The sequence below is a fragment of the Emys orbicularis genome, chromosome 1 (genome assembly GCF_028017835.1).
Source record: "Emys orbicularis isolate rEmyOrb1 chromosome 1, rEmyOrb1.hap1, whole genome shotgun sequence".
Taxonomy (NCBI): domain Eukaryota; kingdom Metazoa; phylum Chordata; order Testudines; family Emydidae; genus Emys; species Emys orbicularis.
The window spans coordinates 285,496,999-285,641,177 of NC_088683.1; the positions used below are offsets into that span (position 1 = coordinate 285,496,999).

General features: G+C 41.3%; 1 protein-coding gene and 1 long non-coding RNA gene across 2 annotated transcripts; both read left to right on the top strand.

Annotated features, from left to right (window-relative positions):
• Nucleotides 1-3,460: 3,460 nt before the first annotated feature.
• RBM26 (RNA binding motif protein 26) lies at nt 3,461-96,268 on the top strand. The gene is made up of 22 exons (XM_065399715.1): nt 3,461-3,565; nt 15,901-16,019; nt 20,277-20,413; nt 21,369-21,457; nt 22,374-22,591; nt 23,846-24,106; nt 26,387-26,626; nt 27,876-28,016; nt 28,437-28,577; nt 29,609-29,720; nt 30,313-30,472; nt 35,905-36,069; nt 39,469-39,600; nt 42,179-42,250; nt 43,560-43,688; nt 51,181-51,255; nt 54,611-54,781; nt 58,828-58,932; nt 74,047-74,256; nt 79,275-79,361; nt 82,836-82,949; nt 95,576-96,268. Exons 1-22 carry the CDS (start codon nt 3,495-3,497, stop codon nt 95,663-95,665), a joined length of 3,039 nt encoding a protein of 1,012 aa, XP_065255787.1. The 5' UTR covers nt 3,461-3,494; the 3' UTR covers nt 95,666-96,268.
• Nucleotides 96,269-96,465: 197 nt separating this feature from the next.
• On the top strand, nt 96,466-101,427 carry LOC135886851 (uncharacterized). The gene is made up of 5 exons (XR_010561799.1): nt 96,466-96,753; nt 97,780-97,858; nt 98,699-98,786; nt 99,611-99,783; nt 100,458-101,427. It is a non-coding gene; the product is annotated as an uncharacterized LOC135886851 (long non-coding RNA).
• The last annotated feature ends 42,752 nt before the right edge of the window (nt 101,428-144,179 follow it).

The following is a 144,179-nucleotide window of genomic DNA, read 5'->3' on the forward strand; positions in this document are numbered from 1 at the left end:
GCACTGCTGTGCGTCCCTGTTATGGCCTCTGTCCTTCATGGCCTTGGAGACCTTTTCTATTATTTTTCCATTTCTTTTACTGCTTCGGAGTTCGGCCAGCACTGATTCATCTCCCCAGATGGCGATCAGATCCCGTACCTCCCGTTCGGTCCAGGCTTGAGCTCTTTTGCGATCCTGGGACTGGGACTGGGACTGGGACTCCATCACGGTTACCTGTGCTGATGAGCTCTGCATGGTCACCTGTGCTCTCCACGCTGGGCAAACAGGAAATGAAATTCAAACCTTCGCGGGGCTTTTCCTGTCTACCTGGCCAGTGCATCTGAGTTGAGAGTGCTGTCCAGAGTGGTCACAATGAAGCACTGTGGGATAGCTCCCGGAGGCCAATAACGTCGAATTCCGTCCACACTAACCCAATTCCGACCCCCTAAGGCCGATTTTATCGCTAATCCCCTCGTCGGAGGTGGTGTAAAGAAACCGGTTTAAAGTGCCCTTTAAGTCGAAAGAAAGGGCTTCGTCGTGTAAACGTGTCCAGGCTTAGTTCGGTTTAATGCGGCTAAAGTTGACCTAACCTCGTAGTGTAGACCAGGCCCTAGAGAGGTTATGGAATAGCAGTCTTTGGAGTTTTTTAAGAGGTTAGACAAACACCTGTCAAGGATGGTCTAGTGTTGTTATTACTCAGTCCTGCCTCAGTGCAGGGATTTGACTAGATGACCTGTTGATGTCCCTTCCAGTCCTACATTTCTGTGATTCACACTGAATTGCCTTGTGCCACTGTCTAGTAGTAGTGGCACACAGTTCTCTGACATGCAGGTTTATAAAATTGTAGTTAATATACAGTTTAGAGCATAGCAGTTTTAAAGCTCTGTATGTTCAGACCAACTGAGCTGAAAATTGTGATCTTGTATTCAAAACTATTAAGATGTGGGCTGAAATAAAATCAGCATGAATTGCTCAACAATATCAATGGAATCAGCATTGCGCTGCTATATATTGTAAAACATTACAGTGAAATCTTGCAAGTATTACATAGCACGCCGCCTTGCCCAGGTGGTAATTAAGCATAACATCTTCCTGTTTCAACATTCTTAACTTGTATCCCATAGCTCCTAGAAGTTGTTTTTTTTTCAAACACTGAATACTGCTAAGTTATGAGTTTTAACAGGTTTTTTTTTCTTTTAAACCACAGCACTGAATGTTACTCTAAAATTGTTTTCCAAATATTCTTAAACTCCCAGTTTATCCCCTGCTGATGTTCATTGTGAAAAGTATTGCAGGTCTAATAATAATATTTGGCACTTTTGTAATTCACTGTCCAACATGTGTTTTGTGCCCTCCTCTGGTGGATTTTTAGAGGATAACTGTATAGCTACCAGCTAAGGGAGTTATATCTTGAACTCAAGTAGTAGAAGCTCATGCTTTTAAGTCTGGATGGCTCGGGTTCAATCTTTGGTGACTAGCTATGATAGAGGTTGCTACACTTATAATCCCTTTAATCAGAGGTTCTGAATATGCTTTGTTGTAGGCAGAGCTAGCCTATAGTTAAGCAACCAAAAATTTAGAATGGGAATGTTGAAATGTTGGGAAGCCTTATAATTTTGCCAGTCTGAAACGAACATCCCATCTGAGGGATGGGGGCGGGGAGAGAGGAGAGTGAGACAGGACCAGGAAACTGGGACAAGGAATCCAGAGCGGTAGTGGGGGGGCAGTTGAAATCAGATGAGGAGCTGGGGCGGGTTAGACAGCAATAGGATAGACATAGACTGGAGGGGATGGGGAAGAAGGGTCTTTGACTACTAGAGACCACTCCATTCAGGAGCCTGGAATAGACCCAGGATTCCTGAGTTTCACAGTTCCTTTTCTGTCAGCAGATATCTGTGAAACCCAGTGGCAAAAAAAGTGTCTCATCCCCCTATAGAGCTGATCTATCACATATAGGATGACAACCTACTGCCTCTGCCATCACTTACTCCATTAGCTCAAGTGGCAGAAGTCTGTGCAGTGGATCTAAAGGTTCATCGGCAGGGTTGGAGCCATGCGAGTTTCACGATGATTCCACATGCCAGAATTTCTGGGGCAGTTCAGTTTTGATTTTTAAAAAAAAACCTGGGGAAATGCATACAGAAATAGGGTGACTAGATGCCTAAATAGGGGAATCTCAAGCAGGAGTAGAGAGGTTATTTTATCTCTGTATTTGGCACTGGTGCAACCACTGTTGGAATACTGTGTCCAGTTCTGGTGTGCACAATTTAAGAAGGATATTGATAAATTGGAGAGTGTTCAGAGAAGAGTCACGAGACTGATTAAAGGATTATAAAACATGCCTTATAGTGATCGACTCAAGGACCTCAATCTATTTAGCTTAACAAAAAGAAGGTTAAGAAGTGACTTTGTTATAGACTGTAAGTATCTACATGGGGAACAAATAGTTAATAATGGGCACTTCAGTCTAGCAGAGAAAAGTAGAGCATGAGCCAACGGTTGGAAGTTGCAGCTAGACAAATTCAGACTGGATATAAGGCATACCTTTTCAATGGTAAGAGTAATTAACGATTAACAATATACTAAGGGTCATGGTGTTTTTCTAAAAGCTTTTTCTAAAAGCTATCCTCTAGGAATTATTTTGGGAAAGTTCTATGTCTGTGCTATACAGGCAGTGAGACCAGGTGATCGCCGGATCCCTTCTGGCTTTATAATCTCAGAACTAGGTACATCAATTCACATGCAAAATTCTCATGGAATTCAATAGGTGTCCTTGCCCTGTGGCTTGTGGTGCGGGCTGCAGCAGGGGCTGTACAACCCCTCTCGCAGCTTCCTAGGGCCCCCTCTCATGGCTCTGTGCACCTGTGTCTGTCATTGTCGTCCTCTCCCCTCGCCCCATTCGCCCAATGTGTCCTGATATTTCACTCTTGTGATCTGAGCCCCCTAGGGGCTGGGCAGCTAGACCCCAGTCCCAGCGCGTGACACCAATGAAATTCAACCGCCCCTCCCGTTCTCTTCCTGCGTGGCCCATGAAGCGCCACACGCCAGCTCCGGCTCCCGCTCCCGCTCGTCTCCCTCACTTTCGCCCCGCCCCTCTGCAATCCCAGCGCCCTCTCTTTCCTCGCGAGGTTTTTATATTCTCGCGACATTTCAGGGCCGCCATCTTACCTGTTCGTGTTGCGGCTACGGGGGAGGGGCAGGGGCCGCGCGTTTGGGAGCCACGATCCGTCCTCGGGTCCTTCGTTTGCCCGGGATTTTCCCCCTGTGGTCGGGATCTTCGGGGCTGTTGCGCCGGGCTCCCCGGGGAGGCTGCGGCGAGAGCGGGGGCCCGCAGAGCGCGGCCCGCCGGGTTCCGAGCCCTCCGCGGCGTCGGGCCCCTGTCCCGTCCCGGGGGATCTAGACAGAGCCGGGCAGGCAGCTCGGGCGAGGGGCGCGGAGGAGCCGGGACCCGGCCTGCGGGCGGGGCAGAACCGCCGCTGCTGCAGCCAGGGAGGCGGGGGCCCGGGCCGCTCTGGATGGTGGCGAAAATGATCATAGAAAACTTCGAGGCGCTGAAATCCTGGCTCAGCAAAACCTTGGAGCCCATGTGAGTAACCGGGGTAACCCCTCCCCCGGGACACCGCTCCCCCCCCTAGAGCCCGTGTGAGTAACGGGGCAATCCTCCCCCCCCCCGGACACCGCTCCCTCTAGAGCCTGTGAGTAACCGGGGTAACCCCCTGGGATAACACCCTTCCTTTCTCTTCAGAGCCTGTGTGAGTAACCAGGGTGACATCCCCTCTATAACAGCCCGTGGGGTAACTGGGTAAACCCTGCAGCACTCCGCACCCCTCCCCTATAGAGCCTGTGGGAATTACTGGGACAAACCTCCTAAAACACCCCCATCCCCCCCGCTGAGCCTCTGTGCTTTTACAAATGCTCAGCGGGTTTTAAGGGTTCTAAGTATAAGAGATGTGGGCTGAAAGCTCGTAGATGGAGGATAGTTCTTTAGCAGGACATGTAGTTGTGTACCACAGGCAGCAACTTAAGTGTAGAAAATAATTAGAAACGTATCACCGGAGTTAAGATTTGTTATTTTTATTTTTGAATTATGTTTTTCAGGAAGCTTAATTTTTAATTTAGGATTGATTAAAAACTAGCTTTGAGTTATTTTGTGTGTGAACATTTCTAAAAAAGGGGCAAAAGGCTTTGCTGGAGAAATGGTGCATAATTATAGTATGAGGCACTGTATTATATTTCCTATATGCACATAGAGGGAATTGCTGGAAGTCATCTGAGGACTAGTGGCACTCAAGTGGGGCTACTCTATGTCCACAACACACATGTAGTCGTGGTAGCAGCTGTTGAATTGTGCTACCTCAAGCTTTAGCCTGTACTCCCTGACAAACCATCCAACCGGAACTGAAATTACCACCACATGGTAATTAAGAGGTTATGTGTATGGAAAGGACTCAAGTTAAAGGCAATCAAGTTATAATTCAAGTTAATTTTGCGATGAAGACACACTCTTAGATAGACCTACAGGACTATCTAGTTATGCCAAAACTGTGGAGCTGCCAATTCAGATGGTGCAAACGAGTTTTAGAGTCATCCTAGCCAAAAAAAAAAAACCCAAAACCCATCCCCCATAGCCCTGGGCTGTGTTGTAGGCAATATGAAGGTGGAACTCTTAGAACATGTCTACACTACAGATTTATGTCAGTATAACTACGCTGCTCAGGGGTGTGAAAAATCCACACCCACTTCTCCCATCAACATAGCTACCACTTCTCATGGTGGTGGATCAACTACGCTTACAGGAGAAGCTCTCCATCAGGGTAGCACATCTTCACTTAAACACTGCCCGTACAAGTGAAAGTGACCCAATAAAAGAAATATTTTTATTAAAGCTAATGCTAAAATCATATAATACACAGGTTGAGAAAAGAGTGTCTGTGCATCTGGATATAGTGCTTGGATTATCCACAAATACAAAGGACTTCCAGCAATTCCCTCTGTGTGCCCAGAAAGGACAGAAGTTGTCCCACAATTCACTGGGGAAGAATTCATAGCGCCTCTCAGCTTATTGCAGTGCAAAGAATGTACCATGGAATATCCTCCTAGAAGTCTTAGTGTCACACATGAATGAGTGTAGTGCCAATGTGGACACAGCAGCTCCAGTGTTGTTTCCCGGTGTGGCTGCTCTCACTCAAACTGGACTAATGAGGGGATTAACTTGGACATAGATAAATGGAGCTAACTGTAGTACAAACATATCCTGTGGTTAATGCAGCCTGTCTCCACCTGCTTATGAATTACAGCACCTCCTGGTCTCTGTAATGGAAATACTGTGTCCCCGTCCCTGGCATATCTCCTACACAGGGCTTGCAAAGGGGCCTTCAGAAGACAACCTTAGGTCAGACATTTGCGGTTCCTGTGGCAGGAGAGTCTCCTCCCTGGCCATATCTCTGGCTTTTAAAGCCCCTTTATGCCACTCCAACCTATTCATTTTTTGTAAAGGGGCTGAAGTGTAGGCGAGGATCTCATCATTAGTGTTTAACATCCACTAGAACCAAGTTCTGGTTTAGCAAAGGTCTAAGCAATTTTTATAGCATAAATATGTCGTGTTTTAATTACCTTCTTGTAAATCAAAATTAATTAAAATCTTGTGTTGGCACATTGACTTTCCTCCGTACATGGTTTAAGACTCCCAGGTATTTAGTTTTTTTTTTTTTTTCCTTTTGGTTTTGGATCTTTGTGCAGGCTTACTTGGGTTGCTAATTCAGATTTATAGAAAAAGTTTACTGTTCAAAATGTGAATTAAAGTAGAGTTTATATGCCATAAGGGCATAGCCTTATAAAAATGGAAAGTGTTCCTTTCACTGTGCTATGGGATTTTGGTATTGTAACTACTTACTACAAAGAGAATAAAAAACAAATTGTTTAAACACCATTCCTAACTAATATATATAATACTTTTATTTACAACATTTCATGGCAAAGAATCTGTCAAAGCACTCTGACCATTAGTCTCTAAACAGTCTTTCCATCATTTTACTCTCGTCCAATTCTATTTTGCTAGCTTTTCTCAATTAACTGTACTCAAATTCTTGCTCAGTCCCAACTCTTTTGTAAATTTGTAAATTAGGTGAGTGCTGTGGTCTGCCCCACTCTGTTGCTTAATAGAATTAGCAAGCCAACTGTTAAGTGACGGTTAAGGTTGTGGCAGGATATCACCCAAAACATTAAAAGATTGGACAATCTTAAAATGAAAGACTTGTGCATCCTTTCTACCTTTGTATTACCTACTATGCTATTAATTAACACTATCAACTAACTCTAAAATGCCACAAAGCTTTCGTTTCAATCTCTAATAGATACTGAAAAGCGAGATGTACCCCAACTTCATCAAACTTACATTGTAACGCAGGGGTCTGCAACCTTTCAGAAGTGGTGTGCCGAGTCTTCATTTGTTCACTCTAATTTAAGGTTTCGCGTGCCAGTAATATATTTTAACGTTTTTAGAAGGTCTCTTTCTATAAGTCTATAATATATAACTAAACTATTGTTGTATGTAAAGTAAATAAGGTTTTTAAAATGTTTAAGAAGCTTCATTTAAAATTAAATTAAAATGCAGAGCCCCCCGGACCGGTGGCCAGGACCCAGGCGGGCAGTGAGAGTGCCACTGAAAATCAGCATGCATGCCATAGGTTGCCTACCCCTGTTCTAATGTAAACAGTGAATTTATATCAATACTAGCAACAGATCAGCACATCTGACTGTCTCAAGGCTTGTCTATACTTGCCTCTGTAGTGCTTCAGTGTAGGTAATCCACCTGCCGAAGAGGCGGTAGCCAGATTGGCAGAGAAATTTGTCTGTCGACCTAATGCTGGCACGGGGCCTTAGGTTGTCTTAACATTGCTCAGGTGTGTGGATTTTTCACATTGCTGAGTGACGTAGCAGGGTTGAACTAACTTTTTAGTGTAGACCAGGCCTCATACCCTGTAACGTTGGAAAATTACTCTACATTAACACTGGACTTTACTGGAGTGTGTCATGCTGCAATCTTAACTTCCATTCAACATAGTTTTTGTTTGTTAATTTCCTGGTTTTATATACCTCTTTTGTGCACCTCAGTGGACAGCTCTCTAGAATCAGGAAAAAGGGAGCTATACCTACTTGGGAATCAGGGAGAAACTGCTGAAGCTACTGCTAGTTTCCCCTCCTAAAGAGTGAGAGTGGCTGTGAAGTGATTTAGTAAATTCTTTGTTTATAACACTTTATTCCCATTTAAAAGTTTACTGAAAGTGAGCACAACAAGAACAGCCCTGCACTTGAGCATTGACAACATAACTTGTCAGTTGGAGGGAACCTTTGTGAAGGAATCTATCATTGCTCTTATCCCAAAACACACTCATGGATATCTGGAAATTGGATACTACTAAGAGTGGTTGCAGCAGCAGGTTGGGTGGTCCTGCATTACACCAGCAGGTCTACCAATATGCCGCCGCCCCCACACTTTTCCAGTATGATGCATACCTCTCTTACATTCCAAAGTACCAATGTGGGACATCTGCAGGTGTCATCTTGGCTGAAACTGGGGTTTGAAACCATGATCGCCAAAGATAAAAGTATGCATCTTTACCGTGTGTTAGAGCCAGACTCTTAAGCTGAGAGCCACCACAGGAGTCTCATCCTCTGTGGACTGGGCACAGAGTGGTATGCATAACACATACTCTGACAAGTGAGCCACTTTGTAGACCAGCCACTGTGGGAAGATTGACACACGTTCCTAGTGTGTTACACAAATATTTAGTAGTTAGCAGTAGAATATTGCTGATCAGGAACCCCAGATTCTATCACTGGCTCTGGGAAAGTGTAGGACTTACAGTGGTTATAGAGGTAGGTTAACTGAAACTGCTTTAGTGACTTTGAAAGAAAATTTGGTGCACTGGGATAAGATTGGCTTTTTCATGTGAGAGACCTGGGTTCTTATGTAACCTCTTTGATGTGGTATGAATCAGCATTCATGTCACACTCCCCATCAGTTCCTGGCCTGGGTCGGGGAAACTAATGATCCATCCAGCAGACAAATTCTGATCATGGGCCACCTTGAAGCACGTTGCGCCTACGCTAAGAAGACTAATTTAAAAAATAATGGGGACTGTTCAGTAGCTGTTGCTTTTTTCCCCTGAGTTGAGGTTCTTAACCGTAGTCAATAATAAAGAGAGTGAATTGCATTGGAATTTTTAAAAAGTTACCTCTAGAGTACAGGGGTATTTGGTGAAGGAATCCGTCGGTCTCTTCCCCTACTTTCCTAAGTGAATGACAGTGTTCATGCTGTGTTGTCAAAAGAAAATTAGGTTCAGTTTGGCAGATGTTTTCCATGATGGCTAAAAAGTTTAATATTTTGTAAGCAAACATTACTTATGTATAACTAATTCTAGGAGTTGGCACAAGGAGCAACAGTGTGGCCAGGTGGGCAGGTCCCAGAATGTTAGATTTCTTGCAGAAAGGTACAAGGAAAGTGAGATAATCCAGTGAAAAATTGCCCCAAGAGGTGGCTTTCGAAGTCCTATTATTCTTGCTGTATCAATTTGTTTTTTATCAAAGCATCCTAAATTTAAACAGTATCCAAAGTTTATATTCTGGTTTTAGTTTTTGCCATTTCCATGAGATCTTAATGAAATAAAAGTTGAGAGCTCCTGTTAAAAATGAACTTTGTACCACCTACTAATGCACCTTAATAACAGGTTTCCCTAAGTGCTGCAAGAATAAAATCCGGTAGATGAAGTTAAGGGGAAAATGAGGCTGCAGAAATTTTGACCAACAGATGAAAACTATTGATGTTCATATATTCAAATCTTGGGCAAATCTGAGATTACATTAGGTATGAATAATTTAATGAAGTGATGATCTATAGTACTCACAGGCTGTGGAATTCAGAGGTGTTGACAGTTCTGTGAGGATAAAAGCTGATGGTGACCCATTCCCCCTCTCCTTTACAGGTAGCAGCTGCAGTCTGAGCTGGAAACTGAGAAAACATTCTTTCCATCTAAATGTTTCAGGCTTTTCTTCATGTAATGACTTAAATAGTAGCTTAAATGTTTCAGCTTGATATGTACATTGTCAGTTTCTGTGTCCTTGCCTCCCTCCATGCTTTGCCAGGTTAGAAAAAATTTGCTTGAGAAATAAAGTTACAAAGGAATTAGAACAGTGCATTGTTCATTCTGCGCAAGTACAGAATTAATCTCCCCTGCAGATTTTTTTTTTTTACCCCTGCAGAAAATAGATTCTGCTGTGGAGGTGCTGCAATTACACCTTTCACCCACCAGGGGCTTCTGTGGCACCAGAAGAAAGGGGGTAGCAGGCCAAGGGTTGGAGCAGGCAGCTATGAAAAGGGAGGGAGCAGATGCTGCTTTCCTCACAGCACCTTGTTCGCAGGACCAGGTGAGGGTGTCTGTGTGTGTGTGGCGGGGAATGGACACAGTGGGACACATGGGGCTGCTGGGGTGTGTGTGTGTGTGTCACATAGACGGGTTCAGAAGGGCTAGTGGGAGGGGACAGAGAGGGGCAGAGGAGCTAGTGGGGTGACAGCTTTGAGCCAGGGGCTGAATGGGAGTGCAAAGACACATAGGGATGGGGAGAAGGAAGGGTGCACGGACACACAGGGATAGGAGTAGATGTGCCTGACTGAATGGGAGAGGCTAGAGGGTCAGCTAGGATCTGCATGGGGGAGGCTCTCCAGCTCCCTAACAATCCCCTGCTCAAGCCTCCCCTCCTCCCCCCAAAAAACCAAACAAACCTGTTCTATACTTCCACCCACACCCAACCACCTTCCAGGTTCACTCCCAGGCTCCTTCCAAACAATTACTTAGCTCTCCCTCAGCTCCTCCTTTACCCCTGACTCCCCAAAGCCTTTGCACTGCTTCTGAGCGGTGCAGTAAATACTTTTCTGTATTGTAGTTTAAATGAATTATTACTCAGAGTTGTGTATTAATATGCTTAGTAAGGAATCTGTTTGTCAAAAATCATTTCCTGAATCTTTTTTGTAGTCTGTATTGTTACAGAGATAGCTGCAGAAAACTATTTTGAAATAAATTATCAAAATAATTGAAACTGGTGTGATTCTATTGTATTTTTTTGACAAAACATGCAGAATTTTAAAATATTGAGCACATTATTTTTAATTTTTTGGCACGGAATTCCCCCAGGAGTAGTTACTGTCTGTAACAACTTTAAACGTTCATCAACTGTATCCCCTTTTGTTGTAATAGTATAATCTAGACTTGGCATAACTGTTTTAATGGATGCATGTTTCATAGAATTATAGAAATGTGGGGCTGGAAGGGACCTCAAGAGGTCATTATTCCAGCCACCTTCATTGAGGCAGGACCAAGTATACCTAGACCATCCCTGGCAGGTGTCCAACCTGTTCTTAAATCTCCAATGATGGGATTCTACAGCCTCCCTTATAAGCCTATTCCAGTGCTTAACTATCTTTATGGTTAGAAATTTTTCCTAATATCTAATCTAAATCTCCCTTGCTGCAGATTAAGGTGATTACTTCTTGTCCTGTCATCTGTGGACGTGGAGAACAATTGATTGCCGTCCTCTTTATAACAGTCCTTAATATATTTGAAGACTCTTATTAGTTTCACCTCAGTTTTCTTTTTTCAAGACTAAACATGCCCATTTTTATTAAATGAATCTCTATAACAGAACCATTTATCGCTGTTGACCCTTCTTGCGTACTGGCCAGTCCTCTCTAATTCCCTGAATTGCTTCCCTCACACCCTGCCTTAAGAATGCATTAGAGGGGCTCAACAGTCTGGTGGTCTTCCTATGGGGTCTTGGTGCCTACATATTCATAGTTTGTTTGCTGTGGGGCTTAGATTCCTGAAAGTTTGCAGTTTGCTGTATCCAGTCCAACAGAGGTTGCCAGACATGTTGGTCCCTTTCTGATGTATTCATTTTAAAATCAAGATTGGATATCTTTATAAAAGTTTTGTTTTAGTTCAGTGTTTCTCAACCTTTTTAGGTATGGAACCCGTTCCAAACCCCTAATCATTTTAGTTGCCCTTCTCTGAACCTTTTCTAATGCCAGTATATCTTTTTTGAGATGAGGACACCACATCTGTACGCAGCATTCAAGATGTGGGCGTACCATGGATTTATATAAGGGCAATAAGATATTCTCCGTCTTATTCTCTATCCCTTTTTGAATGATTCCTAACATCCTGTTTGCTTTTTTGATTGCCGCTGCACACTGCGTGGATGTCTTCAGAGAACTATCCACAATGACTCCAAGATCTCTTTCGTGATTAGTTGTAGTTAAATTACCCCCCATTTTATTATATGTATAGTTGGGGTTATTTTTTCCAATGTGCATTACTTTACATTTATCCACATTAAATTTCATTTGCCATTTTGTTGCCCAATCACTTAGTTTTGTGAGATATTTTAACTATCTTGAGCAGTTTAGTATCATCTGCAAACTTTGCCACCTCACTGTTTACCCCTTTTTCCAGATCATTTATGAATAAGTTGAATAGGATTGGTCCTAGGACTGACCCTTGGGGAACACCACTAGTTACCCCTCTCCATTCTGAAAATTTACCATTTATTCCTACCCTTTGTTCCCTGTCTTTTAACCAGTTCTCAATCCATGAAAGGATCTTCCCTCTTATCCCATGACAACTTACTTTATGTAAGAGCCTTTGGTGAGAGACCTTGTCAAAGGCTTTCTGGAAATCTAAGTACACTATGTCCACTGGATCCTCCTTGTCCACATGTTTGTTGACCCCTTCAAAGAACTCTAATAGATTAGTAAGACATAATTTCCCTTTACAGAAACCATGTTGACTTTTGCTCAACAATTTATGTTCTTCTATGTGTCTGACAATTTTATTCTTTACTATTGTTTCAACTAATTTGCTCGGTACTGACGTTAGACTTACCGGTCTGTAATTGCCGGGATCACCTCTAGAGCCCTTTTTAAATATTGGTGTTACATTAGCTATCTTCCAGTCATTGGGTACAGAAGCTGATTTAAAGGACAGGGTACAAACCATAGTTAATAGTTCCACAATTTCACATTTGAGTTCTTTCAGAACTCTTGGGTGAATGCCATCTGGTCCCGGTGACTTGTTAATGTTAAGTTTATCAATTAATTCCAAAACCTCCTCTAGTGACACTTCAATCTGTGACAATTCCTCAGATTTGTCACCTACAAAGGATGGCTCAGGTTTGGGAATCTCCCTAACATTCTCAGCCGTGAAGACTAAAGCAAAGAATTCATTTAGTTTCTCCGCAATTACTTTATCGTCTTTTAAATGCTCCTTTTGTATCTCGATCGTCCAGGGGCCCCACTGGTTGTTTAGCAGGCTTCCTGCTTCTGATGTATTTAAAAAACACTGAGTTTCTAGTTTTGCTCTCTTCCCCTTTAAGCTTCTTCTTTTGGTGCATGTGTATTTTATTTATTTAAATAAAACCAAGAAAATTTCATAAACAAAACCAATAAAAAAGTTGCGTAGTGAAACACTTAAGTCAGCAATATAACAGTTAATTGGGAGTGTAGTCGTAACACTCCTCATGTATGTACAGTACATTACATTCTAATTATGTGATCATATACAATTTCTCATAGATTGTTTTGCATCTTAAAACATGTTCTTGTATTTTAAAAAAATATGTAAGAATTGCCGTACTGGGTCAGACCGGTAGCCCAATATCCTATCTTCTGGCAGTGGCCGGTACCAGGTGGTTCAGAGGGAATGAACAGAATGGCAATTATTGAGTGAGCCACCCCTTGTCATCCAGTCCCAGCTTCTGGCATTCAAGAGGGGACACCCAGACTCTGGGGTTGCGTCCCTGACCATCTTGGCTATAAGCCATTGATGGACCCATCTTCTATGAACTTATCTAACTCTTTTTTGAACCCAGTTATATTTTTGGCCTTCACATCATTCCCTGGCAATTAGTTTCACAGGTTGACTGTGTTGTGTGAAGAAGTACTTCCTTATGTTTGTTTTAAACCTGTTGCCTATTAATTTCATTGGGGACCCATTTTTTGTGTGTTTTGTGAAGAGGTAAATAGCACTTTCCTATTCACTTTCTTCACACCATGATTTTATAGATCTATATCATATCCCCCATTAGTTGTCTCTTTTCCAAGCTGAACAGTCTGTCTTTTTAGTCTCTCCTTGTATGGAAGCTGTTCCATACTCCTAATATTTTTTGTTGCCCTTCCCTGTTTTCCAATTCTAATGCATCTTTTTTGATATGGGGTGACCACATCTGCACGCAGTATTCAAGATGTGGCCGTACCATGGATTTATATAGAGGCAATAGGATATTTTCTGTCTTATTATCTATCCCTTTCTTAATGATTCCCAACATTCTGTTAGCTTTCTTGACTGCTGCTGCACATTGAGTGGATGTTTTCAGAGAACTATCCACAATGACTCCAAGATCTCTTTCTTGAGTGGTAACAGCTAATTTAGACCCCCCCATCATTTTATATATATAGTTGGGATTATGTTTTCCAATGTGAATTACTTTGCATTTTGTTACCTACTTATGAGAGGACCTTCCTTTTTATCCCATGACTGCTTAATTTACTTAAGAGCGTTTGTTGAGGGACCTTGTCTAAGGTTTTCTGGAAGTCCAAGTACCCTACATTGACTGGGTCACCCTTGTTCACCTGCTTGTTGACACCTTCAGAGAATTGTAATAGATTAGTGAGGCATGATTTTCCTTTACAGAAGCTGTGTTGACTCTTTCACAACCTACTCTGATAATTCTCCTCTTTACTATTGTTTCAACCAGTTGCATGGTACAGAAGGTCAAAGAAACAGTTGAAATAAATTTTTAATACTGACAATTTATTGTTCTCTAACCTCCTTCTTGGAAACAGATTAGCTGTTTTTTTGTTTTTTTGGGGTTTTTTTGCTGAGTCTAAAATATGTATATAAAATCCACCTGATGTAGAGACTTGGCTGGGCTGGACATTGTGTGCGGATATCACAAGCTGGGAGGAGCAAGCCACCAACTGACCCCACTGGTACCACATCCTCCCAGCAGGCAGTGGCCTGCTTTGAGGAGAAGTGTCCTGCCCTCGAAGCTGAAAAGAGAGAAGGAAGGAAAAAGAAAGAACTTTCTCCCAGCAGGCAGCTGGCCGACCAGGAAATGTCTGTACCTACAGTGGGCGGATCTGTGTTTTCCAGGATTGAACTCCTGAGTCATCTCAGGACCCATATGTAAATCTGTGGTAGAGATCATTCTCAAATTGAGGGATCGCTGCTGCTGCTGATCTACACTGGAGGTTAGGTCAGCTTACCAACATTGCTCGGGGTGTGGCTCTTTCAACGTAGCTGTATCAATCTAACATATTTAGTATAGACCTGGCCTTTGAGTGCTTTACTTGAAGGCCTGAACTTTTATCCTTTGTAGCCTTTGCATTAATGTTTTTGATTATTTTTGCCTCAGTGCTTCAATGCTTTTCCTTGAAACCTCCCCCCCTCTGGCATTTTGAGCTTTCATTGAAACTTGAACACACTTGAACACCTCATTTCTCCCATGTGTTGGTGCACTTGCCTTTATGTAGTAATGGTGTATGAACACTGTTTACAGGGGTTTTGAAAACAGAGTTTTAGCCAACTCAATCTGTTACCAAATACATGACAAAATAAGACTAGCTAAAGTGCTAGAAAATATAGGGTAGGGGTTCTCAACTGTATGTATAATGTAGATAATTTTAATACAGTCTTGTGGTGCCCCATTCTACCCATTTGTGATTATGCAGATCATCTCTCTTCCCATTCACTATTTGACTTTCCCTGTGGCAACTTCAGGAATTCCTACATGAAAAAGTAGGGGAGTTTATTGTGTTTTTAGTTTCTTTTAAGGCCATTTAGCAGCTGGAAACAAAGATCTGGTACAATGTTAACTGACTAACTCTGCACATTGCTACCAAGAGCTTTGTGGTCTACAGTTTGAGAACCTCTGCTCTAGGGAACAATCCTCCTTTGGCAATGTGATGGAACTAAAGGATGTTAGAATACAAAGAATCTCTCCTGCTTTAACTTGCTACTCAAGACAACATTTCTGTCTTCCTTACATTTGAAGAGGAGTGAATAGAACTTTTTTCACAATGCCTTTACTTAACTGACCCAAGATCTCAGTTGGGTGGGAGGTGTTCTCTCTGTAGCATTTTTAGCCCTTTTGGTATAGGGATCAAGAAGAGGATACTAGATATCAAGGGTGAAATCCTGGCACTATTGAAGTCAATGGCAAAATTTCCTTTAACTTCAATAGCATCCATATTTCACCCCCCAAAATTAACCTTTACTTGTCATTACAATTCATTTTGCCTTCCTAATTATGCTATTACTATTTTTCACTTTAGTAACACTTCAACACTGATATCTAGATGGCAACAGGTCCAAAAGAATGTTTGTGGTCAATGCTGAGAGGCAGTCTATGTTTTGTAGAGCAGGTAGAAATAGCAGCTATAGTTCATATCAGCATATCGCAGAAAAGTTTACACTAATCAGGTGTAAATTATTATCTCCTGCTGTAATCTTATGTTTTGAGATGAACTGCAACATGGTTATTAATATTTGTTGTCTACTGTGCATCAGTACAAGCGTGGCAGAGATGTAATATACATTCACTTCATTTTTCTGTGAAGGAGGTTAAATGATATTATCTTCTTGTGTAACGTAGGTAGATGAAGATGAATTGCTAATATCCAAAAGATTAGATATTTTAAGATAACTTTGGTGGGGTTATCTTATCTTATCATTACCTATTGAAATTGATTGGAAGTTTAATTGACTTTAATAGCAGCAGAATTGAGCCCTAGACGTGTGTATTGTGCCAGGTTCGGGCAGTCTTGAGTTTTTCATTACTGAATTCTATATTTTTATCAATTATTTACAGATGTGATGCAGATCCATCAGCCCTAGCTAAATACGTTCTTGCCTTGGTAAAGAAGGATAAAAGTGAGAAAGAGCTGAAGGCATTATGTGTTGATCAGCTGGATGTATTTCTTCAAAAGGGTAAGAAGTCTTCGCTGTGACTATAAAACTTCAGTGATTTGCTTTGCTTATTGATGTTTGTGTACTCAGCTTAATTTAGGATTAACTGCTATTTATCTTTTTTATGAGCCTTCGTTAAGTGCAGTTAATTCAGTTGCATGAAGAAAATCTATGAAATTTAACAAAAAACAGCAGTATTGTGTGATATCAGTATAATATATATCCTGGGTACAGCTTAAATTTTCCACCAACTATATAAATAAGGACACTAAAGTTTTTTATCATAATAGATATACTGGAACTGAGTACATATTTGGGAGTGTGAAATATATGTCCCTTTACCTTCCCCCAAAAATTAAACTTGAGATAAGCTTGAGAGCATACATCACTAATTTTAGGGTAAATTGAGGTAAGGTTGTAGTAATTAAAACAGTTTGGAAATACAAGCAAGTCATTACGTTTAAATTTAAAAGAAACACAAACATTTTTGATTATGGCAGTGCCGTTATAAGACACTCAAATAACCTTAATTCTGTTCCTTCTCAGGACATGATTACAGAGGGCAACTCTGAGACAATCTTATCCACCCATTTCAGTTCTTTTAATTTGTCCAAGTTTTCATCCTTTGTACACTTATGTGCCAACCTTTTAGCCTCCGTTAAAGTCTCTCCTTAAACCAGACTTCTGTTTACCCATTCTTTTGTCAGTATGCTGTATGAGTTAGAAGGTAAGATCTTTGGGGTAGGGACTACGTCTTCCTCTTTGGTATACAATATGAGGGCATATTGTACTTACTGTACAATTAACAATAAGCCTTCTATTATTGCTTCCAAGTAGGCTGGTTGATCACGAAGATTACATGATTTTGGGGATCATATTTCCATTGTGTGTTTGGCAGCGTAAGCACACTGCCTACTCCCCCTCTTATTACGAAAATACTTCTGATTTGGAAAAAAAAATAGCAGGAATACAAGGCTAGCTGTGTTAGTTGACAAGTCATCTTTAAAACTCCATTCCAAAATGTTTGTACCATGGACCATCTTATATGGAGATGGACTTCAGTGATTGTATACTTGCTAACATTTGGTAATAATTTCACCATGTTGACTCATAAACTTCAATGTTATGATCATCTAGTCTGGCGACCTGCACATTGCAGGCCACAGAACCTCACCCACTTCTGAAATGAACTCCTAACCTCTGGCTGAGTTACTGAAGTCCTCAAATCATGGTTTAAAGACTCCAAGTTACAGAGAATTCACCATTTACACTAGTTTAAACCTGCAAGTTTGACCTGTGCCCCATGCTGCTGAGGAAGGCAAAAAACCACCAGGGTCTCTGCCAGTCTGACCTTGGGGAAAATTCCTTCCTGACCCCAAATATGGCTGTCAGTTAGAATCTGAGCATATGGGTAAGACCCGCCAGACAGATACCTGGGAAAGAATTCTCTGTAGTAACTCAGAGCCCTCCACATCTAGTGTTCCGTCTCCAGCAGTTCGGGATTTTTGTTACTGACAGTTGGCAGTGGGCCACATGCCACTGTAGACAATCTCATCATTCCCCTCCATAAACTTATGAAGCTCAGTCTTGAAGCCAGTTAAGTTTTTTGCCACCCCCACCCCCCCCCGAACTTCATTCCTCTGATGGCTTGTCTAATTTCAAGCCTAAACTTGTTGATGGCCAGTTTATAGAAGTTAGTTCTTGTGTCCACATTGGCACCTAACTTAAATAACTCCTCTCCTTCCCTGGTATTTATCCCTCTGAAGTATTTATAGAGAGCAATCATATCTTCCCTCAGCCTTCTTTTGGTTGGGCTAAACAAGCCAAGCTCTTTGAGTCTCCTTTCGTAAGGTAGGTTTTCCATTCCTTGGATCATCCTAGTAGCCCTTCTCTGCACCTGTTCCAGTTTGAATTCATCTTTCTTAAACATGGGAGATCATAGTTGCACACAGTATTCCAGATGAGGTCTCACCAGTGCCTTGTATAACGGTATTAACATTTCCATATCTCTACTGGAAATACCTCACCTGATGCATCCTCAGACCGTATTAGCCTTTTTCATAGCCTCGTCACTTTGACGGCTTATAGTCATCCTGTGATTAACCAATACACCACCTCCTCTCTTACTTTCAACTGATAAGTCCCTAGCTTATAGCAAAAATTCTTGTTGTTAGTCCCTAAATGCATGACCTTGCACTTCGCATTATTAAACTTCATCCTATTTCTATTACGCCAGTTTACAAATCATCCAGATCTTCTTGTAAGATATTCCTTCCCGCAGCCCCCATTGGCCTGGAACGGCGAACCGTGGCCAGTTGGAGCTGCGATTGGACGAACCTGCGGACGCTGCAGGTAAACAAAACGTCCTGGCCCGCCAGTGCATTTCCCTGATGGGCCACATGCCAAAGGTTGCTGATCCCTGACATAGACCTACCTTGGACTAGTGATGGCATGATTTGCTGGCCTTCCTCCTGTTCTTTGTGACTGCAAGTCTTCTTATCTTTTATTGTCCCTTATAATCTTCTGCAGGTCATCCTGTATCCTCCTGTGGCTCTGAATTCAGGGTATCTCCATTGGCTCTTCTTTTTTTCTTACAGGACTAGCCGTTCTACTCTTCTTCCTTGCCCTCCTTCCTTCAGTTGCAGCCTGCTGTGCCCCTCCTTCATTATCCAACTCAGCAAACCTGTTCCTGAGCTCTATTCTCCTTCACTAATTGATCTTTTCCTTTGCCTGGTTCTTGTTGTCACATGCTTCCACTGACCAATTTCCTCACCCAGTAGTCTCCCCTCTGAGTTTTTCAGTCCAGTTTGCACATGCTAGTCTTGACTTTTCCTCTTGCCTTTGCTCCATCATTACTCAAAACCCCCTTCAAAACTCAATCATACTTTCCACCTGCGTCTCCAAGCCTCGAGTCTTCTCTTCCATGAGTTCTATCAAGCAGCACTTCATACAAACGAAGCTTTTTTCAAGTACCTGCTCTAGGATCATGTACATCCTGCAGCTTCCATATCCAGTCATATTCGTTGTCTCTTCCATGGCTTCAGTCACTACCACTGCTGCCACTGTACCTGTCATAGCCTTCCTTACTAAATTCCTGCCAAGGGGGAAAAATAAAAACCATCAAAGACCAAAACAAAACCAGAACACCACATACACCTCATTCCCAAACTCCCACTCAGACTCCCCTGTTTACAGATCTGTTTACTGCTCCTGAGCCACTGGCTGACTGTTTGGTTGCCTTTATAAGCCCCCTAACCATGGAAGCCCCGCCCCTAATCAGGGCTCTGCTTCTCTCACAGCACAGTGCTCCCTACCAGCCTTGACAAAATGAACAAGGGGGGGTGGAGGGGGGGAGCCATACACACAAAGCAGAAAAAGAGACACTACACCCACAAAAAACTCACTCACTGCCCCTAAAGACCAGAAGCTTGTTTCCTCCCTTCTCCAACAGAACTACCATTCAAACTCCCCTGTTTACAGCTCTATTTGCTACACCTGTGCCGCTGCTCTTAAACCAGTTGTATTAAAGATCCACTTTTTAAAGTCTTTAATTGGAGTAAATGCCCTGGTGAAAAAACCATCTCTAAATGTTTTGCAGTGCCTTATTTAAAGTGCCATGTGTATCTATGGTCCTATTAAAACCATATTTCATGATCTTGATTCTATTTTCTTTGCCCCTTAGTTGTCCAGGAATGGAAGATATCCAAAACTGATCTTTAAATACATTTGCACTGCCTAAATTGTTCAGAATTTTAGAGTAATATGTTCTCTAGCAATTAAATGCAGGGAAAAAAAGCAGTCTGCTACATAAATTATCTCCATTTAAGTTAAATAACTTTCAACAATGCAGTTTATACTGTTATGAAACAATTCCTGGTGAGCTATATATTTGGAAGATTAATCAGTATCCATTATTTTCATTGCCAATAAAAGCATAATACACCTCTACCCTGGTATAACGCTGTCCTCGGGAGCCAAAAAATCTTACCGCATTATAGGTGAAACCGCGTTATATCGAACTTGCTTTTATCCGCCGGAGTGCGCAGCCCCGCCCCCCGGAGCGTTGCTTTACTGCGTTATAACTGAATTCGTGTTTTATCGGGTCGCGTTATATCGGGGTAGAGGTGTACTTCTAACTAGTATTCAGTGGTTTGTAAATGTAAGCAAAGGGGAAGAGTTGCATTATATTTAAATGGACTGCAGAGGGTTGAAATAGTCAGATATTAGAGGAATTCATTCATGAATTCTTGGTATCTTTGTTTTTCCCTTAATCTTTAGAGACCCAGATATTTGTTGAAAAACTTTTTGATGCTGTGAATACAAAGAGCTATCTACCTCCGCCAGAGCAGCCATCATCAGGAAGCCTAAAAGTTGAATTTTTTCAACACCAAGAAAAAGACATAAAAAAGGAAGAGGTAAGAATTTAAATCATACTTTGCAGTGCAGTCTCTATCCCTGAACCTGTAGCAGTTTTACAAGATACTTCCACGCTGCTTCTCCTTATCAGTTTCTTATCAACAACTTCCCCTTGTCAGTGCCAATTGGTGCTGCAGGCAGAGGAGCCTGAGCAGTAGCATTGTGACATCAAAGGTAGGTCAGCCAGTCATCACTAGACCTGTGCTAATTGGTTTTTTGGTTTGCTGTTAATTCCCTAATGAAACCAAAATTCATTTTGGGTTGACCTGAAAATGAATTTTTTAAAAACTTATAGCAAATCAAAAAGTAACACACACAAAAAAATTGTTTTGACCTGGAACAAAACCTTAAGCTCTAACACTCCTGCCTCCCTTGGTGTCTCTCCCTTTGACAGTACCCATTTTATAACAGTTATGACTAGGCAAAACTTTGCTACTCCTGAGTCAGACATAGTGTGGACACAGTCAAAGGGCAGATCTCCTAAACCTGTTCAATATAAGCATCTGATCTGAAGCAGTTCCCGCTATTCCAGTCCCAAACCCTGTGCCTCCCAACTCTGTCCAACCACCTCAATCCTGACCTGCAGTGTTATTTCTGGACTCATTTCAAGTAATGGGATTGAAGTATGGAGATAAACTGGATGGAGTGTCACAATGTTCCGCTAAATGGGCATTGTGGAAGTCAGGCTTTTCTGGTGGTGTTCCAGTTTCCAGCTGTCATCAAAATAATAGGGTTCTCCTATTGATGCTCAGAACATTCCCTGAAATTTTGGAATAGATTGGGCACAGTCTTAAAAAGTTATCATGTTTCAGAGATGCCATCCAGTTGAGTGTTAGGCCTCTCTTCACTTAGCCAAAACTGAATTTCAGATTCTTTTATTCTAGTTATGTCTGTTTAAAAAAGCCCTATGTGTTGTGCTTATCTTTGATTTCCTGTTTACACTTTAAAATCCAGATAATTAAAGAGGAAGAGAGAGAAAAAAAGTTTTCTAGAAGACTAAATCACAGTCCTCCTCAGTCAAGCTCTCGGTACCGAGAAACTAGGTAATTATAAACTTAGTTTGACTCTTGCATTATATCAAGAACCAATTATGTTGGCTTAAATTTTGAAAGTTTTTTTCTTTTGCAGTGCTGACATATCAAATGTTTTATTTTTCTGTAGTGATATGCTTCTAAATGTTAATAGAGTACTTGTGAAGCAAGCTCTTTTGTGGATTGCTTTTTTTATATGCAAACTTGAGATAAGTACAGTTTGCAAGTAACAATGAAGACTGTTCAGATTTTTATTAACTAAAAATCATCAGAACTCAATTTAAGAAATGTTTACAAAGCAGAGTTAAGTGTAAATGGTTGGTTATATTACAACATATAACCCATCTAATTTTGAAATGTAATCTGAATACTTTGTTTAATACAGCACTATCATTCTCTTCAGTATCTCTCAGTTGTTGTGATGCTGTTACCTTGGTGAAAATGCCCTACTGGGAAAATAAGTCCTGGCACAAAAGCAATATTTTACCCACATTTTCTTGATATGGTGGTAGGCTTTTATACAACAAAAAATTACACAATCAGATGATTGAACAGGTCTTTTTGGAAGAAAGGAGGACTGATGGTTAAAGATTTCATACTCTGTTAGAGACATGCATTCAAAATGAATCAGAACTGCACAAAAGTCAATAACAAATGTAGCATCAGCTTCAGATGTGTATGTGCCAGTATTCTCTAGGAACAGGGCTTTTTAATACCTGCACTTATTACAGGTTTACATTACAGTGCAGAAAATTTCAATGTTTCATTTTCCTGTTTTAAGCACTTACAAATACTGGAAAAATTCTGTTCTTCGAGTGTGTTTTTTGATGAGATTTTAGTAGCCCTTACAAGGTTTGAGTTTACATTTTAAATTATCTTTTCAAAATGTTCTTATTTTTAAATAACGATTAACTCCCCAAATATTTAGAAGCCGCGAGGAAAGAAAAAAAGATGAACGTTCTCGCAAGAGAGATTATGATCGTAACCCCCCTAGAAGGGATTCATATAGAGACAGGTACAACAGAAGAAGAGGGCGGAGTCGGAGCTACAGCAGGAGTCGAAGCAGAAGTTGGAGTAAGGAACGATTGCGGGACCGGGATAGGGACAGGACCAGGAGCAGAAGTAGAAGTAGAACACGAAGCAGAGGTAGGTGTTTGTTAGTCTTTAAAAATATGGGTTGATGATCAGTATGAAAAACAATATTTATCTTGAAGTACAACAGCTCTTTACTTAATAAACTTATCTACAAGACTGTAGGTCAAAATGTTAAAACTTGGGTGCCTAAAGATAGGTTTCATAATCCTTATTTTAGGCACCAAGTATCCTGATTTTTTTCAGAGCTCTGATGTGCGTCAACAAATACAGTATAAGTGAATGAGAGCTAGAGGTGTTCAGCACCTTTGAAATTCAAGTTACTTTTATTTATGTGCCTAAATGGATTTAGGAACCTAATTTTTAGGCACTAGGTTTGGGAATTTTGGCCAGAGCACAGGCGCCCATTTTTCTGGGGGCCCCCAAATTGGCCAGGGCCCCTGCGTTAATCTGTTGGGACTAGCAGCTAGGAGCCTCCAGCTGAGGTGCTCCCAGCATCTTGGACCCACCTCCATCTCTGGGAACCTCCTCTAGCTTCAGGAAGCTTGGTGGCTGCTGCCTTCAGACCTGGGCTCTGAAGGCAGCACAGAAGTGAGGGTGGCAATCCTGTGTCATCCCCCTGCCCCACAACAACAACTTTCAACACCCCCTTCCCCCCCCCCATTAATCCTATTTTGGGTTGGGACCCCCACGGTTAGAGCACTCTGAAATGTCAGATGTCAATGTCTGAAATCGTGAAACTGACTAATTTTAAAACCCTCTGGCCGTGAAATTGACCAAAATGGTCCGTGAATTTGTTAGGGCCCTACTCTTTATAAAGCTCTACACGAAGATCTACCTTACAGTATTTGCGCACAAAACTCCCACTCCAACTGACAATTAAATTCTCCATTTAATGGTGTGTATCCTCATCACTTTATATAATGATCTTAGATCTAAAGCACCCTAACAAGGTGCTTTGATAACTTTAACATTTTTTCTGATTGATAATTCCTTGAAAGTTTGAAAGTACTATGTGTTTACTTTCTATATTTATTTTCTCTAGCATCATATACAGGTTAGAGTTGCTCACGAGTGCTGGACTGTTGGTGGTGCATTTATTCCCTGACTACAAAAGTACATTGAAATTGTTCCCTCCCTCTTTCTTCCTCTTCTCCCCCTCACCCCAAGGGTGGGGAAGAAAGAAACAGTATATAAAGAATTGTATGTATTTTACAGACACATACAAATCCAACAGTTGGTCTAATTTTGGAGCTTACGATCTTTGACATTTTGTTACTTTTAAACAAGTATATTATTTTCTTGCAGAAAGAGATTTGGGAAAGCCAAAATATGATTTGGATAGAACAGATCCATTAGAAAACAATTATACTCCAGTTCCGTCTGTAACAAACATTTCATCTGGCCATTACCCTGTCCCTACGCTGAGTAGCACTATTACAGTTATTGCTCCTACTCATCATGGTAATAACACTACTGAAAGTTGGTCGGAGTTCCATGAAGAACAGTTGGACCACAACTCATATGGAAGACCTCCACTGCCAAAGAAACGCTGCAGAGACTATGATGGTAAGTTCAGATACTTAAACATATATGCAACAATAGTGGCCAGTCACTGATGTAATTTTGCCCTTCCAAGCTGCACTGCCCCCTTCTTTTAGCACTCCCACCCCAAAAGCAGTCTCCTTCTACATCTCATTTTCAATCTTTTTTTCTAGCAAAATTCTTAAAAGCTAAACTTACCTTTATAATCACTTATCTTTAACCAACCTCATTGATTGTTCCCAGCATAGTTTCTGTCCCTGTCTCATTACTGGCATTGCTCTTTTACATGAACTTATTGGTGGTGATCTCTTGTTTTACCTTAGTTCTCTTACTCCGTATCACCCTCAAACCTAGTTCTGTATTTAATAGTTTTGAGCATAATCACCACCTTATGGCATGATCCTGTTCACGGAACTCTTGGACATTTTGTGCTCTTGGTTTTACTCTTACCTATCGGATTAATTTTTTCACTGGCAGTGACCTTCTCGAACCTCACATTTTAGGCTCTTCTTCTCGGTGCACCACTCTACTGTCTTTTTTTAAAACTTACTAAGTGCTGTGTTTATACAGGCAATACTTGAAATCTATATCTTCTACACTATTGAATCATTTTGCACGCTTTCTGCCTGTATCAAACCATGTTTCTGCCACAGTTGGCATTTGTCTCAGTGAGTCAGATTGATCCAAAGCAGATACCCTCTTAACCAGTAAGAATTGCATTTTTACCAGAGTTCCACTAGTCCCAGCTATTTTCTCATGTCAGATCTCACATTGGCAGTAGCTGTTGAGGATGTAGGTCAGGTTTACATTTAAAACTTTTCCCGATATAGTAATGTCTGTTATAGGTGTGATTCTGTTTTGCAACATTTTTATATTGGTAAAAGCCTTAGTGTAGATTTAGTTATCCTGGCAAAGAAGTGCTTTTGTAACTCTAAACTGCTTCTAAACTAGGAGGGTTTGTCAGTGTAGCTATACCGGTATACCTTTCTAGTGTGGACTATGCCCTAGAAGTTTGATTTGATCCCCTACTCAACATCCACATTTCTCAGGTGCATGAATTTGTGTACTTTCATTTCTGAAGTATCGTCTTCATCAGTTGCGATTGCTGAAACCTAATTTTTTCTCTTTTCATTTTCTATGGTCACCTAGATATCACTTTACAAAGTTCAGTCTTCTGAAAATATAGTAGATTCTAGCCTAATCATTGTCTGAAAACTATCCTTAAAATCATCCTGTATTTTGTCAATTTCAAAACCTGATATAAGATCTCAGTCTCAGAATCTTCCTTGGAGTTGTCTCCCTCTCTGTTCTAATGCTTGTTACCTACATTTCTCTCTCCTCCTTCAGTCTTTAGATTGTTCTGCTATACTGCCCTTACCACCTGGAGCAGCTTTTCTGCCTCTTTGAATCTAATTGACACCCTTATTAACTTTTCCAGACACATTTCTTCTCCCTAGTCTAACTACTTTAGTAAAACAGAGAAATCCTACTAACTGAGTTTTCCAGTTTCTGTTGTATCATTCTCGCTGAAACTAGGCCGGGCCACTGTATCCTTTTCTACCCTTATCTGGTAATGGAAAAGATGGAGAAGAATTAAAGCTTGTATCTCTTATTTTACCTGTGGATATTACCTGTTTTAGCAGGTGTTCCTATAATACTTATGGAGAATATTGCTAGACCCAGTAACATTGTATCTACCAGTAAAAAGAGAAGAAAATTGCTTTAACTACTTATTTAAAAAAAAAAAAAAAAATTATTTTATTACTCTCTTGCATGTACATTGTAAAGTGCAAGAAAGAATGTTGATACTTTTGGATAAATATTGCAGTACAGAAATATTTTTATACTTGGACCATTGACTAGTGTTGAGTAGTCAATAATTAGATACTAAATATTTTCAAAAGGAGATGTTTTGTCAATACCAGTTTCTTCTGCACTTAGCTAAAAAAAACCCCACAAAGTTTGCATTGAACTTGCTGATGATGGAAAAATCCATGATTATACTTAAAAAATTTGGAACTTGCTCATTCCTGACACTATTTCATAACATCCAGGTTCCCCTCTTTTGCCTCTTTGTTAGAAATTGGCTCTTTCTCAAACATAGCCTATTTGTAAATAGAGTAGGTAGAAGTCATGCTAAATGACCAGATGTTCACTTCCTAATTTTTAAGTAATCTATATTGTTATGCAAAGGTCTTACCTTTCTAACTGCTACATTATGTGGAGAATATTTAGTATCTGCTTAAAGATCAAACATCAGCTGTTAAATGCTAGTAACATTTAATTGTGCTTTTCATTTCTCAGAAAAGGGTTTCTGTATGAGAGGAGACATGTGTCCCTTTGATCATGGAAGTGACCCAGTAGTTGTGGAAGATGTGAATCTTCCTGGCATCCTGCCTTTTCCAGCACAGCCCCCTGTTGTTGAAGGACCACCTCCGCCTGGACTTCCTCCCCCACCACCAATTTTAAGTCCTCCACCTGTTAATCTTAGACCACCAGTGCCACCTCCAGGCCCTTTACCACCTAGTCTTCCACCTGTTACAGGTAAAAAAAAAAAAAAAAAAAAAATTTCTTAAGATTTAAAATACCTTTTATGTTGCTTGAATTGTATTCAGTATTGAATAGATTAAAATGGCCTTCAGTAGCTTTTTTTCCTAAAATGCTTTTAGGACTCTGGTTTGCACATCTTAACCTGTGAGTCCTGCAGTATATGTGTGTTAATATTGGTAAAATGGATTCTCTTCATGGCAAACTGTTTTAATTTCAAAATGGCTCTAATGATACTATCTCTGAAACATTTGATCTCCAAAGCTCAAGTGGCCAGCTTCTGAGAAAACATTAGAATCCACAACACATGGAGCTAACTCCTTTGAACTATCAAAGTTAAAGGAACACAGGCAACTTCAAAAATTAAACTTTTGTCTGAAAAATGTTGAATCTATTTTTTCTAGGGATGCCCAACATTATAGAATGGGAAAGGGGAAGGGGGGAAGTGTGCATTTGGAAGTGCTTTGGCTGAGATTTTTCAAAGCTGCCGAAGATTTTGATGCCTGTTTCTCTTTAATTTTAGTGGGAATTGGTTTTGTGACTTTCCCTCTGTTGATGAATAAGAGAAAAACAGAACAAAGTACAAATCACAGTAATTTGGTAGAACTATTCAAGAACAATTAGTACCTGAAATTATTTTAAACTCTTAAAATGTCTCAACTTTTAAATTGATGGTGTAATTTTTAATGATTCCACTTTTTTCAAAGATACCTTTTTTGATGAGTGTCTCTTTGCCAGATCCAATTTTTAATACTAAAAATGAGTGGATGGGCCAACATCATGTTACAACCATCTTCACTGGCACCTTAAACTGTTAGAATCCACCTAGCAGAGAAAAGAATGTGAATAGTTCAATAAACTTTCAAATTTTGTTCCTCTGCAAGTGTTCATAAGGCCAAACATTCATTGCCAGCCCAGTATTTCTTCATGTACTGAATCTTCCTAACATTATGTTGTATAAAAGAGAGAGAAGACAAATTAGATCTTACAAATTCAGTAAAATAAAGCTTCTGTAGTCTGTATGGAACATAACAATTTGACTAGTCAAAAATTATTTTGACAGGTATGAGGTACTGATTGCAGTTAAGGTTACTATATGCAATTCAATAGAATGTTTGAATTGTTCTTAACCCCTTCTTTCAAACATATTTCTTTGCAGATGTAGTTGGGACTTTAGATAGCTGAGTCCATTGTCAAGCAGATAAAAATATTAATGCAATATTTTTCCTTATTTCTGGTTTGACAGGACCACCTCCTCCACTTCCACCTTTACAACCTGCTGGCATGGATGCTCCTCCAAACTCAGCAACCAGTTCTGTTCCTACTGTTGTTACAACTGGTATTCATCACCAGCCACCTCCTGCTCCACCCTCTCTCTTTGCAACAGGTGTAGTACTGAATCTTCGGCCACAATCAGAAATAACTTTCTAAATTTACTGCATTCAGTGTTTGCAAAATAGAATAACGTTCACTGTTAATATAATCGTATGGTGATGCTAGACATTATACTTTTGTTTGGGAGGATAGGTTCTTACCTCTGAAGATCACGTGACATCAATTTGAAACCCCTGCTTTTTATGTTAACTCTGTCCTGAAACTTTGCATTCAGGTTGTCAGGGTGGGAAGAATTTTTTAAATCTATTTTAATCTATTTTACAAAATTTTGACTTGGCTATTTGCTAGAGTGCTATAATTATACAATTGACTGTTCCATTTCTCATATTAATCTTAGCAAGCATTAAGCCATTGAGAACTTGGATTTTTATATCTGCAGGTAATTTTAACTAAACAATTTCTTTATTACCAGAAACATATGACACAGATGCCTATAATCCTGAAGCTCCAAGTATAACGAACACTTCAAGGCCCATGTACAGACACAGAGTGCATGCCCAAAGGCCTAATTTGATAGGACTTACATCAGGTGATATGGATCTGCCCCCCAGAGGTATTGCAAAATATTTTCTTACTAGTATTCTTGTGTCAATACAAATAGTGGTCACTAAATAGAGTTATAATGTTAGAAATCATAGCAATATTATAAAGCTCCTTCTGTTTTTCTACTAAAAAACAGTTTATAAATAGGTCAACTGTGAATAATCTAGGCTTCAGTGTTACTGATCCATTATTTTGAAGGTTCAAGAAAACTAGTATAGTGAAACCTATTAAGATAATGTAGAGGTTTCACATTTTTTGGCTGTTATAAGTGTTCGCTTAATACATCACGAGACAAATTCAGATAATTTTCTGGCATTTTACAACAAATAAAACAAGTAAACTATTATGTACCTGGCCACACATAGGAATGCACAATCCTAGCCCTAAAGATCTTACAGTCCAATAAGACAAGGGAATACAAAGAATGGGAGGTGATGGATACAATCCAAATTTAGATCTGTACATTTGGGGTGGGGTTGAGTTGGGGCTTCCCAGTCTGGCTCCTCTTCCATAGTCGCAAGTTCCCTCGCTAGTGCCTAGTTTTTTGGTGCTCAGTAGTGCCCCATTTACCATTAACCCCTTCTCCAATCATCTGCTACCTCATGATGTAATATAGGCTCCTACAAAAATAGTGACAGGATCAGAGCAGTGCACAGAATGCTGTGAACAGGATGGGTCCAGTCTGTGGCAGATGCCTTCTGCCTCACTTAGCTGTTGTAAAAAAATTTCTCTAATAGAGGCAATATAGATGAGATTAGGTTCTTTATGATACAGTGATAAACTGAGATTAGGAGGGAACTTCCTGAATGGGCAGGATGAAATCTTTCTTTAATTGTCAGTATGGGAATTAAACAGAGTGCTGGATTAGTTGAGATCACTAGTTTGAACAAATACAGCAGTTATGATGTTCTAAAAATCAAAAGGCATCTTGCAATATCAGGGTGAAGTCAGTTAATAGTTATGAACAACAAAAGTCTTACTACAACAAAATGCACAGAAAATATAAATGAAAAATTAATACAGTCTCCCATTTACATACAGAAAAACCTCAGAATAAAAATAGTATGAGGATAGTGGTGGATTCTGAGTCCAGGAAGAGATCAATTGGCGCAGGGGATGGAGGAATTCCTACAAAGAAGGCTTGGTTTGACAAGTGAGTGCTCGTCATTAAAACTATGTTTAGTTTAATAATGCTGTTGAACTTTAGGGGAGTTCTTGTTTCCTGTTCTGAAATGAACTGGTTGGAATGTTCTTGGGCCTCTGTGGTAACCATATATTCGGTAGGCCCTCGAGCTTATACAGGTGGCGTAGAGGGTCATATATCTTAAAAATTAGGTGATTTAACATGACTCATGTTAGAGGGATGAGACACTAAGTGTGATAACCCAGCATGAGTTTTCATTTTATTTCCTTCAAGAATAACTGGCCTTTTAAAGGTGAGATAAAGTTGAGAGGTCTGAAAAGTTACCTGCCAAGTGGGATGCTCTTATTTACATATGTGATTTACATATCTAATTGATTAATATTGTTTTGACTTCAATATTGACTTGGAATGACAGGAGTGTATTAGTGTCAGATTCTTCATACATCAGTCAGGATTTTGATTTTACAAACTTGGGAGTTAAAGAATTAGACTAAAATATTTTGCATCTAGCCAACGATTCAATTTTTTTAAACCATTTGTTGCTTAAAAGTCTATAAAATGTCTTGAATTCTGGCTGACTTGATTTTTAATTTTATTGCAGGCAAAACTTTAACAGAACAAACAATCCTGGTTTCCAGAAGAAGGTGCAATTTGGAAACGAGAATACGAAGCTTGAATTGAGGAAAGTTCCTCCAGAACTTAACAATATCAGCAAACTTAACGAGCACTTCAGCAAATTTGGAAACTTAGTCAATTTACAGGTAAAAGCCACAAAATTCAGTGTTCTGTGATCACTTCTTGTATTAAAGGGATTCACAAATGGGAAGAAAGTAAGTGTGGGCTCTTTTTTTTTTTGCTGCTTTATAATTAATGAAGGCCTGAAAGCTTTTGCATTTTTTGCTGCCTATTTTTTTACTTTCAAATTATTATTAATATAAAGTCTTGTCTTTTGTTTTTGATGGAAATCTTGAAAGTTCACAGATCTAAAATGAGAGCTTCCTCAGTCCTTAAATGAAGGTTTCAGGGGTTTATGTTTTAACTGAGGCCTGGTCCACACTAACCCCCCACTTCGGACTAAGGTACGCAAATTCAGCTACATTAATAACGTAGCTGAATTCGAAGTACCTTAGTCTGAACTTACCGTGGGTCCAGACGCGGCAGGCAGGCTCCCCCGTCGACTCCGCGTACTCCTCTCGCTGAGCTGGAATACCGGCGTCGACGGCAAGCACTTCCGGGATCGATCCGGGATCGATTTATCGCGTCTAGACAAGACGCGATAAATCGATCCCAGAAGATCGATCGCTTACATCCGGACCAGGAAGTAAGTATAGACATACCCTAAGATCTTCCCCACAGCTATTTTGTCTGGCACTTACGATAAATAATTTAAAACTCTTAAAACCAATCTGACCAAACATTTCTTTCCGTCCTCAACTGTTCAAGTTTCATACATGTCATAATCCAGCTATTTTCCCAACCTTCCACAGTTATTCAGGATAAACAGGGAGTATACAAGACCTGGATTTCTCAACTTCCATAATTAAGTTATGGTTTCTTCTTGACATTGGCACGTACAGAGGACTGGTAGACTTTTTAACCAACCATGTTTAAAAATTGAAAATTGAAAATGGAGTGTAGCTATGTGATGAATATTCAAGTACTGTCACATCAATTGCTGCTTAGAAATATACATGTGAAGTATCAATCTTAACTTTGCTCTTGTACCCAATCTCAAAAACTAGATCAGAGATGCTTACTGTTGCCCTCCATCATGTTTGACTGCACATCCAATGCATGGTACACAGACCATCCTCCAGTTAACCTGAGTTGCCAGATGTTTATATGTACAGACACTCCCTTTCCCCAACTTCACATTGTGAAGAGACCACAACATACTGTATCTTTTTATATACTAGTACCATTTAGAAAAAATATTTTGCATGCACCTGTCTGCTATGAGGACAGCCTAGTCTACCCTCTCCATCCTCCCTATACATACAGGAAACTCCACTATAACATGCAGCTGCCTTTACCCTAACTCTCTCTTCCTTAAATCTTATACATCAGAGTACCATAGTTTAAGCAAGTAGTATGATTCAGCAAGATTAATAACCAAAGTCTTTCTGGCTGCCCATGTTACTCCTGAAGGCTTTGGCTTTTATTCTTCAAGGTGTGCAAAATGTATTTATTACTAAGAACTAAAATCAAACTGGTCTTATCTAGCCAGACATCAAAACCAGGTAAAGAGATTGAGTTTCCACATAATTCCTTTAGTGACTGTATATAGAATCTTCCTTACTCTGAGGTAACCTCCCCTCAGCCTTCCCAGTGGCAACGCTTTGTTTTGTACATTTATTTAAAACTGTGTGAAATATTAGGGTATTTGACCATTTAGCAACCTTCTCTCAGTTTTGTTCAGTTTTTTTTAAACAATCTTTGGTATGCATACATTTACTTCAGCTTTCAGGTAAAGTTGCTTCTTGACATTAAGGATGTTTATCTGTTGATTTCCTTGTGGCTTTCAAAACATTGGGCCGGAGTAGAGTTCCGAACTTCTGCAATGTCCACATCTCTCCTTGGTCTGCAGTATGTAGGAGCTCTGAATAGTTGCTGGGTCCCCACACTTCTCCTTTCCATGTGGCGCTTAGAAACTCTTATGTACATGCTTTACTGGCTTTGTCTGGCATCTGGAAGCTTGTACAGTTCTTCAGGTTTTCTCAGGAGCCTGAATTCCACCATCATTACAAGGATTCCACTTCTCCTTGCCCTGTATAGTATTTATAAAATATAGCTAGGCTTAATGCACATCATTATGCTGGACAAGGCAGACTTTAAAACTATTTTTTTTGTTAAAATTGGCCTATGCATTACATTTTAACTATGTTTAGTTGTATAATTTTTTTCCAAATAAGCTGTTTTTAGCTAGACAGCAAAAACTTCTAACATTTCAAAATGTAACTTTAAACTAACTAATGTAAATTGTTTGACCTATTAATTGCTTTCTTATTTCAGTGACTTAGACTTATAAAATCTCCTATGCCTAGTGGCACATAAGGCAACCCAGTATTCCCCCTCTTGTCTGTCCAGCGCAAGATGTTTGATTCCTTAGTAAGTTGTCTCCATGATGGCAGCATCATTTCTGATTTGTCCTATATTAGTCATTCTTTGTCCTGCATGCTCTCTTTTCCCTCCAGGTGGAATCCAATGTAAGACTTACTTTGTATTTCTGCCACAGGGTAGCCTGATGACATGGCCAAGCCACCATAGCTGTCTAATTATTGAGAAGGCAGCCTACTGACATATGCAGCACAGCACTTCCACTTTGGTTTCACAGTCTCTCTGATAAATTCCCAAGATTCTTCTTAAATAAAGCTGGTGGAATATATTCAGCTTTCTGTTGTGTACTTTCACTATCTGCCATGTTTTTGAGGCGTACTGTAGTGTCAAAAGGACAGTAACTTTGTACAATACCATTTTAATGTGTAGATGTGTTGTCTTACTCTCCAGATGTTTGACTGACGAGAAAATGATCCACTACTTTACCAGTTCTTGCCTTCACTTCTTTAGTGAGCTGGCCATTAGCAGATATTGTACTTCCAAGATAGACAAAAGTCATCAACTCTTCTCCATCAGTCACGCATCCACCAGCATTGACAGTGTTCTCTGTTATCTCCGTGGTCGTGGTCTTGGTCTTCTGCATACTGAATGAAGTCCCACTTTAGCAGCTTCTGCTTTTATGCTCATTAACCATTCTTTTTATTCCATACAAGTTTGTATCCAATATGACTATATAATCTGTAAAACCTGAGTCTTGCAGCTTATCTCTCATCCAAACAATACCAGTGTCCTTGGCAGCAGCTGTTGCTCTTTTCATCACAAAGTCTATGACAGTGCACAGGAGAAACAGGGATAGTATGCAACCTTGCTATCAGTAACAAATTTAAACCATTCTGTCTCCATTTATCACACAAAGCTTTTACCAAATTAATGATCTTTGCTGGAATTCCATAGTGTCGCAGTATCCTCTAGAGGGCTTTTCTGTGGACATCAAATGCTTTAGTAAAACCAAAGTTTAAAATCTTCTGGTATTCTAAGTCTTTCTCAATAGCTCTTCTCAAGGTGAAAATCTGGTCTGAACTCAACCTACCAGATTGAAATCTAGCCTGTCCCTGAGTACTTTTCAACAGCAGTTTTCATCCTATTCAAAATGGTAGTGCAGAACAGTTCTTCGGATGCTGATAGGACTGTCACCTCTCCACAGTTATCACAAATAAGCTAGTCCCCCTTTTAAAGGATTTTATAGATGACATATCTTCTCCAGTCTTCAGGACAGATCTCCTTTTCCCAAACTATTCTATACAACCTATACATGTAATTCACCATAATTTTCTCACCTGCTTTTAACATTTAATCATTTATCTTATCATAACCTGATGTTTTACCACTCTTCAGCTCGTTTATGACCTCAGTTACTTCCTCAAAGGCAATTACTTCTAGTGATATAAGTAAGTCTGCTATTTCTTCACTTCTCTGAGGGTACGTCTTCACTACCTGCTGGATCGGCGGGTAGCAATCGATCTATCGGGGATCCATTTATCACGTCTCGTCTAGACGCGATAAATTGTTCCCCGAACGTGCTCCCCATCGACTCCGGAACTCCACCAGAGCGAGAGGCGGAAGTGGAGTTGACGGGGGAGCCGCGGCCGTCGATCCTGCACTGTGAGGACCCGAGGTAATTCGATCTAAGCTACGTCGACTTCAGCTACGCTATTCTCGTAGCTGAAGTTGCGTATCTTAGATCAATTCCTTTCTCCCCCCCCCCCCCCCCCTGTAGACCAGCCCTGAGTGTGTTAGTGGTTCTACCTGGGTGGGCACAACCTGGAAATATTCCATTCATTGGGTTCACAATCCTTCCTCTCCAAATAAAATTGTACCATCTCGAGCTTTCATGATACCACAACAGTTTGAGAATTGTGATGTTGGTTGTTTAGCTATTAGAAAAAGATTTTTAGAATACCCTGCCTTGTACACCACCTTGGCTTCTTTTGCTTCATTTTCCATCCATTTTCTTTTCTGTTCTGGCTGATCTTTTAACTTTCTTGTCTTCGTCTGCATGCTCTTATTGCAGGATAGCTCTTTTACTGCTGTCTCATTTGTGTTGAATTCTCTTATTTAGTTCTTTCATCTCTTAAACTAGCCTCCATGTGTGTGTTTGTAGCCATTCTGCTTTCTTCGATCTTCTCATGTCCACTGTAGTCGTGGCTGCATCCACGCTTGATTCTTTGAAAATTTGCCTGTATAGTTTTCCACACACAGTTTTCTGATTATAAACATAATTATGAAGCTGTTACTGAGTAAACTCTATTATGCCAGAAGAGGGAATAATTTCTCTCAGCTGTTTGGAAGATATAGGATTTTTTGCTAAGTGTCTGCTCACTGTTTATGTACACTGTGACCAATATACTAGTTTACTTTTATATTGCGATGTTGTGTATATATCTTGGGCATTACTAAGCTATATATACCGTAGAAACTTGGAATATTTCAATTCAGTGTGCTGGATATTTCAATTTAAAATACAAAAAAGCAATCTTGGGAGGCATGATGGTGGTGAAATTTTAATAATACGTTGGGAAGATACTAACAAAATTTCTCTTAGGCTTGATTTGTTGCACATAGATTTGTAATTGACTGAAAAGAGTGCAGGCTTGTTATCTTTGGGTGTTCACGCATGCAAATATATATACAAAAAACACATTAAATCAGAGTGCTGATGTATATGAACCCCATACTATTGTGTCCCATAAGCTTAGTTTGTACTTTTAAAAAATATATATATATATATATTTTTTTCAATAGCAAGAAGCACTAATTTTCAGTAAGGACTATTTGTATATAAAGGTGGCTGGTTTAAAACTGTTGTGTTTTAATTTACAGGTATATAAGTGATCTCATATCTTTTCTTTGTCTCCCTATTTTTAATAACAGCCAAACTGATGTCTGAAAACTGTAATATTAAAAATAAATCTTTTACGTTTAAAGTCACGAATACCAAATACCTAACTGCATTTAAATTGGAAGCTTTTGAGTTCCTGAAAATAGTGGTTTAATGGTTATATTGAATGACATGTCAGTTTGAGTATGTGTTGTAGGAACTGCTGTGTAAGTTTGACTTTTCAATATGAAATCTTAGGTTGCCTATCATGGTGATCCAGAAGGTGCCCTTATCCAGTTTGCCACCCACGAAGAAGCAAAGAAAGCTATATCAAGCACAGAAGCAGTATTAAATAATCGTTTTATTAAAGTCTATTGGCATCGAGAAGGCAGTGCTCCACAAATGTCAGCTACCATGCAGAAGGTAAAGGAGTTAAGTCTGTGTACTGGAATTTTATCTAACTGTTGTTAAAATTGGTCATTGTAATTAAATTACTGGCATGTAGACAAGACAGTTTAATAGTATAAATTTTAAAAGAAAAATAACTAATACTAGTTGTAACTGATTTTATTCAGAAGTTTTATAATAGAGCCTTGCTTTTGTGTCTCAGGCATAAGGTTCAAGAGCGGATTAGCAAAATATGAATTAAGGCTCACATGATGGTTTTACCCAAGTACTATTATGTGACTTGTGGAATATTCCAGTCCATGTCATTTCTGTTCTTCTGAGATAAAGCAGGGATCTAAACTAGTGTCTGCTCTGCTAAATGACATACCGTATATAGTCGATCATAAGCCGGTTCGTTGATAAGCTGACCCCCCCCAAGATGGATAAGTAAAAATGGAGAATTTTTATAACCCGTTCATAAGCCGACCCTATAATTCAGGGGGCAGCAAACTTTGTCTCCTGGGCTATCAGGATAAACTGCTGGTGGGCCGAGATGGTTTGTTTACTTCGAGCGTCCACAGGCACGGAGGTAAACCTAAGTAAACAAAGTGTCCCGGCGCTCCAGCTGCTTACCCTGACGGGTTGGGACAGCAACTGGTGGGGAAATCTTTTGAGGGGGAGAAGCTGGGAGTCAGGGCAGTAACCCCTGGGACCCCCACACTCTCCCCATCCCATCCCTTCCCACCTTATCTGGGGAGGGCCAGGAGAGGATGTCTCTGGCCCGGCTGGAGCTGTTCTGGCAGCGCAGCCGCAGCCTGCTCCGGTGGGCCAGACCGGGCGGCGCGGCCGCAGCCTGCCAGCACCAGAGCTGCAGCTGCTTTGGAGGCTGGGGGAAGAGCAGTGTGGCCAGAAGTGGAGACTCTGGCCCCGCCTCTTCCCTTCTGGCTGTGCTGCCTCTCCTTGCTCCCTCTGTTGGGGGGAGGGGCTGTGTCCCACCTCTCCCTCTCTATACCCGTTCATAAGCCGACCCCCTTCTCTGGTGCTTCCCTTTTTTACTAAAAAAATTCAGCTTATGAATGAGTATATACGGTAATTGTTTTTAGGTGACAGCCTTTTTCTTGTAGCAAAACATGAGAAAGGTGGTCGATTTATGCATCTTGTTTTTACGGGAGAATATCTCTGTTCTGCTAAACACCCCCAAAAGGCCCTGTTTTCCCTGCCTCCTTTCGTGATGTACGTGCTCACTCCCGTAGGAAAGTGTGGTGGAATGTACTTCTGTACCGAGGTGCTCCTGTAGGAATATAGGAGTGTACACTCTCCTCTGTAGGAAGGGAGTACATCAGAGGTGTGCTTTTAGAGAGCATGGGATTTGGAGGGAAGTGATGGGGGGATAGTTCCCTTTTTATGGACCCCCTGAGTTCCACAGGTATGGGGAGAACTCAAAGTGAGACTTAGGATTCTCCTTAGTGATAACTCACAAGCCTTGTTAGGTTGTTAATCACCAGGTGAGCCAATGTTTGCCTTGATTGGAGGCCTGATAAGCCTAATAAGGATTCTACTAAGCCTTGCAGATTGGGGATGGAGTGTCTGCCAACTAGCCCCTCCTAAGTGGTTATCTGGTCTCAGAAGCTCCCCTCCAACCTGAGATTTTTGTACTCTTTAATCTGGACCTCAGGCCCATGAACATCTATATCTTCTGTTTATCTGAATTAATATCTGGTCTTATCTGCAATTTGTATGAGAACAAATATTCACTTTTACAAAATTTAGTTTTTTATCAAGGTTTCTGATGCCTCTGGATTCTGTGGTAATTTTGTCTGTAACTGTGTGGTCCACAATTTTTTCCATGTATGAAAAAGGCAGTTTTGAATTAAAAATAAGTGGTTTGTTTTTCAATGACCTGTTGTCTTGTAAATTGTCCTGGCAGCAGCTCCTGTCCCACTCAGCCTCCTGTGCCCACAGGGAGAAATTCTACTGATGATAAAGATGGTTTTCATTACGGCTCTGCTAAGTAATTCTTATCAAATGCCTGTGAGCATGCTCGGAAGCGTTTTTCAGTCTTCTACAACTTGAATATTTTTTTTATTTTTTTTGCCAAACCAAGCAGAGATAATAGTTGTCAGTTAGGATGGTGTTCGTCACGTGTTTCAAATACCAGCTCGTTGTGCTGCAGCCTAGTTCAAAAAAGTTTTACTAGACTTGCTTGTGCAAGGGGAAGTCCCCCCCCCCCCCCCACCTTTTACCCTTCTGTAATCTAAACAGCCGAGTGATGAAAATTGGTATATAAATACCAAGGTCATTATCAAAACTGCAGAGATCTGTCATTGCAGGTGTGTTTTCCCTGTCTTTTAGCAAATAAACAATTGAAGTAGAAGAGGATAATCTAACTTCATGAGAGGCACAAGAAGTATGGCTCTTACTGTTTTTTCAATGTCACTTGCCAGTTTTAACAGATCAAAGTTAAGAAAATTGTATTCAAAATGATTAGTGGTGAATAGAAATGCAGCTATTAACAACAGAGAAATAAAACCTAAAAACAGCAGAAAGGATAGGACTCTACATTTTAGGCAGTGGGCAGGGACATCATCCTTCAGTGTGAATAGCTCTGAGATACATTGAAATAAACTATTCTGAAATACAGAATAAAAGTGCATACATTATCCCAAATATGTATGTTAAAAGAAAAATATCTTTATAAAATCAGCACACTTCATGGAGAACAGTTTAAAAAAAGTGTAGAGGGGATTCCTTGAAGGAGATACCCCACCCTAGTGACTTCTAGTAGCAAATATCCCAAACTGCCAGTATGAGGCACTAGATGGGGAGGGCTCTGAGTTGCTACAGTGAATTCTCTTCCAGGTGTGTGCCTGGTGGATCTTGCCCACGTGCTCAGGATCTAACTCAGGGACCGGCAACCTTTGGCCCGCGGCCCGCCAGGGTAAGCACCCTAGCGGGCTGGGCTGGTTTGTTTACCTGCCACGTCTGCAGGTTCGGCCGATCGCGGCTCCCACTGGCCGCAGTTCACCATCCCAGACCAATGGGGGCTGCGGGAAGCGGCGCGGGCCAAGGAATGTGCTGGGGGGTAGGGATAGCTCAGTGGTTTGAGCATTGGCCTGCTAAACCCAGGGTTGTGAGTTCAATCCTTGAGGGTGCCATTTAGGGATTTGGGGCAAAAATCTGTCTGGGGATTGGTCCTGCTTTCAGCAGGAGGTTGGACTAGATGACCTCCTGAAGTCCCTTTCAACCCTGATATTCTATGATTCTATGCTTCTTTTGGTAGCAAGGATAAAATTTTATAATGGTAGAAAGGAAATATTATAAATTTAAAAGGAGACAGTAAACAGCTTCATTGTACCTTTATTGGTCTACATAGGCAGCAACCTATTGTTAGTATGTTAGTGTCTTTGATTTAAACATTTTTTTCTTCTTTTGAAGGTAATACAGCCTTTAGTTCAGCAACCCAGTTTACCAGTAGTGAAGCAGTCGGTCAAAGAGCGATTAGGTCCTGTACCTGCAAGTAATATTGAGCCCGCAGAGGCTCAGAGTGCCAGTACAGAAGTTGCTCAGGTATGTATAGCTTGCCTAGAGAAATGTCTGTGATAAGTAGTTTAAAATAGTAATATCTTTCCTCATGATATGTTTGTAATGTTTTCATAGCTCAAAAATGTATGCATAGAGATAATGTAGTTGTAGAGGACACCATATAAAAATATGCATTTATCACATGAATGTATCTGTCATTTTGTACGAGTAATATTTTTGGAGAGTCTTTCTAAATCTAATGATATTTGGCTAGTTCTATTGTTTGGGTTTGCAACACTGCAGAGGAATAGTTCCTAGCTTTTCAATTAAATTTTCAAAAAATTTGAAAACATTTCTATCCATGTTAAATCTTTAATAAAGAAACTAGTTTTTTCAGCATTTTGAAATTAGCTTTTATTTTTTTGATAAAAGCCTAGCTATCTCTCTTGCCTGAGAGTTGCGACATAGTGGTTGGTATGGCGGTGCCTCTGAATTCATTTTGAAGATCAATTTTTAGATGCCGAATACCTAATTTTTGTTTTATGTTGCTATGTTGGACAGAGTAAATCTTGTCACCGTTCTGGGGCATGGATTGAATTTATCGAGCTATTTCTACCTTTCCATTGCTAAAGCACTCAGGCACATCATGAAAAATCATGTTTCACAGAATAATAAAACAATAATATAAAGATTTCTCAACAGAATAATTTGCATATTATCAGGAAAGAAAACCACCTCTATTAAAATAGGTTAACCAAAAGCTTGACCAAATAAAGCTTTAACCTTTAAATGTCTAATGTTTTGGAGCAAACATAGGTCATCCAATTGATATCCTTTTATTTTGTTGCATATAATCTTGTTCTGATTGTACAAATATTTTCTTAATATTTGCATTATATTGTGAAACAGCTAATACTTGCACAGTGTAGCATTTGTTAAGAATTATCACTTTAAACTCTTTTGCTTCAATAGTCACTCATTTATTTTAGGTGGCAAAATATGTGTTAGAAATCAAGATAAATAGGAAACCAAATGTACTTGTCCAGTCCATCTCCTAAATGTCAGTTCACTGCAGTAAAAGCTGTGGAAACTATTGAGTCCCCTTTCTTGGAATTCATTGTGCCTTCGTAGAGCCCTGTTGACTTGCAGGGTTGGAGCCAAATTTTGCATGAGCAAAATTTTAAACACATTAGTAAGGCTATGTCTACACTCTACAAGTATGGTTTAGGATGACCTTACTGTGTTGCACGGGACATGAAATTTTTCACAGCCCTGAGCGACATAGTTAGCCTGATCTAATTTTCAAGTGTTGAGCAGGTCTAGGACAGCTACTTTCTCATTAAATAAGAGAACAGTCTCTAGCAAGTATTCTCATTTTGTACCACATACATGGTACTCATACCTGTGCAGGTTGGGAAAGGATGGGGCATCTAAATGTAAGCACTTCGTTCCCTAATTTGAGTGATAATGCAGAATATTCTTAGCGCAGAAAGAGCTTTCCTAATGAAGATGGGCTATTAGTGTTGCCAACTTCCTTCAGTAACCATTATCTTTGATTTTAACTGTCTCCTCCTTCTGAAGTCACATACTTAGATTCTTGATGATGATGGTTGTCAGTAATTGCTCCTATTGAACCTGCATTGAAAATGGTCTGAGGCGCTATCCTGCGATGGGTTTTGTCCTGTCTACCTTCACAGTTAGACTGTTTGGAGCACTGTTTCAGGGGACCAGTCATTAAGAAGTGGCAGAGATAGGTCAGATCCTAGTTCATATGGTGCTTAACTTGTCTGCAGAAGCAGTTAGAATCTTCACCTGCCAAAAATCAACAGATCTAATAGATGTTTCAGGCTTTTGACAGCTCTGCCAGCTCACCAGCAGCATTACGAACAGATGGTCAGCTTGTGGTTTGGAAATGTTTCCAAGAATTTTATGTAACTCCTTAATACAAGGAGGCAAAGCACCATAGTACACACTATGATTCCTAAGAGATTTCAAGATGAATTTCTACCTTTAAATACTCTTCAGGTATTGGATCATGTCTATAAGTAGACATTTTCAGCATCGGACAATTACTTTAACCCTCTGGGAACTCCAAAAGAGGAAGAAAACCTTAGTTTAGAATTCACAAAATGCGTAAGTCCTGAAAGTGCCTCTTTGCAATTGATATCTGGAAACTTCAGCTTATAATGTTCTATCTTTAGCAGGGTTTCATTTTAAATTGTGATTTATTTGTAAGTGCCTACAGAGATACTCCTTGGTCTGCTAGTGTGAAACATACTTTTTCAACAATAAGGCCCCCGATGCTACAGTTGGATGTGTTTGGGCAGATCCTCATGTCATGTCAATTCAATTTTGGAATCAGTGCCTATCTTACCAGACAGCTCTTATATTCAAGCATCTGATACCATAAATTTGTTAGTCTCTAAGGTGCCACAAATACTCCTGTTCTTTTTACTTAAAATCTGGTAATTTTTAGATCTTAAAAATAATCCTCCAGACTTTGCTGAACCCTTTTGTTATAGTCTGCATTCAGCATTGTACAGTTAAAACTTTAGTACTTAGTTATAATCTTATACAATTACACAGGATTAGAAAAGAATTAATTTTTTCTTCTTGTTGTTAGAATGTGACTAAATTATCTGTGAAAGATAGGCTGGGTTTTGTGTCAAAACTTCATGCTTCAGCAACAGAGAAGGTAAGAAAATGCATGTTGTATTATTCCTTCTGCTCACATTTGTGTATCAGCTGTATCCTTGATACAAAATTAATTTTGTTTGAACTTTGCCCTTATCATAAACATCTAATTGAAACACAATTAACTGCCAAAAATAGTCTCAGAGAAAGTATACAGCAAGTATACTTTGCTTAATGAATGGTTAAATTGCAGTTGGAATAAAATGCAATGGGGCATGTACTACTGTTTCACATTTTGAACTTCAGATATTGGGTTGTATGCTTTCTACCACCAAAAATTTGTCTGAACTGAAACGCTTTTAGAGGATCTATTCTAGAGCCATTAACATTAGCACGTTACTTGGTTGAACTTTAATTGCAAATACATTTTAAGTAATATTTAAGTAGTTTAGCTGGTCTCTCCTTTATTGTTAAATGGCTGCTGATTAATCTTTGTTTGTGTGCGTCATGGCAGTAGTAGCCAGAAACTTCAGGAGATAAGACTGGATTTAAGGCGAATATCAACATTTTTTTTCTTTCATTGGTTTCCTGCCTGTTTATGAAGCAGACTGTCCCGAAGGCATTTGTAGAAGTACAGTTTGGAGGAGTTTGGAATTTTTTGTAATTTGTTAAAGCGGCATTTCAGCTCATCTCTAATTGGCCCACTAAGGCACTTCTTATGGGCTTTTACAATTGACATTGATAATAACACTTTGAATTTTTTCTACTCTCAATACATCCACTCTAGAAAATACTCTTCTAGTGGAAGGAGTAGAAGTAATAGTAGAATAAAGTTGTAAAGCCCTTTTTGTGATACATTTCAATTGTAAATCCCTCTTTGTAAGGGATTCATTCTAATTCATTTCTTTCTGCTGTTTCCTTCCTGTCACTTTTTTCTCTTGGTATCATTTTTTTATGGAGTACATGGCTGACCAGTGGATTCACCAGCAATCTGCATGCAGCTTTTAATTTTAACTTTCTCCTAAGTTATATTGAAGCTATTTAAATGCCCATTATAGAAATGCAGTGGCCTCCTAATGAGGCAAGTAATGTCATACCTTCATTTTTGTGGTATTTATTTAAACATGGATGTGACAATTCCAAAGTAGCCTAACTGGCTAAAGCAGATAGTTGATGTAATGCTGCATTTTTGTTTATCATTTAACTCCAAGCTACTCCGAACATGTTTGTTACTTTAATTTTGATATGGTAATGAATTATAATCAAAGAAGGCAAAAGGTGTCTATATTGTAGAAAAGCCAATGCATTTTGAAGCACTCTTGCTGAAAAAAATCTAAAAACTGACATAATAAAATGATTTCCTCTTATAGGTATTGTCCACGTCTACTGGCTTGACAAAAACTGTATACAATCCTGCTGCTTTGAAGGCAGCACAGAAATCTTTGCCTGTTGTTTCCACTTCCATTCTAGATTCCAATGAAGCACAGAAGAAAAAACAGGTAAAGTAAATATGCTTCTTTATAAAACGGGCATAGTACATTTAGGAGTTCTGTATTTGATAGAGACAGTGTCAACATATTTCCTCAGAACAGCATAGATGGAACAAGTTAATCAAATTACCCTCACTAATAACAGTGTAGTTGGTGTTGAAAGGACAAAAAAATGCTTTCAGAATTTGTTCCCACTGTTTACTTTTTTCAGTATATTTTCTAGCAATATAAGTATATGATTGACTTAAGATCCTAGAGGAACTCAAAATCTGAAGCATCTTTCATGGAAATAGAATCTCCAGTTTGAGACATAAATTGTCTCTTGGATAACTGTGAGAAGGGAGTACAGAGCAACCCTAACTTTATCTTCCAAACCGTTTAGAACTGACCTGCGTTTTTGCTACATTCTGGATTCTTAGTGACCAAGTATATTCTCAACAGAAAACTGTCCTGCTGTTCATCCTACAATTTCTTGACTGCACTTCGATCCAGAATCTTTTTTATTTTTAAGTCAAACTGAATTTTGAGGTCCTCATAATTTTACTTTGAGATTATGGAAAATAAAGCAAAAAAGCATGCTAATTTCTGAATGGGTCAGACCATCTCAGCTAAAGTTAGGCTTAAAAAATGCTTTCGGTTCCTGTAGTTAACTTTTCTAATTTATGTCAACTAAATATAGAATAAATGTTCTTCTTCAAGTGGTTGCTCATGTCCATTCAGCTTAGGTGTGTGTGCTCACCACGTGCACTGGTGCCGGAAGTTTTTTCCCTCAGCAGTATGCATAGGGGACCAGCTCCGGCACCCCCTGGAGTGGCGCGCACATGCTGCGGTATACAGTGTGCTGCCGGCTCCCCCCCACCCTCAGTTCCTTCTTGCCACCACTGACAGTGCTGGAACTGTTGCTGTTTCAGCTAGTGCTGTTGCTTTCTTGTTCGTATTATAGTGTGTATAGTTTTCTGTTAGTGTTAGTAAATCCCTTAGCTATAGTTAGGGACTTCGTAGGTCCTGAACGGGACTTTGCCTCGGGATGGGACATGCCCCGGTCCCCAGGCTTTAAGCCCTGTGATTGCTGCAAGAGACCCATTCCCGTTATTGATTGACCTAGCAGCTGTCCGTGTTGCTTGGGCGAAGGGCACATTAATGAATAGTGCAAGATTTGGAAGTCCTTCAAGCCAAGGACTAAGAAGGAGCGCGATATTCATTTAATAATGCTCGTTATGGAGTCGGGCCTCACCCTGGTACCGGAGCAACACTCCGACTCAGCGCCGAGCACTGAGACTTCGGTACACTGGCCAGCACCGGTCCTCATCTGTGGCTCCGACCAAGAAGCCCAAGAAGACGGTGCGAGGTTGGTCTCTAGCTTCCCGCAAGGGAAAGAATAAGACTGCGTGCGAGCAAGGTCCTGCGCTGGGCAACTCTTCACCCCCGTCGGTATCTTGGGCCCAAGCTCTGGTTGAGCGGAGTAGCCCAGCCTGCTCCCCGCCGGCCACCCCGGATAGTGGCAGAGGCCTCAGCCAGCTCCAGGTACCATCCATACCGGAGGCCCTGCAGGCGGCGCAGGAGATCAAGTACCTCCTGGTGCCGCGCACACCGGCTCCTGTGGTTCCCAGTCACGGGGTAAACCCGCATTTGGACCACCACAGTCCCCACCTCAGCGGCACCGTTACATGTCACGGGGGACGTCACGCCAGTGCTTGCCCTCCCATAGCCGCCATGCCTCTGACCGTGAAAGGACCTTGGGCACGGGCAGAGAGGCTCGAGGCAGCTCGCCGGTGATTGGGTGCAGACCTCTGGAGGCACACTCCCCCGGCAGGAGTACCAGTCCTGGCACCCTGTATCTCTGCGACCATGGTACCGCTTCAGGGACCCGTCGAGGGATCGACGCTTCCATTTTTCGGACCGTCACCGATCCCCTAGAAGGGCGTCACCATGTGCGGGCGCTTCCCGGCACCGGGCCCATTGCAACTCCCGATACCGCTCCTCATCGTGGTACGGTTCGTCAAGTGCGAGACAGATCGCCGGCTCCAGGCCGTCGCAGATCCATTGAGGGAGACAGACCCATTATAGCCTCGTCAGGCGACGACGAGGAAGATGCCGGTGCTGTAGGGTCCTCCACAACCATTGGTTGCCCAGTGGCTTGTTCCCCTGTTCCCTTTGGACCTGAAGGGTCCCCTTGCGCTCGAGGCTTCGTGCACCAGAGGAGGGCAGGAGATAGAGGCAGCTGGTCTCGGATATGGAGTGGGCGGCTTGGAAAGGCTGGGTGAACCCTCAAGGGTTCCATGAGTACCATGGCGCCAGCCACTGGGCCTGAGCCCATGGGGCCGGTTTTGGTGCCGACAATGTAGCCAGTATCGCTGATACCAGAGCTTGTCCCGCCGTCAGGGAACCTCGCTCCAAACCAGGGCTGGATCCTGAGTGGTCGCTCCCAGGAAACCAGGACAGAGCAGAATGGTGGCTCTGCCCTGACTGATGCCGGTCACTCCGCCTGGAGTCCAATCTGGAATGGGGTCTTGGGGACCGGTGGCGCTAAAGCGCACCAGGAACTGTTGAAGAGGGTCGCTATCAACCTGGGCCTTCAGGCAGAGGAGTTAAAGGAGCCCTTGGACTCTTTCTTCGATGTCCTCTGCTCCACAGCACCAGCCAGGGTGGCTTTGCCCCTTCATGAAGGAGTCTCGAAGATCACCAATGTCCTGTGGCAAACTCCTTCCTCCCTGCCCCCCATTTCCAAGAGGGCTGAGTGCAAGTACTTTTTGCCATCCAAAGGCCACAAGTACCTGTACACCCTCCCTGCTCCCAACTCCCTAGTGGTAGAGGCGGTTAACCACAGGGAGCGACACGCTGAACCTGAGGCTACGACTTTAACATGTGGCAAGCCATGGCCAAGTTCGAGGGCTCCCTTCCTGAGGCTTCTAGGAAGGAGTTCCGGGCTATTTTGGAGGAGGGCATAACTGCGGCCAGGGCAACGATCCAGGCAGTGTCAGATGCGGTGGACACTGCTGCCCGAACCATGGCCTTGGCCTTTGCTATGCGCCGAACATCCTGGCTGCTCCTCTATGGCTTATCCACGGAGGCTCAGCAGTCGATGCAAGACCTTCCCTTCGATGGGCAAGCCCTATTTGCGGAACAGACGGACAATAAGCTCCATGGCCTCAAGGATTACTGCACAACCCTTAAAACGTTGGGCCTATATGTTCCCGGCCCTGCCCACAAGCAGTTCAAGCCACAGCAGCCTCAGGGCCAGGGAAGCCACCCTCGCCAGGAGCCTCCTCATAAGAAATCCAAAGGCTACAAGTGGCGGCCTAGCCACCAGCCTTCGTAGGCTTCTCAGTCGAGCTCTACTTGCAATAAGCAGGTGGGCAAGCGTCCCCTACTGGACTGTTCCCAGGATCCTTCCTCCCCTATTTTTGCCAACTGCCTTTCTCCTTTCCTTCCTGCGTGGGCATCTATAACATCAGACCGATGGATCCTCAGTACAGTGGTGCGGGGTTACACCCTTCAGTTGCTTCCTTCCCACCCCCTCTCCCGGTCCCTCCTTAGGAATCCTTCTCACGAGAGTCTCCTCGCGCAGGAGATAGAGGGGTTACTGCAGCTAGGTGCAGTGGAGGTCATTCCTCCAGAGTACAGGAACAAGGGGTTCTATTCCTGCTACTTTTACGACCTATCCTGGATCTGCGAGACTTAAACCACTTCCTAGCAAAGTTGAAGTTCCACATGGTCTCCCTGGTCTCCATCATTATCTCCCTGGATCCGGAAGGCTGGTACGCTGCCCTCGATCTGAAAGATGCGTATTCTCACATCACCATCTTCAAGGGACACACACGCTTCCTCCAGTTTACTGTAGGTCCAAACCACTATCAGTTTGCGGTTCTCCCGTTTGGCCTAGCGACAGCACTGCAGGTATTTACCAAGTGCATGTTGGTGGTGGCTGCTTACCTCAGATGTTGGGGTGTCCAGATTTACCCGTACCTTGATGACTGGCTAGTCAAAGGCAGCTCCAGGTCCAAAGAGATGTCACGATGCTGTTAGCCACTTGCAGTCGCCTCAGCCTGTTGGTAAACGCCAAAAAACCCATGTTAGTTCTGGTACAGAGGATAGAGTTAATCAAAGTGGTGCTCGACTTGACCTACGGCAGGGCGTTCCTGCCACTGGAGAGATTCAGGGCATTGACGGACCTCGTCGCGGAAGTCTCAGTGTTTCCCCTGACCACAGCCAGGGTTTGCCTGCACCTCCTAGGTCACGTGGCAGCATGTACATATGCAGTGCGCCACGCCAGGCTCCAGATGTGACCCCTGCAGCAATGGCTGGCAACAATCTACTCCCAGTCCAGGGACCACCTGGAAAGGTTGTTACCATCCCCGCAACGGTGCTTACCTCGCTGGGATGGTGGACCAACCCCAGGAAAGTCCTGGAAGGAGTTCCCTTCGTCAGCACTCCTCACTCAGTGGAGTTGGTTTCGGACGCCTCGGATCTCGGCTGGGGGGCGGAGGGGGAGGGCACCTCAGCACTCTCCAGACCCAGGGTATGTGATCCCCAGAGGAAATGATGCTACACATAAACGTCAAAGAGCTCAGGGCAGCGCACAGTCTTCCTACCTCACCTGTCAGGCAGAGTGGTCAGAGTCTTGACGGAGATCACAGCTTCAATGTTCTACATCAACAGACAAGGGGGAGCACGATCCTCGGCCCTCTGCCAAGTGGCACTCCGTCTCTGCGACTTCTGCATCGACCATGGAATCCACCTAGAAGTGTGTCACCTTCCGGGTGCCAAGAACACGCTAGCAAATCACCTAAGCAGGGACTTCTCCTCTCATCCAAGTGGGTGCTCCACCCAGAGGTAGCTGGCATGATCTTTCAGAGGTGGGGAACTCCCCAAGTGGATTTGATCGCCACTAGGCAGAACAGGAGTTCCACAGGTTTTGCTCCAGACAGGGTCTGGGCAAGGGCTCCCTCTCTGATGCCTTCCTCTCCAGGGTGGTGTCTACTTTCCACATGAGTCAGGACATCTTCCTTCCGGTCTTCTGCCCCAAGCCCCATGAGACTAGTGAAGAGAGGCGCCTTCACACTTTGGACGTAAGCAGGACCCTGGCTTTCTACCTAGATTGGACAAAGCCTTTCCATAAGTCGACTCAGCTTTTCATTTCTACAGCTGATAGGATGAAGGGTCTCCCGGTTTCCACACAGAGGATTTCTAATTGGATCACCTCTTGCATTTGGACTTGCTATGAGTTGGCGGGAGTCCCTCCACTACCGATCGTCAGAGCCCACTCAACCAGAGTGCAGGCATCCTTGGCGACCATCCTGGCACACTTCCCGATCCAGGACATCTGTCACACTGCGACATGGTCTTCGGTGCACACATTCACAGGCCGTTATGCCATCACTCAGCAGGCCATCACTCAGCAGGCCAGGATTCGGCAGAGCTGTGTTGCAATCTACATGTCCGTGAACTCTTACCCACCTCCATGGGGTACTGCTTGAGAATCACCTAAGTTGAATGGACATGAGCAAGCACTCAAGGAAAAGACAGTTACATTTTTCTGTAAGTGGTGTTCTTTGAGATGTGTTGCTCATGTACATTCCACAGCCCGCCCTCTTTCCCCACTGTCGGAATTTCTGGCAAGAAGGAACTGAGTGGGAGGAACCGATGCGCCCTACGTACAACAGCATGTGTGCGCCACTCCAGGTGGCGCCAGAGCCGGTTCCCTACGGATACTGCTGAGGGAAAAAACTTCCGGCACCAGTGCATGTGGCGAGTGTACACACCTAAGTTGAATGGACATGAGCAACACATCTCGAAGAACTCCAGTTACGGAAAAAGGTGACTGTCTTTTTTCAGTTCATGATAAATTAGTTTAATCCATCCAATTTAGGTTCGTAAAAAAGCATTGAGGATGACATAACTTTTGTATAGACGGTTTAAGTTAATAAACACTAGCTATAGAGATCTTCAAATTTAACACATACGCCTTTGTAACTGTATGTCACCTGTAATATGGGGTCAGATTTTCAAGTAGCCTCTGATATTGGGTCTCCAACATTATACAGCTATAACCTGGCTTTTCAGAAGGCCTGAGCACCTGTAGCTTCCAGTGACTTCAGACTTCTTGAATAAGTCTTAAAGATAAAGAGAAGCAAGAAGTTTTGCCCTGTTGCTGGTTCACTTTTTCTGCTGCTCTTTACTGTCTGAAAAGATGTATATTTATTACAATACAAAAACTGTGAGAAATTCAAGGCTTGTTGGGACTGATGTCAAATGTAGCTCCCCTCTCCTCCTCCTGTCTTCCTTTTAGTTTTCCCCATCTCCCTTTCCTCTCCTCATTCCCCTGTGTTTATAATCCTCTATGGACTACAGCCACTGGAGAACAGGATCACACACTATAGCAAATCAATTATTCTGAGCAGGCAGAAGTCAGGTTGGTGTTTGGGAGGAGAGAGACACAAACGTAGCTTAGTATTAATATTAGTGTTTGGTAGCTGTCGACATATTTGCATTCTGTATAAGGTAATTCACCTTGCAGTCTGAGCCCAGCTGTTGGCTGGCTTGGAAATGCTGACTCAGAAATGCAGGTAGATTTTTATGTTCCTTCTTCCCCCTCAACAACTATGTTTGTATAAAATCCCTAAGCTCTTCTTGAAAATATGCTGAATCATGAGCTTTTGCTCCCATTCTGTGCCTGAGAGCAGGAAGTGATTGCTGTCTTTCCAGCAGCAGCAGGAGAAGCTGAATAGAAGCTCTGGCATCTCTTCTGCTCCCTCCTCCAAGTACAGTATTTTAGAAATATAGTAATACAATTCTGCAATGGACAAATTTACATTTCATACTTCTATATTCACAAATATGTGGCAAGATTCCACTTTTAAAACTTTGAGTTATGTTTCTTATAAGTTATACTAGCCAATCATAATAAGGTTACTTTCCAGGTAGCAAGCTTTTGGTGATATCAAAGTTTTTTTAAAAACTTCCTATGAACTTTTGATTTTTGTGGCCTGAGACTGTACTATGAAATATAGCTAATCTATTGTAGGACTCAGCATATGGTTGCTTCTAGGATACTTCCTTTACATATCTGAACTTTTGCAATAAAATCATGGTTGCATTATAAAGAATACCAAAATTCCTCTGGTAATGTGGTAATAAAATAGACTGCTTTTCACACTGGAGTAGTGATCTGTAAAATGGTTACCCTAGTCCTAGGTAAGTGATAACAAAGTTTGAAGCTTTCCTGGCATCTATTTAACTAAGTCTGGTTATCAGATTTATCACTAACCCTGATGTTTGATGATACATCCCTAAGGATAGCTTTGATTAACCCTCTTTTTGTACATCAGGTGAGCTTATTTCTATTACTAGAATTTATTTTTGTCAGAATTTCTTTTTGTAATCACTTACTACAGTAGGCAAACTGATTATTCTAGTTTATTCAGTGACAGAAAATTCTCTTGACGAATTCTTGATTCCAAAAATCTTAGGAACTTTCTGTAATTTACTTTTATTCCCCTAGGAAACACTAAGACTTCAACAAGATGTGAGAAAGAAAAAACAGGAGATCTTAGAAAAGCACATTGAAACACAAAAGGTAAAATATTTAGATGCTCCCTGATTGGAGCTTTCTGCAGAGATAATAAAAGTAACAGTTGACATTATGAGTTGTAAAATCATTTTAATAGTTTTTGTCATAATCATAAATTTCAATTATTGGTGTGTAAATATATAATACCACCTAGGTTTTAGTGCTTTTCATCCATAAATCTCAGCGCAAAAGAGGTCAGTATCACACAGTGTTCTGACTGCTGGTTCTCGTGCTTACCTCATTAGACAGTGTGGGATTCTTTTATCTCTAAGATTTTTGTTAGTGGGGGCCAGTGTTTGAGCTGCCCGTGTTTTCCCTATCATGCACTGCTGATCCCTCAATCTCTAGAACCATCTAACCAGTTCCTTCTTGATTGTGTTCAGCAAAGGAGTCACATGTGGACTTCCAGCTGTTGCTGCTTCTGACCATCTTGCCAGCCTTGTTCTCTAGGTATCTTGTTCCTGGTGTCCTTCCTTGCAGTCAGCTCTGTAAAAAAAGAGAGGAAGAAATGCTGTTGTGCTTTTATTGATACTCTGGTTTACTTGTTTTTGAAGTGCCAAGTCTGTCTGCTCTTTTTTGGGGGGTGGGGGGGTGGGAGGGAGTGAGGGGAGTGTCTCCAGAATTGTTTTGGCATTTTGTTTCAGTTGCTCAGTATATTGGAGTTCTGTATTCTGTATGCTACGTTTTTCTTGTTGGCACTTCCATGTTTCTTAGTGCCTTGGCGTATTTTTGTTGCTGCTGCTTTTTGTTGGTACTCAAGTGCTCTGGCACTGCTCCTCAGCACTTTGGCACATTTTTCTAATGGTGTATTCTTTGTTCAAGAAGGATCATTTCCTTTGCTTCCTTCCTTCAGCTTTGAAAATTTTAGGATAGTGGTTCCAAGATATGTGCTTGGGGCAAAAAATTCTAATACAGTTTAACCTGATTGCTGCATCTTTTACCTCACAATTGATCATGACATGCAAGGATGTCAAGTATGCCTGGAAACTTCACCCAGAGCAGTCTACTTTTGTACAGGTCCCATCAAATACCCCCTACAGGCACTCACGGGAAACATAAATTCAGCCAGTGCCAGGCTTGGAATGCTTTAAAATGAAAGCCTGAGTACAGTCATTTTTGCTGAGCCCTGGGTCTTGGTGTTGACACTTCCTGCATCATCACACTTCCCCATGTGATCATTTTCCATTGCTGTTGGGAAGGCTGAAAGGGAGTCTATTTGTAAACCAGGAGTACATCTTTTTTTTTTTTTTTTTTTTTTTTAAAGCTGTATATTCTGCAGACTAGACACTAGTGATCAAATTAAACTTGTTTTTATCTAAAATAGTTGTTTTCAAACACAGAATCAGTAGATACAAACATGAGCTCTTGAGGTTAAAATTGAAGGTGGTAGAAACTGGCATGTTCATTATAGATAGAACCTTGATCTACAGGAAAACTGAGGTAATAGGATATAAAATCTAAACCCCGACATTCATCAGTGATGCGCATGGCACTACATAGAAACAGACTTAACCCTTGTCTTCAGTATGAAAAAATGGTGTGTTCTTAACTTGAGTTAGCTAACTCAAGTTACAATCCTGGTAAAAATGTAAGCAGTTCATAAGCAGGTTGAGTTAGATTAGTCTTCCCCATAGTCTTTAACTTGACCTACTATCTCATTTGTAAACTACAAACTGTCTTGTCTTCACTAGGATTTTAACTTGAGTTAGATAACTTAAGTTAAGAAAACACCTATTTTTGTACTAATGGCATGGCCAAAGACAGTTCCTGCCCCTAAGAGTTGTTGAGATGAGCTGTCAAGGCTGAATCCCCACTCTGTCACTCCGAGTGCAGAAGTGGGGGCCCACAAAGATTTTAAAAATTAATACTTGCCACTCCAGGCTTGTATTACACTCCCAAGGTTACAGCTTTTCTCTGACCTTGGCTTGGTAAACGCTGCCACCACCCAAATGCAAAAAAAACCCTTTGAACCCAGGAAGGAGCACTTGGGAACTTCTCCCTGTGGGTACCCTCAAGCCCTTTCACACACACACCCCTCCGGGGAAGAGCTGAGAAAGAAAACAAAGGAAATTAGCTGTGGCTATCAGCTAATCAAACAACATGCACAAACAACATGCACAAACTTCTTAGAACAGAGGTTCTCAAACTGTGGTCCATGGACGACCAGTGGTCCGCGAGCTCCATTCCGGTGGTCCGCAGATAGTTCCCTCTAAGGTGTGTGTCTGGGTGGCCGCACACAAGAGAATGAAGGCCACCCACCTAATTAGTGGATCCGTGCAGGCGTGGCTCCTCTAATTAGGTGCTTGGACCCTGGAGAAAGACGCATATGTAAGGTGAGGTGGTAGCCTTTGGGGGAATAGAGGGTAGGTGGGAGGAGGCAGTGGGGTAAGAAGGGGTGGTGGGGGAGTTTGGGATGTGCAGGGCTGCAGCGGCCAGAGAAAGAGGTGACTTTCCCCAGCTCCAGGGCTGCGGCTGCTGGGGAGAGATGGCCCTTCTTCCCAGCCTCAGCTCTGTGGTTGCTGTGGCGGGGGAGAGACCCCACTCCTTCCCAGCGCCAGCTCGGGGGCTGCCGTGGCGGGGGAGAGAGGGCACATCCATCGTATTAGAAAGGTAAAACTACTGATATGAAAATGAGTTGTGTGCTTTTATTTGTAGAACAAAAAAAGTTGTTTATTTTTTTTATATATAGCGCTTTTATGCAAAGTGCTTTACAATAGTTAGCTAATGGTACAAACAACATTTGGAAAGATCATTAAGTGGTCCACTGAGACCCTCAGCAATTTTCAAGTGGTCCGTGGGAAAAAAAAGTTTGAGAACTACTGTCTTAGAACACCAAAAATCCAATCCAATGACTCTTTTGGTCAGGTGCCCACTTTTTTTTCTTTACCTGGGGGACTTTTTAACCCCTTACAGGTAAAGCAAGTGGAGAACAGCTACCAAGAGGGATTTTACAGCTAACTGGCTGGCTGGGTGTCCATCAAAGGGAGCTATACCCCCCACTTTATTTATCACAGAGCACAAGAAAAGATACATAGAACAGTCAGGGGTAGAAGGTGAAAGGCAAAGTCATAATTTAGGTGGGGTAGAATGCCTGAAAAACTTGCTGGTATGTTGAACTCTGTTGCAGAATTTGAATTCCCTCTTAATAAGATTCTCATTAATCATTACAAAAAGTAATAGTTAAATATACCCATTTACCTAAATATAAACTATATAAACAACCATGTTGATCTTGAAAGCCAAGTCTGTTTTCTCTGTTATAGCATTTTAATCAACATATCTAGAAAAACCCACAATTACATCTAGAATATTAGATACATTAATCCTCCCAACTATAATAAAACTGTTTTAAATTGGACAGATGCTGATTTCAAAGTTGGAGAAGAACAAACCCATGATGAAGTCAGAAGACAAAGCAGAAATAATGAAAACACTGGAGACTTTGACTAATAGCATTACCAAGTTAAAGGATGAATTAAAAGGTGTCTCTTCTGGAGGTGCTCCTCTGAAAAGCTTGAAAACTAAGGCTCAGGTACTCAATTTCTGTTTGTTTGTTTTTTAATAAGTTATATAATTGCATCATGTGCTGATGCCACTCAGCTAAAAAAAATCCCACCACTTTGAGTCTACCAGTAAGAAAGATTATTTTATTTGTTTCCCTCACTTTAAAGGGATGCTATCAATTTAAAATCCAGGTAGCTGTCTGAAATTGTTTTTTACCTTGTATTGTTACTTGTATACCTAAATTTAGTACATAATCTGAAATATATCAGAAGAAAAATATTTTTCACTTTTTTTCCCTTTTCTCTTACCTTTGACAGCACTTAGTTAGTTTCACTGCTTCTCCTGAATAGTCAGTCATGTTCTCCTTTTCATTGTGGGTCTTTCAAGCAGCAATGGGGGGGATGAATATTTTTTTAAACAAAAGGAAACTCACTGTAAGGGTTGGATTTAGAATAAGAAACAAATAACTACTTAAACTCACTAGATTTAAGTTGGTGTCCCTTCATGTTTTGATTGTGTTATACAGTGCTATCAACTAAATTGTCATTTGGGTGGGCCATTATAGTACTGCATTGATCTCTCACTGTGAACTTGTCCCATATGCCATACTTTTTAGGTTGGAGACAATGTCAGTGTATTTATTGTCAGTCTTTTTAATTCACTGGTCATAATGAGGTTTTCGCTGGGAGAGAATTTTCTCTTCGGTCGTTTCTCTTTTTGCTGCTACAGAAGGCTAATTACTCCCTTTGGTTGTTTCCAGAGTTAGACTTGATCTGTAAACCTTTGCTTTCTGACCCAATTACATGACCTTTTTATGACCCTGATATTTTGTTGTCTCTAGGACGATCTTCAGTCCCAGATTAGAGTGAATGAACAATTTTAAAAGCCCTGGAAAAGTAACAATATTAAGGAATTAAAATGATCCTCTAAACATGTCATTCTAAACAAATAAATCACACATTTTCTGTTCTACCCTACTAACAGACACAAAAACATACAGGAAAAAAAACCAGGGAAGGTTTTTAAAAAAAAAAATACTTTGGTGTAGTGCAGAGTGTTTTACCAGATACTTCTCTGGAAGACCACAGCCAGTCTTTATCTGTCCCAGTTTGTTCAGAATGCCAGTCCTTTGGAATGTTTTTCTCCCTTCTAAAGTTTTAGTTTTGGGATGCTACTCCAAAGACTTCATGACTTCACCTCAGACTGGATTCTAAGAAGGGTCATCAGCTTTAAATTTGCAGTCATATTTGTGAAAATACAAGGCAGCCTTACTTAATAGGCAGATGACAATGAAAAATAGTAACTATAAAATAATAATTGGGACTGGCAGTTGGACTTATGCTTCTGTGTGACTACTTCCAAAACACATCTTAGTTCTCACCCGGAGTTCTTTCTATTAAACTCCCTGAGACTGCTATATTAAGAAAAGGATTAATTTGGTGGCGCTAGTTCTTGGATAGAAATTGTAGAACAGGGTTTTCCTAATCTTTTTGGAGCTGATGACCCCTTTCAGATCAAGAAATGTTTTATGACCTCTCTCCCCCAAAACCTCCTACCCCAACCATAGGATGAACTTTTTCATACCAGAAATAACTGAGGTTTTGGAAAGTGATCTCAGTTATGGAGATAAATTACAAGAATATTTGTCCGATTGAATTGTGTTGCTGATGAAAGATGTTCAATGAAGTTGAATTGCAGAAATAGTCTTAAATATTTTTGGTTAGATGGTTGATACCAGCACTTTTGGGGAATTTCTTTTTGTTACTGCAGCTGAAAAACAGTTTGACTAAAGCTTTAGAAAACAGCCAAAATCTACGGAATTCCTGGCTAGAACATCTCCTGTAATATTATAATGTACTACACTATAATATAATAACTATATACTATAATATAAAATCTTGTAATATTATAATATATTATAGTATATTATAATATTCTGACCGTTCTCCTGTAATCCTATTACAGGAGAACTGTCAGTTTGTCTTGTACTGATTCAGTGAGTTCTGCAAGTAGTTAAGAAGCTAGTCCTACAAGTAGGTCTGAAATAAGATTGGATACTGAATTATCAGTTTCTGATAGTGCTTGACTGGCTCCTCATTTTCCTTGAAGACTGAAACAAGATGAAGCAGCTCAAGAGGACTTATTTCCAAGTTTTTTGCTGAATGTTTTTACTCTGTTTTGCATGGACAGAACATTCATATTCCACACCTGAAGCGAGTAGTTCAGTTTGTTAGGTGCCCAAAGATGTCTGCAAGGTAGGTTAAGCTTTGTCACACAAGACAATTATTGAAGACGTTTGCAAGGAGAGACTGCATCTTGAAGGAAAACATGCACTTCCACTCTTCTCTCAGAGAGAAAAGTTAGCAGTCTGCCTTGCAAGAATGTTGTAATGTGAACAAGGTGGTAGAAGAAACCTGTGTTATCAGAGCAATTGGAGGCGGGGGAAGGGGGAACCAGCATTCATTGTGTAGCCTTAGGTGAAGTTCACTACTTTGACAGCTTCATGAAGGTCTCGGCCACAGGTTTTCAGGCATTTTTTGAACAATTAAAGCTTGGTAGTGTATGAAGTCCTGAAAGCATAATGCATTGCATATATGTGACCAGGCCATTAGTTTTACTTGTTCTTGCCCTGGTGCAATCTAAGCAGATTACAATACACTGCTCCCATTGAATGTGGAAATCTTTGTCTCCTGATATGTCGAGTAATCATTTTCTTCTTGAGGGAGTTGCACGGCTTTACAAAAGAATCTTCAATAGAAGCATCAGCAATATACCTAAGAAACTTCAGAAGTTATGAAACACCAGAGTTTCTGACTAAGGAATTTGAATTGCTAAATAATCACTTTTCATGAGTTTTGAAAGCAGTTGTTTTCGGACATCCACAGCCATGTTGCTGATACACCTGCAAAACAATATTTATCAAAAGCACTGTTTTTCAATTTGGTAATCACCGCATGACCTGTAACTTTGGAAACTATTTTCATTATTTGTGCATTTTATTTTTTCTTTGAAGCATGATTTGGAACATCTGGACATGGTCCTCTTCGCAAAACCAATCCATGTTTCAAAATCACCCCTTAATCAGAACCAAACTCCAGTGAAGACTGACGTATGCAGCATGAGCATATGAAACTCAGTTGTGCTCTCAGACCTTAGAAATTGCAGCCAATATGTGTGGATTTCAGTTCAGTGACACATTTCGTCATGATTTGTGTGCATGGGTACTTGCAATTGGTGTTGTCCATAACATTTTTTTTAATGGTTCATATACTGTGTTCTGGAAGGAAAAGCTACGTACACAAAGAGGCTGACTTTTATTAGCAGAGGTGCTACTAGTCTACTGTGCATATTTGTGTCCTACCTTAGTCTGCAGTGAACTATCATTTGACGTTCTCACATCACAAAAATATTGTGGTGTTAAAAGAACTTGCCATTAGCGTGTGTATTCATTGTCATTTAAAATGTACTGAATTATGTTTTGCAGAACTTTTTAGATTTTTGGGGATCTTCCCATCACCACACAAGTTGCAACCCATTACTGGGGTAACTCCTGCTTTAAAAGAAGAAACACCAAATTCCATTATCATGGTTGGCTGTTAAATCAGTACTGGAGGCAATGACAACATAAAGTTTTTGGAGACTTCCCGTTATTAAACACTTAGTTTAATCTTCCAGTCTTAACTCCCTAACCTCATGCATTGTTCTTTGGAGGCTGCTCACAATACCCAACATAGTAGCAAGTACTCCTGCTAAGTAACAACAATAATACAATTTAATAAGCCAAAAATGAAAAGCCCATCATCTAGATTCCCAACCCTTTTCTTCTGTGCTTGGCTCAGGTTTCTGCATTTCTTTTTTCCATGTACAGAAAGAAAGGGGAAACTTTCTGTTGCCTTAAGAGTCATCTAACTCACTTGGAGGCCCTGCTTATTTTTAAAATAGCCAGTCACGACTTCCCACTATTAGCAGTGTTGTTCTGGGCCATCAAAACATTGGTCATTATCAGCGGAGTGTTTTCCCCATTTAGGAGTAAGGAATCTATAAACTAGTAACTTCACCTTGACAATTTCTTAGATGCAGAAAGAATTACTGGATACTGAGCTTGATTTGTACAAGAAGATGCAGGCTGGTGAAGAAGTGGCTGAACTAAGAAGAAAGTACACAGAACTGCAACTTGAAGTATGTTTGTTTTTTATTTCTTCAGTATAGTATATTTTCTTTCATTTAGTATATTTTGCTTAACTTGCATGTTACTTTACAGTGTAATCTGTTGTGCAATTAAAATTGTTTAAAAAAATCTTCTTTTGGTAAATAGTACACAACCCTTTTCTCTTAGAGTCAAGGTGGGTGAGTTAGTATCTTTCATTGGAATAGTTTCTGTTGTTGGACGAGACAAGCTTTTGCGCTACACAGGGCTCTTCTTCAAATCTGCAAAAAGTAATCAGTGTTGCAGATAAATCCAAGATGGGACAGATTGTTAAGCATAACACGTTGCAGGAGACCAGTTAAAGGACAGTGGGCAATTAACACCTGTGCAGACATGGGGCAAAGGAGAATTAGTGGGTTGCACATTGGTGTAACGAGTCCTAAAACCAGTGTCTCTAAGCCTCTGAATTTTGGTATCTAGCAAAGTTATGAATTTAACTTCCCAGGCTCATCTTGGTGTTGTGCAGGTTTTGTTTGAGATGAGGACCGAGAGATCCAATGTAGAGTGATTGCTTTGTGAAAAGTGTTCGCCCACAGATGATAGGGTGTTTTTGTCTTTTATCATATTTCTGTGAAAGTTTAACTATAGACATCTATATCCAAGAAACCCAGGGATCACCATGCTTCCCTGGATCCAGGAACCACTCCAAACACCAAAAAATCTGTTATCTACAGCCAGGCACTCAGTTACTGCAGCATATGCTCTGAGGAGAAAGCCCAGGATACACATTAACTCACTTAAAACTGCCTTCACCAAACAAGGACACTCCACCAGAGAAGTAGATCATATCATGGAACTGGCCACCCAAGTACCTCAATGGAGCTGGCTTCAGTACGGAAAAAACGCAACCCACCAACCACCACACAGTGAAACCCATATGGGATATCATCAAACAATTGTTGATTGTCCGTTTCACTTTAACTGGTCTCCTGCAACATGTTAATGCTTATGTTTAACTATCTGTCCCACCTTGCATTTATCTGTGACACTCTGATTACTTGTTCCAGCCCTGAGGGCAATCTCTTTGTCTCTTGAAAGCTTGTCTGTTCCACCAACAGAAGTTGGTCTAATAAAAGATATTACCTCACCCACCTTGTGTCTCATATCCTGGGAGCAATGTGGCTATAACAACACTACAAATGTTTGCTCTTAGGGCATTTAGCAGGGATGCTTCACATCTTCAGTCTCTGGACAGTACTCAGAAGTATGCCATTCTGGCTGTCTTCCATTTTGATCATTCAGCTGCTGATGTACTGTAAAGATTTTTAAAGGGTATTGTCACCTGATATTTTATAGATTTGCAGTAGGTAACTTTTGTTAGCATGCATTTTTAAAATTGTGTCTGTAGATGGTGCTGTGGGTGTTTATAAAGAAAGGCTAAAGCTGTCCGTACTTATTCTTTTCTTTAAAGGAACATCACCATGTTAAAAATAGCCTAATATTAACAAAAGTGTTAAATGTACTAGAGATAAACAATGTTCTTCTGTAATAGTTGTTTTAAAAGGTTGTAGGTTAACTCTTGTCCTGAGATTAAAATTCCATTACAAAAACTATATGTAAATAGAATTTGTTCAAGAAATGCGCCATGTACAAAAATATATGCCTGCATTTCTTTTAGAAAGGCTTGTTTGAAAAATAGTCATACCAGCTTTAAAAAAAAAAAAGTCTGATTTTCATATCTCTTACTTTTAAGCAATTTTATGTGCCGTTCAGGATTACTAATTAATAATTATTAAAATGCTCTGGGATGTGTAATATCTATTTATTGAATATATTTATAAGATACTGTAATCTTTTCTTTATCATAAGTTTTTGGGGCCTAATTGTCTGCAATTAAAAATTAACTGAAAGTTTTGCTGATAGTGTGTGTATCAAGATGGAATATAGCTTGCTCTTTAACTATAGTTGCTAGGCAGTGCTGACAATCGATAACATGTCTTTCTGTAGTTACACTGAGCAGACCACATGGAAATTGCATACATTTTCAAACAATACATTTTTAAGTGTTAAGGAAAATAAATGTACTTTCATAAATGTACTAGGAGTGTACATAAAAGCTGTGAAAGAAATTTCACATAATTCAACTGCTTACCAATATGCAAAATATTATATTTTCAGAAAACTGAAGGAGAAGTTATTATGCTTAACTTGCATCTTGATTATTACTTCCTTGCTGGCTAACATATGCTTTCCTATTGGTGCTCTCATTTGCACTGTGTAAACTATTTCTGGCAATTCCTTTTTGTTAAAATAATTTCTATAACCAAAAAGAAAATTGGCATTTGTAGGCCTCTTTTTAACTAATGCTGAGACAATACTGTTAATTCCTTACAGCATTTTTCTTTTCCAAATGGCCTTGTAATGCCTTGATGATAGGTTGTAAAACTTATACTTCTGAAATACTTACTGTAGCAAAAATACTGTCACTTTTATTTACATTTCATATGAGAGATATGTGTGGATCTTGTACTGCAAGATTTTGAGAGGCTTTTCAAATGAATTTCAACAGGGAGGTAGTCTTGGGGAACAAAAATTATTTGCAATCTATAAAAAGAAACTTTCCCAAATAAGTTAGCTTGAGGGCAGACATCTGGCATGGCAAATATCATCTTGACCATTTAAAAATTGGGAAAGTTAAAAGCTACATGAAAACAGGTTCTTATAATACAAAGTGTCAAGCCACCTTCACTGTTTACAGTGCAACCAGCTGCATCTATAATACGCTTCTAAATTGCAGAGACCAATAAGATACACATTATATCAAATATGTGCCTGTATGCTTAATTACATGGCCACTTAACTGTTGAATCCAAATATTTGGAGTAGATCACAAGCATGATGATTGGAATTTCTGGAAAAGAAAACTACATGTTTTAGCGCCTCAATCAGTATGAGTGGTTCTGAAGTCTTTCCTCCTTCAGGCAAAAGGAGGATATGAGATGCAGTTTACAATATTCCAATATTATATGAGGAAACAAGGAATCACATTGCCTTCCTTGCTCAGCAGTAATATTTTAGGACTGGTGTATTAAGTTCAGATTTATCTAATAGCCCTCAAGTTGTCAGGGAAAGAAAGGCATTCTTATAGCCTGAGTCACAAGCGGCGTTGTGATCCCTAAAAGACTTGGTAGTATAGTCTCTATTCAGAAAGTGGAGTGATTGGTAAAGAGACTGGTGTTTCAAGGACCACTCAACGTATATCCTGTTCATGGCTTAAGTGAAGAGGGATTCAGATTTCCTGAAGGATGTCTTCCTGTTTGATTTGGTTCAGGACTTTCTATAAAATTTATCTTCCATTATCCCTGTTTCCACAAAGTCTGTAAGATGCCTGAAGCAATGGCTATCTACACTTCTGCGTTTGTATAGTGCCTAGTAAAATGGGGCTCCAGTGCTGATCAGGGTCCTCTGGGCTCTACTGAAATATAAATATTAACAATGAGAGATACTTTACTGGATTCCCTCGGTGTATCAGTTCTGGTATTCAGATCTTCTGGGCCTGTCATCAGTCTCTAATTCTTCCTGTATTTCTGAATCTTCTGTTTAAGAGTAAGGTCAAATTCTCTGTCATCACTGGGCTGCTTGGATCATGGTACCTTATTAGAAATTAAGGTGTTCTCAGGAAGTGCACAACGTATTTTTACGCTCTCAAAAGGCATTTACAAGAAAATGTAGTGTTCTAAAATGAATGAGCTTTTCACTAGGAATCTTGGCTGTCAAATTGTCACCTTTTGTCAACATAAATTCCTACATTCTTGGACTGCCAAAAAAAAAAAAAAAGCCAAGACAGTCTTGCTATTGTTAAGTGCACTTGGCAGCCATTTCTGCTTACCATCCATTAGTACAAAGCTTTTCTGCCTTCAGTCATTGTAGGATTACAAGATATTTGAAAGCACTGATGTGTATACATCAGCTTCAGAATCTCCTCCATCTCGGGACTTCAGTATGGTGCTTACAAGATTGATCTGTGTAAATTCTTACTCTGGCACCCATCACTGTGCTATGAGTACTTCACAAAATTATAAATTATACACAAATGTATTGTTAATTCTGTCAATCTCTCCCTTTATGTCTCCAGAAATTGGACTCTATTTTGTGGGTTCAAGAGAAGAGATTAGTGTTTAATACAGGAAGGCTAAACCAAAGAGTTGTGTGTTGCATCCTAATCTAAAGACAATGGTGTTCATATGGTCATGACTTCTGGCCCATAGAGTTGTACTTCCCATTTGTAATTTTCTGCGTACATGAGTTTCACCCTTGACATTGATAATTCTGTTGTCTCAGTGGAACACAGCTGTTTTGGGAGGTCATGATCAAATCTCTCCAGACAATGGAGAGATTTGAAGATAAGGATCGGAACTTTGAATTTCACCCTGTTTTCAACGGGGAAGCAACTACGGAGAGTGGAGGACTTTTTCTAGTGTCCTGTGTTTATCTGTAGTTTTTTTAGATTCAAGGTTTCATTCTTAGGTACAGGGAGTTACAATAATCATGCCTAGAGGCCATGGGTGAATGAAACATTGTGGCTAAATTTAAAATTGACTGGCGTTGGCATTTGTCTTGATATCCATGAATAAACTAGGGAATTTTGTATGACTGTGGCTTTTTGGATGTATTGAAATGAGGAATCGAGGTAAACACCAAAGCAGAAGAGTAGGGTGGAGGGTGATGTTATAGCGGTGGCAAGTTTTTTGGAGTCCTTTTTAATCCCATCATCAGTACCTTAATTTAAGCCAGTGCCTCTCAAACTTTTTTACTGGTGACCCCTTTCACATAGCAAGCCTTTGATTGCGACCCTCCTTATAAATTAAAAACACTTTTTTATATATTTAACACCATTATAAATGCTGGAGGCAAAGCGGGGTTTAGGGTGGAGGTTGACAGCTCGCGACCCCCTATGTAATAACCTCGCGACCCCCTGAGGGGCCCTGACCCCCAGTTTGAGAACCCCTGATTTAAGCTCTTCTGGATTCAGTTCTAGGCAGTTGTTAAGTCACTTGCTGATTGCAGACAGGCCCTTTCCTTGGAAAACTCGTGTGGAGAGGTGCTGCTTGCATCTTATGTGCATGTGGAGTAGAACTGGATGTCTTCTGCGTATTGCTCACATTTTAGTCCCTGCTATTTCATGATCTCCCTTAGTGACTTAGGGACCCACAGATAAGGGTTCTGGAGGCTGGGGAATAGAATCCCCCCTTATTCTCAGGGTGAGTGGCATAAAAGGAGCACATTGCATAGTCACCTGTATCAAATACTGTAGGTGTCCAACAAAGAGTTGTCTGACCTATGCCCGTGACCAGGAGATCATTCTGTAGAGTCACCAGTGTGCTCTGTTCCATGTCTTGGCCTGACTCCTGATTAACAGGGCTGTAGCATATTGGCTGTATCTAAGACCATGTCTACACTACAAACTCTGGTTGACACAAGTTACATCAGCGTACAGTTACCAAAGTTAGTATGTCACTTGTGTATGTGCATATTTGGCTGCTTGCATCAGCCCTGCATGTACAAACTAGGAGTGCTTGTGTCGATGCAAAGAACGGTGCACCATGGGTAGGTAACCCAGTGTGCCACATGCTGCCATCTGGATTCACAATGTGGAATAGAAATGAGTCATGTAGTCATCTCTGGGAGCTAGTGGTCAGGTTTCCAGCATGCAACTTTCTCCATCCCATAATGTCATCCATATACCATATATATATATTTTTTTTGTATTCCACAAACCTGCATGGCACTTCTCAGTGTCCAGTATCTTTGACAAGGAGCATGGAGCCTGCAGAGTTATCAGTTCTCATGAACGTTGCAAATACAGGACTCATGCTTCTCCTGTACTTGCAGACCTGCAGGAAATTCTCCAACAATGCGGGGACATGACAATTAAAAACAATTCAAGGCTGTTGTGTTCATGGAGCAGTTGTAGGTGGAGGTGTGCCACTTCTGTGCCCAAGAAATGAGCATTGACTGGTGGGATCACATTGTAAGACAAGTTCGTGATAATGAGCAGTGGCTGCAGAACTTCTGGATGCGAAAGAGATGCATTGACAGTAGAGAAGCAAGTGGCCATCACACTCTGGAACCTTGCAATGTTGATTTCCCACTGACTAGTAGCAACCCATTTTGGAGCTGGAAAATCCACAGTGGTGGTCATTGTCATGCAAGTGTGTAAGGACATTAATCGTTTCCCTCAGCAACGTGCAGGACATAATTGATGGATTTTCAGCAACAAGGTTCCCAAACTATGGTAGGGTGATAGATGACATGCACCTCCCTACTTTGGCACCAGCCCACCTTGCCACAGAGTACAGCAACAAACTCTCAAGTTTCATTCTTTCTTGCGGTTATCAAAGAATTATGGGGATCTGTGGGATTAGTAAAGAAGCAGTAGATGTTTCAGGGCCAGAATCTCTATGGCTTTCCTTGAGTGGTCAGTGACTTACTAGATTGACTAGCCATGGTCTCTTATTGAGGAGGATTAACTTGTAAGGATTCACTGGCGTTTACTGGGTACTGAAATGGATTACTATGTGTGATGCTTCTTGTCTGGAGTCAGAGTGGATTCTAATCTTAGTTTTGATATGATAGTAGAAAACCCAAGATAGGGGGAATGTTTCATGTTTCCATTTCCGTTGTGTGATCAGCTGAGTGTGTGTAGTTCTTGAGATTGAGCAACCAAGAGTGCAAAGTGTGAAGCCATGGTTAAAGACCATTATACTAAAGATGTTGTCATGACTGTAGCTGAGGTGTCCTAGGACAATAAGTCTTGGAAACGTTGTAGATAATTTCATGGAGGATAGGACAATCAATGGCTATTAGCCAGGGTGGGCAGGGATGCAAAACCATGATATGAAGTGTCCCTAGCCTCTGTTTGCCAGAAGATGGGAATGGGCAACATAGGATGGATCACTTGATGGTTACCTGTTCTGTTCCTTCCCTCTGAAGCCTTGGCCGCTGTCAGAAGACCCAGCTGACCCAGTATGGCCATTCTTATGTTCTTGTGTTTTTATGTTCAATGACATACTCTCTCAGCTTCTCTAGGAAACTGGATTAAAAGGCTGCAAACTACTTGTCTCTGGGTTCATGGAATAATTAGAACATCTTGTATTTTGCCCTATTCATCAGGCTGTACACCACTGACATATTTAGAGACAGAAGGCCGGGGTGAAAGTAATATTAAACACTTACTGGTATGGGGGCCCGACTCTGGGCCCCCAGAAGGGGCGGGGCTTGGGGTCAGCCTCCTTCAGCCAGCCCATCCATCCATGCTGCCTGGCCCGTGCCACCCCCCATCGGCAGCGGGGAAGTGGTGGGGGGAAAGGAGCAATGACGTTAAAGCGCTACCCCACTGTTCTATTCCTAACACTGCTATTTGTTGTGTTTGGGTGAAGGTCACATTAGGGAAAGGTGTGACATCTGTCGTTCCTTTTAAAAGAGGACTCAAACATTGAGAGAGCTTTGTCTGAGGGAGTGCATGATGGACCAGTGTCTGACTCCGAATATATCTGGGGCGATCCCTCCCTTACCAGATTCAGAAAATCTTCTTGGCCTACTTAATCTTGGTGAGATGGTCGAGATCACGTACCAGGTGGGCTTCTTGCTGTGTTTACTGCAAGAGTTGTCCTTGGGACTCATCTCACTGGCCACCTTACTTTGTGGCCCTATTGGGCACCCTGAGGAGTCCATCAAAAGTGCACTACTTGTCCCATCTCAGCACAGATCTTCTCCACCCCATCCTGCTCCGGGGGCTTCTACGGTTTCTCAGGCCTCTCAACAGCTAGACCTTCCTAGGGTGATGTTGTGGTGGGAGTCTGCTATAGATCACCAGACCAGGGGGATGAGGTGGATGAGGCTTTCTTCCGGCAACTAGCAGAAGTTACTAGATCGCAGGCCCTGGTTCTCATGGGAGACTTTAATCACCCTGATATCTGCTGGGAGAGCAATACAGCGGTGCACAGACAATCCACGAAGTTTTTGGAAAGTGTAGGGGACAATTTCCTGGTGCAAGTGCTGGAGGAACCAACTAGGGGCAGAGCTCTTCTAGACCTGCTGCTCACAAACTGGGAAGAATTAGTAGGGGAAGCAAAAGTGGATGGGAACCTGGGAGGCAGTGACCATGAGATGGTCGAGTTCAGGATCCTGACACAAGGAAGAAAGGAGAGCAGCAGAATACGGACCCTGGACTTCAGAAAAGCAGACTTTGACTCCCTCAGGGAACTGATGGGCAGGATCCCCTGGGAGAATAACATGAGGGGGGAAAAGGAGTCCAGGAGAGCTGGCTGTATTTTAAAGAATCCTTATTGAGGTTGCAGGAAAAAAACATCCCAATGTGTAGAAAGAAGAGTAAATATGGCAGGCGACCAGCTTGGCTTAACAGTGAAATCCTTGCTGACCTTAAACGCAAAAAAGAAGCTTACAAGAAGTGGAAGATTGGACAAATGACCAGGGAGGAGTATAAAAATATTGCTCAGGCATGCAGGAGTGAAATCAGGAAGGCCAAATCACACTTGGAGTTGCAGCTAGCAAGAGATGTTAAGAGTAACAAGAAGGGTTTCTTCAGGTATATTAGCAACAAGAAGAAAGTCAAGGAAAGTGTGGGCCCCTTACTGAATGAGGGAGGCAACCTAGTAACAGAGGATGTGGAAAAAGCTAATATACTCAATGATTTTTTTGCCTCTGTCTTCACGAACAAGGTCAGCTCCCAGACTGCTGCACTGGGCAGCACAATATGGGGAGAAGATGACCAGCCCTCTGTGGAGAAAGAAGTGGTTCGGGACTATTTGGAAAAACTGGACGAGCACAAGTCCATGGGGCCGGATGCGTTGCATCCGAGGGTGCTAAAGGAGTTGGCGGATGTGATTGCAGAGCCATTGGCCATTATCTTTGAAAACTCATGGCGATCAGGCGAGGTCCCGGATGACTGGAAAAAGGCTAATGTGCCCATCTTTAAAAAAGGGAAGGAGGAGGATCCGGGGAACTACAGGCCAGTCAGCCTCACCTCAGTCCCTGGAAAAATCATGGAGCAGGTCCTCAAGGAATCAATTCTGAAGCACTTAGAGGAGAGGAAAGTGACCAGGAACAGTCAGCATGGATTCACCAAGGGCAAGTCATGCCTGACTAACCTAATTGCCTTCTATGAGGAGATAACTGGCTCTGTGGATGAGGGGAAAGCAGTGGATGTGTTATTCCTTGACTTTAGCAAAGCTTTTGATACAGTCTCCCACAGTATTCTTACCAGCAAGTTAAAGAAGTATGGGCTGGATGAATGGACTATAAGGTGGATAGAAAGCTGGCTAGATCGTTGGGCTCAACGGGTAGTGATCAACGGCTCCATGTCTAGTTGGCAGCCGGTTTCAAGTGGAGTGCCCCAGGGGTCGGTCCTGGGGCCGGTTTTGTTCAATATGTTCATTAATGATCTGGAGGATGGCGTGGACTGTGCACTCAGTAAGTTTGCAGATGACACTAAACTGGGAGGAGTGGTAGATATGCTGGAGGGTGGGGACAGGATACAGAGGGACCTAGACAAATTAGAGGATTGGGCCAAAAGAAACCTGATGAGGTTCAACAAGGACAAGTGCAGAGTCCTGCACTTAGGACGGAAGAATCCCATGGACTGTTAGACTAGGGACTGAGTGGCTAGGAAGCAGTTCTGCAGAAAAGGACCTAGGGGTTACAGTGGACGAGAAGCTGGATATGAGTCAACAGTGTGCCCTTGTTGCCAAGAAGGCTATTGGCATTTTGGGCTGTATAAGTAGGGGCATTGCCAGCAGATCGAGGGACGTGATCGTTCCCCTCTATTCGACATTGGTGAGGCCTCATCTGGAGTACTGTGTCCAGTTTTGGGCCCCATACTACAAGAAGGATGTGGAAAAATTAGAAAGAGTCCAGCGGAGGGCAACAAAAATGATTAGGGGGCTGGAGCACATGACTTATGAGGAGAGGCTGAGGGAACTGGGATTGTTTAGTCTGCAGAAGAGAAGAATGAGGCGGGATTTGATAGCTGCTTTCAACTACCTGAAAGGGGGTTCCAAAGAGGATGGATCTAGACTGTTCTCAGTGGTACCTGATGACAGAACAAGGAGTAATGGTCTCAAGTTGCAGTTGGGGAGGTTTAGGTTGGATATTAGGAAAAACTTTTTCACTAGGAGGGTGGTGAAGCACTGGAATGGGTTACCTAGGGAGGTGGTGGAATCTCTTTCCTTAGAGGTTTTTAAGGTCAGGCTTGACAAAGCCCTGGCTGGGATGATTTAGTTGGGAATTGGTCCTGCTTTGAGCAGGGGGTTGGACTAGATGACCTCCTGAGGTCCCTTCCAACCCTGATATTCTATGATTCCTGAGTTTGTCTTGGTCCAACCTGCAGACTAAAGTTCACATGGGAATCCATCCCATCAAGTAGAAGAGCTGTCTCCTCTTAATACTTTCTCTTCTCCTGATGAGGTACTACTTTGAGTCCTTGTCACCAGCACCAGATGACTTTAAGACTTACCAAGATCTTATGAGAAAGGGTGGAAGCAGCTGTGGGAGTGAAAGCCGAGTTTGTGCTGGAGTCTGTCCTCAAACTCTGTGATATTTTGCAGTCCTCAGGTCCAGACGGAGTAGCCTGCCTATTAATGAGGCACTGTAAGATTGTGCAGGCCCCTTTGGCAGACTGCAGCCACCCTTACCCTGTCAACAAACAGATGCTATCAGGTACCTGTTCAGTGTTGTGAGCCATTGTGTTCACATCCAACCTTAGGCTTCCTGGTACTCAGCTGCAAATGAATGTTAGTGCCAAAGACATTTTCACACCACACCATAAGAAAAAATGCTAATGAAACTAGATTTATTTGGCAGGAAAATATAGTTCTACTCGAATCTACGGTTGCACATTTCTAACTATGAGGCGCTTCTGTCTAAATATGATTATATGTATTGGGACTCCATGAGTAATTTCACCATAAGAAGATTGTTGTGGCTTCAGAACTTGGGCATATGTGCAGAAGTGCAACAGATCATTGAGGACTTGCCCTTTGAGGGATCTCTGGTCTTTTTTGTCAGATAAGAGAGGAGATGAAGCCTGACATAGCCTCAGGGACTCACTTGCCACACTGTTCACTAGGGATCTACATGCCAGCTCCCTGAAAGAAGCAATACAGACCACAACAACAACTATGACAACCTTTCTACCAACCCATTCTTATTCTGTCAAATAGGGTCTCATATCACAGAGGAGGCATCATTTGCCTCTTAGTCATTGACTAAACAGCAACTAGCAGGATTGAACCAGTCCATTTGACTGCCCACGAGAGAGAAGAAAATCAGTAATATAAGTTCTTCCTTTTTCTTCCCCTCCCTTTGGGGACAGATTCTGCTGTTTTGTGGTGCTTGGATATCCATCACCTCACACCATTGGGTCCTGAGTTCCATGAGGCTGGGGGCTTATGTACACAAACACGTAGTTCACAGTAAACTTGGTTGTAAATCTACCCCTCACTAGCCTGCTGTGCACTAAGTGTGCATGTGGCCCCTGCTGCCATGCACTAAAGTTCCATAGAACTTGTTAATCTACTCCTGTTTCAAAACAGAGTAAATTGACGTCACTACAGAGCATTTAGTGTCAGCATCAAGGTCCACACAGGCATGTAGTGCTCAATAGGCTAGTGCAGGATAGATATATACCCCAGGATTGACCCTTGGGGCACTCCGCTTGATACCGGCTGCCAACTAGACATCGAGCAGTTGATCACTACCTGTTGAGCCTGACAATCTAGCAGGCTTTCTATCCACCTTACAGTCCATTCATCCAATCCATACTTCTTTAACTTGCTGGCAAGAATACTACAGGAAACCATATCAAAAGCTTTGCTAAAGTCAAGATAAATCATGTCCACCACTTTCCCCATATCCACAGAGCCAGTTATCTCATCATAGAAGGTAATCAGGTTGGTCAGGCATGACTTGCCCTGGGTGAATCCATGTTGACTGTTCCTGATCACCTTCCTCTCCTCCAAGTGCTTCAAAATGGATTCTTTGAGGACCCGCTCCATGATTTTGCCGGGGACTGAAGTGAGGCTGACCGGTCTGTAGTTCCCCAGGTTCTCTTTCTTCCCTTTTTAAAATATGGGCACTACATTTGCCTTTTTCCAATCGTCCGGGACCTCCCCGGATCGCCACGAATTTTCAAAGATAATGGCCAATGGCTCTGCAATCACATCAGCCACCTTCCTCAGATGCATTAGATCTGGACCCATGGACTTGTGCACGTCCAGCTTTTCTAAATAGTCCTTAACCTGTTCTTTCACCACTGAGGGCTGCTCACCTCCTCCCCATACTGTGTTGCCCAGTGCAGCAGTCTGGGAGCTGACCTTGTCTGTGAAGACCGAGGCAAAAAAAGCATTGAGTACTTCAGCTTTTTCCATGTCATCTGTCACTATGTTGCCTTCCCTATTCAGTAAGGGTCCCACACTTTCCCTGATCATCTTCTTGTTGCTAACATACCTGTAGAACCCCTTCTTGTTACCCTTCACATCTCTTGCTAGCTGCAACTCCAATTGTGCCTTGGCCTTCCTGATTACACCCCTGCATGCTCTAGCAATATTTTTATATTCCTCCCTAGTCATCTGTCCAAATTTCCACTTCTTGTAAGCTTCCTTTTTGAGTTTAAGCTCACCAAAGATTTCACTGTTAAGCCAAGCTGGTCGCCTGCCATATTTTCTGTTCTTTCTGTACATTGGGGTGATTTGTTCTTGCGCCCTCAATAAGCCTTCTTCAAAATACAGCCAGCTTTCCTGGCTGTATTTTAATTTAATTTAATTATAATATAATTTAATTATAACTGCCAGGGTGCTTTCCTCACTGGACAGGTGGAAGAATCCCACTAGTGATTTATAGAGCAGTGCTGCCCTACTCAACTCCTCTTCCATCCATTACTTTGGCTACTGATGCTTCCTTCCTAGGGTAGGGAGCTCACTTAGAGAAGCCTCAAACACAAACTATATGTCGAAGGAAGAATCATCACTCCACATCAGTATGTTGGAGCTATGAGCCATACGCAAAGCCTGTCTAGTCTTTCTACCTTGATTCAAAGACTAAACTATCCAAGTCCTCCAGGACAACATGACACCGATGTTTTATGTCAACAGGCAGGGAAGTGCCATATCCATACCGTTATGTGACAAGACCATCCACCTATATAACTCTATATAATTCATCCAGAATGAAATCACTCTGTCAGCATTTCACCTGGGAGCTCAGAATGTCCTAGCAGACCACCTCAGCAGGACTTTTCGGGGGGATCATGACTGGTCATTGAAGCACAGTATACTCAGATTTATTTTTTTGCAAGTGTGGGATTATCAGTATGAACCAGTTCGCAACAAGACAGAACAGAAAGTGCTATCAGTTCTATTTCAGAGCAAGTCTGAGCCCAGGCTCTCTTTCAGATGCTTTCCTCCTTCCCTGGAGGTCAACTCTGATGTATGAGTTTCCTCGAGTACCACTCATACACAAGGTCATACTCAAGCTGTAACAGGATTGGGAGAGATTATACTGATAGCCCATTCTTGGTTGAGGCAATATTTTTTCTCAGACCTACACAGACCATTCAACCAACATTAACATTTTGTCCAGGCAGGGAAGGGGACATTCTCTATCCTCATTATGGTCAAGTACTTCACTCAAACCCAGACTGAGTACCTTTAGCTGCTTTCTTTGCTATCCACCCTCCTATACAAAATTGTTTGGTATTCTCTAACTCTATGGTGGTTAGATTCTCTAAACAGGTAAACAGAATTTACTCTCCCCTCACCTCTCAGTTAAGCAGCTGGTTCCTCCTTGATACTTGACCCTTGTATTGTCAGCTTTTAATCGGACCTCTGTTTGAGCCTTTAACAACCTGCCCCTTAGCCTACCCGTCAGCCAGTTTCTTTCTTTTTGGCTATCACATCTGCAAGAAGAGTAGGTGAGCTGCAGGCTTTAATGGTGGGACACCCCGTACACTGTTTTCTTTAAAGTCTCCATGAGGGCACGTCCAAAATTTATTCCGAAAGTGGTGTCCAACTTCCACCTTAATCAGGCTGTCTATTTACTCACCTTTTTTCTCTAAGCCTCATATGCATAAGGACAAGGAAAGGCTCCATACATTAGACATCTGATGTGCCCTGTCCTTCTATATAGACAGGACTAAATCATTTAGCTAATCTCCATGTCTTTTCGTGCAGATATAATGAAAGGGCAGATGATGTCAGCTCAGAGACTTTGTTACTGGATAACTGTGTATAACAAGAAGTTATGAGGTAACAAACACTTTAGCTCCTTCAAAGGTGTGAGCTCATTCCACCACAGCTCAAGCAACTTTCTTTGCCTTCTTGAGAGATGTGCCTATAGAAGACATCTGTAAAACGGCAACCTGGACATCAGTGCGTGCTTTTGCCAAGTATTATGCGATTATTGCTACCTGCAGAACTGACTCGAACTTTGGAAGAACAGCCCTGTAGTCTCTCTTCAAACAGACTCCTTGTTCCACCACCACAGTGGGAGTCACTTAAGAGGAATAGACTTATGCAAGCACTGAAAGAAGAAAACATGGTTACTTATCTGTATTATAAGTGTTGTTCGAGATGCATTGCACACGTCTATTTCACTACCTTCCCTTCATCTCTGCTTCACAATGTATTCATCACAATGCCAGCGTGAAGGAACTGAAGGAGTATCAGGGCAGCTCTACCCTTTATACCTTCGGCATGAAGCAGTGCAGGGAGCATGCTCTGCCCTGACAGGTACTGCTACATAGAACTCTCTGGCTCAAATGCACTGAGCGCGTGCACACACTTAAGTGATTTGCAACACATCTCATATAACAAAGGTAACCGTTTTTTTCAGAATCATAAAGGCATTCACAATGGTTCCTGAGGACAAGTCTGAGAGTTAGTTTACTTGAATTTTGAAGGTGATCATCTTAAAATGCTTAATTTTATTTGAAACAAAACCTTGCTAGGAATAAGTCTCAAAATTTGACATTAAACAAAGATTGTGATTGGAACATGATTGTATTTTAATTTGGTGAAAATAATGTTTAGATCATATGTGTTGTAGACTGAAGTTATGTTTAAACTTTTTAGGCTGCCAAACGAGGGATTCTTTCTTCTGGTCGTGGTAGAGGAATTAATGCACGAGGTCGGGGTGCATCACGTAGCAGAGGCAGAGGAATACGAGGCCGGGGTCGCGGAAGAGGGGTTCCAGTTCATGCAGTTGTGGATCATCGACCGAGGGCACTGGAGATCTCTGCATTCACAGAAAGTGATAGAGAAGATCTTCTTCCTCATTTTGCGGTATGTAGTAACTTCAACATTTCTCCTTCTTGGATTTAGTAGTTTTGTGGTAGTGCAGGGAAAAACTTCCAAGGGGTGATTCTAATCAACTAGAATCCAGTATTTAATTAACCAAGGATTTCTAAAGTAGGTTCTCTACCTTTAAAAAGAGCTTTCTGTTTCTAAACTATGGAAGGACTTCCAACAAGGTCGGGAAAGGAAAAAAATGAACTTTTACTTAACTCTGGTGGCATTCTTTAGAAACAGGTGAGTAAAGTATTAATATGTGACAGGCAGAAAATAGTCCAGACCAAGGTGCACGAATGCCCGATGCCTCTTCAATGGCAGGGAACTGATTACGTGAGATGTATCAAGATGATCTTGCAAAGTGACTAACACCCCATGCTGTAGAACAGAGGCGGGCAAACTGCGGCCCACAGGCCACATCCGGCCCGCGGGACCGTCCTGCCCGGCCCCGAGCTCCTGGCCCCTCGCTCACTCCGCCCCTCCCCCGCAACCTCAGCTCGCTCACTCCGCTGCCGGTGCAATGCTCTGGACGGCGGAGTTGTGAACTTCTGGGGCAACGCAGCTGCAGAGCCCGGCCTGACCCGGTGCTCTGTGCTGCGCGGTGGCGACGGCGTAGCCTGGCTCCAGCCGGGTGGCGCGGCTGTAGTGCCACCAGCCACTGGCGCTCCAGGCAGCGTGGTAAGGGGGCAAGGAGCAGCGGGGGTTGGATAGAGGGCAGGGGAGTTTGGGGGGAGTGGTCAGGGGGTGGGGGTGTAGATAGGGATCGAGGGGGAGAACAGGAGGTTGAATTGGGGCAGGGGTCCCGGAGTGGGGCAGTCAGGAAGAAGGGGGGGTTGGAAGGGGTGGCGGGGGGTAGTCAGGGGCAGGGGTTCCGGGGGCAGTCAGGCGACAGGGAGAAGGGGTGGTTGGATGGGGCAGGGGTCCCGGGGGGGCTGTCAGGAATGAGAGGAGGGGTTGGATGGGGCAGGAGTCCCGGGGGGGGGAGGGGAATGGGAGGTGGGGGCCGGGCCATGACCCCCTCCCCTAACCGGCCCTTCATACAGTTTACGAAACCCGATGCGGCCCTCAGGCCAAAAAGTTTTCCTGTCCCTGCTGTAGAAGGAGAAAAATCATCCAAAGTCACTGCCAAAGAAAAGGAGCATAGGAAAAGGGTGAAAGAATCATAAGTGATGCTAAATTGTTCCCTGTTTGTTTACGTGGGTGTTGTGTACACCAGGGAGAGAATCTGGAGGTAAAATTTTCTATTGTCAATTATTCAGTATCCTAGCATTCTATTGTTAGAGTGGTGGTAGTAGTAAGCCCTTGGGTAAAAATCATGCAGAACAACAACTGGTAATGGACTTTTGCCAGAACTGGAAGAGTATAATAATGATAAGAAATCTTGGACTACTCCTCTAAACCACAGAATACCATATTCAAAAGAGATTAACAGACATCTGTGTTGTAACAAAACAGGATAATGTGTAAACAAACTGCCTTTTTGGAGATGCACTTGCTTCAACTTTATTTATGCCTGACAGTCCTGTCTCAGTGAGTTATACCCCCTTTTTTGAGTTTGAGAGTAGAGACCAGAACTGTACAACAACTGCAAGATCTTAGTACCACTCCCAGAAGTCTGTGTGTTCCCAAAATGGCACACAGACAAAGCCAGAATTCCCTTTTCCTAACTTCTTAATTTTAGGGCTGCAGTTCAAAATTTGATACTGGGTTTATATTTGTCAGCAATCTGTTATATTAGCATATAATTTAGTTGGACTGAAAATCAAACAAGAGGCAAAAATTGCTTGATCTATATCTCTTCTCTTCAAGCCTGCAATGAAGGAGAAACCTATTCATTTTGCAGAGTGGATACTGGTGATGTTACAGAGCTCTCAAAAATAAGTTCAGGCTATCTCACAATCCATTCTCTTGAGATTTAGCACTTGTGGTTCTTACTGGTGGCTGAGAGAGTCCTGCACTGAGATTGTGGAGCAGTCAGTCAGGACTGCCTTCTGTTTGCCTTTGAACATTCACCACAACAGGAACAGCCTGTGTACCAGGAACAGGAGTCAATTGTGGCCCAAAGCTCTCAAGATGTGGTTGACTTAGAGGATAAGACATATAATCTTACGTCAATTTTTATTCTTCTATAGCAGTCACATTTCCAGCAGCAGAGTATGGTTATAGAAATAGATGTATTGAAATGACTTTTTATTATTATTGGGAAACTTATCTAGTTATTATAAGGACATTAATAAGACTCTTCAGCCAACATTACATTTAGATTTTCAGTTAAAACAATATTTTAAACTTCTCTATTAGGCATTAAAATAAATGTAAATCAGAATTCATAATAATTATACCACTTTTAGTGTAAAGAGTTAATTTTCTGGAAAGTTAGACCTCACATTTAACCTGTGCATATATGTCAAGTCTGAATATTTGCTGATGTTACTGAAGTTGTAATTAAAGTTGACCTCTGAAGCTTTTTTGAGTTTACTTTTTCAACTAATTTATGATCCATGAAGAGCTGCTTTTGCCTTTGCTTTTGACAATCTCTGTTTTCATCATAGTTTAAAAAAATAAATAGTGGCTCTGCCCCCTTCCTCTGAAGAAACCAGAGTGAGAAGAACTTGAGCTTCAACCCTTCTTACATCAGTGCTATTTGCATAGCAAGCGGATGCAAATAATAATCTCACTTAACTTGCACGCTGCTAGATTGTATTGTTAACATAGCTAAATTGCTGCCTCTTTGTACAGAGAGACTGAGAGGGGGCAAACTCAGTCTGTAGTCAGTAATTAACATGTCTTTAAACATGGATTTGGCATGTCACTTTCACAGAAAATAGTTACACAAATTGCAGAAGCAAAGGTGTGTGTTCAAAAACTCCGACTTCAAGGCAGAATAAGGGCTGGAAAAAAAGACTTTGGGTTTTTTTTTTGTAAATATCTAGTAGGATTTAAAAACATAAGCTCACAGTAGTGCCATTAAAAATTTTTCCCAAAAAACTTTGCAAGGTCACCTTTAAGATTTTGCATTCTACTATGAGGGAGGTTAATGTACTGTGTTTATTGTCTCCTTATCTGGAGACAGAAGGAAGCTCCTTGTGAAGAGGCGGAGTCTGCATCTGTCAGTGGAAACCTGCGCTGTGGGCATAGGTTTATGGTTATGACATCTCCCATAACTTGGCTTTTCCTTGTTTCAAAGGGTTTAATTGTGGATAGTGTTGCATTTAACTAATTTTATCTTCTTAATAAAAGTGTTTGGGGACTTTGCGGGGTTGGGAAGGAATTTTCTCCCACATCAGATTGGCAGTGACTTTGGATGTTTTTTCTCTTTTTGCAGCATGGGGTCTGAGTCACTTGCCAAGATCATCTTGATATATCTCACTTAATCAGTTCCCTGCCATTGCAGAGGCCTCGGGTATTGGTGCACCTTGGGCCCTACTATTTCCTACCTGTCACACACAATAGTTTAGTCTCCTGTGGACTATAATACTTTAGTCTAATTTTGGTTGTTGAGTTTAATGCGCAGGCGGTGGGTGCTGGGTTGGCGGCCCATGATGACATATGCTTGGAAGGATTAGATTTTTATCTGTAAATGTGGGTAAATGCCGATTTCACCATACATGCACAAACCAATGGGGGAAAAAACCTTCCCTAGATAGTAATAAAAATGTACAAATAGGCAAAGTAAGAAAAATGCTGCTTGAGAATTTGTTTGATTTAAGGATATTTACTTCGTATATTTTGACAAGTCATGTTGACAGTTTGCATTTTAAGGGTTATAATGTTTTGAACCTCAACATCCACTGTCAATAAATAATTTTCTGACCACCACCCCACCTGTAGTTTCCTGCAACTGTGGCAATTTAAATTGATAAAAATTGGGGGGGAAAGCTTAAAATGTATGCTTTTGTGCAACTGACTATTTAAATGGATAAAAATTCAAAAAAAATCGCACTTTAAACATAAACATCAATATTATGACACTTATCAACAAATTGATGCAGAGTCCTCTGGCACTTCATCATGTAGCCTACAAAGTTCTACATCAGTGTTTGTTGTTAGTAGCTTTGCTCTTAAAGTGTTTGCAACTATATTTCAGACCAAAATACTTCCAGTTGAGAGAAAATATGGTGAGATCATATTTCTCTTGTACAGCAATTTGAAAAAAGTTTGTCTTGGTTTGTATTAATATGTATATTATATGTATAGTTTAAAATATGTTATGGTTCTCTTCTGTAAAACCCTGAATGAGCTAGAGCTCAGTTATCTGAGACCACATCTCTCTGCACTCTAACTATGCAGATGTGATTGTCAGGGATGCTTGAGGTGATGGCGCCCAAGTATGCTCCATAGGGACCAGAGCAGAGCTTTCTTGGTAGAGGACCTTCAGCTCTGGAAATTGCTGTCACTGGAGATGAGACTGAATTTGAGTCTTGTCACCTTTTGGGCACATTGCAAGATTAGTCTTTCTGCAGACATTTTCCTGACAGACTGATGGAGTCAGTGGCTCTGAAGGAGAAGAGGAGGAGAGCCATGATTCATCCTTATAGTATGCACTAGTAAATTTTTGTAAAGGGAGTCCAAATACTATAGTGTTCAGTGTTTTAAAGTGCATATAAAAATTATATAGTATTTCTCACAAAGACAAGTTAACCATTAAGGTCTCTTCAGTGTGCATCATTTCCAGTTCTATCTAATTTTCAAGTCCATGTGATTTTTTTTTTTAGGGCTTGTCTACACGGGCTATTTACAGCGCTGCAACTTTCTCGCTCAGGGGTGTGAAAAAAACACCCCCCCCTGAGTGCAGCAAGTTTCAGCGCTGTAAAGCACCAGCACTGGGAGCCGTGCCCCTTGTGGAGGTGGTTTTTTTAGAGTGCTGGGAGAGCTGCTCCGCGACCAGACAAGCCACGTTCAAGCGCTGCCGCAGCAGTGCTTTAGCGTTGCCAGTGTAGACTAGCCCTTAGTACAGCATTTGCATAGAAGAGTAATCTTTCAATTAGTTTACATTTTTCTCTTATTGAAAGCAATATGGTGAAATTGAAGATTGCCAGATAGACGACTCTTCTCTCCATGCGGTGATTACTTTTAAGACGAGAGCAGAAGCTGAAGCTGTAAGTATATTCTTCATATTAAAAGTACTTTAAAAGGATATCTCATATTAGCCATACTTAAACTGAACTAAATTTAAATGTAAAAATTAAGTATAATTTCAATTTAAGAATTAAGTATAATTTCAGAACAGTTGAATCTTATGTTGACTGCTTTTGAGTTGATTATCAAAGAGGAATCCGATAAACACACAGGTTTGATTTTAGATTAAATTAGATTACTGAGTAACATATTTTTTACATAGGACAGTTAAGGATATCTCATATTAGCCATACTTAAACTGAACTAAATTTAAATGTAAAAATTAAGTATAATTTCAATTTAAGAATTAAGTATAATTTCAGAACAGTTGAATCTTATGTTGACTGCTTTTGAGTTGATTATCAAAGAGGAATCCGATAAACACACAGGTTTGATTTTAGATTAAATTAGATTACTGAGTAACATATTTTTTACATAGGACAGTTAAGTATGTTAGAATGTATAGGAAATTCACACTTACTCAGAGTCATGATCTATGTATGGTTCCATGTGATGGTATTTAACTTTGTTTTTTCAAAAATTTAGGAAATTGCCTACAAACTAACTTTAAGTGAAGTCAAGCACTCCAAATGCCAGGTTTAAGATTGTCCCTGGATTTGGCCCCTTCGGTATATGCAATTTGTGATGTTTTGGGGATCACTCAGACCAGTTCAGGGGCTCTCTTACCATCTGCCATATAACTTTGTGTGCCTTAATGTTATGCTCTCAAGGTTCAGAACCTTGACACCAGTAGCCAGTTTACAAGTATAAAGGTCTGATCCTGGCTTCCGCCAGCCTAAATACTCATTGCAGGATGACTTCAACAGCCTTTCCAGTCTCAGGTATCCTCAAATCCATCTACCCCAAGCTCTTAAGTACCAGACACTGACTTTTCCCATTTGGTTTGTCACTCCCAAAGGAATTAAACCTGCACCCCAGTTATTACTTCATTTTGGGGGACACACTACACACCATTTGCACAACAGAGACCTTTTGGGGTAAAAAATAAATAAAAGGTTTGTTTGAGGGAAAAGTCACAGATTCAAAGATGAAGTAATAAGGAAAGCAAACACCATACAAGTTACGGAGAAAATAAACATAGACGCAACCTTACACTTACACATTTGAATCCCTTTTAAGACAGGTTACCTATTGCCTTTGCTCAGATTCCCAGTTTATACCATAGCCCTGACGAGGGATCTAGGGTTCATAGACAGCCCCCCACCTTTGAGACTAGCCCTTAATTCTGGATATCTTTCACTTGAAATCCCTTTCCTTTTCACAATGTTTGCAGGGGTAGTTTTTTGTTTGTTTGTTTTTAAATTTCTCAGACTGGTGATTCATAGTGGGGGAAATTCCTTCCTTTCTTAGTTTTCAAGACTGGGGTTTTCTTTTCAGTTGCAAGTTATTTCAGTGTTTTCCCATTAATGTAATGGCCCATCACTTGTTTTTGACTTGGTTTAAAAGGTACTAGGTGCTTGGAGCTAGCCCCTCCCTGTTGAGAGGTGGAGCTGAATGTTGCAGCACAGATTATGAGCACAGCTTTATATATACATCATTGAGTAAATTCATACCGCAATCTGGGTATACGTATCTCATAATGACCACCAAAGTCAGAACATTACAAGCTTTCATAAAAGACCTTGGTATATTTTTATACACAATAACAGTGTGTACAGCCACTTGATTCAATTGCTTATTCTTTGAGATTCAGACTCCTTCTCACCTTGAGGGTAAAAGTAAATATTGAATAGTTATCTATGTATTGAGTGCCATCCAAGCTGTCCACTGAACAAGGCAGGTGTTCTGTGGGGAAAAAAGCACATCATCGTGTAACTAAAGACTGTATCTCACAAGGGAGCCAAATTGTTTGCGACCTTAATTTTGGCATTTCATAACTTTTGAGTGCTTGACTTTGCAATGTTAATATTCTTTTAACACAATTTTTATATGTAAGCAATACAAAGTGTGTATAATGTTAACTGAAGAGAAACTCCACCTATACAGTAAACGTCATGAAAGAGCCTTTTTCACTGCAAGCTCATATGGCAATATTTTTTCATAATGATGGAGAGAAGACATTTGGACTTATTATGAAATAGGAATATGCTATTACATAGTTTCCCTCCCACATTGTAGTATGATTTGTAAAACTAAATATAGAACTTTCAAAGAAATCAAATTCATTTTATAATTCAAAACATGTTGGATTACAAATTGTTTGGTGCTTGTTAGTGAATCAGATTTTAAGAGTAGTAATTGGTAATGAAGATTAGTTGCAGAACTAGTTGAATCATAAAAGCTTTCTTTGGGGCTTATTCAGAAGAAAATGTAATATTTTACCTTTGGCTGAAAAAAGCTTAAGTTTTATGGTGGTGGACATTTTAGTCTGGAAGGGAGAGGAGGATTCCCTAGCTATAAAATGTTGCATTTTTATGTAGCAGTAATTTCTTCAAAAGATTACAAGTTGTTTCTGAACCTAAATGTCATGTATAAGTACTTATAAAAATTCTAGTTGTGTGACATTGTGATGAGACCATGAACAAAAAACTCCTGAGCTGCATTTTAATAGGCATGGAATCTTTTAAATTTATCATAAATTTATATGTACAGATTTAAAATTTATACCTGGGGACTTTAATATCACACAATTCATGTTCAGATGTCATTGAACATGTAATTGTTTCTACATTTCACATTATGCTGTACTTTCAGATTGTACTATAAATCTTCTGTGACCGTGACAGTTATTTCGAAATGTTGCTAACGCTGATTTATGCTAGTTCATGTTACTTTAATTTGAACATACTATTTCCAAAGCAGCCACTTAATGCATCTGGTACTTAGAAAGGCATGAATATCCCATAAGTTAAAATTTTTACATTTCAATTACAAAGGGTTTGCAGGAAGTGGAACATTTTCCAGTAGAATAAATTATAATCACAAAGTTTAATTTTTGTTACATTGAATCATTTGTATTTGTGGGATGGTTGGGTTCTTGTAGCAAGTAAATGTATTAAGTGTTTTTTCAATTTGTGTTAAATCTTTCAAGGGCGTGAAACACTGATCAAAATTCAGTAAGGTGTTCATGACCGTATGTTATCCATGTCATGAATTGATCCATGACTTGCTAAGTTTATTTTCTTTACTTGAATTTTGATTAATACTGTATTTATTACTTTTTGTAAACTCTTACCTGAACAGCTATGTAAATGCATTTGATTATCAAGTCCTGAACTATACACTGTAATGGTATATTTAGTAAATCTATTTAATTTTAAGCTGTCCATAATAGCTCATAAATCAGTTTTACAAATGTGTAAAAATCACCTTTCCCCCTCCCCCCCCAGTAAAAGCTTAGTGTCTGTTTACTTTTGGTCTCTGATCAACTGCTGATTATTTTATTTCCCTTTCACAAAGAAATGTGACACTAAGAACTTTCTAACTTGCTTCAGGCTGCTGTTCACGGATCTCGATTCAAAGGACAGGATTTGAAGTTGGCATGGAATAAGCCAGTTATTAATATGTCTGCTGTTGAAACAGAAGAAGCTGAACCAGATGAAGAGGAAGTAAGTTCCTTTTTCTTTTGATTTTCTGGCAAGATGAAAGAATATAGATTTTTTTTTCCCCTAAAAATAAGTAACATCTGTTGATTCCCACTCTGTTCCTGTACCATATAGTTTCTGTCACTTGACACTGGGGCGTGGATTTGTAGTTTGATAACATAATGTATACTTTCTTGTCTGTGCGACTACTAAGCTTGCCTTCTCCATTCTGCCACTGTGAACCTATTGTTGGTTCAAATCTTCCATCATATTCTATCAGGAGCATTGTATCTCTTTCACAGCAAAGAACAAAACTGTGATGGTCCATTTAGTAATTTATCAAAACAGGAGTGTCTCATACAAAGGTTGGGGGGGTGGGGGGAAAGGGGAGCGCGGCGCGGAACCCAGAGGTCATGTCCAGGGCGATCAATGGAGATAATTGTAAATCCACTGAATTATAAAATAAAGTAGTCTCTTGTAAGTTTCTTTCCATTGGTTTTCCAATGTTTTGATTTTTTTTTAAACTGCAACATTATTTTTTTCCCTTCAAATTGAGTCAGTCTCAACATTTCCACCAACTCAGGTATTTTTGTCTTGGATATTTACCATTTCTGTTCTTTAGTATTCTTATATTTTATAATTCAGTGGATTTACAATCACAACTAAAAATGACTAGTTGAGACTTGATTAATTTCTTTCCTACAGAACTCATTTATTGTGCAGAACTAGAATTTTACCTACTGTAAAGGTGTACCTTTTTTTTGTTTTGTTTTGTTTTTTTACCTACATAGGGACCAATAGCTAGGGTGACCAAATGTCCCGTTTTTATAGGGATCCTGTTTTTTGGGACTTTTGCTTATATAGGCGCCTATTACCCCCACCCTCTGTCCCGTTTTTTCATAGTTGCTATCTGGTCACCCTACCAATAGCTAGCTCATTCCTTAACATTAATATGATCTTTTCTCCAGCTCTCCATACTCTAAGCGTAAAGGATTTGTAACTGTCAGTAAACTGTTTCCTAATCTCTTCTCTTCAGTCCAATTGACAGTCTATCACATATCCATACTTCGTGACCCTTCTTCCTTCTGCATTATGTACTTCCAGCTCTACACAATTGCTGTGCAGCAGTTTTCACTGTGGTTGTAACAGTTCTCTTTTCTTCTTAATTCCACTTAATTTCCAGGTTCAGTTTTAAATCTAATCCAACTAATCTAGAGGATAAAAAGCACCTTCTTGAGTCATGTGTTCTGTTTCACGGGCCATAGAACCATTGATAGCAATAAACTTTTTGAGCAGTAAGTCTGCCCAAATGCACGTTGCTTCTGGAACCTAGAGGATAAAAGAGAGAACCTGCTCCCTAGATATCAGGTGGTTACTTTTTCCATCAACCAGTACAATCACAGAATCAGCTCATGGCCGTTTTTTAGGTTTAGATTCTTTTTTCATAGGCCTAAGACCTTAATAAGAAATATCTCTAAAAGATTCCCCAAGATCTGTTTTTTACAACTTTCCGAGTAAATTGAACTTAAGCTAGGACAGTCTGAGATTGAAGCTCTCATGGCTAGACCTTCTTATAAACTGTTTCATAGTTATAGCCGGACCCAACAGTTTACTATTTTCATTTGATACTAATTCATTTCTCTCTCCTTTTCCAGGAGAAGTCAGATTTACATATCAGATTGCTGTCTCTACATGTACTCATTATTTAAACAGATGAAATCTTTTGAGGTTTAGAAAAAGGGATAGGTCAGGCCACTTCAATTCAGACTTCTTGGAGCCTCCAAAATTGAAATTTGCAAATTGCCATTTAGATTTCAATTTATATTTTAATGAAGCATTGTTTTTTTGATTCTTAAAGCCAGATCAGATGCTTGAATATGGAAAGCAATGCTTCAGTCTTGGTTCTCTGTCTTCCTCCTGAAAGCACTCACTGCTTGCTAGTTTCTTAGTGGGGATCTGCTGAGAAAACTTCTTGAAGGAGAAAAAGTGAAATCTGGAGTTGTCTGGATATATTACCCTGTAGATCAACAGTAATTTTATTCGCTTCTGAGAAAAAGAATAAAGGCAAGTAAAGTAATCTACAATTTACATAGTAGGGGGTGTAATTGTGTTTACAAACACTGGATCAGAGGCAGGAAATTGATTAATTATCTCTCCTATAGATGGGCTGCAGTCAGTTTCATTCTACAACTCCTGCTGAAAACATCAAGTCTGGAAATTGGGGCCTTCAGCTCTAGAGAGTGATTTGGGGTTGGGGGAGAACACAAGTTGGGAGCAAAGAAGCAGGTTTTTGGATGTGGTGAATGCCTTGGTAGAGGGAAAAATCTCTCATAGTCCTAGAGACCAGAGAACCACTGCCTCCCTGGAAAAGGGACCTCTGATGGGGCTTCCTTGAGGGGAAGGAGAAGCTCAGTCTACAGACTTTGATCAACATAATGAGTGGGAATACTGGTCAGGTTTCCTTAATGTAAGGGGAAAAAAGCTTAGGGACCAGCTAGCTACATGTTGGCGTTTTCCCTGTGAACGTAATTCACAAACTGTGTGAAACCCTGGTGAATGGGTGAGATTCCCCTTACTTTTCATAGTTGAAAGTGAAGAGGGTGTGATGCAGGATGTTTGTTTCTCTGGAACTGGAACTGAAGCTGTAGCTTGGGAGTTAACTTTTTGTTGATCCTTTGCATTATTGTTTTGATTAGCGTTTTTTTTCTTTTCCTACTAGCCACTTCGGGTCTGACTTTTGTTTTTGAGTCTTGTTATGGCCATCAGTCCAATGTGGCTCTTGTGGGAGGGAGGGTAGCGGCAGGTTTTGGATCAAATCTGTTCTTTCATAAGCTCTAGTGGATCATTGCTTTTGTATGCTTCCTAAAATCTTTATACTATTGCTGAAATATTCTCTGGAATTTTACATTCAGTGTCTTCTGTTGTTCATAATTATTTTTCCAACTGGGTGGATCTTTTATAGATTTCCTAATTATCTCCTTACCAGGATGATTTTGGTATATGTATGTTCAAGCAATCTTCTTATGTCATTTTTTCCTATCATATTCTTAACCATACAGGCTTATCTTGCCCTTTTATCTTGTTTACTTAACCAGGTTACATTAATTTACATTCTCTCCAATGATTACTGAACTAGTCCCCTCTTTCCTTCAGTAAATTCCCATACATAATGGATTTCCAATCAAAGTTCCTTAAGAACATTTTGCATTTCTTAAATGTCAGCTTTTCCTTTAAGAGAACTTCTGTATTACTTCTAGCCCATGCACTTGTGAGTATTTGAAATATATACACTGATCTTAAGTAGACAAATTCTAGAACAGGGGTCGGCAATCTTCGGCACGCAGCCCATCAGGGTAATCCGCTGGCGGGCCGTGAGACATTTTGTTTACGTTGACCGTCTGCAGGCACGGCCCCCCGCAGCTTCTAGTGGCTGCGGTTCGCCGTTCCCTGCCAATGGAAGCGGCAGGCCACAGGGACGTGCTGGCCACTGCTTCCTGCAGCTCTCATCGGCCAGGAACGGTGAACTGTGGCCATTTGGAGCTGCGAGGGGCTGTGCCTGCGGACGATCAACATGAACAAAACGTCTCGCGGCCCGTCAGCAGATTACCCTGATGCGCTGCGTGCTGAAGGTTGCTGATCCCTAGTCTAGAATAACATTTCAGAAAATACAGTGGTCATCAAATTGCGTGAAAGAGAAATTCCACACTGCTGCTTCCTTTCAGTTTTGGTTTTATCCCAGCCAGTATCAAATTTTTTTCATTGTTTCTATAATAAATGGTTCTGACTTTCATGCATGCTTCTCTTATAAACTGAAAATACCTGACTGCCTTAGTAGTGTCTGTGGACACTCAGTTCACCAAAGTATTTGACTTTTTGTTTACAAGCTCCATTATCCATAACAGATATGGAGAACCTCCCTTTTTGCCTCATGACTCACTTCAGCTCAACTAAGGAAGGGTAGGCTAAACAGGGTAAGGCAGGTTGTGTGTTTGTATGGGCACAAGTAATACCCTAAGAGACAAAGAAGGTGGGCAGATAATTCAGTAGATTGCACTCTTTCCTCAGAGGCAGTACTGAACCAACACCCCAGAATGGAAATAGGCAGTAGTTTCCAATAGTCTTAATCTGTTGGCTGAGATTTAAATACAGATGAAGCTGTTGTGGAACTGATAAAGATCATTTCTTCCCCTGCCAAGTTCCTGTCAGTCAAAGTTGAGGGACTCTCGGGCAGAGTTCAATGGACATCAGCCACTACTGTTATCCTCTTCTGATCTGATGGTGGCCCTGGGAACCGGAGCAGAGGATTGGCTCAGCGCCACAAACTTGGAAACTGACTGATCCGGGAAAACACTCCATCGCTCAACGCTGGGCTTGAAAGAGCCTGGAACAGACTTGAGCTTACCATTGGAACTGTAGTAGCAACATCTGTTTTGGAGGGGTCTGACAAGTGGGATATGGCACTGCTAACAGTGGCTGCCTTCTCCCACAGTGACTGCTTCTGTTCTCATGCAGCTGGAACTAACGTAACTTTAGGTTCCTTGACTTTCCTGACAGGCTCTCTCCAGTGCCTTTGAAGCATTGGTAGCTTTCTCCAAAGGATCAGAAAGCTGCACAGATAGTGATCTGCACAACTTTGAGGTCTCCTTACTTAAGGAAGCTACTGAAGCCAAATCAGTCCTCTTCATTTGCAGAACCTACGGAACTGGACAGTTTAGTGGCCAGAGCTTCTTTGAGCTACAGTACCTAAAGCCTGGTCTGCCTATTCTTACAAGTTCACAAAGCTAGTCTGGCAAACGGAGCACCCAGAGGTGAATGTACCTCTCCCAGATATTTCAAAAGCCTCACATGCTTGTCCAACACCCAGAAAACAGCAGGGCACCAAGCAAATCTCAAAGCTCAGGTTGTTTTTCTTCTGAGGTTCTGCCATAACACAAGGAGGAACCTACCTTAATAAGTGTATGCACTATCTGTATTATAACGCTATCTTGTACTAACTGTACTAGGAATAAACTACTATAAATCTAACAAGGCACTCAGAATGCCCCATATCTGGAGGACCAGGGCAGCTAACAACTGTTTTCCACGGTGGTTGGAAGGAACTGAGGTGCTAGAGGGCACAGTGCTGCTCATATAGCCTCCCCCTCAGAACGTTCCCAGACACCGAGGGGAGAGGTAGGATGGAGCACACGTGCACTCCAGCAGGCACTGTTTGGAGAAGGTTCTACCATGAGGTGCCACCAGGCAGCACAGTATCCATACATGGAAATGTGCAGAGCCACTTGAAGAACAAAGCTCTCAAATATAATTTATTTTTTTTTTAAAAAGGGGGCGGGGGAGGCAAATGAAGTTGAACTTTCTTTATTGCGGAAAACATAAAAATGAGAGACTCTCTGAAGACCAGACAATGCGCATCTCATGTTTTAATAGTTCTTATGATTCTTCAACATATTATACATATCCAAGCTATTATGCTGCCATGAGCCTTAAAACAGTATACTGAAAAATAGTCTAACTCATATGTTCATAGTCACTTTGCCTCTTTACAACCAAAGGTACTTAATCTATCCCATTTGATATTTTTCCTCCCGCAAATCAGTGTCTAAAATGAGACATTACACTTCAACAATTTATAATCAAGTTCAAAATTGAACTAGATAGGCATTGTGAATATGCCTACACCTAAAAATAATTACTAGGGTGTCTAAAAAGCTTTTCCTTTAAGAATCATGCATTTTTGCAGTTGAGACAAATGTGTTTAACACTAGAGAAAAATTATGGGGAAGGAATGAACATATGTCCCAAACCACCTATTGTCTTTGTTTACCATAAGCTTACTTTCTTTCATTGTTTCTTCATTCTTCAACCCATTCTCTCTGTTTAAGGTGTCTAATTATCCCAAACTCATTTTTACTTTTTGTAGCACAAGTCTAACTTGACAGATATTTCAATTTCTCTACACTGTTCCAATCACCTTGCCAGAATGCACTTCATATGTAATGTTTTTTGATAAATTATCTATTTAAAGGGAATCTTCAGCTATTCTTTTTAAATGAGTTTGATAACAGCAAATAAGGTGAGCATTAAGCATAATGCACTTAGATGAAGAGAAAAGGTAATTTAAATCTCCTGAAGTTTCTGTTCATGAACTATGCAGATGATGTCACATGAATGTTGCAGAATGGAGCTGCTGTACAGAGGCAAGGTGCCGATTTTTATATTATATTTCACAATATTTTAAAAAGAAAATTGTTAGGGTACAAAATGAAGGATATTAAACAACTTTACAAAGTTACACACTATTAAAAGTTTCATTTATTTTCAGTGCTATAAGCTAACTCTGCTCTGAAGCAGAGCTTATGGTGGGTGAGGTATCATCTACATGGGATCTGAAGAAGAGCTTTGTGTAAGCTTGAAAGCTTCTCTCTCTCTCTCCTCTCTCTCCCCCCTGCCCCCACGGAAGTTGTTCCAATAAAAGATATTACCTCACCCACCATGTGTCTCTAAAGTTCTGAGACCAACACGGCAGCAACAACACTTGTGTATTTTCAGTACTTGAGAAGATGAGCTTTTGGAAAAATTGAAGGAGACTAGCTCTAGTGTTCGCTCTCTGAGTCTGGGTCTCACGACCAGGAAGAGACCACCTACTCCATCATTTAGATACCAGAGACAGTATTACTCACAGTTGTCAGTCTTATTTTGCGTGTAGCCAGAGGTGTCAGCAGCAGCAATCCCTGTCTTCATTTCAGACTGAGCATCTTAGGTCTTTCAGATCTAGACCTAAGATGAGGCAACCAGCTCCCTTTTCTTAGTCTTCAGCTAACACCATGCCTCAGATTTGATATGAGGATCAAGAGTTGTTGACCAATCAGTGAGGATCATTCTCCTCTGTTATTCAGAGACAGACTAGCCTGATTTATCAACTGAGGGAGGCTGATTACATTGGATTTATGGGTACTAGACATTATAGAAAAGGGCTATGTCATTCAGTTCATAAAACTGCCCCCTTTCAATTCCACCTACCTTTCCCTTTTCAGGGACCCTTTTCATGGGGTGATTTTGCTTACAGAAGTTCACAAGCTGCTCTAGGTAGGAGCTGTTGAAGAAGTACCCGAACATCTTTGGGGACAGAGGTTTTATTCAAGGTATTTTCTGATACAGAAAAAAGATGGGCTTAAGTCCAATTTTAGACTTAAGAAATGTGAAAAAGTACATTCGAAAATTCTGATTTAGGATGTTAACCATGGCATCTACAATTTCCTTACAGTTGTGGATTGGTTCCCCACTCTTGATTTAAAGGACACACATTTTCTTATTGCTATGTGGCACAGTCATTGAAAATACCTGTGGCTTATGGTGGCAAGGTGCCATGTCCAATATAAGGTGCTTCCATTCAGCCTGTCAGCAGCACCAAGAGTTTTTTTTTTTTTTTTTTCCAAGTGCCTTTCTGTGATAGCAACACATCTGAGAAAACAGGGTATTTTTGTTTATCTGTATTTGAGCGATTGGCTATTGAAAGTGACTACATGCAAGGTTCTCTTACTCAATGTTGAGGTTAAAATCTTGCTCTTTTCAGATCTGGGTCTGCTTCTCAGTGTCAAGAAGTCAAATCTGTGCCCAACTCAGAGAATTCCCTTTATAGGTTGCTTACTGGATTCGGAGCTTGTCTACACTTAAAATGCTGCAGTCGCGCAGCAGTGGCTTAGGTAATCCACCTTCCCGGGAGGAGGTGGTGGCTGGATCAACGGGGGAATTCTCCCGTTGGCCTAAAGCTGTCTATGCTGGAGTTTCGGTTGGTTTAACTGTGTTATTCAGGGTTGTGGATTTTTCACAACTCGAGTGAGGTTATACTGACCTAATTTTCTAGTGTAGACAACACCTCAGTAGCAGGGAAAGATTTTCTTCCAGAAGACAGGTTTTTAAAAATAGAACAAGTGATTTCGTAAATTCAGGCCTGTCAGTATGAGAAGGTGATGGAGGAACAAGTCTTTTCAGGGGTGCTCTGTTCAGTCCTCCTTCGCCTTCATTGACAAGAACGTCAGATGCTTCCAACGCTGGATGGGGGAGTCCATATATAGCTCAGTGTACAATCCAAGGTAACTCTGTTTTTCAAGAGAAAAGTTTGCACATCAACATGTTGGAATTAAGGGTCATTCATCTCTCAAATCATTCCTTCTTCATATACAGGGGAAGGTAGTCTAGGTAGCAGTGGACAATATAACGGCTTTGTCTTACATGACCAAACGAGGGAACTCACTCACTCCAGTTATGTGCTGAAGCAGTTAGGTTATAGGATTGATGCATTTGTCACGAGCACTATCCGGTAGCCCCACATTTAGCAGGGGAAGGCTGTTTGTTAGCAGATCATCTCAGCAGGGACAGCTCCCAGTCTCACAACGGTCCCTGAAGGATCAGGTTGTCATGACATCTTTTCCCATTAGGATCAACCTGAAATAGACTTGCTTGTGACAGAAATCAACAAAAAGCCTTCCTTCTACATTGGGGAAAGGCCTTTCTATATACTTTTCTCTCCTTTCCATTGATTCAGAAAGTAGTGAAGATTAGACAGCACAGGGAAAAAATTACATTGATTGCTCCAGCTTGGCCGAGACAGTAGTGGTGCATGGGCCTGCTTCAGCTGTCAGATGGATGGTACGTAAATCTTCCTCTGTCTCCAGATATTTTGTCACAGCTGCAAGATGGGATTCTTCATCCAGATCCACAGCGTGGGCCGTCAGATTATGACTACTCTTGAGCAATTATGTTCTTATTTGGTACAAAATGTACGACTTAACACTAGAAAACTGTCTACGAGGAAGTGTTACTAGTTAAAATGAACTAGATTTGTCTGGATGAAGGGAAAATCTGATTTGCCAGTGGTAGCTTCCATACCCTGTATTTTGGAATATTTAATGTATTTGAAGACTTAAGGATTGTCCTTTAAAAGTTCACTTGACTGCTATTTCAGCTTACCACATTTTGGTTGACGTTAGATCCCTTTTTGTATGATTCTGTGAAAAGGTTTATGAAGGAGTTTGAGAAGATAACTGATTTTTTAGACCAAGGAGATGCAGTAGATCTAATCTGTCTGGATTTCAGTAAGGCATTTGATACAGTTCCTTATAGGAAATTATTAGTTAAATTGGAGAAGATGGGGATTAATATGATAATTGAAAGGTGGATAAGGAACTGGCTAAAGGGGCGACTACAACAGGTCATACTGAAAGGTGAACTGTCAGACTGTAGGGAGGTTACTAGTGGAGTTCCTCAGGGATCAGTCTTCAGGGGCCAAACTTATTTAACATTTTTATTACTGACCTTGACACAAAAAGTGGGAGTGGGCTAATAAAATTTGCGGATGACACAAAGTTGAGAAAACAGTGAGGAGTCCTTGTGGCACTTTAGAGACTAACCAATTTATTTGGGCATAAGCTTTCGTGGGCTAAAACCCACTTCATCAGATGCATGGAGTGAACTGATGAAGTGCATCTGATGAAGTGGGGTTTAGCCCACGAAAGCTTATGCCCAAATAAATTGGTTAGTCTCTAAAGTGCCACAAGGACTCCTCGTTGTTTTTGCTGATACAGACTAACACGCCTACCTCTCTGAAACCTGTCACAAAGTTGGGAGGCATAGCCAGTACGGAGGAGGACCAGAATATTGTACAAGAAGATCTGGACAACCTTGTAAACTGGAGTAATAGAAATGAAATGAAATTTAATAGTGCAAAGTGCAAGGTCATGCATTTAGGGACAAACAACAAGAATTTTTGCTACAAGCTGAGGACTTATCAGTTGGAAGTGAGAGAGGAGGAGAAAGACCTGGTGTACTGGTTGATCACAGGATGACTGCGAGCCATCAGTGTGATGCAGCCGTGAAAAAGCTAGTGCGGTCCAAGGATGCATCAGGCGAGGTATTTCCAGTAGACAGGGAAGTGTTAATATCATTAAACAAGGGACTGGTGAGACCTCATCTGGAATACTGTGTGCAATTCTGGTCTCCCATGTTTGAGAAATGAATTCTGGAACAGGTGCGGAGAAGTGCTACTAGGATGATCCGAGGAATGGAAAATCTATCTAATGAGACAAGACTCAAGGAATTTGGCTTGTTTAGCCTAACCAAAAGAAGGCTGAGGGGAAATATTGCTCTCTATAAATATATCAGAGGAATAAATACCAAGGAGGGAGAGTTATTTAAGTTAAGTGCCAGTGTGGACACAAGAACTAACTTCTATAAACTGGCCATACATAAATTTAGGCTAGAAATTAGATGAAGATTTCTCTACACTAGAGATGTGAAGTTCTGTAACAGTCTTCCAAGGGGACCAGTGGGGGCAAAAACCTGACTGAACTTGATAAGCTTATGGAGGGGATGGTGTGATAAGATTGCCTACTATGACATGTGACTCATTGGCAACTGCCAGTAGCAAAAATCCCCAACTGCTGGAGACAGGATACTTGATGGGGAGGGCTCTGAGTTACTACAGAGAATTCTTTTCCAGCTATCTGCCTGGTGGTTCTTGCCCACATGTTCTGGTCTAACTGATCGCCATATTTGGGGTCGGGGAGGAATTTTCTCCCAGGTCAGATTGGCTGAAACCCTGGGTGTTTTTCACCTTCCTCTGCAGAATGGGGCCCAGGTGACTTGCAGGTTTAAACTAGGGTAAATGGTGAATTCTCTGTAACTTGAAGTCTTTAAACCATGATTTGAGGACTTCAGATGTTAGGGGTGTATTTCAGGAGTCGATAGGTGAGGTTCTGTGGCCTGCAAATGTGCAGGTGGTGAGACTAGATGATCACGATGGTCCCTTCTGACATTAAAGTCTGAGTTATATAACATGTATCTTCCTCTACGGGATCCCGTCTATCTTGGGATCTTAATTTGACCTCATCTACGCCTATGAGATCATTCTTCGAACCATGATGAAATGTTCTTTATTTTACTTATCTATTAATGTGGTCTTCTTCACTGATATCACAGCCAGAAGGTGAGTGAGTTGCATGCCCTGATAGCTGAGCTGCCATTTACAAATTTTCACAAAGATAGGGCAGTTCTTAAACTTGCTCCCAGATTTTTATGAAAGTGTCTGAGATCCATTTCAACGAGAGAGTTTCTTTCTGAAACCTCATGCTAATAAATGGGAGTCTGTTACATGCTTTATATGCTACATGGGCTCTTGCATACTATTTAGATAGAACTAAAAGTCTTAGGAGACCATCTAGACCATTCCTTATGCAAATTATCACATGGGTCATAGTGTGTCCACTCAGATGGGTTTCCTGATGAATTAAACAATGCATTTTGCAGTGTTATGAGTTACCTAAAATTCCTGATCCCTCTGTGCTGTCTCATTCTGCTAGAGCTGTAGCAATATCTTTTTGCATCACTCAAATATGTTCTTATTAGGGAAATTTGCAAGGCTGCCACTTGAAAGTCAGTGCACACTTTCACTAAACATGCTGAATCTTTCTTCTGGAGCACATGCCAAATTTGGCAGAGCAGTGTTGCAATCGTTATTTGATTAAGAGTCCATTTCTGTGTTTAGGGTTTTTCAGCATTACTTATTACTACTTAGCAGTAGTTTAACATGCAGAGCCATTCAAAAAAGAAATGAAGGTTGGTTACTTGTTACCAGACTTCTACAAGATGAGTCTGCATATTCACAATTCTTGCCCACCTTCCCTTTTTTTTCAGGGTATGTCTACTCTGCAATGTAAGCCCAAGGTTAGTAGAATTAGAGTTAGCAGACCCTGGATTTGTTAATTTAGGGTTTGAGTGTTCTACACTCGTTGGTAATCCCTGGTTAGGGAATGTTGAACTCTGGGTCCCAACCTGGGGCTCCCATCTCTGCACTACATTATGTGGACCCAAGGTCAGCCACCCATATCCCAGACTTCCCAGTACCCTCCAAAAAGGTGGCTGCTCTAGCCTTTTGTTTGTGGTTTAGTGTGGGAAGACTTGACTGTCCACCAAACTTGACTGTCCAAAGGACAAATAAAGTTGGCCCGTGGGATGTTTTTGGCAGACTGTCATAGCGCGAGTCCAGTGGGTCTTTGTCTACACTGCAAAGCAGAAGGACTTGAACCCTGGAACCCGACTTAACTGAGGCGCAACCCCTCCACCCTCATGGGGTCCTGGGACCTTGGGTATGAGCCCTGGATTAGTGCAATTTGTGTGTAGATAGAAGGGGGGGTAGTCTTGAGCCTGAGTTTGAATTCTGGGCTTACATTGCAGTGTAGACATATCCTCAGAGTCCTGTTATGGTTGTCTGGGTTGGTGGTGGAAGGAACTGCGGCAGTAGAGGGTTCAATGCCCCTTATGTAGCCTCACCCTCTCATGATCAGAGACACTGAGAGGCGGAATAGAAGGCGCGGGTGAGGGGTGCACATGTGCTTCAGCAGGCACTGCTTTGAGAAGGTTCCATCGTTTGGCACCATCAGGTGGTGCAGTACCATAAGTGTGAATATGAAGTCATCTTGAAGAACTCGGATTAGAAGTAACCTTCATTTTTTCTGTTTCAGATTAAAAAGGGAATGTCCACATATAATCTTTGTCCTCATTAAAGTCTGTGCAGCAGAAGTCTACTTTTTGTTTTGATCTTTTACATTCTCTGACTATTTTGAAATGGAGCCTAACACATTTTTCTTTTGAAGTTTCAGGAAGAATCCTTGGTGGATGACTCATTGCTTCAAGATGATGATGAAGAGGAAGAGGATAATGAATCTCGTTCATGGAGAAGATGATTCAACTGATCAGAGAAAGTGCTGGAACTGTACCTACATTGCATTAGTATTACCTAATGTACTTTTGCTTGTTTGTACTAAAAGGTTTTTTGGTAAATGTGATGAAGTTGAATTTCAGAAATAGACTAAAAAGCAGCTGATCAATCCTGTATTTTGCCAGATTCATGTTTGAGTTGTTTCAGTAAATGATTGCTAAAGACATCTTATTAGAAACATATGCAATGTTTTTATTACATACTTCTCCTGAAAGTTAGAGAATTCTTTGGATTCTTTGTAATTTAATCAATTGGTCAAAAAAAAAAAGACCAAGAGTTGTTATAACATAGATAATTTTTGTTCTATTCCAGATATGGAATGAAAATTTGCATTTAAAATCTTTGTGAATGTTTTCAGAAATGAATAGATAACAGTACTAAACTGAAGTCTCTAAAGTTATGTATTCATAATATTGCATAGTAGTATGCTTAGGCTTTACTATGTACTAGCCTTTTGTTGGATTTGTGTACGTATTTTACGTATGGGTTTTAATGATACAGTGTATGACTGCTTTGCATATAAGTCCTTATGACTTTAAGATGTTTAAAAAAATAAAGAAATGGAATGGTCTTTAAAAAAAAAAAAAAGAAAAAAAAAAAAGAAAAAAAGCAATAACCAAAAAAGCTAAGACAATGGTCCTTGAAAATGGAAAAAAATAAAAAAGGAAAGAAGAAAGACCATTCCAAATGGTGACCCCCCCACCCCCATACTCACAAAAGGAGCTATAATCACTGTCCTTTTTTTTTTTTTTTTTTTTTTTTACATCAACGTCATATAAAAAACTGATAACTTGAAATGTGAAGTCTCATTTTTAGGTGATATACAATTGTATTTTAGTATATGGTTTTGCTGCATAAAAGCCTTGGAAACATATTTTAAATTTTAAAACTGATAACGTAATTTAACTCAAACTGCTTCAAATAGAATAACATTTAATGAATAAGAAGAGCATTTGTATGCATATACTGTGAACCTACAGAAGAAAACTTGATCCCACAAAGATATATGCACTAAAGAAATGTAACAGAAGAATACATTAAGAAAAGTGAATGGTAGGTATTATAGTCTTAAGAACTTTGAGCCTATATATTAATATATCTCCTTTGTCCTTGCAAAGATTTTTTTCCCCATTTTAAAACTACATTTGGGAAAATGATCAGTCCATACTATGGGCTGTTCATTTAGTTACTTTTTAAAACTTATAAATGTGAGAAATGCTAATAGAACTGAGAGCTTGCAGAAATACGAAATATGCACTTTTTCACAGGGCACTATGTTCTGCATTGGTTTCATAGGTTTGCAGTTCTTCTCTTCTTAGAAGGGAAAAACCCCTAAGACTTAGCCCTGTAGAAATATAGAAACTCCTATATCCAAAATAAAGTGTTTCACATTCCTTGAAGTAGCATTCTGGCTCCTCCTCAGGTCTCTTGTAGGCATAGCAGCTATTGGAGCCTTGTGTATCCATCAGCCCTCAAATAAGTGTAATATAAATCCAATACACCTCTCATCAGACAGGTGCAGAAGTGGTAGTTGGATCTCATAATATTTTTCTCTGTGCACTCTTCATTTAATTGGGAGCAAATTACCACCACCCCTTAAGTCTTTTCTTGGAACATCATTACTCTGCAGGCAGCCTTTTTATTCGTAAAATAAGAGATGAAGGGAAATGGAAGTAGTATCATCCCTGAGGTAAGAGTGTCCCTCAGAGTAGCTTTCTAAATCGGTGGTCTGAAGGGTTTTTTGGTGTTAGTTCTGTAGGCCTGAATCTCAGTTCTTTTTCATAGTGTATGTATGTGTTCTCTCTTTCTCTCTGTGTGTACACCTTGTTGCAAAGATGTGCTCTGTTTTTGTATAGAACTTAGTTTTATATTGAAATGTCATAATTGTCTGTTTGTACGGTAACTTCTAATATTTGTCATAAGGACTTGTACTGTTTATTAGGGAAATTGACTTTTTTACCCTGAATTTCAGGCAAAATAAATTAATTTTAGATCCTATTTCTCCAGTATTCTAAATGAGCTATTCTGGTTCATTGAGTAAATACAAACTTTTCAACTTTTTATTTTTTAATTATTTAGTACTTCTGAAGGCTGCCAGTTTGAAGGGTGCCAGACTGAAATGCTGGAGACTGAAGATTTGTGTTTTTCCACATATCAGGTACTGCAGATGTGGACTGTGCATGCTCCATAGATTGAGTAGTTTGTTAGGGTGTAGGTTTTTATATGGGTCCATGTTCAAAGAAGCTGAAACTAAGTCACTTCACCTAGATATCCGATGGTCACAACTTTTGGTGGTTGCTCAGTTGGACTGACTTCAAACTAGTGACACAGCTGTGTGAGATTCCATTTCCTATTAATCCCTTTAGCCATGTGGTCTTCCTATGAAAAACTTAGAATTATGTTCCTCCAAAATTAGGGTGAAAATGAAAAAATTGTTGCTGTCGTGTATTTTGTACTCTCTTTCTTGTCATATCTCTTCCAGTTACTGAAGAATACCAGGGTCACAATGCTTCAGCTCACTTTCTCACACAAAGAAACAAGCACAGCCATTTCCTCCCCAAACTAGAGTGTGCCACTGTTTGTGTTTAGTGCCCGGAGACCCCCCCAGTTATAATAGTAATGATTGAGTTTTGTACAGCATATAGACCCTTCCACAATCTAAACTGGTTTCCCATTTACTTCTGAATCCTTTTCAAGCTGCCCTTTTTGGTTTTTAGACACCTTATGGTTTGCTCCAAACTACATGCCACGTATGTCTGCCATCTTCCTGGTTCCTTCCTATTGCCTAGCACCAGAGTCCTCTTTGTCCCTTCACACAGTCTGACCACTGTTGAAAGTCATCACTTAAAGTCTCTCTTGTGGAGCAGCCTTCTTTTTTTATCTAACAAGCCATACATCTCACAACTTTCATTTCCCTACTGAGTTGATCCTCCTGAATGTGATTCTGCTCATGTATGCATGTGTGCTTAGCTAAATTGCTCTGTTTTGTATCCAACAGTTCTGCAAATGAATTTTGCTAATCTAAAACACCAAGAATGGTTGCCTTGTTTTTTCCAGAAAACTTTTCCCAACTTCTAAGGAAAAAGGTAACTTTTTTCTTTCTTTAAGATGGTCTTTTGTTAGATGTTGGATGATGAAGGACTTAAGACAGAAAAATATAAAGCTGTAACTCATTGAAAACGTTGAGTTAAAAGAAAATGATGGGAAAACTATCAAAGTTGTGGGGTAACAGGAATAGAAAGTCAAAGAAATTGTAACTTGTCTTTGTCTCAAAAGCCATGTACAAAAGACCTCCAGTGAGAATTTCTTTTAAATAATTCTTAAAGCCAGGGTTATAGAAATTGAGTCTTGGGGGTGAGGGGGGAAAGTATAATTAACAAGTGAAAACTTGGTTTAAAGAAACAGGGAGGAAACATAGTTTATGTTGAAGAATGACATTTTGAAATCTTTTCAGTATTTAAACATTTTAAACTTTAATTAACATCTTTCTCCTCTAAGATCTTGTATGTACAGCATGAGCAACATCAGAAGAAGCCTCCTTGTACAGATCTGCCAGTATATTTTAACCCTGTTGTGAAGGACCCACTCCTAGAGATGAAGTGGTAGCTTAATCTTCATAGATTGGCCTTTCGCATCTTTGCTCTGATAGAAAAACAGTAATGCTCCTCTAGTCAGTTGTGATGTTGGTTTTGTAACATGGATATTTGTCCACTAGGCAAAGCACATCAAAACGCCATCAGATACAAAGAATTTTCCTCCTCCACTGATATGGCCCTGATGTGAATCAGTGACCTGGAAATGAAATGTCACACAGTTTATTACCAGTTCCCTGAGCCTTCTAATCCCACTAAGGATCTAATAAAAATTATTCCAAAACCTGTTGTTAATTTGCCTTTTTCTTTATAATTAGCTCACTTGATATCATTGACTGGGATTTTTGGATTTTCTCCTGCTTCGGCCACAAAGTGATCACAGGAACTGGCATAAGTTTCCATCAGTACACCTCATTTGCTATATTACAGAATTGTCCAGGTGCATTGATTTTTTTCACCTTCCACCATCCACTACTGGCCACTGGAGAAGGTATCATTTTAGATGTAACCTAGTACAGCAGATCCTATGTTACTCTTGTTAACCAGTTAAATTACTGTGGTTAAAACAAATGGAGTAAATAGCACGGGAATTTGAAGTTTCTTCAGAAAAATATTGGAGTTATCTTAGAGATAAGAGATCATTACCCTAATTTTGGTTAATATTTAGCCTCTTGTTTCTTGAGTTGGAATGGTGTTGATTTTTACAGCAAGTGTGCTGCTGCAGTAGCATCCCCATTATCATCTTCACATGCAGCTATTTTATTAAGACAAAGAAAAAAGATTTCTCTTAGAAATTCTTCAGAAGAAATTTCGAGATGAATATGGTTTACTAGCTTTTCTTTGAAAAATCAAACTGATTATCTGATTCTTTGTGGAAATTAGCTCTTTAAGCATTGTGAACCCCTGGTAGGACTTATGCATGTATCTTCATAGGGTTTTTAATGTGCTCAGCAGGATTGCTGCCTGGATACTACGTTTATTGGTGCTGTATAAGTATTATAGATCAATTGTCAAGCAAACATTTTGCAAATCATTTATCTTTGTATATTTTCCCCAGTAGATAATTGCTTTGAAATTCATGCTGTCTGAGCTTTTAGCATTGTTATTAGATAATCAGAAGTTATTTGAATGTTAATATTGCATTTTTTTCTTTTCTTTGTCCAGATGAGTCAGGATTTCATTTTTCCAGTGGGCTTGTAATGCTGAGAGCCTATAGATGTCTTTGGAACTGCATATTACCTGATCCTGTATTACTTTGTTACTGACGTGGTCATATGTTCCCGACTTCCACCATACTCCAATAGAGTAATTCAGCTTTTTGCCTTTCTCTGACCAAGGTTGTGCAAGATTACATCCTGCAATGTTAGCTGCACAGGTGTATGAACAGTATATTACCCTTTCCTATCAGCAGGTGGAGAGACATAAAATCGAAGAAGTCATTCTTCAGACATGATTTCTCTTTTAAGAAGAAAGTATCTATTGCAGCAATTTCCCTCATAGTTCAGCCTTTTTGCGACATATATTGGAAAAATGTTTCTCATGAAGTCACTAATAATACTTACTTCATTTATTCAATACATTTTACAAAGACTAATCCTCAGAACACCCCTCTGTTGTAGGTTGCTGACTCGCATGTGAATTTTTATTGGAAGCTTGTCAGCAATTTATTTTCTTATAAAAAGCAAATCTGTTTATATCACCAAATCTATTAAGAAAAAGGGGGACATTAAACTAGAGGTATAACCTCTCTTGATAAGCAATGGTAGGACTATCTTTAACAGCTCACTTTGAATATTAGATGTGAAATCCACTTCAGTCATTTGGAAGCTGGTTCTTTTCCGGTCTTGGATGAGCATCAAAGCAGTTCCTCTGTTTTATCAATAAATGGTGACTCATGCTTTTCATAGGCTTCCATAGTGCCCCTCTAACTGTAAAGAAAGAAGGAAGTACTGTCTGATTTCTCCAAAATGTTTTCCTAATGATCTTCAGCTAGATGGAAGGTCGCTTTTCTCTGAGGCAAACTAAGCCTTCTCTCTATACAATAGTTTGCTCTCTACAATCTATGAAACTTGTCTTATCTCACTAAAGACCACAAATTATTCTTCAATTTATATAGACTTCTATTTAATAAAAAATATTTGAGCCAAATTCTGTTTTCTGTGTGTGGAAATAGAAGACATTTGACAAATATGTATCTTGATATGCAGTCCATTCGGATTGCATGTAAAAGTCCATATTCTCATGCCAAGAGAATGCATCATCTTAATTCACATTTGCTATAGGTGGGGTATAGAAAAGTGCAGAAATGCCTTATGGGCACAAGAATTCATCCTGCAGAACTTCTAAGCTCTGCAAGACAGTGCTGTATAAAAGCTGTGAAAGTATCATTTCCATTACAGCATCCTGTTTTTAACATGGGAAGAAAGTCCTTTCAAAGCATTTTGAAGTCTCCTTCCTCTGAGGTTGTGAAACTTTTTTTTTTTTTTTTTTTTTTTTTTTTTTTGAGTCTCGGATAAGGCACAGTGTTTTCTCATTTGAATGCTAGAGGGCACTATGGGTACACAAGTGAAACTGCCAAAAATTGGAAGTAATGTGCTGTCATTTCAAACTTTTCCTGCTCATACAAATATTTGCAGTTCTTGCAGAAGATAGTGTCCCATCGCTACTAGGGCAACAGAAATTCTATTTTTGTGAATGGACACTGGTTACACCTGCTTGTATTTAAACACCAATGATCAAATGTGGCCCTACACATTTAAATCTGGATAAGATTGAGAAGCATTCCTGTCTTGCAGGATACCTACTCTTCCCCCTCCCCCCCCATTCCTACTCCCCACCCTCTTCCTTTTTATAAATGAATTTATTGTATTTTTCTGAAGAGACCATGATGAAAACTGCAGTAAGATAATAGGTTAGGCAATTGCCTCCTGTTAGTCAAGGCTTTTTGTAAATTGATTATTTAATCTGCTGTAAACCAGCCCTGGAATTAGGTACATATGCAGTGAGTGCCACATCCCAATCAGAAGTACGATCTGTGTGTATGTGCAGTTTTGTTGTAGCCCTGTTGGTCTCAGGATATTAGCAAATCAAAGTGGATGAGGTAATATCTTTCATTGGACCAACTTCTGTTGGTGAGAGAGACAAGCTTTTGAGTTTACACAGAACTCTTCATCAGCTCTGGGGAATGTGCTCAGAACCACAGCTAAATATAAGGTGGAACAGATTGTTCAGTGTAAGTAGTTAACGCACATTTCAAGGGATCATTCCAGGTGAAGTGGCCAGTTAACATCTCTCCAGTCATAGGGGGGAAAGGAGAAAAAGGATGGGGGGAAGGCTGGGAAGGGAGATTATAGATTGTAATAAACCATAAATCCAGCGTCTTTATTCAGTCCATGATTTTTAGTGGCTAGCAAAGTTATGAATTTAGGCTCCCTGTCTCATCTTTTGAAGGTGTGTGCAGGTTTCTTTTGAGGATGAGGACTGAGAGGTCACATATACAGTGATTGCTTTGTGAAAAGTGTTTATATAAACCACACGGAAGAAACAACAAGCCAGGCTACTGATATAGGTATAAGGGAAATCTCCATCAACGTGATCTCAGTTTTGTGGCAGACTGATATTTCTAATGCTTTGGTTTATTCTCTAGCTCCACCTGGTTTCAGGAACCCTACATGCTGGGACTGGTACAAAGCAATTTACAGGAACCAATTTTTTGAGTAGATGCAGCCTTGAATTCCACTTAGGGGTGTGCGTGCCCAGTGCACCAGAGCTGGAGAATTTTGCTTAGCAGTACTTGTAAGAGGTGGTGCTCATGCATCATGCTCATATACCCTCCTCTGGATATATGAGGTGGTGCCTCCCCTCAGTTCCTTACCTACTCATGTCTGGAGTTGGAGCTCTCTATAGTTCCTAACCTCACAACTTCTATTCCTTAGTGACTTTTTTTGAACTGTATATAGTTCATTAGTACCATTAGTGTAGTATTAGTTAAATTTAGCTTAAGTATTTCCCTGGTGATGCCCCCACCAGGGTTTAAATATTGTCCGTCATGTAGAGGAGTGATCTCCAATAACAATCCCCACATCAAGAGCAGTGTTCGATTTGCAAATCGTTCATGAAATGGATTCAGGTGGTGAGGAATCTTCATCTAAAGTAGCACCTTCTTGAACAGACCATGGTATCTGCTTTGGCACCTGCATAGGACTGGAGGTCACCCTCGGGTTCTGGGAGTGCTGCTGTTTTGTGCTCTGGATCCAGCACCTCTCTGAAGAGATGGAGTCATTCCCTGTTGCGTGTGCCAAGGAAAAGGTTGCATAAGACCAACTGAGGCCGCCCAGGTTGTGTGGGAACTTGTCTGCCTCCTCCAGAAGGAGTGCAGAATGGAACAATGTGAATGCTGACACACAGGCTGGAGCAGGTCCTATTAACCACTGCACCAGTACAGGGGAGAATGGAAGGGGGGCAAAGACCCCGTTTTGTCGATTCTGGTTTCAGCCCTGGGGTGTCCGTTAAGTCCAGTACCAATGAGGGCGATGCCAGCACTGGCTGTTTCTGTGCCAGCGGTGTATCAGGAGGCAATGGACTGCTTTTCTGTCCTGACCCTTCCCTGGGTCCAGGACTTTTCCAGGGCAGTGTCGTTTGTAGTGCCGTTGTCTGGATGGACTGCTGAACCATCGGCACTGCACACCAATGTTTCCCTTCCAGTCAGTGAAAGTGGTGCCGATGCCAGGCCCAAGGGACCACCTTAGCACTGGGAACTTCCTCAGCTCGCTGCTGTTTGCGCTGCTGATGTTACTGTGACAGCACTCACCACTCTCCATTTTGACATCAACAGTCACGTCAGTACCACTGCTGATTTCGGAGTCAACTGCTTCTGGCACCAGAAACAATGGACGTGTACTTGGTGCTGGCAGTACCGGTTCCACCATCAGTGCCAGTTCTCTCCATTCTAGGCTATGGATGAGGCAGGCCAGTTGCTCATAGCCTCAGGGCTGGCTCCACCCTTTATCCTCTGAAGCCTGGGACTCCTTGTGTCCAGGTTGGGATCTTCCTCCTCCTGCTCTCCCATCACCTGACCCATATTGAGGGCTATTCGTGGAGCTCTGTGAGTACCAGCATTGGCAGTCATCTAGCATTCTAACGGGTCCCTGGCCCAGTGCCTAATGGCCACTAATGCCCTATCCATTCTAGTGATCTCCATGGCATCCAGGGAATGCTCCTTGGTCGTGGAAGTCCCACTCCTCATCTTGCTCTAAGGGGAGATCTTCGAGCAGATCTGTGGCAGTGTCTGTCAATTTGCTGCAGGCCCAGGCACTGGTGAACCTTCCCTCGTAGAAACTTCAGAGTCTTCCTGTCCAGATCTGTCAGTCCTGGACCAGGATCCAGCTCTGGCACAGTTAACCACTTTGTCTTCATCCCTAGACAATTCTGTAATGCCTGGCTCTTCCTCTCCTTCAGTACAGGAGGATTTCAAGGCATATGAACACCATGTGCAGCATATGACTGCTTCCCTGAGTATTCAAGTGGAGTTCCTGCAGGAGAATACCCATACATTATTGGATATCCTGCAGCCATCTGTCCCAGGAGAGTCATCCTCCCTATTAACAATATGCTCCTAGAGCCTGCTAAGGTTCTCTGGAGCACAATGGCTTCAGTACCATCTACTGTGAAGCAGTTGGAGAAACACTACTTCATTCTGGTGCACCCAACCCCAGATTCCTTGGTTGTAACAATGGTGAATAGAGCCCAGCAATGAAAATTTAAATCCACTCCTAAGTATAAAGCCTCTAAACAGATGGAACCTGACCGGTAACCCTCCTCTTCTTTTCAGATGCAGATTGTAAATAACTAGGCATTGCTATCCAAATACAACTTTGTGAACTGGACAGCAGTGTCTAACTTTGCAGAACAGCTGCCCAAAGCCTTGAGGGAGGAATATCGGGCGTTTATCGCCAATGGCTGCTTGGTGGCTAACATCATTGCAGTCTGCGCTGGACATCATGTATACTTTGGCCAGAATGATGGCCTCAGCAGTGACCAAGAGAAGGGCGCCCTGGCTGCAGAATTTGAGCATTGCTCCCGATGTGCAGCAAGATAGATAGGATTTACCCTTTAATGTCCGAGTGCTTTTTTTGGACAAGATAGATGAAGCTCTGCATTGCTTCAGGGATTCTAGGGCTACCCTACAGTCCTTGGACGTGTCCATGCCGGGAGTGCAGAGGTGCCACTATAGTGGTCAGCAGCAGCATTATGGTCCGCAGTGTACATTTGGGCAGCCTTTCCCTCCCCCAAGACAATTTGACTATCCCAGAAAGGTGCATAGGTCGCAGCTAAAGAGGCATTTGGGTACAGGGTTTGGCCAGTTGACATGCTTTCCCATTTTGATTCCCTGATCCAGAGCAGTGGTCTAGTCGTGGCTCCCTTTTCCCCATCCCCTCCATTTGGGGACAGGCTGGCTTGCTTGCTTTCACAGTGCTTGGGTCTCAGTCACCATCGACAGCTGGGTCCTAAATACCATTAGATTGGGCTATGCCATCCCATTCCTTTCCTTCCCTCCCTGTCCCTCTTCAGGGACCCCTCTCATGAGATACTTCTCCTCAAGCAGGTCTGCTCTCTACTGGCTTTGGGAGCAGTGGAGGAGGTTCTGCTGGAACACCAGGGTCAGGGCTTCTATTCCTGGTATTTTCTGGTGTCCAAATCCAAGGGAGGGGTAACACCAATTCTCGACCTTCACAGCCTCAACAGATGTATCAGATACATGAGATTCTGAATGGTCACTCTATTGACTGTCCTCCCCACCTCAGAATGACTGTTTTGCTGTTCTGGGTCTTCGGGACACCTAGTTTCATCCAGCCTTTACCAACCAGGTCTGTTGTCACCAATGCCTCCTTGATGGGCTGGAGAGCACATCTGGAGTTGCTGAAAGTTCAGGATCATGGTCCGAACAGGAGGCCTCACTGCATATCCACATGCTGGAGCTTCAGGCCATCCACAGTGCCTGTCACGTTTCTCTGGACCGTATTGGGCTCAGTGGTTCACATACTTACCATCAATATCACCATGATGTATCATGAATAGGCAAAGGGGAGCAAACTACAAGGTGCTCTGCCAAGAGGCAATCAAGTTGTGACAGTTCTACATCGAGGAAAGTATCACTCTGATAACTGATCACTTGCTTGGGGTCTAGAGTCATCTTATGGACCATCTCAGAAGGAACTTTTTCCCGAGTCATAAGTGGTCCCTGAAGCCAAGTGTCCTCTGGGCCATCTTGGGGTATTCCGATGATTGACCTGTTTGCTCCAAGGAACAGCAAGAAATGTCATCTGTTCTGCTCTTGAGGGGGGCCTCAGTCTGGGTTCCCTGTCTGTCACTTTCCACCTTAGCTGGCAGTTGGCTGTCCTGTATGCTTTCTCCCCCAAACCCTATCATCCCACAGGTTGTTGTCAAGCTGAAGGTGGATTGGGCCGAGCTCATTGTCATTGCTCTGACATGGTTGAGGCATGGTTTATGGCTAGCCTTTTATCTGGACAGGTCTAAATTGTTGCATGCTTTGCCTTGCCTGTTTGTGTCATATGCAGATCGCATGAAGGCTCAGGTGGTCTCTTCTCAGATCTCTAAATGGATAACGTGTATCAAGACTGCATATAAAATCACTTTCGCTACACCTCAGCAGGTGCAAGCTCATTCTATGAGAATGCAAGCAATGTCAATAGCGTTCTTCAGTGGCATCTCAATATTGGACATTTGCAGGGCTGCTGCATGGCTGTCCATACGTACCTTACGAACCATTATGCCATTACTACATCTGCCAGAGCAGATACAAATTTTGGTAGGATGGTCCTGCAATCCTTGGTTAGACTCTAAGCCCTGCTTCCGGGGGTGGGTACTGCTTGTGCTATGTGGAATACACGGTTGCATCTACTTGAAAAAGAAGAAACCACGGTTACTTACTGTTACTTTGATTCTTTGAGTAGCATTCCTATGGGTGCTCCACTCTAGGTGCGTTTGCATCCTATGCTCCTCAGATCAGAGATTTTAGGTAGCACTGTCCATTTGGCCCACGCATGCACTCTCCCCATCTCGTGTCCTTCACCAGGGCTATATAACGCTGCATGGATGAACCACTGTCAGTTCCTTCTCAACTGCCTCAGCCTGAGACAGAGCTTGAGTAGCGTCCAAGTTGAGATTACATCAGCTGTATTTTTTCTCTTGTTCGTGATAGTGTTAGTTCCTAGAGTTTCCATTAGTTGGTGGTAGTAATCCCTTTCATTTCTTTCTTTAGTTTATAAACAAAAATATGCCAAAATCGGGGGAAAAAAATTCTTCTTAGGATAGCAGCTGTTGCGCGTCCATCTATTTTTTGGTATTTATTTATTCCCTTCAGGGGAATTGAAATCGGGTTTAATGGTTGTCTTTCACACCAAGAGGCTATCCCGGTCAGTGAGGGACATTCCTGCTGTATAGTCTCTCGGGGAATCACATGTCCCTCAGAAGTGTAATTTCTGCCTCAAATGAAAGTCAAGGGCCAGAAAGAACCAGGAACTGAAACCGCTTCTACTTAGGATGGAGAGTTTTGCTCTGACCAGCTTCTGACCAAGGGACCTCCCACCCGCACAACGACCCCTGACTAGGTCGATCATGTCAATTCCTTGGCACAACACTTCTCTAGAGCTTCAAAGATGAAATCACTGGAATCCTCTCAAAAACACTCTAGGAAGTGAGCTTCAAATTCCTTGGGTAGAGAATTTACCAAAAAAAGAGAATCTCAGGCCAGATCTACCACCTCGGCACCCACTGGTCTCCGACTCAGTACCCACAAGACTGAAGGCTTCTCAAGTAAGTCTACCACCAGTAAGCCTAAGGACTCTGCGTTCAGGCTCTAGGAGATCAGTTACCATCATTTGAACAGAGGTGGTAGAAAGAAAACCGCAGTTACACTAAGTAACCATTTCTTAACTCTAGTGACACTTCTACTAGTGTTGCATTATGCGGTAACATGATATAAATTCATTCAGATGTTGCTGTTCTATGTAACCTGACTCTCCACTGATCTCTACCCTTGGAGTTCCAAATATGTACCGTGCAACATGGACTCAGAACCTTTGAAAACCTTTTAGAACTACAGCACAGAGACTGTCTTTAAAAGGAGTCATGACTTATCTCACCTTTCAGTTCCTGTTTTCTTACCTCTTGCTGTTGGACTTGAAATTGTTGATGTATCACCAGGGTGATATTTCTCTTGATCCAAATAAATCAGGTATGTGGAGCTTGGTGTACACATTCATTGAGCATTAGCAGTTTTTCAACATGGCCTCTACGTTTCTCCATTTGTGGAATATATGCCCCTCAGGCTTCCCTCAGCTTCAGCAAACTTCTATAAAAGCAGTGCCCTTTCTGGCAGCAAACAGCAAAAAATGAATGCATAATACACCACCAGTGCAACTGCACCAGTGATAGCACGGAGAGAAGCTGTAATATAAACAGGTCTGAGGAGTTTTTTCCACAATTTAACTTCGCTCAGAGATTCCTTCAGGGACTAGTTAATGTCTTTAAACTAGTCAGCCTACTGTGCTCAGAGCAGTGTTAGATGATGTGGTAGAAGTACCCAACCCCTGTCAACCACCTTTCCTGCCATATCCATCATTAGTGAAACAGAATCTCCTCTTCCCCGCTTATCTCATTTACCAAAATACAGGGATAAAATCATCTGGTATTCCAGTTTATATTGTAAGACACTTTCAGTATGTTTTATCTGTTTGTTTGTTTTTCTTTTACAGCATCCAGCACAGTGTTTGGGTGCCTCAGTAATATATTACTACTAATAATAAAGTTTGTGCTGCAAAAAGTGATCTCAATTTGGGTAGCAAAGAGATTAATGTGTGGAATGTAACTTGATAGAAAATAGGGGTATGAATAGACAGATCGAAAGGGAGACCATGGAGGGAAAAAGCCATGGCCCACTTTTCTCTCTCTTCTGTGAGATGACAGCTTCCATGATGCAAGGCAAAAGCTACTCAACCATATAAAATTTGAAACTTCAACAGATTTCTTAGCTATTTTTATTTCTGAACTTCTCTGATATCCTGTGTTCATATACACTCGTGTGTCCTTTGCTTTAATGTTTAATGTATAATCTCTGCCCTCTTGAGAACATAATAGACAAAAATGATGTAGCTCTTTGAAGGCAGAATAAGGACCTTCACTGGTAATTCTTATTTATGCTTATAAAGCATTTCTGTTCACTACACTGATATGTTTTTGAGTTTTTGACTTTGCCCTAGTTGCTCCCAAAGACCCACCACAGAGGATAAAATTCATCATATGCAATGCAGCTGGAATTCTCTGAGGTCAATTCATTAGTTTCCCAATTTTTTTCCCCATTTTTGTGATCTTATGGTCTTGCTATTTTAACTCTTACGTCTGCGATTCCTTATGGTAGTGTTTGTGTTCCTGCTTAAGAGCCTCTTTCATGCAACGTAAATAACTTCCTGTACAATCTCCTACAAACAAAGGTTAGACTCTCCATGGTTCAGTAATTGCAGTCTTGAGGATCTTGGGAATAAATTGCTCATGCACATACAGTTGAGGAAATGTTGAATCGTACTTTGAATCTTGCAGCCTTAATTTTTGCCAGATCAGGATAAAATCAAGGTAGCACACTGCCAAAATTCTGTGCTCAATGAGACTGTCTACTGACCTGATAACGTACTGTATGGATCTGATGCCCAGGGCCATGGGTTCTCAGCCTGGAGGCCATGAGAATAGGTCCATGGGGTCATGACCATCTTTTTTTTTTCCTGTGGCTAAATGAACAGAAGCTTTTTTCCTCTTTTGATATAGGATTGCAATATGAAAAAAGTTGAGAATCACTGACCAAAGCAATATTATGCCATACTTTTACTGTGTTCTTAAAAAACACAATTGAGATTCTTGTTGACAGTGTCAGTAAGCAGGCCAAGGATTCAATTAATATGGATTCCGAGCCTAGTCTTTAGACCTACTGGTAGTCTTTCAAAGTTGGTAAGACATATTTATATGGAGTGGAGGAGGAGACTAGTACTGCTGTCTCCAGAGAGATTAATTCATCTCGTTTCTGAAAAAATAAAATTTGCATTAAAATGCTAATTACATTTTTGGTGAGTGTCTTTCTGCTGTAAAGAAACCTGAGCACAGGGCTATGAACTACTGAACCTTTGCTGCTTTTTGTCTCATAAAATTTCACTTTTGTCAATTGATAAAGCCCACCTGCATGGATTTTTGAATCTGATAACCTAGAAGTGGCACTTTTTTGCCTTGAAATTTGGATGTCCCTATTTTTAGAATCTGAGCCTCATATTATGTATGTACACCTGTTTTTTACTGATAGAAGAAATGAGTGCTACCAGATTCTCCTTTTTCTAAAAATAAAGTGGAGTGAAAGAGAGAGATCAGAGCAGTAGGAGTGGTGCTGATTTCTGTCTTTTGTGATGGAGGTGATGGGAAGCTGGCCACTTTGGCTAATTCCCAGGCCTAGTGGTAGGAAGAGATTTGTTTCCTGCTCTGAATTACAGAAAAACAATTTTGGTGTAAGAAGCTATCCTCAACAGACTCTTTAAAACAGGATAAAATGAGAGGTAACATTTTTATAGTTCAATATTTTTAATCCCAAAATGTAATTTACATGAGAAATCACCATTGTATTTTGTTACTACAATGTCATTTACTTATACATTCGTATTTTCAACCTTGTATTAACAGCTTACTACAAAAATGCTTGTATCACTTTATTTTTATATTGGGATATTTGTTACTTTTTATATTAAAGAAATATTTAAAAGCTGTATAACAATTTCTGCTGTATATTTTTGAAGTATGACTGTGTCCCCTATATAGTGGGTCCACATGTCTTCGGTTTGTCACTACATCTTTCAGGACATTTTTTATTACTAGTACAGTTCCTTGCCGTCAGGAGATACTGATCAGTTTGTCTTCCTTTTTTCTCCCCTTCTCTTCCTCTTCTCTCCTCCGCCGCCCCCCAAACCACTTAACTATATACTGAGTTTTACAAGGTCTGCTTGTTATCTTAGAGAAATAAAAGAACTTGGAGAGAGAAAGAACTTTGGTTTTTATATGTTCAATTTTAAAAAGTAAGGGCGTAAGCAAATAACATGGGAAAACAAAGTATGGAATATTTAAAAACTGACAGTGTATGGGATGTCAGTGGCAGATCTTTATAAGATTGAATACTTAAGTGATAGGTGTAGATAAGCTTTTCAAAGTAATTCTAGTAGATAATTACTGGTGTTACAGTAGTCTGAGCCAGGATTGATGGCAGTTTGATTGGCTGTAACAGTTACTAAAGTTCACATTTTATGACCTCCTTAAAAATATAAATGTAAAAGCTTGTGAATTGCTCTCTGGAGTCATCCTGAATTAACAAATACTGGGTGGTTATAGCTCCTTAAAATTTTTCCACTAGATTATTTCTATCCACCACCATCAAACTTAATAGTTTTTGAAAGAATTCATGTGTGGTTAGTGCAGACCCTTTCATAGCAGCACACTGGTTTGTCTCAAATTATTTTCAGGAAGTTGCTAGCTGCCATTCTGAAAACACTACTGGGATCCCCGGCCTTTTTTGTTTTGGAAGGTTGGTTAGGCAAATTTCTCTCTTCATGCATGTCTCTCAAGAGGTATCTTGTTGCCTTCAGTCCCAGTCTTTCTGCATCGAACAGCAAAACTTGCAGCTCTCTGGATTTGTTCTTCCATTCTTTGTTTTTCTTCTCTGCTGTGGCTTCCCTCCTCCCTCTGACCTATAAGATCCAGCTGCTTGAGAAACAGAGGTTTTGCCACCTCTTTCCTCTCTCTCAAACAAATGTGAGTTGAGTTGAGCATAGGACTTGCTAATTATTAAAGGGGTAATGTGTGGTAGTAAAAATGATTATGGGTTTAGTGATTTTGCGAAGGGACTTAGCCTAGTTGTAAGTTTAAAATATATATATATATTTTTGTGAAGTTTAAATGCACAAAAAATAAAGTTAAAGTATTTGAATATAATAAAATGAACTTGAATTTTGGAAAAATCCTTTTTTCATTTGCATGAAATTTCCTAATGGTTTATTTTAATCACCCAATGACACCAAATGTGCTTTGTGGGGGAAAAGCCAGTTAAATATTGACTTTAATGACTTGTTCAAATTAATTCTGCTCTTAGGACAGCCCTGACACATTCACAGAATGAAAATGGGAAATAGAAAATTGGAAATTCTGTCTATAGACAGGAAAAAATAGAGAATGAGGGGGAAATGAGATTCATGTGAAAAGGTAACCAGAAGCTAAAACTTTACATATGAGAAATCACTTAAGATCCAGTAGTTTGGTGGTGATTACCAGACTTCCTGATCTTCTCCCACTGGTTTCTTTTTGGCCCATCTATGGTTTGGACTTAATGGAGAGTTCAAAGTTCCCTTATAATGTGTATAAAAGTTCCCAAAGCCCATGGGCAAATACTTCCAGATACTCAAATGCCAAAGTTGTCTCCATGACACTGGGTACTCTTCTCTATGCAGCCTTGGAGGCAGACCAGACCTGTCAATCAGAAGCAGAAGATGTGTGACTGCACCACCAAGGAACTGCCAGATTTCGTCAGCCTCTCCAGCTGCAGAGCAAATTTAAGGGAAGAGGAAAAAACAAGTTTAATCTCCAGGCTGTCGGGGTCTGCCTTTATCAGCAGAGGGGATTCCCTTTCACCTCATAGTCATCAGGACTCTGTGCCCCCTGCTCATCAATGGGAATGTAGCATGGCAGAGAAGGCTGAGGGGGAAAACCAGACACTGTCTCTTGCACCTCCCCTGCTGATTAAGTGTCTGCATAGAGATCTAAGCCTGATCTGTAAAGAACTAGGCCTCTCTCAACTGCTCAGGCAAGGCATTGTTTCCTGCGGCCTCCCTGCCTGAGCAGGATAGCTCCCAGGAAGTATTGGTGGCATCTCAGCAGCAAATATAGTATCAAAGGGCCGGGGAAGCTTCCTGCCCAGCCACTGGGGCATGCGCTCACAGCCATGACTGCTGACCACAGAGTGGCTGCTCAGCTCCTCCCCCACACCTGCTGTGACAGCCTGGAGCTACTGACAGGGCTCCAGAGACAGAGCAAGGTGAGCCTGGTAAGGGGCTCTCAGGTCCAAACTCTCCCTCCATCCCCCCACCCCCCTGTCAAGCTCTGCAGAGGTTCAGGACTACTCCCTGCCAGCAATGTCAACCCATTGCTGCCTCCCATTGCAGCAAGTGTGCCCAGGACACACACAGAACCTGCAGAGTTGAAGCCTGGTGCCCCTGGAGTGGAATCAGAGTATCTCCAGGCCACATCCTGGAATCTCTTGAACAGGAATCCCTAGAAAGCCCCCTTCTGGAGCCCAGTCTAGCACAAACTCCACTCTGAATACCCTCTTTCTCAGGGCAAGAAAGCTTCCCAAAAGAATAACTACAAAGTCTCTTCCCCCCCCCCCCCCCCCACTCCAGTCTGCAGGAGGTCTTCAGTCTAAAATTTCTCTCTCCCAATCTGAGGAAGACGGGGATTAAGAAGAAGGGGGGTCTCACAGATGTTCAGACCCCTCTAGTCACCCCAGTGTGTAAAGCATTAAAAAAAAAATAGTTTTTGAAGCGTGTGATTCAGGGGATTCCTCTCTAGGAGGTGCTCTAAGGCCTGGTCTACACTATGGGGTTAGGTCGAATTTAGCCACGTTAGGTTGATTTAAAAATGAATTTGTCCATACAACCAACCCCGTTCCATCGACCTAAAGGGCTCTTAAAATGGACTTCTGTATTCCTCCCCGGCGAGGGGAGTAGCGCTATAATCAACTTTGTTGGGTCGAATTTGGGGTAGTGCGGATGCAAATCGACGGTATTGGCCTCTGGGAGCTATCCCAGAGTGCTCCATTGTGACCGCTCTGGACAGCACTCTCAACTCCGATGCACTAGCCAGGAACACAGGAAAAGCCCCGGGAACTTCGGTCAGCGTGGCGAACTCAGCAGCACAGGTGACCATGCAGTCCCCCCAGAATCATAGAGCATAGAATGTTTCTACGCTCCCCCATCATCCCCGTCCCTGAGGTTATCGCAGATTAGAAGGCGAAAAATACGCACTCGCGATGCCATGTTTTCCGAGCTCATGCAGTCCTCCTGCACTGATAGGGCACAGCTTAATGCATGGAGGCGTTCAGTGGCAGAGGCCAGGAAAGAATTAAGTGAGCGCAAAGAGCGGAGGCAGGACGCGATGCTGAGGCTAATGGGGGAGCAAACGGACATGATGAAGTGTCTGTTGGGGGAGCAAAAGGACATGATGAAGCGTCTGTTGGAGCTGCAGGAAAGCCAACGAGCACAGACCCCCGCTGCATCTGCTGTATAACTGCCTACCCTCCTCCCCATGTTCCATAGCCTCCTCACCCAGACGCCCAAGAACGCGGGGGGGGGGGGGGGAGCTCCGGGCACCCAGCCACTCCACTCCAGAGGATGGCCCAAGCAACAGAAGGCTATCATTCAAACAGTTTGATTTTTAGTGTGGCTGCAATAAGCAGTGTGGCCTTGTCCTTCCCTCCTCTCCCACCCCACCCGGGCTACCTTGTCCGTTATCTCTTTTTTTTTTTTAATTAATAAAGAAAGAATGCATGGTTTCAAAACAATAGTTACTTTATTTCGAAGGGGGGAGGGTGGTTGGCTTACAGGGAATTAAAATCAACAAAGGGGGCGGGTTTGCATGAAGGAGGAACACACACAACTGTGACACCGAAGCCTGGCCCGTCATGAAACTCTTTTTCAAAGCCTCTCTGATGCGCCGCGCGCCTTGCTGTGCTCTTCTTATCGCCCTGGTGTCTGGCTGCTCAAAATCAGACGCCAGGCGATTTGCCTCAACCTCCCACCCCGCCATAAATGTCTCCCCTGTACTCTAATAGATATTATGGAGCACACAGCAAGCAGCAATAACAATGGGAATGTTGGTTGCGCTGAGGTCTGACCAACAGCGCCAGTGAGCTTTTAAACATCCAAAGGCACATTCTACCACCATTCTGCACTTGCTCAGCCTATAGTTGAACTGCTCCTTACTACTGTCCAGGCTTCATGAACGGATCCCCCGAGCTTGTCGCTGGGGAGCAGGAGAGCAGAGTTGCAGGGGAAGTGATGGAGCTGTACACCATGCTCTGGAGGTTGCTAGGAGCCAGGCAGGGAAGACGTTCCCAGAATCCCCGGCCAAGCTACATGTCCGACGAGGACGGTTACCAGTCCTACTGCACCATCTGCTGCCAGCAGTACCCAGAAGGACCAGTACAGATCCCCCGAGCTCATTGCTGGGGAGCAGGAGACCAGAGTTGCAGCGGAAGCGGTGGATGACGACGGTTAGCAGTCCTACTGCACCGCCTGCTGCGAAGGCAAGGAGCTGCTGCTGTGTAGCAATGCCAGCTGCTGCAGGTGCTTCTGTGTCCAATGCTTGGAGGTCCGGGTAAGGCAAGGTACCCCGGCCAAGACAAAAGAGCAAGAGCCCTGGAGCTGTTACATGTGTCAACCGCAGAAGTGCTATGGGGTGTTACAGCGCTGACTTGACTGGAATGTACGGCTGCAAGACTTCTTCACCAGTGACAAAGGACAGGAATATGATGCACCTAAAATCTAAAAAGGCCCGCACATTTCCCAGAGTCACTACCCTTGATAACAGAACGTCAATGATTGCTTTGGCTATTTGGATCACAGCAGCCCCCACAGTCGACTTGCCCACAACAGCAGTGGTGATGGTGAGCTGAGCGAGCTCCATGCTTGCCGTGGTATGGTGTCTGCACGGGTAACCCAGGAAAAAAGGCGCAAAACGATTGTCTGCCGTTGCTTTCATGGAGGGAGGGGCGACTGACAACATGTACCCAAAACCACCCGCAACAATGTTTTTGCCCCATCAAGCATTGGGAGCTTAACCCAGAATTCCAATGGGCAGTGGAGACTGCGGGAACTGTGGGATAGCTACCCACAGTGCACCGCTACGTAAGTTGATGCTAGCCACGGTAGTGAGGTCGCACTCCGCCGACGTAATGCACTTAGTGTGGACATACACAATTGACTTTATAAAATTGATTTCTAATAATCGACTTCTATAAAATCGACCTAATTTCGTAGTGTAGACATACCCTCGGAGATGCAAAGTGAAATCTGTTTCCCTGCCTCCAGCTGCATAAATCTGCAGAGTGCAGCAGGGCAGATAAACCTCGGTGCCTGGTTTCCCTGCTCACCTTCGCTGAATGCAGCATGAGATAATTATCAGTACTGGGTTGTCTTGCTCACTCTCATAGAATGCAGCATGGGAAATCAATGCAGAAAAGATCAGGTCAGAGACATTTGCTGTTTCCTTTAGGTGTGCAAACACAGTCTCACAATGGGAATTCTCCCTATGTAGGGGAGGAAGGCCAACACTCCACATCAGAGCTCGAGACGCAAATAGTATAATATTAAAAAATAAAACTCACAGAGGATAGACTTTCAGGTAAGCATGTACTGAGTATTCTGAGTATTGAAACTACAATTTGTAGGTCTGCAGATGCCTTTGAAAAGCTGTAGCTGGATACCCCTCCTCACGTAGCCTGTTGGGTCTATAATAGTGTGATAGGGATTTTCCTGCCTTACCTAAAAGACGGGAATTATTGGACTGTTGTCCTCAGCTGCCGCTGTGGGTTGCCAAGTCCTAACTATTGGACTGTCATTCACAGCTGCTGCTCTGGGTCACCAGACCTTGATGTCTTGGTTATTACTCTCAGCTTCTCTTGCAGCTTGCCTTGCCTTGCTTCAACCTCCTGTTTTGTTTATTTATTCATTCTTGTTGGCAAGATGGGGGAAGAACTGCCATCTGACACCTGAGGTGCTTGGTAGGTTTTCAGAAGCAGTGCTAGCATGGGTGGATGGTAGTGCAAGTGTGGTCCCTCTCAACCTATTAAAAAAAAATGAATGGCTTAATGGGTTTTCCCTGAGGAAGAAGAGGTGTCAGAGCATGCGGACACCTGCCATGACAACCTTATCCAAGATCCATCCTAGATCTCCTATGAATGAGAGTAATAGAACTTGTTCCTACTCTTCAGAGAAAACAGGGCCTTTACTCCATATTGTTCCTATTCTCCCCCACCCTCCCAAAAAGTCAGAAGGCTAAAGAGCAGTTCTTGACATCAAATATTTCAACAGATCCGTTAAATCAAAATTCAAGATGGAAACCTCAAAATCCAAAGTAGCTGCCATCAGCAGAGGGAATGGGATAACATCAATAGATGCGAAGGATGCTGTGACAGATGGCAATTTCCTGCAATATCTTGCACAAACCTTACTGAGTTAAGTTATGTATCTTAGGAGCTCTTGCATTAAAAATGCAGATGTTTGTGTTGTGGTATGTAATGTGGTATGACTAATGTAAACCATGGTAAGTGTTATGACCTTCAAAGGACTCTTAAACAATGGGCCTAAGACAAGAAAGAACTGTTAGTTGAGTGGGATTCCTGGGAAATGCTTGCGAGGAGTGGAATGCAAATGACCCACCTCCAGATTAATCCTTTTTAAGCTGTACCTTGAGAAACCCATTGCCTGAAATCTATTTGCAGTCTCTTTTAAGACCCAAACTAGATAAAAACAACAAGGAGTCCAGTGGCACCTTTAAAGTCTAACCGATTTATTCAGGCATAAGCTTTCATGGGTAAAAAACTCACTTTTTCAGATGCATGGAGTGAAAATTACAGATACAGGCATAAATATATATTGGCACATGAAGAGAAGGGAATTACCTTACAAGTGGAGAACCAATATTGAAGGCCAGTTCAGTCAGGGTGGATGTGGTCCACTCCCAATAATTGATGAGGAGGTGTCAATACTAAGAGAGGGAAAATTGCTTTTGTAGTGAGCCAGCCACACCCAGTTCCTATTCACGCCCAAATTGATGGTGTTAAATTTGCAAATAAATTGTAGTTCTGCAATTTCTCTTTTAAGTCTTTTTTTTTTTTTTTTGAAGTTTTTTGTTGAAGAATGGCTACTTTTAAATCTGTTGTTGAATGTCCAGGGAGACTGAAGTGTTCTCCTACTGACTTTTGTATGTTACCATTCCTGATGTCTGATTTATGTCCATTTATCCTTTTACGTAGAGACTGGCCAATGTACATGGCAGAGGGGCATTGCTGGCACATGATGGCATATATCACATTAGTAGATGTGCAGGTGAATGAGTCCCTGATGGTGTGGTTGATGTGGTTGGGTCCTATGATGGTGTCACAAGAGTAGATATGGGGACAGAGAATGCAACGGTGTTGGTTACAGGGATTGGTTCCTGAGTTAGTGTTTCTGTGGTGTGGTGTGTAGCTGCTGGTGAGTATTTGCTTCAGGTTGGGGGGCTGTCTGTAAGCGAGGATTGGCCTGCCTCCTAAGGCCTGTGAGAGTGGGGGATCGTTTTTCAGGATAGGTTGTAGATCGTTATTGATGCTCTGGAGAGGTTTTAGCTGGGGGCTGTACGTCATGGTCAGTGGTGTTCTGTTATTTTCCTTGTTGGGCCTGTCCTGTAGTAGGTGACTTCTGGGTACCCATCTTGCTCTTTCTGTTTCCTCACTTCCCCAGGTGGGTATTGTAGTTTTAAGAATGCTTGATAGAGATCTTGTAGGTGTTTGTCTCTGTCTGAGGGATTGGAGCAAATGCAGTTGTATCTTAGGGCTTGGCTGTAGACAATGGATCGTCTGATGTGTCCTGGATGGAAGTTGGAGGCATGTAGGTAAGTATAGCAGTCAGTAGGTTTCTGGTATAGGGTGGTGTTTATGTGACCATCACCTATTTGCACTGTAGTGTCCAGGAAGTTGATTTCTTGTGTGGACTGGTCCAGGCTGAGGTTGATGATGGGGTGGAAATTGTTGAAATCCAGGTGGATTAGCATGCGTGTAGGTTCTTTCATTGTTTTAAATGTTCTCTCTGTAGTACTTTAACCTTAAGAATAAACGTGCTTGCCTATAAAGAGCTGTGTGGTAGTTTAACTGTGGCAATTACAGTATGTACCGCAAAGCAGGCCCTCTCAGGCAGTCTTTGATGAGAAGTTCTCAGTGTAGATAGGGAGCTGTGCCTCCTGGAAATACCCCCCCAGTCAGGAGGGAGAGAGACAAATGTCTGTTCCCAAGAGATCTGACCGCTGGGGAGCCGGAAGCCTAAGAGTGGGTGCCCTTGGTGGACCATAGAGGGTGAATACAGTTGCAGTTGCTCTGCACAGTGACAGATGGCTCTCTCCACACCCCAATTCAGCAATCTTGCAGATGCTTCCTAAGCTTTGCTCTCAGAAGACAACACTACGATACAGGTCCTTGCCCTTTGATTTAGCAACAGCACCACAAGTGTTACAAAAGTGCTGGAAGTGTTAATAGCAGCTCTCCAAGAAGAAGGGGTCTATGATTACCCCTTCCTTGCGGGACCTCCGTATCCAAGCCTCATCTAGAGTTAGTCATAGACACTCTACCACTCCAGCAGTAAGGATACTGCAGAGCCACAGTTTTATGAAAGTCAGTTAAGTGTCAACATATTCCCATTCTTGGATTAAGAACTGTCACTGTCCTCTACAAAGTTCCTTGCTTCAGGAAAAACAGGAGATGCTGAGAAATGGTTTCTAAATTCCAAGTAGTGAAGAAACTGTATCTCAGACATGTGCAAGTAAAAAAAAATATAACTCCATCTTCCAATATCAGAGTTCACTCCCACAGAGCTGTGGCAGCTTGGTGGTCAGAAAGATCAAACCTCTCATAAGAGGAAAACTGTAAAGGAGCCCCCTCGTTACCTGTTCATACCACTTCATATTCTACAAGGTGGACATCCAATCCCAGTAACTGAGGAGAGGGTTATCCCCTTTCACATCTGCACATAACTGTATGTGTGTCCCTGTCACTTCCTGCTCCCCTTCCCCTCCCACTGAGTGGACATTGCTGTGAAAATCCCAATGTCATGGATCTGTGGACCTCATTAGAAATAACAGGAAAAATTATCCGTGCTTTACTTCAATATTACCTTTCTTGGAATAGTGAGGTTCACAGATCCAACCCACCCTGAATGGTCTGTTAATTGGTAAAGATAAGCAGGAGAATTGTTCTATTTAATCTTAATGCATAATTTTCCTAACTGATGTAGAGTGGTTAATTCTTCTTAGGCTAAGGAAGCATCTCAACTGAAGGTTTCTAAGAGGTGGAGCCATCACCACTCCACCTCCGATTGACAGGTTTACTTTACTTGGAATCTCCTGCACCTAGTGGCCTGTGAGGCAACCCATTTTTCTCGCTGCTGTCTCTCGGGAGCAAGATTTTGACTCCATCGTAAGTTGTCTCCATGATGGCAACATCATTTTCAATCATCCTCTGATAGGTAAGTCTTTTGTCCTCCACATTTTCTCTTCCCTCCAGATGGAATCGAATCTAAGCCATAGCTTGGGCTTCTGCCATGGAGCATCCTGATCTCATTGCCAAACCACCATAGCTGTCTCTAATTTTTGAATCCTCAGTTTGCTGACCCATGTGGTGCAACACTTCCACGTTGGTTACATGATCTCTCCAGTGAATCCCCAAGATACTTCTTAATACTGGTGGCATGCATTCAGCTTCCTTTGGTGTACTTCCACCATCTACTACATTTTCAAGGCATACAGTAGTGTTGGGAGAACAATAGCATTGCACAATCTTATTTTAGTGTGTAGATGTATCTTCTTACTCTTCCAGATGTTTGACGGACGGGAAAATGATCCACTAGCTTTACCAGTTCTTGCCTTCACTTCTTTAGTGAGTTGGCATATTATACTTCCAAGATAGTCAGTTGATACATTTGGTCTGCCTTCTTGGCTGCATGTCATGGATCTGTGGACTTTGTTACTCCAAGGAAGGAAATTTACAGGTAAGGCATGGATAAATTTTCCTATTCCGTTTCCAAAGAGAATGCTCTATTACAGTAGTACCCCAAAAGGGAGGAGTCAACAGTCATTTCCCCAGCAAATATCCTATCAAAATTGGATTTGTACCTCCAAATACTAGTGTACCCTTCTATTTCAAGAAATTCAAGACGACCATAGCAACTACTAACATTTTTAATGTCTCGGTTGTCATCTTTGCTTGCCATCTCTGAATGGGACATTTTCAGTAGAAACCAGTTATCAGTGATTGTGATAATTTCTGACTCCATTCTGTGCTTGTTTCCACCAACATCTAGTCATAATGGGTGAAATTTTCAAAAGTGCCTGTCATAACTATAAAGGGAAGGGTAACAGCTCTCCTGTGTACAGTACTATAAAACCCCTCCTGGCCAGAGACTCCAAAATCCTTTTACCTGTAAAGGGTTAAGAAGCTCGGGTAACCTGGCTGACACCTGACCCAAAGGACCAATAAGGGGACAAGATACTTTCAAATCTTGGGGGGGGAAAGGCTTTTGTTTGTGCTCTTTGTTTAAGGGGTTGTTCGCTCTTGGGACTGAGAGGGACCAGACATCAATCCAGGTTCTCCCCATCTTTCTAAACAAGTCTCTCATATTTCAAACTTGTAAGTAAAAAGCCAGGCAAGGCGTCTTAGTTTTACTTTGTTTTCTCAACTTGTAAATGTACCTTTTACTAGAGTGTTTATCTTTGTTTGCTGTACTTTGAACCTGAGACTAGAGGGGGGTCCTCTGAGCTCTTTAAGTTTGATTACCCTGTAAAGTTATTTTCCATACTGAATTTTACAGAGATGATTTTTACCTTTTTCTTTAATTAAAAGCCTTCTTTTTAAGAACCTGATTGATTTTTCCTTGTTTTTAGATCCAAGGGAGTTGGATCTGTATTCACCAGGAGTTGGTGAAAGGAAGGAGGGGGGAAGGGTCAATTTCTCCTTGTTTTAAGATCCAAGGGGTTTGGATCTGTATTCACCAGGGAATTGGTGAAAGGTTTCTCACAGCTTCCCAGGGAAGGGAATTAGCTTGTGGGAATGGTGGCAGCGGACCAGATCTAAGCTGGTAGTTAAGCTTAGACGTCTTCATGCAGGCCCCCACACTTGTACCCTAAAGTTCAAAGTGGGGATACAGCCTTGACAGTGCCTAACTGATTTAGGCCTCAGTCCCATTATAAGTCAATGAGACTTAGGTGCTTCTGAATTTCACTCAGTGAATTAATAGGACAAAATTACCACTGTTAACTTTCTCATTATACCCCCAAAATTAAAATACTGTGCAGCTAAACTTTCAGTGTTCCAGCAGCCATGTTTCTGCTCCTGCCTGCCACTGCTTGCATATGGACTTTGCAAGGTGAGAGCAATTGTCTGCAGCTGCTTTTATATCTTGGTTTGACATCGTGTCTAATCTGCTGCCTGACCACTGCAAACATTTTTCCAATGTGTCCTTTCAGCTTCTGCTTTCTGCAGAATTCTTTGGCCACACAGATTCTTCCAGTATCTCATGCCCAGACTAAATGTCTGTATTCAGCCAGCCAATTGTGCTGTGTCTTCATAAGAGCATCCTGTATGTTTTCCTGTCACTCTCTCTAGTAGCAAAGCTCAGGAGAGACAAAGGTTTATTCATCCTAATAGCCTCACTGGTTCAGACAAGTATGGTTTATCAAGTGCTGGTCCCCATGTGTATTCTACATGTGTGTATGCTTGCTCTCTGTGCACCTGAGACCGGAGATTTCTAGCAAGTAGTGTCCATTGGTCTGCACTTAAGCAGTTACTCTCTTAGTAAACAGTGTTCCTGTTTACACACCCAGCTTCCAATTCCCTGGTGGTGCAAGCAGCCCCTGAAAGGTTTAGGCTGTAGCACCCAAGACAACACCCACTGATGGGTGATAATGCCTTGAACTCCAGTATTTTCTTCTACCAGCCTTCAATTTGTAATTACTCATGACCAGGCCCCATTAGCAAAGTATGATTTCACCAATTACTCCAAATCCTTGGACTTCAAAGACAAGCTCCACCAGGAGGACAGGGCTCAATTCCAAGCCCTCATAATAAGGGCAGCTAAAACATCTCATCAGGCTGCAATGGATGCTGCTGACACTGTTTTAAGAGGGATAGCTACCACAATTATGTGGTGCAAATCTTGGTTTCACTCCTCGGGATTCCCCAGGGACATACAAAATACCACTGAGGATCTGCCCTTTGATGAGGCTAACTTCTTCAGTGGGCTTTTATACACTGGTTGCAAAGAGGAAAAACGCTACAAGCAGGTGTACAGACAAAGACAACCCTCTCAGCTGTTCTATCATCCATGCCCTTACAAGCCACTGCACAAATGTCTTGAGGGTACAGAGACCCAGGTACGCAGCTTTCTCCACATCTACTGCAGCAGTTCAACTCCATCCGTCACCTAGGAGTTTCTTTTGATGGCATGTTCAAGAACCATGTTCCTTTATGATGCCATCCTAAACTGTGCTCCAAAATTTTGGTGGCTGCCTTGCCCACTTCACTCAACTGGAGAGCAATAACAAATCAAGTTTGTCACCTTCCCACCACAAACCCCCTTTCTGGCGCCTTTTCAGAAACCACTGTCAGGTGATCCTCCATCAGAAGAGGGGCTATAGAGCATGTGCCACCTCACCATCAAGGGAGAGGATTCTACTGCCCATATTTCCTAGTTCCTAAGAAAAACAGAAGGAGGAGACCAATTCTTGATTTATACCAACCGAATGTCATTATTTGAAAATCAAAATTCTGCATGGTCACATTAGCATTGATAGTACCCTCTCTGAAGGAGGGCACACGGTTCAGGGCTTTCACCATGAAAGATGCTTACTGTCATGTGGACAGTCATCCATCCCACTGAAGGTTCCTCAGTTCAAACTAAATGGAAGGATAAACAAAAATAGATGTGTGACAGGGTTTTTGATTTCAAAAGGACTAACTTCAAAAAATTAAGGAAATTAGTTAGGGAAGTGGATTTGACTGAAGAACTTGTGGATCTAAAGGCGGAGGAGGCCTGGAATTACTTCAAGTCAAAGTTGCAGAAACTATCAGCCCTGCATCCCAAGAAAGGGGCAAAAATTCATAGGCAGGAGTTGTAGACCAAGCTGGATGAGCAAGCATCTCAGAGAGGGGATTAAGAAAAAGCAGCCTACAAGGAGTGGAAGATGGGAGGGATCACCAAGGAAAGCTACCTTATTGAGGTCAGAACATGTAGGGATAAAGTGAGAAAGGCCAAAAGCCATGTAGAGTTGGACCTTGCAAAGGGAATTAAAACCAATAGTAAAAGGTTCTATAGCCATATAAATAAGAAAACCAAGAAAGAAGTGGGATCGCTAAACACTGAGGATGGAGTGGAGGTTAAGGATAATCTAGGCATGGCCTAATATCTAAACAAATACTTTGCCTCAGTCTTTAATGAGGCTAATGAGCTTAGGGATAATGGTAGGATGACAAATGGGAATGAGGATATGGAGGTGGATATTACCACATCCGAGGTAGAAGCCAAACTCGAACAGCTTAATGGGACTAAATCGGGGGGCCCAGATAATCATCCAAGAATATTAGAGGAACTGGCACATGAAATTGCAAGCCCATTAGCAAGAATTTTTAATGAATCTGTAAACTCAGGGGTTGTACCGTATGACTTGAGAATTGCTAACATAGTTCTTATTTTTAAAAAAGGGGGAAAAAAAGTGATCCGGGTAACTACAGGCCTGTTAGTTTGACATCTGTAGTATGCAACGTCTTGGAAAAAATTTTGAAGGAGAAAGTAGTTAAGGACATTGAGGTCAATGGTAATTGGGACAAAATACAACATGGTTTTACAAAAGGTAGATTGTGCCAAACCAATCTGATCTCCTTCTTTGAGAAGGTAACAGATCTTTTAGACAAAGGAAATGCAGTGGATCTAATTTACCTCGATTTCAGTAAGGCATTTGATACGGTTCCACATGGGGAATTATTAGCTAAATTGGAAAAGATGGGGATCAATATGAAAACTGAAAGGTTAAAGGGGAGACTACAGTGGGTCATACTGAAAAGTGATCTGTCAGGCTGGAGGGAGGTTACTAGTGGAGTTCCTCAGGGATCAGTTTTGGGACCAATCTTATTTAATCTTTTTATTACTGACCTTGGCACCAAAATTGGGAATGTGCTAATAAAGTTTATGGATGAGACAAAGCTGGGAGGTATTGCCAATATAGAGAAGGACCGGGATATCATACGGGAAGATTTGGATGACCTTGTAAACTGGAGTAATAGTAATAGGATGAAATTTAATAGTGAAAAAGTGCAAGGTCATGCATTTAGGGATTAATAACAAGAATTTTTGTTATAAGCTGGGGACGCATCAGTTGGAAGTAACAGAGGAGGAGAAGGCCCTCTGAGTATTGGTTGATCACAGGATGACTGAGCCGCCAATGTGATATGGCTGTGAAAAAAGCTAACACGGTCTTGGGATGCATCAGGCCAGGTATTTCCAGTAGAGATAAGGAGGTGTTAGTACCGTTATACAAGGCACTGGTGAGACCTCATCTGGAATACTGTGTGCAGTTCTGTTCTCCCATGTTTAAGAAGGATGAATTCAAACTGGAACAGGTACAGAGAAGGGCTTCTAGGATGATCCGAGGAATGGAAAACCTGTCTTATGAAAGGAGACTCAAAGAGCTTGGCTTATTTAGCCTAACCAAAAGAAGGCTGAGGGGAGATATGATTGCTCTCTATAAATATATCAGAGGGATAAATACCAGGGAGGGAGAGGAATTATTTAAGCTCAGTACCAATATGGACACAAGAACAAATGGATAGAACATAAGAACGGCCGTACCGGGTCAGACCAAAGGTCCATCTAGCCCAGTATCCTGTCTACCAACAGTGGCCAATGCCAGGTGCCCCAGAGGGAGTGGACCAACAGGCAATGATCAAGTGATTTCTCTCCTGCCATCCATCTCCATCCTCTGACAAACAGAGGCTAGGGACACCATTCCTTACCCATCCTGGCTAATAGCCATTAATGGACTTAACCACCATGAATTTATCCAGTTCTCTTTTAAACACTGTTATAGTCCTAGCCTTCACAACCTCCTCAGGTAAGGAGTTCCACAAGTTGACTCTGCGCTGTGTGAAGAAGAACTTCCTTGTATTTGTTTTAAACCTGCTGCCCATTAATTTCATTTGGTGACCCCTAGTTCTTGTATTATGGGAATAAGTAAATAACTTTTCCTTATCCACTTTTTCCACATCACTCATGATTTTATATACCTCTATCGTATCCCCCTCTTAGTCTCCTCTTTTCCAAGCTGAAGTGTCCTAGCCTCTTTAATCTCTCCTCATATGGGACCCGTTCCAAACCCCTAATCATTTTAGTTGCCCTTTTCTGAACCTTTTCTAGTGCCAGTATATCTTTTTTTAGATGAGACCACATCTGTATACAGTATTCGAGATGTGGGCGTACCATCGATTTATATAAGGGCAATAATATATTCTCAGTCTTATTCTCTGTCCCCTTTTTAATGATCCCTAATATCCTGTTTGCTTTTTTGACTGCCTCTGCACACTGCGTGGACATCTTCAGAGAACTATCCACGATGACTCCAAGATCTTTTTCCTGACTCGTTGTAGCTAAATTAGCCCCCATCATATTGTATGTATAGTTGGGGTTATTTTTTCCAATGTGCATTACTTTACATTTATCCACATTAAATTTCATTTGCCATTTTGTTGCCCAATCACTTAGTTTTGTGAGATCTTTTTGAAGTTCATCACAGTCTGCTTTGGTCTTAACTATCTTGAGCAGTTTAGTATCATCTGCAAACTTTGCCACCTCACTGTTTACCCCTTTCTCCAGATCATTTATAAATAAGTTGAATAGGATTGGTCCGAGGACTGACCCTTGGGGAACACCACTAGTTACCCCTCTCCATTTTGAGAATTTACCATTAATTCCTATCCTTTGTTCCCGGTCTTTTAACCAGTTCTCAATCCATGAAAGGACCTTCCCTTTTATCCCATGACAACTTACTTTACTTAAGAGCCTTTGGTGAGGGACCTTGTCAAAGGCTTTCTGGAAATCTAAGTACACTATGTCCACTGGATCCCCCTTGTCCACATGTTTGTTGACCCCTTCAAAGAACTCTAATAGATTAGTAAGACACGATTTCCCTTTACAGAAACCACGTTGACTGTTGCTCAACAGTTTATGTTTCTGTGTCTGATAATTTTATTCTTAACTATTGTTTCGACTAATTTGCCCGGTACCGACGTTAGACTTACCGGTCTGTAATTGCCGGGATCACCTCTAGAGCCCTTTTTAAATATTGGCGTTACATTAGCTAACTTCCAGTCATTGGGTACAGAAGCCGATTTAAAGGACAGGTTACAAACCTTCGTTAATAGTTCCGCAACTTCACATTTGAGTTCTTTCAGAACTCTTGGGTGAATGCCATCTGGTCCCGGTGACTTGTTAATGTTAAATTTATCAATTAATTCCAAAACCTCCTCTAGTGACACTTCAATCCGTGACAGTTCCTCAGATTTGTCACCTACAAAAGCCGGCTCAGGTTTGGGAATCTCCCTAACATCCTCAGCCATGAAGACTGAAGCAAAGAATCCATTTAGTTTCTCCGCAATGACTTTATCGTCTTTAAGTGCTCCTTTTGTATCTCGATCGTCAAGGGGCCCCACTGGTTGTTTAGCAGGCTTCCTGCTTCTGATATACTTAAAAAACATTTTGTTGTTATCTTTGGAGTTTTTGGCTAGCCGTTCTTCATACTCCTCTTTGGCTTTTCTTATTACATTCTTGCACTTAATTTGGCAGCGTTTATGCTCCTTTCTATTTGCCTCACTAGGATTTGACTTCCACTTTTTAAAGGAAGTCTTTTTATCTGTCACTGCTTCTTTTACATGGTTGTTAAACCACGGTGGCTCTTTTTTAGTTCTTTTACTGTGTTTCTTAATTTGGGGTATACATTGAAGTTGGACCTCTATTATGGTGTCTTTAAAAAGCGCCCATGCAGCTTGCAGGGATTTCACTTTAGTCACTGTACTTTTTAACTTCTGTTTAACTAACCCCCTCATTTTTGCATAGTTCCCCCTTTTAAAATTAAATGCCACAGTGTTGGGCTGTTGAGATGTTCTTCCCACCACAGGCATATTGAATGCTATTGTATTATGGTCACTATTTCCAAGCGGTCCTGTTATAGTTACTTCTTGGACCAGCTCCTGCGCTCCACTCAGGACTAAATCTAGAGCTGCCTTTCCCCTTGTGGGTTCCCGTACCAGCTGCTCCATGAAGCAGTCATTTAAAGTATTGAGAAATTTTCTCTGCATTTTGTCCTGAAGTGAAATGTTCCCAGTCAATATGGGGATAATTGAAATCCCCCACTATTATTGGGTTCTTAATTTTGATAGCCTCTCTAATTTCCCTTAGCATTTCATCATCACTATCACTGTCCTGGTCAGGTGGTCTATAATAGATCCCTAATGTTATATTCTTATTAGAGCATGAAATTTCTATCCATAGAGATTCTATGGAACATGTGGAGTCACTTAAGATTTTTACTTCATTTGATTCTACATTTTCTTTCACATATAGTGCCACTCCCCCCCCCCCCCGCACGACCTGTTCTGTCCTTCCGATATATTTTGTACCCCGGAATGATTGTGTCCCATTGATTGCTCTCAGTCCACCAGGTTTCTGTGATGTCTATTATATCAATATCCTCCTTTATCACGAGGCACTCTAGTTCACCCATCTTATTATTTAGACTTCTAGCATTTGTGTACAAGCACTTTAAAAACTTGTCACTGTTTATTTGTCTGCCCTTTTCTGATGTGTTAGATTCTTTTTTATGTGAATGTTTATCATCTGATCTGGCCCTTACATTATCCTCCTTCGTCCTCTCCTCCTGACTATAACCTGGAGATTCTCTATCATTAGACTCTCCCCTAAGAGAAGTCTCTGTCCAATCCACATGCTCCTCTGCAGCAGTCGGCTTTCCCCCATCTCCTAGTTTAAAAACTGCTCTACAACCTTTTTAATGTTTAGTGCCAGCAGTCTGGTTCCACTTTGGTTTAGGTGGAGCCCATCTCTCTTGTATAGGCTGTATAAACTGGCCATCAGGAAGTTTAAACTTGAAATTAGACGAATGTTTCCAACCATCAGAGGAGTGAAGTTCTGGAACAGCCTTCCAAGGGGAGCAGTGGGGGCAAAAGACATATCTGGCTTCAAGACTAAGCTTGATAAATTTATGGAGGGGATGGTATGATGGGATAGCCTAATTTTGGCAATTAATTGAGCTTTGACTATTAGCGGTAAATATGCCCAATGGCCTGTGATGGGATGTTAGATGGGGTGGGATCTGAGTTATTACAGAGAATTCTTTCCTGGGTGTCTGGCTGGTGAGTCTTGCCCACATGCTCCAGGGCAGATTGGCAGAGGCCCTGGGGGGTTTTCGCCTTCCTCTGCAGCATGGGGCACAGATCACTTGCTGGAGGATTCTCTGTACCTTGAAGTCTTTAAACCACGATTTGAGGACTTCAGTCGCTCAGACATAGATTAGGGGTTTGATACAGGAGTGGGTGGGTGAGATTCTGTGGCCTGCATTGTGCAGGAGGTCTGACTAGACGATCATAATGGTCCCTTCTGACCTTAAAGGCTATGATTCTGTGAGATTCCTGGTAGGATAAGAGCCCTATCAATTCAGAGTGCTCCCATTTGGACTAGCTACAGCACCCAGGGTCTTCATAAAGGTCTTCTCAGTCGTTGCAGCCAGGATGAGACAGAATGGCTACACCATCTTTCTGTATCTGGATAACTGGCTCCTGAAGGGCAGATCAGCAAGGAGATCCGGTTAGTGACCCTATTCCTACTCCATCTATCTTCTTGGGAATCTATTTCAACAAAGAAAAGCCCACTTTGTGGGTCTCAAAGACCCATAGAATTTCCCCATAGCAAGGCTCTATTTCTGTTAGAATATAGATATGCAGCCCTCCCTGTAAAGGCCTATACTTTAAGAACTTAGGTGTATTTTTATCACTTATCAAAGGGGTAGCCGTGTTAGTCTGGACCTGTAAAAGCAGCAGAGAGTCCTGTGGCACCTTATAGACTAACAGACGTATTGGAGCATGAGCTTGCGTGGGTGAATACGATGAAGTGGGTATTCACCCACGCAAGCTCATGCTCCAATACGTCTGTTAGTCTATAAGGTGCCACAGGACTCTTTGCTGCTTTTATCATTCAGTTAGTTATAGAGGTATAAAACAAAGAATCAGAATCACAGTCTGCCGGTGTACGGACCTTTTCTCACTAAGATAGTCTGAGGCCTTGATCTTAGGCTGAGGCCTTTGGCTAAGCAGCAGAGGCAGCCATAAGCTGGGAAGCGTGCGGTCACGTCCTCACATTCCAAACCAGTCACATTGAAATAAGGTGCTATTGGGCTGTTGGGAATACAATTCTGTCCCGATAGTGCCTATTATCACCAGATAAGGAAAACAGATCTTAAGATGGTTAACGAAAACTTAGTTTGATACCATCCTGTCTGGCAAAAAATCACATCAGTGGTTGTGGTTGTGAAACCCTAATTTCTGTATTTTATCTTTATGGCCCCCACTTTTCTATTATTAATCTGTCTGGTTCTCTAATTGTTTCTGTCTGCTGTATAATTAATTTTGCTAGGTGTAAGTCATTTAGGGTAGTGAGATATAATTGGTTAGAGAATTATGTTATGATATGTTACGATTGGTTAGATAGATTTCAGTAAAATGATTGGTTAAGGTATAGCTGAGAGTATTGCTATATAAATTGTGGTCAAACAGGAAGTGGGTGGGAAATTGGAATCAAACTTGCTGGAAATTAACCCCAATAAACATCGCATTATCTGCACTTCGGATTTCTGGTCTTTTGCTGCTTGCTGTCTGCGTGACGAGAACCAGGAAAGTGGGAGGGTGAAGGGAAAGCCAGCTAACAATTTCCCTATGTAAAAATTACACCCAGGAACAACTTAAGACAAGTCAGCCTCAGACTTTGGGCCACAGTCAATATCTGTCTTTCCCACGACATTGTGTGCTTATATAACACCATTTGCCAGGCTGTACCTCCATTACATATAGGCCTGGCTTCAGTCTGTTTACTCACCAGACAGAGCAAGAATAGTAGGGTAACAATTCCTGCCAAGTTCATGGCTTCTCTTGTTTGCTGGATGAACTCAGAACATGTGCATGTGGGAGTCCCTTTCCTTACACCCACACCTGAGGCAACCATTATCATGGACACATCCCTCATAGGGTGGGGACCCTACATAGACATTCACACTGCACAGGGCACTTGGATGCCTCAGGGAGCCAAGATGCATATCAGCCTACTGGAACTCAGAGTAGTCCATCTAGCCTGCAATGTATTACTTATACTCATTTGGTCCTGCCATATCCAAAGATAATGTCAGACAGCACAACTATTTTCTGTATAAACAGGGTGGAGCAAAATCCCTTCCTCTCTGCATGGAAGTGGTCATCTTAGGGAACTGGTACACCAGGAACCACATAACCTCTCAGCAATATATGTATCAGGTGTGCAGAACTCTCTGGTGGACTGTCTCAGCAGGCACTTCTCCACACCATGAATGGGAGATAAACAATTTTTTTGTGAACGCCATCTTCACCCAGGGAGGACGCCATCCTAGGACCTGTTCACCTCCCAGACAAACAAGAAATTTCCCCTGTACTGCTCCAGAGCAGCTTTGGGCTGGGGCTCCAAGGGCAATACCCTTCTGCTAACTTGGACAGACCACCTCAGGTATTCCTTTGCTCTCATCCTGCTACCACCACTAGTTCTATGGAAGATTCTCATTCACAAAACTTCGATCATTCTCATTGCATCCAACTGGACCAGACAGTTTTGGTTTTCAGACCCTTCTGCAAATGTCAACTCAACCTACCATCAGAATCCAATCCTTCCTGGATTTAATGACTCAAGAAGTGAGGCCAGACATCCCAGTCCTGGCCCTCTTCATCTCACAGCCTGGAATTTGGAAGAGCATCAGACATAAACCATTCATGTTTGGAATTCATTTAGTCTATTCTCAAGCAAAGCACAAAGAATTCCATTTGAAAATGGTATATGGCCAAATGGAGACATTTCTCCACTGGGACACACAAGAACCAAATATCCCCTGTATTTACTGGAATTATGGATGTTTTAGACCATTTACTCCCTCTCAGAATGTCAGGCTTTCCATTAGCTTGCCGTGAGTGCACCTTGCAACAATCTGTGCCTTCCATCCTCCAGTTGATGGCTATACTATTTTTACTTATCTAATGGCAATCAGATTCCTGAAGAGCCTCATTATAACTTTCCCACTGGTGATTAAAACCAGCAACGCAAGGGTATCTTAATCTTGTTGTTTTGATACTTACCTGACCTCCCTTTGAACCTCTAGCCACTTGCTCCATGTCCTGTCTCTCCATGAAGGTTGCCTTCCTACTTGCCATCACATCAGCCAGAAGGGTGAGTGAACTGGGAATACTTATGGCAGATCCGCCATGTATCACAAGGAGAAGGTTTTTCTCTGCCTCCACCCTAAGTTAATTTCTGAGATGCATATGAATCAATCTATTCACTTATTCGTATTCTTCCCAAAATGTCATGTTCCTGATGAGGAGAGAAGATTTCATTCTCTTGATGTCTGATGGGCCTAGGCATTCTATCTGCAGAAGTGTTTAAAATGTAATCAGAATTTTGCTTTGGATACAAAATGCATAAGTATAATAATTTTCTATATATCACAAAGTATGAGTGAAATAATTTTGAGGGTTAGGAATGTCACCCCTAACAGATGCAATCCATTTATTATGCTTATCTCTATGGAACAATCACTGTAATTTCCATGTCATCAGTAGCCACTTGACATCCTTTGATTGTCCCTACTAGTTCATTAGAAATATTTCCTTTTCATGCACCTAAGCCCAGCCTGTTTGTTGGGAGTTTTGAATGCACCTGGTTATTCAAATGCCTTTCTGTACGAACTTTTGTATTTGACACTGCATCGCTAATGCTGTCATAAATGTTAAATTAATCTAGCGTTACTACATTGTCACTTTTGCCATTCAGATTTAATATAGTTCTTCCAGCTATATCAGGAGAGCCAAATATATGGCCCATGGGACAGATCCAGCCTGCGTAAGGTAGCCCACAGCACATATTCAGATTCTCCAAAATGTAAGCTTTAGGTTTCTTAAAAAAATAGAATTATGTTTCTAGCCCTCCTGGCTGCAGAGAGAACCTTCCACATGGGAACAGAGTGTAACTAATGCAGTCATGTCTGCCTGAGTCGTTAGAGAACCTAAAACTATTTCATACAGGTTTAAACTCCCCTGCCTTTTATTAATCCCATTGGATATCAACTTTAAAGACCACTGATGACACTTGTGTGCTAGCATTAACTCTTAATCATTATTAATAATTATGGGAGAGAAGAACATTGGGTTGGGAATTGGGCCTGGTTGCAGGGAAGGGTGTGCATGCAGAGAAAGCAGATTTTTAATGGCAAATCTGACAATAAGGCACTAAACAAATAACTAAACATTTGGTTACTACATAAAGGCTGTATATTCCCCTTCATCTCTAGGCAAACCTTCCCCTGACATAAATGGTTATTCCACTGTGCATTGGGGGAAATATACAGTCCTCAATATATACCCCAACCCATGGGCAATTAAGAAACAGAATTCATTTCTGTTCTACAATTTAGTTTGACTCGCCTGATTTAGCTGACAGGGAATTCAACTTTGTTTAAAGTATACTGAATATGTCATGCTTGCACCAGTTTAATTCCATTGACTTCAGTGGAATTATTGCTAATTTATACGACTGTAGGTGAGGGCAGAATCAAATTACTCCACATTAAAAAAAAAATTGGATTATGGACTTTTCATTTTGTGATTCACTATATTCTGATAATGTCTAATTTTAAAACTGGGAATATTCAGAACTACAGTAAAGTTTAATGGACATCGATGAGATTTTTTAATGTGCAAAGAGCAATTAGCCATGCAAATTGCACAGAAAAGAGAATTATAACAATTATTGCACTTAATCAGAAAGGTAAAGTAAGTTATGAACTCCTTGGAATTGGAATGAAAGAAGACTTGTTAAAGGAATTGTATGCAAGACTTAATTTGAAGTGAAAACAACAAACCATTATATGTAAATTGTCCCATCATTACTTATGTTATTAACATAAATCTTTGGGGGCCTCTCAAGTAGAGTTGAATGGGAAACAGTTTTCCCATTGCATGATAATTTTTAAGATTTCACATGTTTTTCATCAGGATCAGCCTGATAGCTTATTCAGGTTTTTCATTCAAAGATCAGACAGACCCCCACTCTCCCAGAAATTCCACCCTGGACCCGAGAAACCTTTTTTTAGATAAAACTTCAATTTAAACTGGTGTGTTCCCATGAAAAGTTGGTTTCAACGAATCATTTTCCAACAAAAAAGTTGGGAAATTCCTGACAATCTCTCCTCTTAAACTATACTAGTGATCCACCCACTTAGATGGTATAACCAAGAAATGTCATGGGCCATCTTTAAAATTCACCCAGCATGAGGAGATCAGTAGTGCACTCAGCAAGATTTCCTGTGAAATTTTTCTTTAAAAATTATTCAGTACTGTGCAATTTCCAATTAGCCAACAAGAGGGAGCTATACATAGAGAATTCCTTCCTTTATGATTCTTTATCCCTTCATGTACAAGTATTCTTTCTGGTATTATGAGTCATTAATTATTGTATACTCTGGAGCACTGTAGAATTCACTGACCAACCCTTTCTTTTGCTAAGCCACTTGCACATACATGGTGCAAATGTATTCTATGCTCATGCATGTGTTTCACCGGACACAATCCAGTAAATCAAAGTAGCACAAATGGTTTAATTGCTTAATTTGCTTTCTGGGTCCTCTATGCATGTGAGAAAATTCCACAGTGAACAATATACACTTAGAGAGATGCATAAACAATTATTACAGGCAGTTCTCATAACTTTTTTTGTTTCCTAATGGGCAATAAGCATGTCGGGTTTAGGTACATTATAAATGCTGGTATTTGTTGGTAGCAGTTTATGGGATTTTTTCCTGTATTTTTTACAGCGTAGGGTACAGTATATAAAGTATAATTTATGTTCTGGGCATCCTCCCTTAGAAGTTTTAAATCAGTTCATGAGGCTTTCAGCAGTGCTCATGTCATTTATCCATCAGCACTCAGTCCATTTAATCCAGGCCTCTCAGCTGTACAGACCTAGCCCCTGTTGTGAGTGATCGGCCTGCATGAGTGCTCCCAGCTTCTCCTGTCACATCACATTTGCATAAAAGAGGACGGATAACCAAATTTGAGCACACAAATGAAAATGCTAAGCGCTGAACCTGTCACAGTTGTTGTTCAACTAATTGTGAAAAATTTGATTTGCTGGCTTTTCACTGTTTATCATGTGGGACCCCCTTCTCAAATTTGCCTTGGCTTCTGCTTCTGTACATGTAGCTTTTAAACTCTCTGCACAAACAGCCCACCCTGGGGATTACTTACCTCTCCTACCGGCTTTTAATGTTGGCTCATCTACTTGACTAAATTAGGCCACCATGGCAAACAAACACATAATTAAAAACCTGGGGAAGACAACTGCAGTTGCACTCCTTAAATTGATTTTGCAGTCTTCTACTGGCATATACCTTTGTATTTTGCCATTTTATCTTTCTTCCCATAACCCCTGAAAACGTGTATGATTTTGATTACATACAATTGCAACATACTTTGTAACAAAATGGAAACTGCTTCTCAGATTTTCTGTTTATAATTGCACAATATCTTAAAAATACATTCTTCTTGGATAATTTATTGCAGGCTATTGCACAAGTGCTGTATTCATCTTAAATAGCAGTTTCTCAAATGAATGATCCCTTTTGAAGTGGTATGAAAGACCTTGGATGAAGTAGTTATATGTATTATCTAGTTTTTTTTTAAAATTGTATTAGTTATTTGACTTCTGTCTTTCCAAACATGCTTGTAACTGCTATTGTCTGTCTTTCCATTTTAATTCACTATATTGTAATTTACCTATGCATTTTGCTTCTCATAATTGTATGTTGCTGTGTCACCAATTAAAACTATAATTTCTTGTGCTGCAGTTAGGTTTTTTTTTAAATTGAAATATATAACAAACATTAGTACAACATAGTAATCTGAAATTTACTATGTGAAAGTGCCATTAAGCAAGGAAATTCTCTATAAAAGTTGTCTGAGCGCCCCCCCCCTTTTTTTGAATTTGAAGACTATTGTCCTAAGTTAGGATCGCTACAATCTGTGTGTATTTGGCAAAATAAGGATTTTTATTTTTCTGATTTGCCTTTGGAGTGTTGTACATTTCTACATTTTCCTTGTTTTGTTCTGCATTTTTAGCCTTCAACTCTTTTCTATTTTGTCCATTTTTAACTGTTTACATATGTACTTAAAGTTAAAGGTGCTGCTGGATAAATACCTTGTGTTTTATTGCTTTTGTAGGTTTACATCTCCCTGACATTTTAAAATGTCTGTTTTGTTTCTTCATCTATGGGTTAGCTTAGCATAAAATCTTTTGTAATGTTTTCAGTAGAGCTTCTTATACATTCTGACCTTATAATTGTGTGGGTATATAATGTAAAAACGAATTCCCTACAAATTAGTGGTAATAGTTTGGTTGGACAGAAAATAGAACAGAAGCTTTTTTATGATGTTATGTATTATTTTCTTCAATTCAAAGCAGGGCTCAGAGGGTCTAGTCCTGGGCCAAAGCTCCCAAGTAGGAGTTGTGTCTGAGGAAGAATTTCAGGATTGGACCCATGTTGCAGAAGGAGCAGAAGAAAGCAAATCCAGTTAACAATGATATTGCTTGCAAAGATGGGGAACCTGTGCCCAGAAGCCTTTTAACCCCCCACAATTAAACTGTCTGAACTGGGACAGTGGTCTCTAGTTGGGTCCTTCTTAGATGGGCTGCGACAGGCTAGTGGCATATAGCACTTCTTTGTTCCCTTTAGTCAGATGGTCCTTCATGTGCCATATTGGTACCCCACGTTGCCTTCTCATACAAATGTCTGTCTCTCTCTTGTGATGTGCCATCCCCTGTGCCCAGAACACTTTCCTTGCCTATGGTGAGTCACACAATATCAATTGTCTCCTTCAAATACCTCCTCAAAACTTACCACTTCTGAGTAGACTTCTGTTGCTGGCCTCCACACCTGCCCTCTTTCTTGGCTCTACCACCTTGTTATAATATATTAAATACACAAGTGATTTTTGCAAATAATTCCTGGTCTGTGGATATTCTGTTCTATTTAGGTATTTAAAAGGAACCAATCACCGTAGCATGTCAATGCCATAACAGGAAATTGAAGGGCATTAAAGAATTTGAGACAAGAACTACAGAATGGAGGAACTCTGCACTCTGCTTGGCAAGCTGTTAATACATTTCAGGCACATTTGACTTCATCTTCTCTGAGAAACTAGGAAGTGCTGGATATTTTAGATCTCATCATTGTGGGAAGGCTGTGCACAAAAAGTTGGCTTGCATTTTTCCTGAATATTAGATTTGGGATCAGTCTGATTTTCATTTGGTAAGGTGTTCCCTAGTCTATCCTTTATGCAGAGACTACCCTGATTCCCAGGTCTTCATAGTTTCAACCTGGCTCTTGATAATTGCAATTTCCTGAACAGTTAGTTCTCTTTGTGGGTCATGGATGAAGAGGTGGTATCTGAGCTAATGTATTCCCAGTCTGAAGAGCCTTTCAGATCAATACGAGGCCCATTTAATTGGATCAAGAAAAAGAATGGGGATCCAATAAAGTGTCTGCAGCAGATCTGTGATTTCCGTGACAGACTCGTTGCCTTACAGATGAGTTCATTCTCCAGATTGCAGTGTGGTTGTAGCTGTGTTGGTCCCAGGATATTAGAGAGACAAGATGGGGCCAGGTTCAGTCCCCAGGACTGCCACAGATAAGAATTTTTCTTTGTTGATGAGTCTAGGGATAGTAACTGCATTGTGTTGATGATGAGGGAGAGTGAATGCTCAGAGGTGGAGTAAGGTTATTCTCCTACTAACAGACTTTTTTTTTCTTCTCACATTCCCACAAGGAAACAGCTATTTACATATTCCTCTGCTGTGTTACCAGCTCAGTCGTAGCAGAGGGTGGAAATTCCATGGTTTGTGCTCAACTGCTTCTACCTAAAAACTAATTCCAATTGCTTGATCCACTTCCTGTACCTCTCTCCTTAGGCCAGGCCACCCAGAGCTTCTTACGGTATGTCTACATTGCAATTAGACACACCAAATGACTTGGGCTTGGGGTGCCGGGCTGTTAAATTGTGGAGTAGACTTTTGGGCTTGGGCGACAGTGTGAACTCTGAGACCCTCCCACCTCACAAGGTCCTAGAGCCTGGGCTCCAGCCCAGTTCTGAATGTCTACACCACAATTAAACAGCCCCTTAGCCTGAGCCCCATGTCTTGAGTAAGCTGGCCCAGGTCAACCATGGGTTTTCAGTTGCAGTGTAGTCATACCCTCAGACTCCTTCTGAATCATTACAGGAAGGGAGCAACACCACAGTGGTATGTTCCCTGCAAGATTAAATCTGGAGGAGAGTTTGTGGCCACAACTTTGTGCCAGAGGAACCTGAGGTAAATATCCAATTTGGAAGAGAAAATGGGAGGTTGGAATTTGGGGACAAATCTGAGAACAATCATGAGTGAGTCAGGTGGGGGACAAAAGAAATTCAGAGCTTGAGCTCCTTTCTGTTTGTTCCCTGGGTGGATGAGCATAGTACTTAGAATCAGGTTTTCAGAAAATATTCTACAATTTTTTAAAACTATTTCCTTAAACATTCCTGCCTATAATCTTGCTAGACTATTTCCAAACCAATACAAAGATTTAGAACAAAGCCTAAAATAATTTAACATTTTGAACAAGTATTAGTGAAAGATGTTTTGCAGTTTTCCCTTAGCGCCAATAAAATGTACAATTTTCATTTATCCTGCTACTAGATAGCTATTGATGTTTGGTTAACAACAATTCTTTCCCCTGCTTCTATTACTACCATTGTGTATCACAGGGATTTTCTCATTTTCCCAGGTCCACCTGGACAAATAACCATTGTCCCTTAGCTCAGTCTCTTTGGCTGGCTAGCAGAATAAACAAACTTCCATTAACTGCTCTTTTGTTTTGCTACAGATGGTAAGTAACTCATTTTGTGGAAATTAATTAGTATGTAAAAGAAGAACAATTCCCCGCCTTCCCCCACATACTCACTAGTATAAGGCCTTCCCCCCCCAACTTGTGTATTTCTTGGTTACAGCTTAATCCAGAATGCAAAGGGGAAAAAATCATACTTTCAAATATTCAGAAAAGATAATTACAGTATAGATTGGTCGTATCTGTCATCACTGGATTTGTGTTACGCAAAGAAACAGAGATGATATAATTGTCTTCACTTTTTGAAATTAAAGAAATGATTTAACAAATGTACCCTATGGATAAAATGTTTGTCAACAGATGTGTTGTACTGTGAGCATGAATCAGTTTACTTTTTTTCCTCTCTGCTAAGTAATAAGGCAACTCATGTTGAGAGTATACTAAACCATACCTATAAGTCTTTGAAATTCATAGAATATAAGGCAGACGGGACTGTTATGATTATCTAGCCTGACCTCCTGCATAACATGAACCATAAAATTTCACCATCACATTATTTGTGATTTCATAAAAATTAGAGTGCAACTTATAGAGTATATTATTGTATTTAATGACAGAATGTACATGTTAACAATGGCTCAGTGCTCTGCATAATTGTTCATTAGAAATATCATGGTGGCATGTGAAATGTTCTAGACTGCTATGTCCAAATATTTAAAAAGTAGTACTGCTCAAACACAGAATAGCAAATAATTTTGCTAAAATTGTGACTGTATCTAGTAAATCTGATTCAGGACAAACCAAGTTCCTACTGTAAACATAGTTGACAAAATAATCAAAGTAATTTATAGAGTGCCAATTTGTGTAGAGTCTAAGCACTGAGAATGCTAAGAAAAGTAGAATGACTTACTATCCCTGTTGGAGTAACAGAACTATTTGAGGAAGATAGACCAAGAGGGGCAAACTGATTAAAACAAAACAAAAATTGGTATAACTTTATAGGCCTGATCCTGCCCTGTGCTAAGGCCCCTTTTCTCTTACAGATTGGCTGGGATGCTTCCTTAAATGGGTAGCTGGGGGATTCTCCTGTTGTGCGAAATTCCCAGAGTGGTATGAACCTGGCATAGCTGGCTCTACTAGCCTCCCCTCTTGCAGAGGGCATGTTGGGGGTCTGGTCAGACCCATACTGCATTTGAACAATCCCTGCCAGCATTCTCACAAGGGGCCATTATGAACTGATATAATTTATATCACCTTTATATGGGGACCTGGACCTGCTCTTGGCATCCCAAGGATCAGGCAAGTGCCAAGGTGGCATAGAGCCCTCTCCTGAGGTGTGTGAAGCACCTGGGGATCCAGGGTGTCTAAGCAAGTGTATCTGGCTTTTCCGAACCAATACTGTGTCAGCTCTGCTTTATTTTCAGTGGGATACCGTAATAGACTGTGGAGCACGCCCTTTGGAATATTCCTGTGCTCGTAAAAGTTCTGGTTGATCTGAGCCTGCTGTCTCCCACTGTTCACATCTTGGCATCATTTCATATTCTTGATATTTAAAGATGGGAATCTAGATCTCACCCATGTTTTTATTTGCTGCTGGGAAGGGAGCAATAAAAGGGCAATTAGCATTTCTCCTGATCATTGGTTAAAATGATTTAACCTGCCTCTTAACAAAGTAATAAAGGATCCTAAAGTAATTACATATTTTTGTTAAACATTAAGAATAATGAGATTAAACAGCAGAAATATCATTGGTCAACGCTGTTTAGAAACAGGTAGCTGAAAGATTGTTAAGCAAGACCTTGTAGTGAAGTCTACACAACTCAGGTTTGTTCTCATGGTGGTTCTAAAAACACACACAAAAAGACATTTAGATGAAAGCCTCCTGCTCTTTCTAAAAGCAGATGAAGGGCTGGATTTTTCATTTAGCAAAAACATTTAGGAACCAGTTATAATAACGGCATTTTTTTGTGTGAAATGTGGAATGCTGTATTTAAAGTCCTCTGTCAAACATAAGTTTTGATAACCTTTGGTAATGAATGCAGAAAGACAGACCGTGTCTATGAAGTAAGAGGAGTGTATTTTCCCTGGGTTATCCATTTGCTAGTAAATTCTCCTACGGCCTGGATTATTACAGCATTTAGTTCAAAAAGGCTAGTTTTAAAGCAATTCTTAAAGATATTTCAATGAAGGGGAACTGAATAGGGATGAAGAGACCAATTAACCAATTTTTCTTGGCCTTTCCTTCACACACAGACACATTCTGTACAAACCCCAGTTTTGATGTATTATTTTAATTAATCCCAGCCTTTTGATTTCTGCAAAAAGAAGGTTAGCAAATGTAACAATGCTCGAGAGTTTCTTTATCGTAAAAGACACATAATTTCAAGCATTTAATAAGGTAGATTTATTCTGGGTAGTTTAGTTTGCACATTCACTCAAACAGCCCTCCCCAAAGACAACATTAAAAATGTGATTAGTTAGCTGCCATCAATAACACAAAATAGGAAAACACTCTCTGAAGGGACAGCTTTGTGGAGGGCACTGCACAGTGTGTAGTAAAAATATATGGCCTAATAAGTTTACATTTGCAGGCTCATTTGTTAAAACTCTTGAATTTCTAATTTGTGTCGGAAAGATAAATGGATGGGGCCTCAGTAAAGTGTGAGATTAATACTGATGGATGGGGATTCAGTTTTTTGCTAGCCTCTTACTTCCATACAACCCAGTAGGCAGTTTATGGGGAAAACCAAATGTAAATAAAAAGGAGCACCTTATTTACTTTGGTCAAGGCCAATTACCAGTTATATTGTTCTTTTCAACTTTATTGTCTAGATGTAAATTATCCTTATCTCATTATTGTTTAATGCATTTTGGTAATCAAGCCCTTACAAAGTGTAATTAGATGCTAAAAAGGACGGGCAGCCATCAGGTACTCTGAAATGGTTGCGATAGCCAAGCAGTTGAGACAGAGGCCTTCGGAAACTTTTTTGTGTATAGGGTGGCAGAAGAAAAATAAAATGCTTAATTGCCTTGCACCTCAAAATCAAACTTTGCAGTTGGAAGGAATGTGAGAGCTGATAGCGTTTTTAAAATTAGTTCTGCACATATGTACCTAGTGCGGCTTTTTCAGCAACTGTAAATGCTCAATATCAGATCAGTACCTTATATGGGGGAATTGAAATATAATGTAGGGCAGTGGTCCCCAACCTTTTTCATCTGGCAGGCGTCAGACGATGAGCCACGGAGGACCGTGGCAGCGGACGAGCATCTGCCGAAATGCCGCCAACAAGCGGCAACGTCAATAGGCGGTGCCGCCGAAATGCCGCTGATTTTCGGCATTTCGGCGGCGACGCCTCTGGATGACGCTGCTTGCCGATAGACATCAAAATGCCGATAGACATCCTGATATTCCATGGAAATTGGTTGCCATGTCTCTCTTAAAATGACCTTATTTGTGCATGGAGCAATGGCTGACAGATGCTCATTAATGAAGGGGAGAAAATGAACACTTTTTAGTGGAAAGGAACCCAAAATGTTCACACGAGGAACACTTCCATATGGCAAAGTAACTGTAGAGTCTGAGGTAAATATGGACCCCGCAGAAGACCTCAGCTTGTTCAAACTTATTTATTTTTATTGAATTGCAATATCTTGTCAAATGCAAAAAATAAAGAATCTTGAAACCCCATCTTTATAGAAGTATGCAGTGGTAGATCTAGGATTTATAAAGCGAGCAAGTGTCCTGCTGCACAAGAAAGGGATGGAATTGAGGGTATCCATTCCAGCAACTGCACTTTGAAGTGTGGTTATGGTCAGAAAAGTGGCCTATGTAAAGCTGAAGAATTCTTACTCCACAGATTTGTAATGGATGTCTTTCTGTCCATATCTGGTTACCCTAAACCAAATACATTTCTATTAGCTTTAATATAGTTGTTTAAAATGAATATAGTGATGGGAGCCTATTTTAGATTCTTCTCTGGCTCATGGATCATGAATGAATGTCAAATAAATTTATTGCAGGGTCTTTATCCTGAGCACACTTTCCCTAAAATACTCCATAGCTGGTTCATCATGGATGAGAGTGCTTCATGAGCTGAAAGAATACAGTTTAACTATCAAATCCCAGATCCAGCAGTTAGGGGGGGAAAGTACTTGTGAATAAAGCAAATTTGAAATGGAAATCTATTGAAACAATAAATATAAAAGCCAATAATGTTGTTTTCAGTCACTTTTTTGTCTCCAGCTGTGGCCAATCCCTGGTAGTTCAGAGGAAGGCAAAAAATAAATTTTAAAAAATCTTAGAATATCTGGCAAATTGACACCTTTTAAAAGTTCCAAGTATCCACATTGTTGGCTGGTGCCATATTCTGTTTGCACAAAGTAAATGTAACCAGTTCATGATCACTGGTACCTAAGCAATCACAAATATTTAGGTCAATGATTAATTCTTCTTTTTGTGTCAGAATGAAGTGCAATATTGGATTACACCAGGCTGGGTAGAGGATTTTCTGTGTTAAGAAATTATCTATTATTTTTAGAAGTTCTAAGGAAGTTTTGTTAACTGGCCTCAGGAAATGTATAGCAAATGCACCCCTTCCCCCCCACCCCAGTTGAAGTCATCCATGCTAAGTTTTTTCTTCCTACACATTACAGATAGAAGCGTAAAGAGCAGTTCATCCTGATCTCTAGTGAGATTTGGTGGACTGTAACAGATGCCCACCATTACCCTATATTTACTAATTAGAACTTTAATCCATAAACATTTGT

Coding starts and splice junctions, on each gene's coding strand:
- RBM26 (XM_065399715.1), top strand. CDS start 3,495: ATGGTGGCGAAAATGATCATAGAAAACTTCGAGGCGCTGAAATCCTGG. Junction 30,473..35,904: donor GAAACTTAGTCAATTTACAG/GTAAAAGCCACA, acceptor ATGAAATCTTAG/GTTGCCTATCATGGTGATCC. Junction 51,256..54,610: donor AGCACATTGAAACACAAAAG/GTAAAATATTTA, acceptor TAAATTGGACAG/ATGCTGATTTCAAAGTTGGA.